Source organism: Pygocentrus nattereri, chromosome 15, assembly GCF_015220715.1.
Source record: "Pygocentrus nattereri isolate fPygNat1 chromosome 15, fPygNat1.pri, whole genome shotgun sequence".
In the NCBI taxonomy this organism is placed as follows: Eukaryota; Metazoa; Chordata; class Actinopteri; order Characiformes; family Serrasalmidae; genus Pygocentrus; species Pygocentrus nattereri.
Window position 1 is genome coordinate 29,723,151 of NC_051225.1, and position 144,179 is coordinate 29,867,329.

A 144,179-nucleotide genomic window follows, 5' to 3' on the forward strand; every position below is an offset into this window, starting at 1 on the left:
ATTTGTATAAAAATGGTTTTAATTTCTACATTGTTCACCCAATTTGTAAATACCCTCAAATAAACTTAAAAGTCTGCATTTTTGCCATGTAATTTCCTCACTACTAAATATTCCACAGTCAACTGTCAGTGGCATTATAACAAAGTGGAAGTGATTGGGAACGACAACAAGTCCGCCACAAAGTGGTCGGCCACGTAAAATGACAGAGCGGGGTCAGCGGATGCTGAGGCACATAGTGTGCAGAGGTTGCCAACTTTCTGTAGTCAATCGCTACAGACCTCCAAACTTCAGACTTCATGGAAACCCATGCACTCTAAGCTCAAGAACAGTGCGTGGGTTTCCATGGCCGAGCAGCTACATCCAAGCCTTACATCACCAAGCATGAAGCAAAGCATTGAATGCAGTGGTGTAAAGCACCGCCACTGGTCTCTAGAGCAGTGGAGACGTGTTCTCTGGAGTGATGAATCACACTTCTCCATCTGGTAATCCAATGGATGAGTCTGGGTTTGGTGGTTGCCAGGATAATGGTACTTGTCTGACTGCATTGTGCCAAGTGTAAATGGTGGAGGGGGTATTATGGTGTGGGGTTGTTTTTCAGGAGTTGGGCTCGGCCCCTTAGTTCCAGTGAAAGGAACTCTTAATGCTTCAGCAGACCAAGAGATTTTGGATCATTTCTTGCTCCCAACTTTGTGGCTGACTGCTCACCAGTGCACAAAGCATGGATGAACGAGTTTGGTGTGACGTGACTGGCCTGCAAAGAATCCTGACCTCAACCAGACAGACCACCTTTGGGAGGAATTAGAGCAGAGCCTTCTAGTCCAGCATCAGTGTCTAGTCTAACCTCACAAATGCGCTTCTGGAAGAATGGTCAAAAATTCCCATAAACACCCTCCTAAACCTTGTGGAAAGCCTTCCCAGAACAGTTGAAGCTGTTATACCTTCAAAGGGTGGGACATCATATTAACCCTATGGATTAAGAATGGGATGCCAAGTTCATATGCGTGTCAAGGCAGACAAATGAATACTTTTGGCAATATAGTGTATCACGCATTTCACGCTGTCCAACTCAGAAAATATTTTCACTGACGATTTCTCTGGATTCTCTTCATGTGCTTTTTTTTATTCTTGTCTTTCTGTTCCAGGTTTGTGCTTTTGGTTTTTGCTGCTGGTGTCTGTCCTCACGTGATTCACATATTGGCTTCATTCTTCACACTGTCTGTTGTGCTCACCAGCTCCAAAGGCATACAACAGAGCTTAACGGGCTGTATCGCTCTACAAAAGTCATCAACTAACAAATGAGATTGCATCATTGGAGGAAGGAGCTGCCAATTTACTCCTGTAAATGACTACAAAAATATTGAGTCTACATGTGTGGGAGAAAAAACCGGTCAGTCACAGGGAGGCATTTATTTTATAAATGTAAAATTGTTTGTCCAAAGTAACCACCCACCCACCAACCACATACTGACATTGGTGTCCACTATTGTACATAAGTGTCTACTGTATATTGGCATCTATTATCATTTGCTATGGTGGAACTAAAACCATAATTGTACTAAAATTTGCCATCTTAAAAATATTTCTGAGTAGGCCTGTGCAGTGCAACACTTGCATCAGTAATATAAATATTAGCTACACACTAGGCAGAGCAATGCAACAAGAGACTATTCAGTGTGTACTCTATATGCTGAATCTTTTCTACTATACGAAATTGGTGCCTTAACAGAGCACAGATATCAGAATCAGTAATGGGAGTGAAAATTAATTATTTTTGTCCTTTTCAATTACTGGCTTATCTTTTTCCAACGAAAAATCTGACATATGGCACTGTGCAAAAATCAGAGACCACCCCTCATTTATTTAATTTACTGTCAATAAGGCCATTAAGAACAAGTTATGATGTATGTAAGTTATGTTTCAGCTAAAAAAAAATATTTTTTTTTTTTTCAGTGTTTAGTGTGTACGTTCCTTGCTTTTATTACAGTTTCCATTCTTTTCAGGAGACTTACTTTCAGGTTTTTCAAAGAAATCTGCAGGGATGTTTTTCCATGCCTCTGAAGTTCAGACTTAGAAGTTGGTTGCATTTTCTGCTTCTAACAATGCAAATACACCAATCAGGCATAACATTATGACCACCTCCTTTTTTCTGCGCTCATTGTTCATTTTATCAACTCCACTTACTATATAGGTGACGTGGTGGTCTGAGTAGATCACACACAGCAGTGCTGCTGCAGTTTTTAAACACCTTAGTGTCACTGCTGGACTGAGAATAGTCCACCAACCAAAAATATGCAGTCAACAGTGTTCTGTGGAAGGCATCTTGTGACCACTGAAGAAGGATGATCAACACAAACTGTGCAGCAGCAGATGAGCTATCATCTCTGGCTTTACGTTTACAAGGTGGACTGACAAGGTAGGAGTGTCCAATAGAGTGGATACAGTGTTTAGAAACTCCAGCAGCACTGCTGTGTCTGATCCACTCGTACCAGCACAACACACACTAACACAGCACCACCACGTCAGTGTTACTGCAGCACTGAGAATGATCCACCACCTAAATAGTACCTGCTCTGTGAGGGTCCATGGGTGTCCTGACCACTGAAGAACAGTGGGCTAACAAAGTATGCAGAGAAAATTTTAGAACTACAAAGTGCACCTATATAGTAAGAGAAGCTAATAAAATAGACAATGAATGTAGAACCAAAGTGGTGGTCAGAATGTTATGCCTGATCGTTGTACTCCCAAATATATTTAATGATGTTGAGGAGTGGACTCCGAGTTGGTCAGTCCATTGTTTTGAAAACAACAGCAGCTACTTTGTTTGATTTGCAAGTTTCTTCTTCTTTGTCTGTTTCCTTTTCTCAGTAAGGCTTCTTCTCAGCTACACATCCTTTCAGACCCATATCATTGCACTGCCCTCTCACAGTACAAGGATGGACAGAAACCCCTGGAATTTTTTTAGCTCTGAAGCAAGTGGAATTTCTGTCAAAGATGAAAGCTTTACGTGCTGTGTATCTGATGGTATCCGTTTTGGACTACCAGGCCTTGCATGGTTTTTAGGGGTCTCATTTGGTTGGTATACACCTCTGCCTTCTAAGGTGTAGACTGGAGTTCAATCCCCTGCCTGAGCAAACACCATAAACTGTACCATAAAGAGTCCTTGGGCAAGACTCCTAATAATAACTCTGCTTACCTGTGTAAAATGATCTGGGAAAGTGCATCTGCCAAATGCTGTAAGTGTAAATGTAAATCTTCTCTGCATCTTTAAACACAGTGTTGGAGTTTTTCTGACCTTTGCCTAGTACTGTATGTCCCTAACTACCTAAATCACAAGAGCTATCAAATGCCAAGACAGTATCATTCCTAAGACCAGAAAAATAGTCTTAGGATTTCGACTATGGGGAATAGAGCAATTTATCATCAAACAGCACAAACAGACAGTGTTTACAATACAACACAACATTATGACATTTAAAAGACACATGCAGATTTTGTCAAGCTCTATTCTAAAATACTTCAAAAGCGCTGCCGAATGAACTTGAAAAAGACCTGCTGCCACGACAGATAGTTCATGCCATTATTTGTGCAGTGTCTTTTGTTTGACAGAGACTAGTCCTCTAATCTGCCACTGCAGCAACAAAAGCTGCATTCATTAAAGCCTCTCGCAAATCCACAGTCCTACTGCTTCACCTTGCATCCCACAACTGAAATCTATTGACTGAACAATTTGCACAGAGATTACAATGGCACTCTCTGTGATGCTGCTATACGTTAATTACCTTTGGGATAGAAAAGACTGCTGTGGCCTCAGTCAGGCAAAAAAAGAACATGACTAATGCATCAACCCATTATGAAACAGCAGGGTTTTCAGCTAGTCTATTTAAGAGGATGTGTCCGTCAGCTAGACGGTCAAATCATGACAAATGACTAATCACAACCTTGCGCAGTATAAACAAGGTTTATAATGATTTACTATGTAGTAAACAATGTATCATAAATACTATGTATCTTTAAAGGGACTGTATCCTGTGTTTTTCTTGAATATATATTTTTGTGAATTCTTGAAGTGCTTTTACAAAAAAATAGCCATTCAGTTTTACATGACCTTTTTTCTACCTGTCTTTATACCTTAGAATTAAGCAGGTTATTTATGTGCCTTTAACACTGAGAGATGTAAACTGCCTCTTATATTTTTTTTCTGTCTTGTATCGTGTCTGACTGAGGGCTGAAACACTCCTTATGACTTTAGCAAGGTAAGCTGGAGCCAAATGTGTTAACAAGCCATTTAATGCAAGCCTAAGTCAACTCATGAGTGTTCGAGGTACGAGTCCAAGTTGATTCCCAACTCTTTGGGTTGTGATGTCCAGTTAGCTCTCAAGTATTCGGAGTGTGAGTCAGAGTTGTCTCTCAAGTCTCTGAAGTACACGTCAAGTCTTAAGTCTCCAGGCTGCCACACCAAAATGAGTCATAAGTCTCCGGGATGTGAATCAGAGTCAACTCTCAAATCTCTGGGGTGAGTCTGTCAATTCTTGAGTCATTACGAGTCTCAGTTAAGTCTCAAGACTCCAGGGTGTGAGACTGAGTTGAATCTTGAGTTTCTGGGGAGCAAGTCAGAGTCGATTCTCAAGTGAGTGGCTAGTTTTGAGTTCACTATTGATTCTCTTAAGTACAAGTTGAGTCTCCATGCTGTGAGACTGAGCTGAGTTTTGAGTTTCTGGGGCTTAAGTGTGGTTCGACTCTTAAGTAATGCGAGTCAGAGTCAATTCTCAACTCTCTGAAATGCAAGTGCGAGTCTTTGGGGTGTCACTCCATGTCAACTACTGAGAGTCTGAAGTCCGAGTCAAGTCATGAGTCCAAATCAAGTCTTAAGTTTCTAGGATGTGGGTCAGGGTCGATTCTCAAGTCTCTGAAATGCAAGTCAAGTTTTAAGTCTCTGCGGTGTGACTGCGAGTCAGCTATTGAGTCTCTGAAGTCTGAGTCAAGTCTTGAGTCTCCCGAGTGCAAGTCCGAGTTGAGTCTTGAGTCTGAAGCGCAAGTTGAGTCGATTCTCAACTCTGTGAAATGTGAGTGCAAACAGAGTCTCAAGTCTCTGGGGTCGAGTCTTGAGTCACCAGGGTGCGAGTGCAAGTCAACTCTTAAGTCTCTGAAATTCTCAGGTCTCAAGTCTCGAGTTTCTGGGACTTAAGAGAAGTCTCAGGTCTTTTGTAGAGAATTTCACTTTTCAGGTTTGACACATCTTTAAATAATGAGCCTTTCATTGTAGAAAAACCTTCAGTCAGAAGCAACTTGAATGGTTGGTTACTCTAAGGATTGTAAGTATGTTTGCTAGCAAGCACACCAGCTAATCCAGCTGAAGTTTTAGTACATTTTAAAGAAATGTGATCTGTAACTAGCTAAAGATTTGGCTAGATTCCCTGATGACTAAGGTCAAATTAGTCCCAAGTCCAAGTCAAGTCACAAGTAAGTTCTGCGAGTCAATTAAATGCGATTCAGTTAAGTGCGAGTAAAATAAAATATTTTTACATTAACTTCCAATGTTTTTTCATTCTTCTGTAAGGTTACATTTTTGAAGATATTACATTTTGTCCTGACAGTGACCATATGGTCCTACTGATAAATACACATAAGCTATGGAAAAAAATGTCTCTATACTACAGTTCATTTAATATAAAATGAATTCTGCTTCTAAGGCTTAAGCACAAAGCAGGTTGACTTTTACAGTTTATCCTTTAGAGAGAGAGAGAGAGAGAGAGAACTTGTGCTTAAAAAGGACACAATAATCTGGTGCTCAGCACTATCCAGGTCAGTGTGTCCTGAGTGGGACACCTGCGGTCATTCACACACACAGAGACAGAGGGCCTGTGCCAAAATGCTCTGAGAGACTTAGTGACCTGAGCCAAGTTTTACATACCTCACACAGTCAGCACCCATTCCTGAAGTGAGGTTGAGGACAGAGAAATTACACTCGGGCCCAAAACTACATCCTTAACTTTCATATTACCTCATCTCTTGTGAAAATAGTACATCCTGGTAGAACATAGAAAATCTATGGTATTGACTCTGTCATGCACTCCAGTTCTTATCCTCCAAAACATCAAAGGAGAATTTCATTTAAAATTCATCCTTTAATATATGATTTATAGCCTTGAAAACAGCTTAGAGTAAATTGTTAAAATGCCTGCATTTCATTGCCAGGGCTTCTTAGTATGGACTCTTACTTAGAAGGATACTTTTTCACCATATAGTTACTTATATGGAACAATAAGGATCTTATACAAGCATAAATCTCTGTTTTTGGAATACTGGAGTATTTTTTTTAGCTGGGTAGATTTAATGTATAAATTTAAACGGCACTTCTTGAAATAACACTTCTGGCACTTCTGAAATAACATGTGGCAATGTAACAATCATTTTGGAACAAAGTTCTTATACACTCACCGGCCACTTTATTAGGTTCAATGCATTTAGGCATGTAGAGGTGGTCAAGACAACTTGCTGAAGTGCAAACCGAGCATCAGAATGGAGAAGAAAGGTGATTTAAAAGAATTTGAACATGGCATGGTTGTTGGTGCCAGAGGGGCTGGTCTGAGTATTTCAAAAACTGCTGATCTACTGGAACACGTGCAACCATCTCAGTATATGGTTCATACAGAGAATGGTCCGAAAAAGAGAAAATATCCAATGAGCGGCAGTTGTGTGGACGAAAATGCCTTGTTAATGTGAGAGGTCAGAGGAGAATGGGCAGACTGGTTCGAGATGACAAAAAGGCAACAGTATCTCAAATAACCAACCAAAATATCTGAGGAATGTGTCCAACACCTTGGTGAAAGTATGCCACGAAGAATTAAGGCAGTTCTGAAGACAAAAGGGGGTCCAACCTTTTACTAGCAAGGTAGCAAGCACCTAATAAAGTGGCCGGTGAGTGTAGATCCATTATTGTTACAAGGCTAAAAAAGAAAAACAGTTAAATTGGAACGATTTTGTGAAAACATTTCAACAGTAACCCTCTGTCCAGCTGCCCTGTATTATCTTGTGGAACTACCTCCTGGAACTGTTCGCGTGTGATGGCAAACGTTTGCTAAATTTGAATGCATGCATTTTGAAATAGAAGATGTTACAACTCATAACATGAAGTAGGATGGCTTTTAACATTACCTAATCAGCCAGCACAGCTATCTTACCAAGATGAATCTTTGGGTGAGCTGACATGTATTCGTATACTCTTAATGGCGACGTTTGATATTCACTAGTGTGAATTCTCAGGCAAAATTTTTTTTCATTTTTGTCACATTTGAAAAGGAGATGGGACATGAATGAATACAGCCCACTTTAATACAAAAAGCTTTTAGAACTGTTTAAGCACACACACACACACACACACACACACACACACACACACACACACACACACACACACACACATATATATATATATAGCTGTTGTCTGATCAAAACCTCATATCTCCATTTTTGACATTTTTCAGTTTTTGACATTATTTTAAAATACCTGTAACTCTTTACATTGTGTGTAAATTCCATGATGAATGGACAAAAAGAAATAACCCAAAATGACTTGAAAAAAAATCTGGTTCCATTGACTTACATTAAAAGTAAAGTAGTTCTTCTGTAAGTTACCATTTTGGAGATACAAGGTTTTCTTTTATATATATATATCTTCAATTTTAAAAATCTATGCCTAACAAAAAACGTTAGAAAGTGTGTTCTCTTAAAGTGACAGGCTCTTGATATCATTAAAGTGTTTCTCCACTATATTAGTAAATAAAGATTCAGGCGCATTGTGAACACATACAGGAATGTGATGTTACCATGGCAGCGCATTATTTTGAAGATTCAAACAGGATTCAATACCAGCCTTGGCCTAGGGGGTTGAGGCGCTAGAGACATGGATGGACATGGCAGTTGTGGGTTCAAATCCCACTCCGTGTCAGCACTGACCTCCATGTATGCCAGGTTAGTGTAGTTAGGCATGGGACCTGGATCTCATCCCATTGCATAGGTTGGCAGTGCCCTGTCCTAAGTTTCACCCAGCGTCTCTGCTAAGGGGAAGGAAGTTTTTTCATGTTTTTTTATTATTGTATTTTATAAATTAAGAATCTTAATTGTAAATAATTACAAAGTGTGATGTGGCAGGGTTTCAGTGATCAGTCGGTTTCAGCATTTTCAGTGCTTTGCTTTTATATCAGAATGGCCATTTAATAAAGCTAAAACTTATGATTGGTGTCTGCACTGTTTCACCTCTTTATGTAGAATGTATTTAATAAAAAAGATATATTTCATAAATAATTCATAGCATTGAGGGCAGGGCTCGTCAGAAAACAGGTGGGGGAAAAAAACATAACGGCAGTGATGAGGTGGGGAGGCTGCTCTGCGCGTTGATCTCCATCTAGCGTTCAACACAGGAAATCTCCAATCTGTATTTTCCTGTATATATTTAGATTTTAAAAACAACGTGTTAGTTTTTAAGTGAGGATTACGTTTATAACACTAATACTGAATAACAGCTGTCCTAAGTTTCAACAATAATTTTATGCATTTTCATTGACAAAAACAAACTGGTTCTTAGTACCAAAATGGGTTCTTCTATTGTTAGATTGTCAAGTTTGTATACAACAGAAGAAGAACACTCTTCATCATTCTGAAGAACGATTTCACCATTAAACATGAAATACAGAACTCATGGTTCTAAACAGAACCATTCCCTTTACTAAAGAGTGCTTGAAGCACCATCTTTTTTTTACAGTGTTCATGCTTGTTTATTCTAGTGTCTTCTCCAGCTGTGGACTAAAGGAACACAGGTTTTTAATGTTCTGGAGTAGAGAACCAAAAAATATCCACCTGATTACTGTGCAGATGGCTCAAAAATGGTATAAATAATGTAGTTTGTGGACAAACTTGGTCTAGTTGGTGAACCAAAGCTCATTCCACGACCACTGAAATATGGACAATTCAAGAAGAAAATCAATAGGTTTTTGTGCAATGGAGGAAGGGTATAGGATCAGGTAGCAGAGTACTATCATTGTGCTGTCAGTATGAAATGTAGGTGTGTGCTTTGGATCACAAGAAGAATCTTTACACCAAATTGATTGGTTGTACCTAGAAAATTGAAGGAGTACTGAAATCAATGGATTTCTGTTGGAAAGAAAATATAGTGAGGTTTGACAGATGAGGGCTGCAAGATACAGCTTTGCTTTCTCTATGTCCACATTTTTGATCCAGATTCAAGTAGTAGTAAATGTAATGTCTTTCTGTAGTGTGGCAGGATGAAAGCACGGAAGGGCAAGATAGATGTGCATCAGTACAGTATAGTATAGTACCACCAGTAAGACATTGAGTTATGTGCTTCATGATTTTGTGTGTCAACCAAATCAGTCTTTACAAATTTTAGCTTGAAAGAAGTCAACAACATTTTAGATAAACGTTCCATGTAAGTAATCTGGGAAAACGGCATGGTTTATGAAAAAGAGCACTGGCAATTAAGCTAAAGTCAACTAAAGTGGTTATAAAAAGGACGGAATCTACCTATTTCCCCCATTATATCAAGAACATGACTGCAAAATGCCAGATGGTTCTTCAATGAATGGGGGTTAATGGACCTAATGGAGATAATGGAGCTAGAAATAGTTTCTAATCACTTTCCTTTAATTTTAGAAAATAGAAGGATGTATTTCATTAGAAAGTAATAAATAAACCTGTATATTGAATTTTTTCTACAGCAAACAGGTTTTGAGTAACAGTACACTAACTACTGCTACTGAGTGCTAATTAGCTGGCCAGCAGAGCAGCTCATTGGCTGTTCGTGCTCAGTGACACCATGGACATACATGAGGTGCCGTTTTAAACACCTAGAATTTGAGCTCAAAAGCTCTTACAACATATATAACAGCAGTGATGTAATTATGCTATTCTGTGTGCACTTTTAACTCATTTCTCAAGAGCCAGTCTCCGCTTTATCTAATACAAAAAAGTACTGATTTCTTTGTTAGATGAGCAAAGACTGGCTCTTTAGATGTGAGCTAAAACTACAACTAACTGCTGCAAGACCAGATGCTGATGAGGACTCATTGAGCTATTTTCACTTCCTGGTCATGCTCCCTAGTTAATCAGCAAATAAATACATGGACTGGATTTTGTGTTTTATTTTCTTTAATTGTACAGTTTGATAATTCAACACTGACATGCTAACTTTCAGTTTAGACTACGATTTTCATTGTGTTCTGTGATGTGACGTGAGCTCTGTTTACTGGAGCTTAGTTTTTTCTTTATTTTCTTCAGTTTGACAGTCACACTCAGCATAAAACATGACATTCTGAAAACTGTTTGAGAAGCTGAGTAAAGAATTTAATAGCTTTGTAGCTTCATTTCTATGCTTCATAAGGAGGGTAAAACAGCAGTTTATTAGATGAAAACATCAAAACAAATATGTCTAGTAAATGACAGTACGCTTCCCAATATGACAAAATTCAACCTTATTTACCGTGGGCCAGTTCAATCGAATTGATTCTTTAAAATTCGGAATAACCCTGGAATTCTCTCCATGGCTATGTTTGTTAGCTGGGCTAATGTAACTCACTGCATATTCGGCAAGCCCAATAATGCCATGCTGCAGCAAGAGCTGGAGGCACTCTAAATGCGCATCATTCATACGTCAGTTCAGTATGCATATCCAGCTGTGTCTTTCAAAGCCCCATCAACATTAAAGAGTATGTGTGAGAGGAGAATGGGTGTTGCTGGTGTGCTGGCATGCTATTTTCAGGCCCAAAAAAAACACCCTTCGTCTCTACGCTCAACTGTCTTCTCTTCAAAAAGCCAGATAGACAGAAATTCCCTACAGACCACAGATCCAATCCACACTTTGAGGCTGCCCCCACCCTCCCCAATCTCTCTTCCTTCCAAAGCCTCCTAAAGCAACCTCATTTTAATCCATTCTGTTTTCTCTGCCTTACAAGGTCAAGCCTGAATCCTACCCAAACACCAAAGTAAAATCTATTCTGTAGTAACAGCCTAAACAGAATTGCTCATGAACTAGAAAGTGATAATTTACTTGGGAATATTTCCTGTTCAGCCCTAAACAGATGCACTTAACTGACCTGCTGAATGTGACCATGTTTTCAAGAGGGTAATCAAACAGGCTGCTTCAGTCGAGAGGTACCCAGAAAATGTGCAACCACCAATAGCCTATGAAATGCAATAGTAATTTCCACTGTGGGTGGAGGAACCTTGAGTACAGAGGCTTTTATGTCCTTATCAGGCCCATGTGACCACCACTCACATCCAGCTCACTGTGCCATACGTCCAGTGATTTAGAATATGATATTCTTGCCCATAATGGAAGGTGAGTGTTTGGTTGGAGAACACATAGATATGAATAAATGCACATAATAAATGCAGGGGGCAGGCAACTACACAAGATCAGACTAGATCAGACATACAACATAATGCATCACAGCTAAAAAGGAGGTCAGAAAAATACACCATACCTTGATGTAATACTGCCATTCAACGGGATCAGCTTGGTACAGTAAAAGATGAAATCAGCTGGCACAGGTTCACATGCACTGAAACAGTCAGCCATCTGCATGCTTCATGTTACTAGAACAGAACGCAACAGATCTGTAACTACATCTGCATGCAAAAGCTATAAGGCTGCAAAATATTTTTCTGCGCCATACTGTAGTCAGTATTTCATAAAATCTAATTTATTTCACTTAAATTATTCCAGCTAGTATTGGACTCAACAGCATGCAAAAGTCAGACCAGCCTTACATCTATTCAGTTTCCATTCAAAACAAACAAAATTACAGCCTCCAACATTACATAGATCAAATCTATCAGTGTTTGTCTACTCTTTTACTTTCGATGCTCTCTACTGACACTAACTCTTCCACCCTTCCAGCTAACCAGTAACAGCTGCACCCTCCCAACAAAAGCTGTTCCCAAATATGTCAGTGACATCAGCCCATCCCTTGCGGTTTGTGATTTGTGCACACGTTTGTTAAGACCATGAGTGTGAGGATAGGGATCGCCTTCTAGAAGTCAGTTGCCAACATTCTAACAATTTTGATGTACTTCCCCCAAGTTTGTAAAGGCACAACACAATTAGGTCTACATACTCAGAATGCAGAAATTAAGTAGCTTCTGTGTTCAGTCCAAGCTACAGCTTGAAAAAGCAGCATTCAGAATAGTAACACACACAGACCCCAAAACAAAAACCATAAATGCTAATTATTTAAGAATCAGTGCATGACATGTTGCAAACATGCTTACTCAACAAACTAAAGCAAATTAACAGCTTCTTACTAAAGCCTGAGTAGACTGATAAACCAATGCTATCCGTTATTAATCCATGTTACTGAACTTGAGATAAGACCAAACTAGCAGTCTCCCTAGAAGGGTGAATGCTTGAGTGATAAACTAATCACTATTATACTGGACTCCTGTGCTTAGAGGAAACAACTCAGGCAGACAGAGAAAAGGACTTTTTTTATTGAATATATGAAGCTGCAACTATCAAGTCTATCCTAATAAGCATTCTAATGAATTAAGAGTCAAGTCAGTGTAATTCAGCAATCACTACTTTCTCATGAATTTGGGCCAACCCTGAACCATGAAAGGGGTAAACGTAAACCCTCTTTGGCTCAATACTACAGAGCCCCACCGGTGACATCCTGTATAAAAATACATGGCCACGCCTTACCACATGGTCACATTTATACAGGATGTCCTCAGCGGGGCTCTGAACACTGCTTATGTGCAGCATTTGGGAAAGGCTACTGGGAGACACCGACACTTAGACAAACATGAATGCACAGGTAGATACACAAAACCATGTGTGAATATTTGGGATGGACTGGGCATTCCTCTTCAAATACTTAAACCTGCCTCAAACATACTGGCCACAGCTACACTGCCTGACCCACTTTTGAGAAGCTTTTGGCCTAGTGTTAAATAAAACCCATAAATACAAACACCATGAGTTTACACAGACCTGGTAAACAATTTGAGTCAGCAAGTTTCTCTAGAGTGCACAATTTTCATGAGCACATGGACAGTTAGCATCCTAAGTTAGCCTGCATTTTATTCTTTAAAAGCAGTTTGTTTGACTGACCCCCTACACCCACCAGCTCAAACATGCTTGCAGAAAATCTATTTTAAGTGAACATCTGCCATCTGCTGGTGAAGTCATGCACCACTCGGTCAATAAATAAAGCAGCCTTAATATGTACAGTTTTATTTCAGAACATAGCAACAATACATTGAAAAACATACAAAAGGAAAACACTACTGGCAAGACAGGACACTCTTGGTAACACCTACAACATGAGCAGAAAAGAAATTCAGTTGACGCTCATTAACCCACCATCATTGCAGTGGCAAACACATACCCAGCATGCCATTCTGCCATCATTATGCCTCAGGGGGAATGCCCTGCAACAAGAAAATAGTTTTCATTGATGGGTTCACACTAAATGACTTCATGCACAATCAAAATAAGATTAATTTATGAATTCATAACTTAAGCCCCCACCATCAAATAATGTAGCGAGAAACCCATACCTTCTCCAAATCTTTGATCACAACAACACCCTTTTCCACTTCAATATCACTCTCTGTGTCATTGTGGGACTTGTACTCCTCACTGTCCGTCTCAACTGCACTGGGCTGCAAAAGGCCACAGAAATCTGCATTAAATTCAAGCAAAATGCTGGGATCCCAAATTTGCTAATTTAATTTAACCATTTAATTGTAACTAATGTACAGCATTCATCCATGCATTGGAACCTTCAAGGGTGTGAGGCAGCATTAATCGTGGGCCTACATAAAACTGGACACTGCTAAACAATGTAAAAAGATTTTGCATTTTATTTGGACTAGTCCATTACTGTGCCCATTACACTTGTAACAATAAAGTAGGGTGAAGTGAGATTACAATGCACTTCCCAAAAAGGAAGTGCACCCCTCCCCCAAATGACAATGTTAGACATTGCCGTTTAGAAAAGCCTGAACTTTTGGCAGACAAAGATTGAAGGAACATTCCTATAGGGCAGTCCTTACTTTAGGTTCAGCTTCAGGTACCATCTTACTGAGAAAAACTGCTAGCTAAGACCTTTAAAATGGGTCAGCATACTTCATAGTCTGGATCATCAGCATGGTCCTCATCAGTCAGGTCCTGCGTTAGAGCCTCCACCCAAGACTGCTGCTCTGGCTCATCTTCGTCCATGTCATCCTGCTTCCGCTTACTGCCTTTCCCGCAGGGCTTAGTGGGAGAGCAGCGCACCTCTACTAGAAGGTTGGCAGAAAATTAAGTCAGACTCATGGTGTAATTTTGCGATTCTGATATGGCAAACAATTAGCACATTTAAATACTCATGACGGACATGAAAACCAGGACAACACCTATACAAACAAGCAATTCAAAATGTCTGGGGCATCATGGAATATTGTAAATTAACTACATCAACTAAAGCGTGTGGTGCATACATGGCACAAAAAGTTGGTTGTCCGGTAAAACTCACATTTCTATCTAGTATTTCCCCATTATAATACTATTTCTAGACACCACTTAATTGTTTAGTTAAAATTCCCTCTATACTGCCAGATAATTTTACCCACCAAAAAAAAAAAAAACCAAATGTACAGTCAGGGAACAGAGTTGTACCATAGTCTGTTTTGGGAAGCATACAGAAAATTATATTTTCTAGGTTGTACCTGACTCCACACACCCCATCTCATGGCTTTATTTTATTGTTCCATTTTAAAACCTTGCTATGAGAAGGTACAAGTATGTACTTTTCACCAGGAAAAATTTGCCGTTCATAATTGGACCTTAAAACCACGGCTGAGCCTTTGAGGTTACCTTTACATTGTACCTTGAATGAAAAGGACCTGTACAGAACCTTTAACAGGCTTTATGTAGAATTTCACTTAATTACCTAAAAACTGTCTAGAAATTAGCTAAATAATTTCAAAATGGGAACTTGCATAATATTGACTAGATTTAGGATTTTCACTTAAGACTTTTTGCAGTGTAAAACTAAGCAGCTCACTAAAAAAAAACAAGCTCAAGCAGGATGCCCGAATGTCAAGAACACACCTGGGGACACGGAGGAGCCAATGCTGGTGCAGACAGGGAAACCTAGCAGCCCCTGGACCCTGCGGGGCAAGACTGCCAGCAGCAGGCGTGAGGCCCACCACAGGCGCTTTCGACCTGTCCGGCACTGCCGTGCAACCGGAGAACTTCCCGCCTCTGGATGAGGGAGGAGGGCCTTTCTGGGAGAGGAAAACCCAAACAGCCAACACAAGCCACGAAAACCACGTACCTGAAATTGACCAACAGAAGATTAGACATGCACCAATTCAAGATATTTTAGTGGGAGTTGTGAAATATTGACTCAACCCTCTTTACTGTAACACCATCTCTGACAACTATATTCAGTGTACAGAAAACTGCAGCAGAACTTCTTTATTCCAAATAAAACTGAAGATTAGTTTAGTGAGCAGACTTTGCCTGATTTAACAAACTAGCTGTACAGCAGGCCTCAGGAGGAAATGCTGAACACTCAGTTTGACACCACTGACCAAGTGTGTTGGCAATTTGTATAAGTACACCCAACCACACTCCCTGAAGTCATTCTATAACCAGCTGTACAAGTCTAAATGTACTGATGTAATAAAATGAATAACTCTTAATGGTTCTATTTAGAGACATTTCAAGCCAAAAACAGTTATTTGCATAGTGAAGTGGTTCTACAGATTGATGGAAAACGTGCTGAATATAGTTTGATACAGAACCTTTGAAACTGTTGCCATATAGCACAAAAAAAGACACCATATTGTGTATGAACCAATTCACATCCTGAAACTCACCACAAAGCTGACTGGCCAAAACTGTGAAACTCGACAGAAAACGGATGTGAAAACACCGCCTCTCTTCGAAACAGCGTCCCGCTGCTGAAAGAACAAGGAAAGCCCTCGTTACAGCACATGAGGAAGACCTATCTAGCCAGCTCCACCGCTCTCCAGCCTAGGCCTGGTAAACGGTCAAGCCACTCTGGACAGAAAGCTTTAGCTGCCTAGCCACTGAGCTGTAGCAGAAGGATGCAATTTCAGCCCTTTCGATGTAGCCGCTGCCAACAACACGAGCTGAAAAACAGTTATGAAGCCACCGGCTGATTAAGGTGCAACACTAACGTGGAACAAACTTGCCTGTTGGCCCTCGACGCTCTGAGCCTCAGTGTTAACGCTGCACTGGGAGGCCATCTCGGACTTGTTAACTTCGCCCAGACGCGGCTTTGGCGCTTCACATGTAGCGTTCGACGGCGGCGCTCAACCAATCATAAACTCCGGATTAGCCAATTAGTCACGGCCAATCACAAACGTTGGCGCTGCGTGTAATGCTGGCACTCGGGCAATCATAGCCGGTGTTGCGTCACACCCTGCCGCCAATTAATCACAAGAGGGAGCCAATCATCGTAAGCGGCGTGGAGTGCGCTCTGTTTACACGTGACTGGCTCCTAAGACTGAAGAAGGCCGGTAATTGGAGTGTAATATTATTTTTCATGCAAGAATTAATTCATTTACTTTAATCAGGAAAAAGCAGTGGTGGACAGTAACTAAGTAAATGTAATTCGTTACTGTACTTAAGTAGTTTTTTCGTATCTGTACTTTACTGAAGTATTTCCATATTTTTCCACTTTTTACTTTCGCTCCACTACATTTCAGAGTCTAATATCTGACTTTTTCCTCCACTACATTTTGAGAAATCTGTCGTTCCTTTTGGTTTCTGTGTGTATAAAAACGTAACATGTCAAAACAAAAGAAGCGCAAAGCAAGAGCACCAATCAGGGCACAGCGGTCACTTTGTTCTGAGCTTGTTTTGACCTGTTGGTCATACCGACCCAGTGCAAGCACACGGTTCAATGTCAGTGCAGCATTGTAAAAATTTGGGAGCACATACGTCACCTAAATGATGAACTAACCTAACTTTGTGTAAATAGAGCACAATATAGAAATATGTACACATGTGCAGTCGTGACTGGCATATTTCTTTTTTTCTGAATTCATACAAACACTTTCATTTTATAGTAAATTAGTTTGGGCTGGTTTATGTTTATGAACAGAGGCCTACAGATCAATACAGTAAAGGAAAACTTATTTGTGATCCTGAGTTTAAAGCCAGTTTTTATTTCAGTTTATAACTAATTTACAAAGTAATCTTAAACTGAAACTTTGCTTGTGTGTAAAAGTGATTTCAGAGCCACTCGGTTCTCCCTGATGGAAACTGTTTACCTTCAGTGTTTTGTGCTTATGATCATTTTAATAGACGTCAGCATCACTAATTAATGACGTTCTATTAAAAGACTGGTTTGCCAAGAGAGACGCTGGAGGACTTTCATGAAACGAGTCTTGTTACAAAAATGATAACAGGACATCAGAGCCATAATTACTCTTTTAGTACTTTTACTTTCGTACTTACTTTGAGGTCTAGAGTAAGGACTTCTACTTTTACTGGAGTAACATTTGTCCACCTCTGGGAAAAAGGTTATAAATGCCCCACTTAGGAACACAAATTCTGTACAGAAGAAATTAGATATATTAATTAAATTGTCTATATGCATAAAGAAATGTTTTTTTGTTTGTTTGTTTGTTTGTTGTGAATGAAGCAGCTGGCCGGAAGCTGTGCCTTGTATGAATCAGGCTGTTAATGAGGGGCCTCTTGTTTACGCATCTCCTACATTGTGATCCGGCAACAGAGCCACATTTGGTCAGGGCTTCCGCCGAGGCGTGCGCCCACCTGCTCCTGTTGCATGCGTAAGCGGGAGAGTGGAGGGTCGTGCAGGAGAGGGTATAAAACGCGGAGGGGCTTCCCGCGCTCTCTCAGTCTTATTCTCCCTCTTACTACCAGATCATCACAGCGCGCGGAGGAGACATGAACAAGCCTGTCTCGCGCACCATCAGCGCCGGCTGCTCTCCGCTTAGCCGCTCTGCCGAGAGCGCCCGCGCGCCACCCAGCGGCTTCGAGTTCGTGCGCCGTCACAGCGCGGCAGGCCTGCGCGCGCTTGCGTGGACCGCATCTGGCGCGTTCTCATGCTCCGTGGGCTCGGAAGGCCGCGAGAGCCGGGACAGCCTGAAGGGTATAGTGGTGACTCCAGACAGCATCCCACAGTTCACCATCCCCAGGCTGGCGGTGGAGGACGTGAACAGGTGCAAAGAGTGGGAGGACGGAGCCTGGGGCAGCACAGGAGAGCTGACCAGGTCATCTTATCCACATTCAATGTCTTCTTCGCTCTCTTCGTCCGCCTCGTCTTCATCTTCGCCCTTCGACTCATCTCCGGCGCTAGGACGCAAGGCCCACCGGAGCGTCTCGGACCCCGACACCATCAAGAGGACGTCTCTGAGGCATGAGCGCTCCATCCCTTGTCCCCTAATGGAAGGCGAACACTGCCATGATCCTACCACCAGGGCGGCGCTCTCCTTGCCCCACCTGCCCAAAGTCACCACCCCATATGGCTTCATAACCCTCAGCCAGAGTCCTCAGATGGCCAATGAGGAGGAGCTCTTCTTCCAGGCAGGACACCGACGCTGGGCCAGGGATGAAGAGAGCACGCCCCTGAGGAACCCAAACCTGGAGACCAGAAGGAATTCCTCAGGCAAGACACTCCCCATCCACATCTACGCAGACGCCCCCAAGAAGCAGTCCTCCACCAAAGGGAACAACAGCTGGAAGACCGTGGGTCATTCAAGAGCTTCTCCTTCTACAGCCACACAGACCCCAACTAGCAGACCCAAACGCAGCCTCTGGGGCATCCTGCGTAAACATCTCACCAGCCAGAAGGACACCAAGTGGGATGGGTCCATATGAACATACAGCATAAAGAACAATAACCAATACAATACAAGAATGACTTTATTTTTGTAAGAATGACTTGTTGACTGTGCCTTGTTGATTTCACTGTGATGCTATAAAGATATAATTTTACTAAAACTTGCTTTGTGGCCTGAATATGTTTCTCATACAACATAATTCAGTAACTAAGTTAATTCATTTAATAATGCAATTGTTATGAATTTTAACACACTCTTTCTTACTCTTTCTACAACATGGTACCAAAAAAAGGCTATTCAAACTGACTGCAGTGACAGGTTCACCTTAATTTAGTTGTGAAGATTGAGAAACTATGCAAATCCAGTAAATGCATCAGTAGATTCAAAGCACTGATCCAAAGAATGAGATATATTCTGCATTATATATGGTTAAGATGCTAACTCATGAAAAAGTATTCTTCTAAATGCCAGTATCAGCTATAAAATACACACACACACACACACACACAAACACACATTATTTAAGTTACTTAACCTACTGGGTCAAGGGAGTTGCTGGAGCCTATGGCTTTATAATACAATGCTGTGCAAAAGTCAGAGACATTCTCTTTAAATTCTTTAAAAAATTTTATTATCATAGACATGTCTGAGGTGATTGGATATAAGACCATCCACTTTTTAAGAGGAAGGGGAAAGTCAAAGGAAATTAAGTGAAAAACGACATAGGACTTTCCAAAATCAGAGTTCAAAAAGTTATGAAAAGATAGAGAGAAAATAGGACTCCTGGGAACCACCTTGCAATACCTGGTAGACCACCAAAACTACCACCATCAGGTAAACAGTATATAAAGCTTTCATCTTTGAGAGAGAGGAGAAAATCAAGCTCCACTCTTGATTGAGATCTGAAAAAACACAGGTGTTTCTCCTCTTCCGCTGTGAGAAAACAACTCAACACTGTGGGTATGAAAGGATGTGTAGCTGTAAAGAAGCCTCACTGAGAAAAAGAAATTTGCAAATCAAACAAAGAAGCTCCTGGTCTTCTCAGAGCAATGGACCGACCACCCAGAGTCTAGAGCTCAACATCACAGAGGAGCAGAAAATATGGCCAGCTTTTAAGACTGAACTTCAGAGGAGTGGCTTTCTTTGAAAAACTGAAAGCAAGTCTATGAAATTGTCTGGTAAACATGTTATTTTTTTCCTGATCCTGAAAAATTAGTAGCTTACACTAAATTAAGTTAATGAAGGGTGGTCTCTTAAAATCTATGCCTATGTCTAATATTTTGAATACTATGCACAGTCTCAGACACCTAAAACTAGAATGAAGTATCATTTAATTAATTTGTTATAAGGAAATAAAAGGAAATGGAAGATCTCATACAGGTAAGTGGACAGACTAGTTGAATATTCTTTTTTGGGGTTAATTGTACTCACATCTTTTGTTAAAGAGTGGCCTCCTTTTGGTAAAGTCTGAAAATTCACAGGTTTGTGAGTTGACAAGGACTATTTGAGTGCACCATTAGACAAGCGAAAAAGGAGAGGATGACCTCAGAGAATTTAAATCATTCTAATGGGCTTCTTCTTCACAGAAAGAGGGGTAACAGAGAAAAGACAAAGGAGGTGGTGGGGTGCAGACACTTTGTCATATACACCAGTAGAGAAAGTGAGTGAAGGACTTTCAGTGAAGGAACGAGTGTTCCTCACAAACTTCAACTATGAGTACATGTAGGATGATTTAGAATCAGCGAAGTGCCTTGTTGTACGCTTTCCATATTGTGTGAAGCCTGAAAAACTCAGGGCAGGCAGCTAATGTGTCTGTAGGCTTGTTTCTCCTTCGTCCATTAATGAGGCCTGCTTGTGCATCTTGTATAAGGCTGCTGACGTGAGCATGTGTGAGTCAGGGATGCCCTGTGTTGTGGGGAGCAAGTGAAGGATCTGTCCACAAGCCCTTAAAGGCCACTTCATAGCTCATCAGTGCTCTCATCTTGTCCCTTTCTTTTCTTTCTTCTCTTTTTATTTTGATGCATCATTGAAAGCAGCCTGCTGAATTCATCCAGCTCCTGAGACACCTACACTTAGGCCAGTATTTAAAAAGCCCAAAGCAAGTGTTCATCTTTTGATCTGCACTATGTACTTGATATGATGGACATTCAAATGATAATGTTTGGGCAATTTTCTAAAACATGCAAAGTGCAAAGCTCACTAATTCAGCTTCTGCACTGGGCACACGTTGTGTTCACTTCATTAGAAACTCCCACCTAGTAGGTACTTGTAGACATACAAATTGAGGGGCTTATTACATGTGCAGCAACAGATATCACTTAACTGTATACACCTATTGTTTCTGCTAAAATGGCCAACAAGTGTTGGTACAAGCACATTTTGAAGGAAACTAGGCTGCCACAAGCCACAACAGCTTCAATGCCCCTTAGTGCAGACGTGTCTGGACCTGTACTGCAGGGATGTAACATTATTCTTCCAAAAGATACGCCCTTCGTTGGTGTTTTAATGACGCTGGTCTAAAATGTCACTTCAAAGTCTCCCATACGCATTCAACTTGGTTGAGAACCTGTGACTGTCGAGGCCATAGCATATGATTTACATCATTTTCATACTCATCCCTGTGAATGGGGTCACTGCCATCTTGCAATCTCATTTGCATAGAAACTATCACAGGATAAAGGTTGAAAGGGTTAACTCTGCTCTAACTCTGCTCTAAGCAGACTTTGCAGCAAGCATAGCTACTGTCCTTGGCAGTTTGCACAAACAACTTGCTCCTCTTATCGGGACAACATTCTGTCCAGAACCATTTGTTCTCTTTCGTAGGTAAGATTATCGTACACAGAGCAGAAGCCCCCCTCCTTTGGGCAGTTCCGGTGGTCCGTGAGTGTCAGCCTAGCATTTCATGACTGTTAGACAACTTATTTGGATCCACCCTGTTTGCTTGTACGCAACAGGGCAGGACGTGTTTGTATAAAAGAAGGAGTGCCCTTCTTTCTTTGTGCAGAAGACTTAATAAACTCTTTGATTGATTAAGAGAGTCGTTCTGTCTTCCTGCACCGAGCGCTCCCGCTGCAACTGAGGCTTTCCACAGGACAGGTGATCCACTCTCTGGTTCCTCTTCATGAACGGACCAAAAACGGCCGGTCCTTTCAAATGGTGACCTCCGACGTGTTCTCTTCACCCAGGTAAGTCCAATTAATCGTTTTTGGACCTCTACCTGGTTGTCGAGATCACCTGGGTGTTCAGAGCGAACCGACCCAGCCCTGTCGGGTGGGCGGGAGTACGAGAGTGAGAGTAGAGAGGGTACATTTAAACCTAAGCGCTTAGTGGGAGACAGGGAACGTCCTATAGTGGAAACTCTCAGTACAGCTCTCACTGTATTTTTCCATACTGGGCACGTCGTTCCAACCAGAGCCGGAAGAGACACCGGCTGCATGGATGCGTAGATGTAATTTGGGTTTGTCCAACCTAGCTGGTTGGACTGAAGGTAATCCGCAAATACCCGCATACCCCAGGGAGGGCACTTTCGATGTGGGCTATTTGGGTTCCGCACATCGCATGATTAATGAGGGCATAGGGGATCCTGGATGAGACCTATCTTACATGAATGAAAGCTATAAATCGTGGTATGACGTGAAAAAGGTGTGGGGTGAACCGAATAAACTCTCTTTATGTGTGTGAAGTTTGGTTTTATGCCATCTGCGCTCAGCCTTTCTTCATTCTCTTTTTTGGGTTTGTGCTACTACAGTGATGATATCAGCGGTACATGTTTTCAAAACAAGCATGGACCCTGTGTCCAAATTATCTTTCCCATTCCAGTTCGTATCAGAAGCAGAAAGAACAAGGAGTTTAGGTCAGATACTGTGAATACATCCAACCTGCAGTATGTTAGAAGTAACTCACAGTCTTTGAAACAAAGTGCACAGGTTATTAAGTTAGCTCTACTGAATATTAGATCTCTTACAAACAAGTCTTATATAATTAATGATTTAATTACAACTCACAGGCTTGATTTCATGCTTTTAACAGAGACATTAAATTCATATAGTGCTGATATTGTGTTAACTGAGATGGCTCCACCAAACTTTAACTTTTTAAATGTTTCACGCACCGGCAAGAAAGGCGGAAGTGTAGCAATGCTGTTTAATGATACTTTCCAATGCAAGCAGTTACCACTTGGTGATTTCACATCTTTTGAATATTTAGATGCAATTTTAAAGGGGGCACAAAGAATATTATTAGTAACTGTCTACAGACCTCCAAGGTACAATGCTAATTTTATTGATGACTTCACAGATATGTTATCTTTTATTTCTACAGAATTTGATCATTTTGTTATTGCTGGTGATTTTAACATTCATATTGATAATCACATGGATAATTACGCCAAAGTACTCTATGATGTACTTGAATCTTTTGAACTTTCTCAGCATGTGACTGGAAGCACACATTGCCATGGTCACACTTTGGATGTGGTTATCTCAAAGGGTCTTAACATTTCAGCCTCTATTAAGGATGTTGCATTGTCTGATCACTACTGTGTATTTTTTAAAATATGGACTTCAATCCACAGCAGTGCCAGGCAAGTTAGGTTTAAGAAAAGACAGATAAATAACAGGACAGCTGCACTTTTTGTTACCAAAATGTGCTCTTCACCTTGCCAACCATCTGAATCATGACCTTCCTGTTGTGTCTCTCAATGTATCTGGTGTTGATTATAATTTTCTCATTGATACCGGCGCCACGCTCTCTTCGCTATGAGGGGCCTTTATCATCTAGAATCACTAGCTCTGTGGGTATTACAGGACAGCCCTTCTCATCTCCATATACGCCCGTATACGATTTACTCATTCTTTCGTGTTCATGCCAGATTGTCCCTTTAACCTTATGGGGCGGGATTTAATGAGTAAACTTGGTCTATCCCTATCCTTTTCTGGTTCGCGCATGACCGTGTCCACGGGAGATTTCAATCGCGATCTCAACATCGCCAATAAATCCTTTAAATCACCTGTGTCTGCTCTGCTGTCTGTCTCACACGCCACAGAGGTTCCTGAGCCTCTGCGTTCTATACCACACACTGTTTGGGCTGCACATAGGGATGATGTTGGCAGGGTTGACTGTAAACCATATGAGGCTACTCTAAAAAGCCCCACTCCTGTTTTTGTTAAACAATACCCTTTGCCCGAGCACAAACTGTGTGGTATAGACTCTATTCTACAGAAACTTCTCTCTTTAGGTGTGGTCGTCCCATGTCAAAGTGCGTATAACACACCGATTGACCCAGTCCCCAAGCCGGACGGTTCTTGGCGATTCACTCAAGATTTTCGACGCCTTAATGACGCCATCGTGCCTATCGCCCCAATTGTGCCTGATGTCTCTTCGATATTGACCTCCATTCCGTGTCAACACGCATTTTTTACTGTTTTAGACGTTAGTTCTGCTTTTTTCAGCATTCCTGTTGAACCTGACACCCAGCCGATTTTCGCTTTTACTCATCGCCAACGCCAATACACGTGGTCTCGTTTGCCGCAAGGTTTCTGCGACTCGCCTGCGGCGTTCGCTGCGTCGCTCCGAGACCTCATTTCTGACCTTTCCCTCCCCGGGGGTGCTGTGCTCCTGCAGTATGCAGATGACCTTCTGATTTCGGCCCCTGACAGCTCCACGTGCACTGAGGCATCTAAACTGGTCCTCATGCGCTTGGCTACCCTGGGCTTCAAGGTTTCACTAAAGAAACTGCAGTTCTGCCTACCCCGGGTCCAATATCTGGGTCATGAACTATCTCAAGGTCAACGCCTCCTCTCCGCTGACCGAGTGTCATACATCACGCAGCTTCCCAAGCCCGCCACCAAGCAGGCTATGATGTCTTTCCTCGGCCTCATCAATTACTGCAGACAGTGGATTCCTGACTGCTCCGCGCATGACAAAATACTGCGTGCCTCCTTCACTCACGAACAGGCCATGACTCATCGCCTCACATGGACTACAGCCATGAACTGTGCATATTCTGCTCTACTGTCCTCACTGCAGTCTGCACCAGCCTTGGGCCTGCCCAACTACGCTCTGCCATTTCACCTGTGGGTGTCGGAGTCGGGGGGCACTGCTGCTGCGGTTCTGGCTCAGCCCCACGGGGGAGGTTTGCGCCCTTGCGCATATTATTCTAAAACATTGGACGTTACGGCCTGAGGCCTTCCGTCCTGTCTCCGAGCGGTCGCGGCGTGCGCACTAATGGTACAGGATGCTGAAAAAAATCGTTTAAGGTCATGACTTGACCTTACACACCTCTCATCAGGTCTGTCAGCTCCTAAATAACTGTTCTACACAGCACTTGTCTGCTCAGCGGCGTGCAGGCTATGAGAACATTTTGTTGAACACCGAAAACCTCACTGTGCGTCCGCACTCCTCACTAGATACTGTCTCTTCCGCTTTAATGCGTTTACTTCTGTTACCACACGACGCCTCCAGTCCCACTCTAGACGTGCATGACTGCGAGACCCGTCTGGCCGGTGAAACTTCTATTCGCCCTGACGTGTCTTCCACCCCGTTGCCTTCTGGCCTAGCATTTTATGTTGATGGATCATGTTCCGAGCCATCATCGGATGGCTCAAGACCAAGATGTCACTATATACACGGACAGCCGTTACGCTTTCGCCGTAGTTCATGATTTTGGGGGAATCTGGCATCAACGCGGTTTCGTTACTACTGATAACAAACCCATTTCCCATGCGTCGCTTATCGAGGACCTGATCAGGGCTAGCTTCCTGCCCTCCCGACTGGCCGTTGTAAAAGTTCGCGCTCACCAGCGTAGTAGCGACCCTGACTCTGTTGGTAACAATACCGCCGACTCTGCCGCAAAACGCGGAGCTCTTCATGGCCCCACTTGCCCTTTTATGAATCCGGCTTCCTTCTCCTGTGCTGCACTCACGGTTGACTTACTTCCTGGTCGTGATCTTGACTGTATTCAGGCCACCGCCTCGGACTCTGATATCAAGCATTGGCTGTCATCGGGCTACGATCCAGCCGTCAAACCGCTGCGCGACGCCCGCACATTGTGTTCTGTTCCTCGTTCCCGATTTTCATGGTATTTCGCATCGGGAACGAAGAGGGGTAAAGCGTGACATGTCCGAATTGTTTTGCATTCACAATTTGAACTCTGCCGTTGATCGCATATTAGACCGTTGTCTTACATGTGCACAGAATAACCCAAAACCGGCCGGACCGCACCAAGTTCTTCCTAAACCGGAAACACCTTTTCAAGAATGGCAAATCGATTTCACACACATGACGACTGTAGGGCCTCACAAATATTTACTGGTCTTAGTAGATAAATTTTTGGTTGGACAGAGGCGTTCCCATGCAATAAAGAAAATGCAAATACAGTCGTGACAAAACTATGCCAAGAAATCATACCACGTTACGGTGTCCCCTTAGGAATAGACTCCGACAAAGGCACACCGGTCACCTCCAAAGTCACACAGATGCTCGCGAAGCACCTGAGCATAGACTGGGCTTTCCACATCCCCTATCACCCTCAATCCTCGGGTATGGTCGAAAGGGTTAATCGGACTATAAAAGGGCGGTTATGAAAGGCCATGCAGACGCAGAACACTACTAATTGGGTGAAGGTTTTACCTGTAGTTTTGGCCAAACTGCGGATGGCGCGCACAGACACTCTGGGTGGTCTGTCGCCGTATGAAATTGTCATGGGACGTCCGTTCCCCCTCCCATGGCGTCAGAAAACGGCTCTGGGGGGAACGGCGGACTTGGATGTGCGTCGCAGCGAGTACACCGCAGGGTTGTTAACTGTTCTGAATGAATACTGGGAGAGGGTCAACCAAACTATCACAGACCCTCCCAAGGTCTCAACCCATGCTTTTAAGCCGGGCGATCAGGTATTGGTCAAGAAATTTGAGAGAAAGGGTTTTTCAGACTCCCCTTTCTCTGAACCCACTACTGTACTCGCTGTCACACGCACGGGGGTATTAACCGATCTTTTTCCACAGTGGATTCATGCCTCCAGATGTCAGTCAGCCCCGCAGTGATGTATATACATGTTAGACGTCTAAATATTTTTGTTTCCTATCTCTAACCTGTCCTGTGTTACAGAAGTTGCAGCTAATATTAATCTTGTGCCTGGTGGAACGTGCTGGCGGATCCCCCATGGATAACGTTTTCTGGCAGTATGCTAACTGGACTGCCAAGCAGTACACCAATGACTCCTGCTACGTGTGTCACCTGATGCCCTCCAGTGTGAACAAGCACTCCATGGTCATGGCCCCTCAGGATCTCTCTGCTACTCTGCAGGCGGTAGCATACACCTGTCTGTCTCCTGACTGTTTGAATGTTACTCATTATGATTACCCTCACATTAATTATTCTCTTTCTCTATCACAGGATTTTTGTTCTAAAACTCGCAACACTACAGATCTTGCTACATGTTTACTGTACATTCTTAAATATGTCCTTACTAACTCCTTACTAACTCCTTATTAACTACTTACTCCTTATTTTGCCTTGGCTGTCCCCATTATCTGTATGGTTTTGCTGTTGCTGTGTTTGGGTCCTTGTTTTTTCAGATGCCTCATGGAAAGGGTCTACGCGCTGGCCTCTGCGATGCGACCCCCGTGGCCCGTATACCAGCCTCTCATCTCCAGCACCAACCATATGTATGTGTGTTCTCACGCACCACTGTAACTCGCCTGTTATGCCTCACCAGTTGGTGAGGCATAAAAGAGGGGAATGAAAGGGTTAACTCTGCTCTAACTCTGCTCTAAGCAGACTTTGCAGCAAGTATAGCTGCTGTCCTTGGCAGTTTGCACAAACAACTTGCTCCTCTTATCGGGACAACATTCTGTCCAGAACCATTTGTTCTCTTTCGTAGGTAAGATTATCGTACACAGAGCAGAAGCCCCCCTCCTTTGGGCAGTTCCGATGGTCCGTGAGTGTCAGCCTAGCATTTCATGACTGTTAGACAACTTATTTGGGTCCACCCTGTTTGCTTGTACGCAACAGGGCAGGACGTGTTTGTATAAAAGAAGGAGTGCCCTTCTTTCTTTGTGCAGAAGACTTAATAAACTCTTTGATTGATTAAGAGAGTCGTTCTGTCTTCCTGCACCGAGCGCTCCCGCTGCAACTGAGGCTTTCCACAGGACAGGTGATCCACTCTCTGGTTCCTCTTCATGAACGGACCAAAAACGGCCGGTCCTTTCAAAGGTGATTAGTCAGAATAATTTTGTGGTGGTTTGACCTGGGGAGCCAAGAGAGGCATTTGTAGTGACCCTGGATCGAAACCATACCTGGATCGAAATGTTCCCCACAGTACAACAGAGCCACTGGACCCACATAGTGTAGGGGGCCAAGCATTCATTCCTATACCGATCTCTTGGTGCATGCAACATGTGCACTCACCCACTTGTGGACAGCATGGTAAGGATGGCTAATCTGACCATATCACTGTTGTCCATATCTCTGCAGACCAGTGCCTTTAGTGTTTGCACCACTGTAGTCTCAAATGTGCAATTCCATTGTAACAACCATCTCCATAGTTGTGGATGGACTGTTCTGGTAATCTGATCATTTTCTATTTTTCCTTATATAGTGCACTTCGGAAGTAATTTCCAAAAATTTCAAAAAATTTAAAAAAATGAGTGAATATTTGGAAAAGACAATAAAGTTTACCCATTTGAACATTAAATATCTTGTCTTTGTGGTGTATTCAGTTGAATATAGGATGAAAAGGATTTGCAAATCATCGTATTCTGTTTTTATTCATGTTTTACAAAAAGTCCCTACTTCATTGGAATTGGGGTTGTATAACAACCTAATTTCCTAACATACTTAACATTTTGACAAAATATTTCTAGTAAAGTCACTAATGTAAAAAAAAAAAAACCCTTCAAACTTCCTTTGAATTTTTATAAGTCATGAGCTTTTTCCTAGTCTGTTTATACTTTTTCCACTAAAATCCATAAAACTGGTCTAAAAAATGTACAGGAATAGTATCATTTTTAGCATTCAGCCTCACTGATTAATATACTGACCACAGAACTTTGAGAGTTTGTTCTGAATGTGTAACTGTTTTCATAATTGTTTACTCCACATGATGAATGGATACACCAAGTAACATTCCGACTGTTTCAATGAATGAAAAACACAAATAACAAAATTTTAGAACTCAAAAGAGCTCTTCCAATCTTTTGTTCTGCAGTTGATTGACCAGATCTCTGATTATGATGTATCGGTTGAGTCAGACATCAATGACAAAGGTTTAGGGCAGCAAGGTGTGTGGGAGACAACTGCCCAACCTGAGTCATTCTCTTCTGAATGCTGATAGCCTCTTCAGCACCCAGCTAATTACACACATACGCACACCATCTGCTGAAGAACTCATTGACCCAGTGCCATGACGTGAATCTCACACACTTCAGTAATGTTTGCTTGTAGATGGGCCAGTGTCTGGGTTTCTGTTGTAAGATACTGAACACTTACACTACTGTTCAAAAGTTTGTAATCACTTGTTATATTAAAAAATGCTTTTTATTAATGATTGCCAATTTTTGGGGGGAAAATATTGAATAATTGCAACAAGATATACATTGATCACTGTATATGTATGGACCATTCTAGCCAAAAAGTTCTGCAACCCCAAAAACCTATTTTAAACAACAATTAAGCTTTCAGATCTTAGACATTTACAAGTATTGTTAGGATCTATTTAAATCCAAGGAATTAATAGAGATAGTAATAAACTATATACATATGTCACGCATCCCACAAACTATTTAAAGGACAACAATTCCCAGCAGACTTCGGGAAAACACATGATTGCTCAGCTTCAATCAGAGTCCAACTCAGACTGCATTTCCCGGAAGTCTCAAGGAACTCACGTGACTGATGACTCGTTTCAGTGCTCCTATCAGTGCTCACAATCCCCAGACTTTTAACTCCATTCACCTGTGTACCATGTGATATGACTTTTAGAATAGTATATAAGCCCAGGCTTAGATTAGATACTTTGCAAAGTATTGTTTCCTGATGAACAACTAAGCATTTATTGATGATTGCCTTTTCATACTTTTTGACCATTGCCTTGTTACCCTGTTTCTCGATTTTCTGTCTTGTCCCTTTTGTACCATTGTCTGTCTTTTTGGATCTGTGTTTTGATATAGTCTTTCGACTGCAATTCTAGTTTATCCCTTTGTTGAGATGAAACATCTCTTTTATCACGATCTGCTCATGTCTGAATTCTGTTGCCATTCTGTTCTGTTTGCAACATACAAATTCATCATTCATAGGGTACTTTCTATTAGGAGGTGCATGTCCCAGACCCTAACTCCAAAATTTAAACTTGTAAATATAATATTTATTTTTCCTTTTAAAAATGTTTTCAATAAATATTTGATTTCTGATGGACAGGTGACCTGACCAGGCTGTTTCCTGCCTTCCACCCAATGACTACTCAGACATTAAATAAACATTAAATAAACATTAAATATCTTGTCTTTTCAATTGAATATAGGTTGAAAAGGATTTGTAAATCATCGTGTTCTGTTTTCATTTATGTTTTACACAACGTCCCAACTTCATTGAAACTGGGGTTGTATATGTTTTGTTGTTTTTCTAAGTGAAAATACGTGAACAGATTTTACAAAAAAACATTTAGATATGACATTTGTATCATTTCTATTTATGTGTTGAGCTTAACATATTGGGAGAAGAAACAGAAAATATAAAATGAGCCATAATTTTTGCACAGGCCACCTACCTAAATTGTGCAGCAGGTCTCAGAGTGTTCAGTAAGATGGTAAAGGGGATTTTAATTTAATATTTGTTTGTATTTTTGTTTCTGTGGGGTTTTTTGGGGGTTTTTTGGAACACCAAGAATCAGTTCTAGGATTTTAGATCTAAATAACCCCTAGAACAGGGGTATTTCATAAAAAAGGTCCAGTTCAAGAAATTTCCTCAAGCAAAGGTCTGGAACATCACAATGTCTAACCTGCATTATGATTCAGTGCCATATACTGTTTACTGAAGTAGCCTAGCAGTTACATCAACATCTTGTACAGTCAACAACTGAATGTCAAATCAAATGAAGTATAATTCAGTAATATTTCAGCAACATTTATTGTCAGTTTTCTCTTTTTAAAGCACACCGTGTGAAATAACTTCCCTCTGACTCATTTTCTTCTCAGGCTGCTGTCACTCATTTGAGGCTCAGTGCTCATCGTAATGCACAGATCTGATTGGCTGAGCAGCGTCACATGTGACATTTATAATGCATGCAAGTGGTCTGTGAGTCTCTGGCTGCTAAAGCTCCTGTAAAAGCTAGTAATGTTACTCTGATTAAAATAGGACCACCCTGTCAAAATTACATAATTATCCATAGTTTATCAGTTATAGGTCCAGGTCTGCATAGGACAGTGTCTGGGTCCGGACTCGGACCATGATCCGCCTATATATGACCTCAGCCCTAGGATATTATGGGCCCCAGTTAAAAATGAATGTCCTCAATACAAAAATCAATTTCAACAAAGAAAAAAGTGGTAATATAATTTGCTTGCTAACATGCTATTGTTATCCCTATCAACAAAAGTCACCCCACCCAGTAGCATCTAACACTGTGTTTACATAAGACCACATAGTAAAAATGGTAATATAATATCTAAATAAAGAATACATTGTATTATAGAATGTAAAGGAAGAAAACAATTACCACTGATAAGATATATTATGAAAAAGAGGGAGACAAATATACGTCAGGGCTGTCTGTCTGTTGTGACGATGGAAGCTAACTGGTAAGATATGTTGTTAGGAAATAAGATTTTCAGTGAGTTATGAATGTATGGATATGAGGTATGGATGTTATGGTGCCCTGCGCTATAGGCACCACTGCGAATGCCTCTCTTGGCTCCTTAGTAGTTACAACAGGACCAAGAATAAATAATATGATAAACAATACGCTGCTATTACAATAATTTATTTTTGAAATTTAGAGAAATTAAGTGAAAGTATGGAAGACATATCGCTGAATATGGAAATATTGAACTGCCAAACCCAGTCGTCCACCATGATCAAAATAAAGCAATGTAGAAATGAAGAGGGCCAGTGTTCTAATAATCTGACTTTCAATGAAGCTTTCCTACTGAGCATTCGCTTATCATTAGTAGGTGATTGCATAGAAATGTTTTATTATGTTTTTAATGTTAATTTGTTACAGACTCTGCTTAATATTACTACTTATGATTTAGAAGAGACAGAAGTCAGCTTATTTTTCAAATTTTCAAATATTCTCATTCCACTTTAAATGGTGCCTGCATGCCTCAGGCCAATTCTTCTTCTTCTTCTTCTTCTTCTTCTTCTTCTTCTTCTTCTTCTTCTTCTTCTTCTTCTTTCGGCTGCTCCCTTTAGGGGTCGCCACAGCGGATCATCTGCCTCCATCTTGCCCTATCCACTGCCTCCTCTACTTTTACATCAACCATCTCCATGTCCACCTTCACTACATCCATAAACCTTCTCTGAGGTCTACCTCTTCTCCTTCTACCCGGCAGCTCCATCTCCAACATTCTTTGATCAATATATCCACTATTCCTCCTCAACACATGTCCAAACCATCTCAACCTGGCCTCTCTGGCTTTATCTCCAAACTGCTCCACCTTCACTGTCCCTCTGATCTGCTCATTTCTAATCTTGTCCATCCTTGTTACTCCCAACGAAAATCTCAGCATCTTCATCTCCGCCACCTCCAGCTCAGCCTCCTGTCTTTTAGACAGAGCCACAGTCTCCAAACCATACATCATTGCAGGACGCACTACTGTCTTGTAGACCTTCCCTTTCACTCTTGCTGCTATCCTTCTGTCACACATCAGCCCTGACACCCATCTCCACCCACTCCATCCTGCCTGTACTCTCTTCTTCACCTCTTTTCTACACTGTCCATTGCTCTGGATAGTTGACCCAAGATATTTGAAGTCATCCACCTTTACGACCTCTACTCTTTGCATCTTCACCTTTCCACCTGCCTCCCTCTCATTCACACACATGTATTCCGTCTTATCTCTACTGACCTTCATTCCTCTCCTCTCCAGTGCAAACCTCCACCTCTCCAGATTCTCTTCCACCTGCTCTCTACTCTCACCACAGGTTCCAATGTCATCTGCAAACATCATGGTCCATGGAGCCTCCTGCCTGACCTCATCTGTCAACCTTTCCATCACCATTGCAAACAAGAAGGGGCTCAAAGCTGATCCCTGATGTAACCCTACCTTCACCTTGAAACCATGTGTCACTCCAACTGCACACCTCACCACTGTCTCACTATCCTCATACATGTCCTGCACCACCCTAACATACTTTTCCGCTACACCTGACTTCCTCATACAGTACCACAGTTCCTGTCTTGGCACCCTATCAAATGCCTTCTCTAGATCCAAAAAGACACAATGCAGCTCCTTCTGACCTTCTCTGTACTTCTCTACCAACACTCTCAACGCAAAAATTGCATCTGTGGTTCTCTTTCTGGGCATGAAACCAAACTGCTGCTCACTGATCTGAACATCTCGCCTTAGCCTTGCTTCAACAACTCTTTCCCATATCTTCATGGTGTGGCTCATCAACTTTATACCTCTGTAGTTACTCTGTAGTGTCTCTGCTACATCACTTAAGGTGGAACAGGAAAAACTGATCAAATGATAGAATAAGAAGCTGACTTCAGCCTTGTGAATTCAGGCTATCAAAATATCTTACCTATAGTTTTATGTAGAGCTCTACCTAGAAATATGTGCTATAGGAGGACATTTCCACAAGCTAGTACAATTCATAAGAACAAGCTAAAGGAGAAAGTGACAAAGCATGAGCTAAGACCAGAATCAACACTGGCTTGGTTTTATAGAGGTGGCTAGCTACAGAAAACACCCAGCCAGATGAAAAACCTATGTTACCCTTGTAATGTAATGCAATGTACCCTTGTAATTGTGATGTTGTTTTAGTTGTGTAGCTAATGTTAGCTGGCTAACTGGCTAATATTAGCCAGTAATTTGATAGCAGCATCTTTTTTGCTTCAGAGTTCACCCTCCACTGTTTGATAAACCAGGCTAGCCAGTGGAGGCCCACATAACTAATGGACACGTTCTACTCAGCTGTTGAAAGAATAGTAATGTTACTATTGGTTAGCTATCGGTTATCTGCGGTGAAGCAGAGGCAACCATAGCATGACCTATGTTACAAATTGTTCTTCCCCACATTTCGTGCAGTTACATATTTTCAGCAGAGACTTTTCCAGTTCCCCAAATTTGCTAAAGTTACAAAGTACAGCTTTAACAAGAGTCACTGCCTTTGCATACAGCAGTGCAGACTCATGCTGCTTCCTGTGGCTCTTGATGGCACTTTGAGCTCAAGGGCAGGCCTCATGTCGCCTCTTACACCTGGAACATCTTCTAATTAGCAATATTTTAGTGTAGTATTGGTCCGTAATAGGTTCAAGCTTATGCATGATGTAAAAAACTAAGCTGTTATGTAGTGCTCCATATTTTTTGTGTGCAGGGGGTCTTTATAATTAGGAGCAAACCAGAATTGAATGATAAACTCTTTTGCTGCAGTAAACCCATTAAATAGCATTCTGCATTCATTAACTGTTAAAAAATCACCATCATTTAGTAAACAAAGTGCTGGGTTTGGGATAAAATTAAGATTTTTATTAGAATTAAGATTTTTATTATTTCTTTTTTATTTTTATTATAAAATTATTAGATGTTAGCTTTAGAATAATACCAGGCATCAGACATTTGATCAGCAGTGTAAAAACGTTTGCACAGGACTGTATGTGTGTTTTGCTTTTTATCTGATGTTGAACAAAAGGGATTATCTTGTACTGAAAGTACTTAAAGGTTTTGACTGGAAATGAAATGAACGAAGGGCGGTCTCTGACTTGGCACGGCATAAAAGATAAGATAAAGATACAGAAGATAAGTTGTCTATGTCGGTCATGCAGCTTCTCTTGCTAAATCAGTATTTGCAACCTCTAGTGTCTCAAAAGTCACATGGACAGACAGCCAGTAGGTTGAAATTCCTTAAAAGGCTCTAATTATTATCATTTTTTTTAATAAATATCAGTTATGCAAGTAAAAGTCAGAAGCAGTTTAGCAAGAGGTTTGGAGATGTGTTCCGGGTTTCAGAAGCTTGAGGTTAGAGCAAGGAAGAGACGCTCAGTAAGACATGAGTGTTCCGCTCCCAACCTCAGACAGAGATAAAGTGAGGTAAGAGCAAGAAAGTGAGAGAGAGAGAGAAAAAGAGAGGGTGCGAGAGAGAGAGAGAGAGAGAGAGAGAGAGAGAGAGAGAGAGAAAGAGAGAGAGAGAGAGAGATAGAGAGAGAGAGAGAGAGAGAGAGAGAGAGAGAGACTATGAATTGATGCATGAGAAGAATAACCCTACAGGAACTGACATTTGGAGAAGTGAGTACGATCACACTTCAATTCTGACGGAGGCTGACAAACCACCCTGGCTACAAGCTCTCAGAAATGGACTACAGTCTCCAAGGAGCTGCAACAGACAGGAAGGCCCCTGTACTGCCCATCAAACAGCGCAGGTAAACTAGCGGCACGTTTAACTCTGTTCTGTCTGATGACCCACATTATGGATGCTATTACATAACTTTGTATAAACTACAACTCTAGTGTAAACCTGCAAATACCATGCAATAAAATAGCTTGCAACTACATATGAAAGGTGCAATAACATGCTTAGTCATTTCATTAGCATTTGCATGTCTCATATGCTCTAAATTATGCAAAAAAGGATGCACAAAGAGGTTGTATCATTATTGGGGATCTACTGATTATTTCTGAGAATTATGCCCAATAATAAACACTAACTTTGCAAAACTAACTATAGCCTTGCAAACATTCTGAAATACATATTTAGACATAAAAAACTGCAAAAATCAGAGACCACCCCTTCATTTATTTCCAATCAAAATTGCCATTAAGTGCGAGTTTTCAGAGTCAAATAAAGAATAAAACACATAAATTACACTTACACCTCAAGAAATATAACATTTTCTTCCAGTATTCACTGTGTTTAGTCTTTGCCTTTATTAGAGCTTTCATTCTACTCAAGAGATTTACTTTCAGTTTTTCAAAGAAAATGTTTTTCCACCTCCAAAGTTCTTCGAAGTTGGTTGCATTTTCTCCTTCTCACAAAAAAACCCTCTAATATCTCTGTAGGTTCTCATAGATGACAATGCACTCAGACAGAAAGATAAAGGAGATGTTTGCTCATGAGTCTCCTGCTGTTTGAGTAATCTTAATCTTCTCTTGAGTTTTACTAGAGTATCTCAAAAAAATTCAGACATTGTGCTCAAATTTGCTAAGATAATGACACTTATCTTCATATCTAATCTTTAGATTCGATTTTTTTTGAGTAATCATGTTTGAGTAATCGTGACAACCCTATTGCTTATCAAGCTGAATAACCTGTGCTTGTGCAGGAGTCTTTCCTCCAGTTCAAGTTCTGCTCCAGATCTACAGCTGGAGGGGACCCTGAACGTGCCTGGCTCCTCTCCTCTTTCCTCACCTTTTACTGATGTGTTTGCTGCCCCGACTGACTGCAACGCTGCCCAGTGCCCAATCCATCATCGCTATGGTGAGTAAGTAGATTTGTAGTGTAATGTCTCAAATCAAACAAGGCTCATTTCTTGAAACCGAAACTCAACAGTAACGTAACCTAATTTAGGTGATAAGGACATGACTGTAGTCATAGTTACATGTTCGAGTTTTGTATACACCTTTTTTGGTCATGCTTCTGTTTTTTCTTCTCATGAAATGTATAAGGGGAAGTAATATCTGAAACCAAACCTGTGAGCCACCTGACAGCTCAACCGCACTGCATTTTGTGTGCCAAAAAACTAAGAGAGCAGCACAAGCTCTTAGCAAATGTCACAACATTCCCCTGCGTGGTGTGCTAGATCTTTGCTAGGTGATGGCACAGGTGTGAGCCTGTGTTTACATGCGTGATATGAGACATCTTTATAGGTATAAGAACTACCTGATTTTTAGTTAGTAACTTCAGTCTAAAGTGATAGTAACATTCACTGGACACTTTATTAGATATTAAGTACCTTGTACACTATATTGCCAAATGTATTCACTCATCTGCCTTCACATGCATATGAAACTGAATGACAGCCCATTCTTAATCCACAGGGTTTAATATGATATTGGCCCACCCTTTGCAGCTATTACAGCTTCAACTCTTCTGGGAATGCTTTCCACAAAGTTTAGGAGTGTGTTTATTCATTTTTGACCATTCTTCCAGAAGTGCATTTGTGGGACGAGAAGGCCTGGCTCGCAGTCTCTGTTGTAATTTAACCCAAAGGTGTTCTATTGGGTTGAGGTCAGGAGGTGCTGGTCAGTCAAGTTCTTCCACACTAAACTCTCTCATCCATGTCTTTATGGACCTTGCTTTGTGCACTGGCGTGCAGTCATGTTGGAACAGGAAGGGGCCATCCCCAAACTGCTCCCACAAAGTTGGGAGCATGAAATTGTCCAAAATCTCTTGGTCTGCTGAAGCATTAAGAGTTCCTTTCACTGGAACTAAGGGGCTGAGCCCAACTCCTGAAAAACAACCCCACACCATAAACCTTCCCCCACCAAACTTTACACTATGCAGTCAGACAAGTACCGTTCTCCTGGCAACCGCCAAACCCAGATGGAGAAGCATGATTTGTCACTCCAGGGAACATGTCTCCAGTGCTCTAACCCAGTGGCAGTCCTTTACACCACTGCATTCGACGCTTTGCATTGCGCTTGGTGATGTAAGGCTTGGATGCAGCTGCTCGGCCTTGGAAACCCATTCCATGAAGCTCTCGCCACACTGTTATTGAGCTAGTCTGGCTACATGAAGTTTGGAGGTCTGTAGTGATTGACTCTGCAGAAAGTTGGCACACTATACACCTCAGCATCTGCTGACCCCATTCTGTTATTTTACTTGACCTACCCACTTCATGGATGAGTTGCTGTCGTTCCCAATCTCTTCCACTTTGTTATAATACCACTGACAGTTGACTGTGAAATATTTAGTAGTGAGGAAATTTCACGGCTGGACTTGTTGTGTAGGTGGCATCCTATCACGGTACCATGCTGGAAATCACTGAGCTCCTGAGAGTGACCCATTCTTTCGCAAATGTTTGTAGAAATAGACTGCATGCCTTGGTTTCATACACCCGTGGCCATGGAAGTGATTGGAACAAATGAATTCAATGATTTGGATGGGTGACTGAATTATTTTGGCAATATGGTGTATCTATTAGGGCCACTTACCATATTGGGGTATTTTATAGTTGTTGTATGCAATGGAAAGGGGAGGGATATCAAATTCTGCAGAGAAACAGGCTGTTTAAAGTGTATAAAGTGTACCTACAATATTGTGCAAAAGTCATAAAACATGCATATTCATTATTAACACTCACCAAACAGTTTATTTGCAACACCTATAGAACTACTCATTCAAGCAATTACCTAATCAGACAATTGTGTGGCAGCCATGCAGAGCATAAAATCACGCAGATATTAGCCAGCAGCTTCAGGTAATGTACACATCAACCATCAGAATGTGTGAAAAAAGGATAGCTCAGTAATTTTGGTTGTGTTATGATTGTCTGGTTTAATTATAGCTATAATTACAGATCTCCTGGGATTTCCATGCATAACAGTCTCTAGAGTATACTCAAAATAATGCATTAAAGAATGAAAGAAAGAAATGCCTTGTTAATGAGAGAGGTTAACAGAGAATGGCTAGACTGGTATGAGCTGACAGGAAGATGGCGATAACTCAGATAACCACTCTTTACGACCACAAATTACGATCAGCAGCATCTTAGAATGCACATGTCAAACATGGTGGATGGGCTACAACAGCAGAAGACCACATCAGGTTTCACTTCTGTCTGCCAAGAACAGAAAGCTGAGGCTGCTGTGGGCACAGAATCACCAAAACTGAACAGTGGAAAACTGGAAAAATGCAGCCTGGTCTGATGAAGCTTGATTTCTGCTAAGGCACACAAATGGTAGGGTCAGAATTTGGCAACAAAAGCATGAATCCATGGACCCAGCCTACTTTGTTTCAACAGTCCAGGCTGGTGGAGATGGTGTAATGGTGTGGTGAATATTTTCTTGGCACACTTTGGGCCTGTTATACCAATCAATCACTGTCTGAATGCCTAGGCCTATTTGAATATTGTGCAACCCTTAAAGGCCACCATTTACCATCTTGTAATGGTTATATCCAGTATGATAATGCACCATGTCCCAAGGCAAGAGTCATCTCAAACTAGGCTTGTGAACATGACAATGAGTTCCCAGTCATCTGAATCCAATACCTTTGGGATGTAGTTAAATGGGAGATTTGCAACATGAAAATGGAAAATCGCACAATGCAATCATGTCAGCATGAACCGGATTCTGAATGGAATCCATGCCACAAAGAATTGAGACTGTTTTAACAGCAAAAGGAGGCCCTTCCTTATGTCCATGTAGTGTTGAAATTAGATATAAAACCCACTTTCATAAGGAAAGGGAAAATCAAAAGAAAAAAGGTTATCAAAGACAACAAATGGGACTCATAACATCTGGGCAAGGTCTAATGACCACCAAAACTGTCCTCAAACAGCACTTCTTTCATCTTTTTTTTTAAAAAAAAGAGGAAATCAAAGTCTCTAGAGTCTCTAAAGTTGTCTGATGATGTATCTTGAAGGTGGGAGGATGTTTAGAAATCTACATGGGCTTTGGGCAGATACATTTAGGCAAACTGTTTGCATTTTTTTCCTATTAGTTAGCGATTGCAGAAGGATATCAAAGAGTCTAATATTATTTCTATGAAACTGAGCACCATGTGTTTATATATTAGCCTCTACATCAGTCAATTTGTTCATGTCGGTGGAGGGATTTCTAGTGGTTTTATAATGCATTTTGTGCAATGCATGCTGGGTATTGTAGTGAAAGAAAGTTGATGGACGAAAAACACCAAAGGATACAAGAATGTCCCATGTTAGTGTTTATTCCTAAGTACATTTACGGCATCTTGCTGACACTCTTATCCAGAGCAACTTACAATTTCATCATTTTTACCCAGGTAGGCCAAGGTGGTGTTAGGAGTCTTGCCCAAGGACCCTTATTGTTATAGTGTAGGGTGCCTTGCCCTGGTCAGGGATTGAACCCCAGTCTACAGCGTAGAAGGCAAAGGTGTTAACCACTACACCAACCAACTACCTGTATAGTATAACCAGTTAGCCTGGTGTGTGTTTTTTTTTTTAAGACACTTCAGGCTATCACCAGGAGAGATTCTTCTCAGACCAAACGCCTCCTCCGATTCCCAAGAAGAAGCTGGCACGGACCTTGTCGCTGCCCATAGGTCCTCTGCTCGACAGTGTCCGGCCACTCATGAGACCTCACTACTTTGAAAGTTCACCTTACATGACTGAAAACCCACCACTGGACCATGCTGGAGAGCATAAGAAGGAACACACCCTGAAAGCCTACTGCTTCAACCAGTTAACCTTTGACACCCCTGATCAGCATCTTCCAGGCTTTTTCAGCAGCTTCTGTCACCAGGAGCAAGTGTATGTGGGCATCCAAAACCGCTACCTTGAGTTTGTGAAGAGCGCTGTGAAGCACCTGGAGGCACAGGTCCTCCTAGAACTGCAAGTTGAGTGGGTGAGGACACTCCAACCTCAGGACTTTGTGATATGTGAGAATCCTCAGCCTGAGAAGATGGAGCAAGATGTTTTCTATGTGGTGCACATCCCTAAAGTCCCTGAGGGTTTTTTCTCTGCAAAGGTGAGGCAAAACATATGCATCAATGCTGTTTTTCCATTTTGAAATATAGGCCATAACTGTCAAACAGAATGCATAGTGGGAATGTCAGGAACATCAGGAGCAAACGATAAGTTAAAGTCAAGGAAAATAGAGGCACAAAGACTTACTATTGTGTGCCAGGCAGCTTGGGGCATAAAAGAAAAGAGGCTTTGTTCTAAACAGACACTTTCCCATACTGTACCCCTAAGCCACAGACAGCACTCACACCCTTATAAGGCAACCCGCTGCTCAGAAAACTAAAACCTCATTGACCCACACTTCCTTTTTGTCACCAGGTGTTGTGCAAAGGCACTAACGACATACTATGAGGGAGTGAAACATGCTCAAAATCATATTATATGCATATTGTATTTATGTTGATACTTCTGATGAATATATCTTGGAATTTTTTTTAAACTACAAGCACTTTTGGAGAGCAGTCTGCTTGAATTATTTAATCCCCCTAGTTGACCAGTGCAGAAGGAAAGCATAGTCTTTGGTAATTGTAGTCCATCAGATCGTTCAAGTCAGAGAATTAATTTAAAAAATTAAAGTGACTAAAACTTCAAGTTTTCCCTTTTTTGGATATTCAAACAATGGTGCCAGGTTGAATAAATAAAAATAAATCTGAATGATTTAACTGCTTTTAAATGGATTTGTAGCAACATTTTTCAATGCAAGTGGCCAGATATTCATTACTGCAACACAGTAAGGTTGTAAATAAGGTAAATCTGTAGATAATGTTGTTTGTCTGCATCTTTCATTTTTACAATTTTATGCTGTTGTCGGACTAAGTATTTTATTAATTTTTAAAAATAGTGTTTTATAATTTTATGTAATCATGACAACACATTGAAGGCTTCCTTTTTACTTTCACTTCCTTACAGTTTACAAGGAAAACATCAATGTAAAGGCCCAAAATATATACATATATGTGGACCCGTGTGGTAATGAGAATTAGGATTTAAAAACATGCCAATAAACTTTAAAATAGAATTTTTTTCTACAGGTTCTTGCTGTAACAAGTAGAGCCGCAAATAATCCCTTCATAGTGAATCTGTATTGTGTAGAAAATTAATTCTAAAACATTTTACCTGCTGCTTCTTTTTTCAAATTCAATTAGATTTAAAAATCATTCCATTTGTTCACAAGAATACTTTTACTTTTACTTTGCAACACCAGTGCTACCTGCTCAAAAAGGCCTCTACATCAGCTCATTTCTAAATCAGCTTAAGTGTTAAAGAATACTCACATGTATCTACATTTTCTCATCTCAGGTACACCAAAAAGATTCTGTATCAACTTGCCCAGTGCCACTGCTGCCTCATCCCAATGTTGAAGAAGTTTTGGCCCACTTTTCCCCATCCATTGCACAGAAAAAACAACATCTCTCAGAATTATTAGCTGTAATGGAAGCATCAGAATTATCACATGAGGGCAGTGCTGAGCTAAGCCAGGAATCTGACACCGTCACCAAGGGGGACACAGTCTTATCATTCCTGGAAAGAGGCCATGCAGTCACTATAGTGAGGGATTTTCCCTGGGGAACACTGGAGGACTTTGTGCAGGAGGGAATTTCTCTGCACCATTTACAGCCTGTTGTGTACCAAAGGCGGCTTTGCCTACTGATTCTCCAGCTGGCTCTGGGCTTGCAGCATCTAGAGAGTCACAATGTCAAGCATGCGGAACTGAGAACACAGAGAATAATGCTGGTGTGGTTGCATATCAAGAGCAAGAGGTCAAAGGGGAGGGTTGAAGCCATTGGGGATCTGAAGGACGTTAAGAAAAGGAATTGGTTTGCAATAAACACAGATTATTCTGAGAGGGAATGTACTGGTAAGGGTAACATCCTGCATGAGAACAGGAACGTGAAAAGGGTTCATACATTATGGGACAAGTGGGGCACTCCTCGTGTTGTGATTAACCATACCGACGTCCAAGTTGAACCTTTTCAAGACATACAAACTAATGCGTTCCAACTAGGAGCTCTGCTTAAATTCTGCCTGCACCAGCATATGGATCAAAATACTGAGTACACATCTGGCCTGCTTCGCCTGATCAGCCAGCTAACTGGTGAGAATCCAGGTCTTCAAATGGTGGAAGTAGTAGGAGTTCTTCAGGCCCTGTTGTGGGGCCCCCGAGTTGGACTCTTTGAGAAGAACCAACCAAACACAACAGTGCTTCACAACTGGCTAACAGTAAAGCGCTCGCTGCTGATGTTGAAGCTGGCTGAAAAGGGACTATTCTCAAATCAGAATGATTTGGATTGGGAGGAGTATCTGTGCCTGCAGTATATTGCCTTTGCTGAGCCAGAGACTGTACTAAAGACAACAGCACAGTTGGGCCTGTACAGCAATGTAAGGCTAGTTTAACAGCAGAGAAAAACACTGCACAACCCAAGAGTCCCTAAAATCCTAGTGAAGCAACAAGCTTGTAGGAAATGACGGAGTACTTCTACTTTAGAGTCATTTTAATTTGCTGTCTACTAGGAAGAATAGAACATGTAAATAAGCAAAGGTTGACCTCAGCAACTAGAGCCAAATAACAGATCAATATTATGGCTCATACTTGTATATAAAAACATAAGCACCCATTTCATTTTCATCTTACACAAATAACCCTGCTTTTTTGAATGTAGAGCGACATATGAATGTCAGAAACCTCCCCTTGTTTATTTGCTTAACAAATTGTATTTTTTTCCAAGAGATATTTTTGGGGATGTTAAATATAAAATTACTTACATAAAGTCTAAACAAAAAAATAAGCGTTAAAAAAAAGGAGTTTCCAGAACTGGAGTTCCAAGTTTTCAAAACAAATAAAAATGGGACTTCCAACATCCTGGCAAGATCTGGTAACTACTAAAACCATCACCATCAGATAAACAGTAGCTTCCATCTTTGCAAAACTCAAGCCCCACTCTCATTTTTGCTCTTACAGAACACCGTTGTTTCACTCCATCCTTCCACTGCAAGAAGAAAACTCAATACTATAGGTCTATAAAAAGATGCGTAGCCGCCAGGAAGCTGTACTGAGTAAAGGAAACACACAAGAGGAAAACTTGAACTGAGGAATAAAAATAAGCTGCTGGTATTCTCAGAGCAATGGACCGTGCAGCCCGGAGTTCACACCTCAGTATCACAGGTGTGACTGGTTGCATCTTCTACTTCTTGCAGTCCAAGTAATTTCTAAGACTGAACTTTGAAGGCATTTACACAAAGCATGGAAAAGCTTTCCAGCAGACTTACTACTTACTGGCAGCTCTGACTGGAAATTAAATAAAGGATGGGTGATCTCATTTTTAGTGCAGACAGTACTGTATTGGGAGACTAGGCTTAAATCAGTCTCATCACTGGCTCACACCCACCAAAGGATTAATGGGCATAACTCATACGAACATACAAGAAGTGAAGAAACAAAACCACTGCACAGGGTGAGCACATTTATTCTGCACCATCACAACATGCAGATCAATCCAACTTGGAACATAAAAAATTTGAAGATTCATGCACACATTAATAATAATAATAATAATTTTTTAAAAAATCAAAACAAACATGAAATAGCACTGGAAAACTACTTACATACATTTTTGTTGTATGAGAATTTTAACCATAAATATTACAATCTACAAAGCAATGTGTGGGAACAGGAGTAGAAGAACCAGCATTAAACAATTACTTTAGGTGGTGGACCCAATAGATGATTTATGACCTAATGATTGCAGTGAAAATCCTGGTTTTCAAATATCACTGAAATACAGCACAACTTTTAAGGGAACTACTGAAGAGTAATTCACAGAAAACATCAATGCAGTGTGTTGATAATCTTTTGGATTCCTTCAATGATACAGGTGAACGAGCACAAATCATTAAAGCGTGGGGTTAATAAGCATTATTCATCGTTGTCGTCCGAGTCTCTTTCGATGCTGTAAGCCATGAAGAAAGCGTCCGGGCGGGATGGGACAAGGGAATGACCAGGCCTCACAATCTCAAAGCCCAAGAAACTGAATGTCCGCAGCAGCGATGCTGAAGGGAGACGGGGAGAAAGCATAAGGTACCAAGAACTGATTCCTAACACTATCGAAACAGACAAGGACCTGAGAGAGGACTTACCTCTATCATCACGGTTTTTTTGAAAGCAGATGAAAACGTGATTGACCTGAAGCTTCTCTTCTGCAAATTCTAGCAAGAGAGCAAAACTGCAAGACAGGAGCAGAGAAGCCAATTAGTAACAAACATTTCTACACCAAAAGTCAAGGGTGAACAAAACCAAGGTGGGACTTGATACATTCAAGTCTAATACATCTAGCCTTGCAAGCCGTCAGTCTGATTTACTCTGCAGTTTTGAACCATTTGGTCATAAATGACAATAGAGGCGGGCCATTTTTCCTGTATAATAATATCCTGTATATACTCAATTTCCACCATTAAACAACTAACTGAACGCATTCATGTCTTAATGCATCTTCATTAATGTTGAGCATCTTAATTTTTTTTCCCCGTTTGCTTTTCAGGAATTAAGTCAGGGATGTCAAGTCTTATCCACAAAAGGCTGGTGTCGCAAAAGGTTTTCAATCCAACAGAGCAGGAGTGGAACTGTTCAGTTGTTGAGGACTGAAACCAACTGATTAAACAAACAAATCTGTTGTGCTCCTGTCTGGTTGGAAAGAAAACCTACAGCCACAACGGCCATTTACAGACATCCCTGAATTAAGGTCACAATGTCCATTTTATTAGAAGTTTCTGAATACACAATAATAATAATAATAATAATAATAATAATAATAATAATAATACCAACAACAATCTTTTGTTCCTTGCATCCCAACAAATAACCCATCAAATTTTCAATAAGAAATATTTGGTAACGTTAACAGAAACCTAATTACATCTTGTGCAAGATCTTTCAAAACAGAACTTGGTCTAGCTCTTAGAATATAGAGTATCCCCATATAGACACACTCAATTTCTCAGAAATCAGAGGTTCCCCTCTGCCACCCACATCCCTTAAAAGGAAGAGAAAGAGGATGACGCTGCCAATTACAAACAACAGAGTGATGAAACCAAAAGCTTGCCAACCTGTCCTTGCTGCCTTCGGGAAGGGCTCCAGGGGGAATCTCGATGTAAAGCTTGGCCCCTGTCAGTGCCCCCCTCCATACAAGCGGCTTAGCCTCGGAGCAACGCCGCTCAAAGAGCAAAAATCGTACTCGGCTGTTCAAGGGGGGAGGCTCCTCAAGAACCAGCAACTGAGTATCCTGTTGAATTAAGGGAAAAAGGGGATTCAGTAGCTTATAGGTGCAGAAATGCACTCCTGTCCCTTCGGACTGGCTAAATGCTCACTTTCAAGCAAGTAGTATGGGATGGATTAGTATAACGGATATGAGGCAACCTGCACAGATTAAATGGATTTTGAAGTTACTTCCCTCAGTCATTTGAGGTTGAACCAGTTTTAAAAAAAAAGTGCTGAAAGTACCTAAAAGAACATCAAGTCTCCTGACTTTCCAAGTATTAAGTAATAATTAACTCATCCTAGTGTACTTTCAGACTTCACACGTACTGCCATGTTTTTACAGCCTTCCAAGAAGACACAGATTTGGAATTAACATGGATGAGCAACTACACTCAGCTCCACTGCTGATCAAGGTTATGCGTTCTTTATGTAAACCGTCAAGCACAGTCAGAAAGAGGAAAAATGTGTCACACTCACTGAATAAAATAGCTTAGCTGAAAGATTGTGATCCCTCTGATCGTTCCCTCGCCCACCTGGGATCTTCAGGGGTGGGTGAGGGGCATCAGGAACACCACAGAGGCCCTGGACACGGGTTACTGCAACACCGAGGGCACCGGCGGGGGCTGCAGAAAACAGATGTACATCATGAATAAGAAATAACCATACAATGATTAGCTATTCTGAATATTTGCAGTGTCCAATTTGTAAACACCACCCCTGGACTGCAATCATGCAGCTATATTGTGAACCAAAGGCATTGGTATTACGCATGTATCAGCAGAATACGCTTCATTAAATATTCTATGCCTTCTTGGTGGTGTATTATTTCCTGTGTAGAGTGTCTGATCACCTTGGCCCTCCTAACTACTGAAAGTTAAACTTTATTATTTTCTGACACCAACTAAGCAAATCATCAAGAAACATAACCCACCTTAAAAACAACACTTCTACAGAGTTTCTTTGCTGACCAAAGTTTAAATGAGTAACAGGGTAAAACCAAGTTTCTTTTATTAAACCACAGGAATGGCAAATACACAAGTTGGTATCTATGCTAATGGTAGAGGACATTAAGGACATTCATTCTCTCAAACTCTAAGGAAAAAATCTGGGAAAAAATGTTTTCTTTGGGAACTATTTGGCCTCACAACGCCTTGTATGTACCCCTCCAGCATGAGTTGATTAAAATGAATTGGTTAACAAAATGTTTTAGGCCAAAACTTTGGTTTACAATAGTCTTGTAATGTCTCAGACATCAGGCTGTATATTCATAACCAGTTTTTCCTAATACCTTTCCGTGAGGGAGCTTTTAACCTATTCGATCACCACCACTGCGATCAATGTCGAGTCCTTTTCTCTGGAACGGAGCGTTTCATACCGAACCATTTTATTACGTGGAACCTTTGAAAAAATGGTGGAGTCTTCCTTTAAGTCGTTTATCTGAAACATGCTCACATGTTGCTGTAAAGGACACGTTTAAAATGTCGTTTACATTTTTGACACACCTGTTAATATCAGCGGGACACAAATGGCCCCTTTCGTGGAAACACCCCACTAGGCTCCTGCGCGTTACAGGTATCTGACGCTGGGTGAGATTAGATCGCTCAGAGCTGTTAGGTTAGCTAACGCTAATGATCACAGAACCGCTGATATGAAGTCATCCCAGGAAAGTCGGCTTGTGTTTACAGGACGTGGATATCACACACGTACAAAGTCTGCATTAGTCACTGATACACTGGCGAGAGAGCCGAGAACGTATTTGTTGAGGCCGCTAGCTAGCTAACCTAGCTAACTCGGCTACCAACGAATAACTAACAAAATAAAGAGTTCGCTAATTAACGCTGATATCCTGCCAGTCCATATTTTAACATGCCCTCGTATTTACTAATATCCACTAACTCTGCGAGCTATGACATTATCTCTAAAACGACGTGTAATACGCTCGGCAGACCAGGTTTACAGGTTAAGCAACTAGCGTTGGCTAATATTGAGCAATAGCAGCGCATTAGCTAGTGTTAGCTATCAACACAACACCTAACTAACCTAGCTAGCTGCTAGTTAACGTTACAGCAATGTTTAATTAAACACTAAAGTAGGTATACCTAAAATGATGGCCATTGTTTTCTGTGTCTGGACCCTAGAGCTTACAGTTATTATATAAGTCTACTTGCTAGCTGGACAAAGTCCAGGAAGGCTTTATCGAGGACGCAAGGCCTCAAAGCTAGCAAGCGAACCAGATTAAACTACCAACATACCTTTCGATCTCGGGTTTATTGCGGGTCATTTCGGCTACTGGCATCTTGGATATATTTCTCTCTTTTTCTCTGACGAAACAGTGGCTATTCAGGATCGTCTGGAGGTTGGATTTAACCATCCGGCCAACGTCAAGGCCAACACCTCTTCGTCCTTTCTCGGCTGAATGTGGTCGCTGTGGAGCTAATGCAGCAGGATTTATGCTCGGAGGGGAGGATCCACCAGAGCGCCTCCCTCCGCTTACCTGCCACTCACTCACCCTGCGTTAACCTACTAGAAACAAGGAAAGTGGTTCTATGTAATGCCAGCGAGGGTTCTTCACTTGTTACAATCTTGATATCCTAACAATAGAAGAACCTTTTATGGTGCGATATAGAACCATTTTCCAAAAGGTTCTGTGTAGAACCACGTACAGTGCATTCTCTATCAATCCGAAGAAGCATTTCACTATGCAAAGAACCATTTAAGCATGAAAATGTTATATATAGAAGTCATGGTTCTAAACAGAACCATTTCCTTTACTAAAGAACCACTGAAGAACCATCTTTTTAAGAGTGTACGGAGCTACCAAATAACTTATGTAGAACTGAAGATCAGTTTAAGCATCAGGTTCTCCTCTTTTTGGGATCGTTTTGTTCTAAAATAAGTTGCTTATCAAAAAGATCGTGGTTAGTTTATTGATTTTCCTGATTGAATTTTACTATTAGTTAAATACACTACACTACAAATTACTACACATGCAGAGGTAAACAGAAACCTCAGGTCTGACAGCATGTGAAGTGTTCATAAAAAGGAGAAAGCAGTGTTTAATACAGTCTGTTTGGCTGGTATGAATGAGCAGCACAAAAACAAAATATTTGATGTACCTAATGAACTTCATTTCTTGTTTGTTTGTTTTCTTGGAAAAATTCATTAACTGCAAATTTGTTGCCTGCAACACGTTCCAAAAAGTTAGAAAGGTGATTTAACACATGTTTATCAGTGTGATACATCACACATCATTTTAACATCAATTAAAATCATTTGGGGAGTGAAGATACCAACTGATCCAGTTTTGAAAGCATCATTTTTTTATACAATAAAAAAAGCTGCACAAACAAAAACAAAAGCTGGTTTTTCAACTTTACGCTGGTAACAATTTGGACGGTCCTTTTGTTTTTGTGGAAGCAGTCTTTACCTGTCTTTGTGGTCATATCCCGTCTCAGGGATCAAAGGTCATGGGTATCCACTTGTGGTTTTCTGCCTTCCTCTTTATGCACAGACATTTCTTCAGATTTACTGAATCTTTCAATGATGTTGTGCACAGAGGGACGTTGTTCATCTTGGATTATTTGCTGATGCATTTTCTGGTGAGCCTTGACCAATCCTTGCTCCTTAATGGCTGGGCTTTTCTTAGATGCTCTTTTTATACTTATGATGCAGGACAGCATTACCTGTTTAAGAACATTTTACAAGGTTCTTAGCCCTAAATTTCCCCTGTCCCAATTGTTTAGTAACAAGTTGCAGGCATCAATTTCAGGATGAGTATATGTTTACAAAAAACAATAAAATTGATAAGGTACAACACTAAATATCTTGTTTTTGTGTGTCTGAATTACAAATCTAGACTACTGTTGTTCTGCACAGCATGGTTCCCTTGCCTAACACACCTGATTCAACTCATGAGCTCATTGTGAAATCTTCGAGGAGCTAAGAAGGGGAAATATTGGTCTAAATCTGTTAAGCCTTTGAAAGAACAAACCAAACGCATTGACAGTAAATAGAAAAAAAATCAGCTTTGGCTAAAGCTTATGCATTTTTATGGTGCACTTGGTACTTTTACTATTGTAAACACTTGCCAAAATAATGTCAGCAACATACCTTAAGACTTATTATACAAAGAAAGCTGTTAGCTCACTAATTCCCTCTGAATTTCAAGTGGATTTTCAAAAACATCATTGTTGTCTGCAGTTGTGAGCAGATAGCACGTAGCGCAGCTGGAACAAAGCTGAATCTCAGCAACTCAGTGAGGTGAAAGCATGTCTGCACTGACCACCAAGTGTGCCTTCAGTGCCACCTTTTATTTTTTAGAATCCACTCTCAGCTGTGTCTGTCAGTCAAGAAGCCACATCTGACACACAACAAGACACTGACACACCGAGTTTGAAATTAATATCCATTCTTTCCATGACTAAACAGGTTACATCAGGTAAGATAAGTTCTTTTCTTACAGCTGGTGTTTAGTAGTTTTAGAAATGTTTGAATATCTTACATGATACTATGTCTTTCCTGAAGAACTTGAGCTTTCCTCAGATTCAACCTAACGTCTATTTTAAGCTGTGCTGTACGTGTTGTGTACTTCATACAGCTGCCATGTATAACAGTGTGTAAACAGTACATTGCAACTGGGTACATGGAATAGATGAGAATTCTGACATCTGTGGTTGATTTCCTCATGGTAATTTTGCTCTACCTTTAAGTCTTGAGTATAACAGACTGATAATGAATCGTGATAACAGATTTAACAGGTTCATGATAGTGAACGTGTTCTGTTTTACATTTGCTGATTTCTTTTCCTCTGTTTATAGGAGTCGTTTACTGATTGAGAAAAGATCTCTACTGAAAGTTTGTATTCTTGTGATACTTACACTTAGACTCTGTTCTTTCTGATAGCTCACTAATGCATCTTCCATTAACCTTTAATTAGTTAGTTAACATCAGTTAGGAGCCACTAATTGTTACCCAGTAGATTTCGTACCATTCTTTTGTGTGGAAGTGACCGTATTAATGAATATGATTCATGTGTTGACCCCACAGTGAAATACCGCCGGATACTGCCTCTCAAGTCTTTGAGTGAAGTGGAAAACCCATGGAAAGGGGTCACTTTAAACCGTTGCATATTAGTGGCCATGGTGGTTGTGGTGGTCAGCTCAGGGGTTGAACTCGTACAAGGTAAATCATTCTATAATTATTTTTGATAATGATACACTCATTTCTGTCTCCATGTAATAAAAGCCTGATAAAACTTTTCATTGAGATGTCATGTTATGTTTTCATTTCCAATATCAAATATTAAAGCATATAGTACTAACTAGTAGTAAATACAAAGGGCCAAGTTATTCATTCTTCAGCATCAGGGAAAAAAAACAGGAAACATACATATATGATATAATATCCAGTTTTTCAAAATTAAGTGTGTCTGGCCTTTGCTGTTATTACAGCTGCCCTTTTTAAAGGAGAGTAACTTTCAGTTTTTCCAAAGATGATGTTTATCCACACTTACAAAGTTCAGTCTTAGAAGTTCCATTTTCTGTACTTCATGCTCCAAGTAATCACATTCAGTGATAATGAGGTCTGGACTCTGGGGTAGTCAGTTCATTGCTCTAAGACCTTAAGCTGCTTCTTTCTTTAGTTTGCAAATGTTTATTTTTTTTATCTATGTCCTTTTCTCATTAACAGCTTCTTGACATCCTTTCACACCCATAGCATAGAGTTGTCTTCTCACAGTGGCAGGATGGATAGAAAGAAGCAGCTTGATTTTCTCCTCTCTCTCAGAAATGAAGCCACTGTTTATTTTTTTTCCACATTATTTCCTTTCCCATTCCTCATACTTGTGGATTACCTTATATCTAATATCCTGAAAAATTAATAACTTGTGCTTAACAGCCATTTTGACTGGAAATTAAATAAATGAAAGATACTCTCTGACTTTTGCGTAGTACCAAAGCCTATGTAATATTCGACTGGTTAAGGTTTTACAAGACTAAAAGTTGGTTTAATACTTGAACATGCCAAATACAGTAAAATCAATTCCAGATTTGTTACAGAATCAGATCAGAGTTGTTCTTTTTTCCTCCAGCATTTTCTACTGGTATCAGATCGGTGTCATGTCTAGTTTGCAGAGTGACTGGCTTGATTATTCGGCACTCTTGTGTGTTTCAGAGACATTGGAGCCTTTGTTTGAGGTGACAGAAGAGGAGGAAGGGTCAGAGGTGCAGGACGGGGACACAGATGAGGTACTGGAGGAATCCGCTATTATTGTGTAATATACTGCCATTGAGTTAACAGGCTCATTCTGAAGAAATCTCTGTATCCTTCCCTCAGTCTGAAGCATCCTGGTGGGACACCTTTGCATTTTGGAACTGGGGAGCAGAAGATAGAATTGACGAATTTAAGAAGAAGAGAGCAGCCAGGCAGAAGCAATCCGGAGAAAAGGCTGGATCCCGGATCCGTAACAGGGAAATGTCTACGAAAGGACTTCTAAAGGAAAGGGATTAGACCAGTTAATACCTAAAGACCAGCCTTTCAACATGGAGCAAAACCAGAAGACTAGAAAAGATGTTTTTTATGTGATTAAATAAACATGTAAGGAGACACGTTGAAGTGATAGTTCATCATAAATCAATTATTCACAGTTTATCCCTTACTTATATGAGGGTGAGTGGCCACATTTAGTGTTTGCTTTTATAGTTTTGTGCTATAGTTATGAGGCTAATGTAGCTAACAATCAACAGGCGCTTATTTCTGTCCTCAGCATTGTACAAACTGCTTGCCTAAACCATCAAATACTCAGTTTGTTCAGTATTTACAGGTAAACGTGCTTATGTTGTTTCCAACACTGCATGGTAACCTGTTATATACCCCCGTTATATACAGTTTTATGTAAGGAGGAAAGTGTGTATATTTAATTTTTGTAAAACTGTCGCTTTAAGGGACATAAAATCTATATTCACCGTACTATTATATATCACACGCTTTCATTCATCTGATATCTTCTCTCTCTAAAGCCTCAAAGGAGCCTGAAAATACTTGATCCATGAACAAATGTGAAGCATTTCAAGTGTTTATCACACATGACTCAGAGTAAGCCTGCTTTGTGGAACTTTAATGTATTAAAATACACAAATCACTGAATGTAAAACAAAGGCTGACTGAACACACCTTCAGTGCTGCAAGTGGTTGCGTCAAGGCATGAATCAAACACATTAGAGATTATATATATTGTGTTAACACATTTTGGTCTGTGGTCTTAGTAAAGTATACATACTGAAGTGTTTATGCTGATAATGATGTAAAAAAAGGTAATATAGTCTAAATGTATCACTGTGTACTACTCTAGAATGTTTATATGTAGAGGTGGTACAATGCACTCAGCCCATGATTTGATTTAATTTACAAGACTCGGTTCCCGTTTTTATGCTCTCACAATGTTTTGAACAAAATCGAAGTCAAGAGAAATAATGTCTGTAATCATGTTTTTGCATGACTTACGGCACAAGAGCTGGCATTGTTGCGTCCCTATTTCACTGAAAATATTCTGGAAAATCATTTGTCTCATAAGTGACTTTATTTACACTGCAAAAGTGGCATGTTGTCAAGTGAAATGATCTTAAATCTAGTCAATATATCTAATATTTCCCTTTTTGAGATGGTTGTGTACTTACTATAATGTTATATAGCTTATTTCTAGACATGTTATGTCATGTCTAGACATTACTTGAGATTACTTGAGACATTACTGACATTACTTAAGCATGTCAGAAGCACAAGGATAACTCCACCTCTCCTGCGTTCAAAACACTCCTTTTTAAAAATCTAGCCACTTACTGATATAAACACAGACACATGCATTGCTGAATTGCCTACACAAGTATCCTACTTAGTCAAATTGGTATTTGTCAATAGTATTTTAGTTTCAGAAAAGGTCCAGTCTCCTGGCCCTGGCTTTTCTTGTTTGGTAGGACTGTATATCATTGCTCTGCATAAAACATTGCAGTACAGAACTGCTTTGTGGTTGGATAAAGATGTGCTTACATGTAAATATAAATGCAATATAGACTAATTTGTGAGGTCTCTGTCAGAACACATGCATATCTTGGAGAATGTATATATAAACAACAGATAAACATAAACAAAAATCCTCTCCCCGAAGGCCTGATTAATTAAATCAGGTATCATTAATCATAGGGCTGTCATTGTCAATGATATTGGTGATTGAGAAATCTATTATTTTTACAGTTAATAAAGTACCCAGAGCTTTATAAAACAGGCCAAGCAATGCAAGTGGACTGAACTGTGCAATGACAAAACAGCCCTCATCAGGTGTGTTAAATTAGGAATATGTAAATAACTAAAAACGGGTCTGTGTAAGTGCTTATCAACAAAGACAGTGAAGGCGTTTCCTGTATAATATGTCAGTAAATCACTCCTCGCTTCCAAACTTTTGCCTGTAGTTCTGCAATCTGAGCATGTCAGCGACATTCACACTGTTTGGCTATCATGTTTGTTTTGTAAGAGATGATGGAGCCCTCACTGCCCACTTCAATCACACACAGGTCATCATAGTCCACAGGCACACAGCAGAGTGTGCGGTTCAGAGACTGACCGCTCTGCAGGTGGCTGTTCAGCAGGATAGCGTGGTTGGTGCCGCTGGTCAGTGGGAAACCGCACGGTCCTTCACAGTTGTTAATGTTGGCTGAAGGTGGCTCGAGCAAGTACTTTTCCAGAGATACAGTAAGGCTATGAAGGCGACACTGACTCGGCTTCGTTGGGCCTACCTGGTCAGCTCTGGCGGCCCGCTGTGCTCTCTCCACTGCCCACGTGCCCAACACAGTCTGTAATGCCTTCAGCAGCAAGAATGCCCTGTACTGGACCTCATGAGGGTTCTCCAAACCTTTACAGAGCAGATAGGAATTGATGTTTTCAGTAATATAAAGCGAATTTGGTTGCAGATAAATGTATAAAATGATCATACTTCTGCGCAGCTTCATGTGTAACTAGTACAGCTGTATGTTCCTACTAAGAAATTTAGATCTAGAATGAAGTGACAATAAAACTAATATCCAGAATGCCTCATATTTAAAACAGGGTGTTCAAATCTTGAGCCAGATAACTTCACAAAAGGCACTGTGGACAGATAAGTACAGTATATTATTTCTTTCCTGTCATACTTGAAAAAATGGAATGAAACATCTAAAGATACACGTCTAGTTTATATTGATTAAATCTACATGGTACACAAAATGAAAGTTAGATTTTTAGGTAAAAATAAAATAATCCTCTTTTGCATTAAAACAAAGCTCTGCTGATCGTTCAACACAGTCAAAATGCTAAATAGTCTTTAGTGCTTGAGTTAATGTATAACTGGCAGTTCACCTTTAACCCTGCAGACTGCTGGTTACATAGCAACGCAGACAGTCTCGTCTTGCTAGTACCTATCTAACGAAACGAAACAGAAAGGTTTAAGATGAACATCAATAATTTGGAGAAAAATTTATTTATTTGCCTTTATAATCACTCCAGCTGGTTTCCTGATACATTTAATATGCAATGGGAAACTGTCAACCACTAAAAGGTTGCAAGGCTGTTTTCAGCTTCTATTCGCCATAAGCTAGTTGGCGCCTCGGGCACCATTTAAGGTTCAAACAGGCATTATGGATACAGCTAATAATGTAATTCTAACTGTATTATTGATGTTGCACTGACCTTTCACAATCACCTCTGTTCATCATTCTGCATCTAACCTTTCTTATGGTTTTCTTTTTTACAACTGTGCAGCTTCCTGTTAATTTTGTGAAACTTGACTTGGCACAGAAGTTGAAAACAGATCATCACACAATGCCAAATGGTAAAATGATCACCTGTTTCTGCTCCTTCTTCTCCATCAGGGAGAGCAGTGAGGGCAGTGAGAATCTGCAGTTTGTCCATCACACCGCGTCCAGCTTCCTCCTTGCGGACCTGAGCTAAGGACTCGTCCAGCCGCAGCCTCAGTACAGACAGCAGCTCTGGGTTCAGGTCCAGCTCCACTCGGTGGCTCTGCAGCCCCAGACTGTGGCGGGGGAAGGAGAAGACGGTCGGGCTGGAGGAATTAATCAGCTCTAGAAGAAGAGACTCACTTGATGACACTCCAAGAGTCAGAGGAGGCAGAGAGTGAAGAACACTCTGAGAGATTGGGGCCCCTTTCTGGGCTGGACTTGCTGGATTTCTCTGAAGGGGGATTTCATTCAGAAACCTCTGGAGCTCACACAGGAAGAAGAACGTTCTGGAAGAGGTAAGAGGGCCAGGTTAGAGCGTATGACCGTGGGTCGCTTTCACACTAGAGTCTCAATCCAGTCCACATATTTAGTTCTAGCTACACACTTAAAAGGAACAGTTAAAATTTCAGTTTTCCCCTTCAGCAAGGACATTGGTCTCTGAAGCAGGGGTGGGTGATATGGCAAAATTCTCATATCACTATACACATTTCCATGATTCACAATATACAATGCATATCAAAATATTTTATCACTCCCACACAGTGTGAATGATTTTATTCAAGATTTCACATACTGCACTGTCCTAAATCCAAGTACTGCTGATATCCGTAACATTCTCAGAAAACTATATTGTTTTTCAAAAAACAAATTCATCATCATATTGAGTAAATATTGTCATATTTCTAGGACAGGGCAAAATGACAAAAATATCATTATCTTTATAAATTATGTCACAATAGATTGCAATATACTTTTCTGAACTTCATTATCAAGGGAGCAAAATAAGTCCCGTTTAACTGGATTTAATGCAACACAACATGCAAAATATTGGATAAAAATAAGTGTTGAGTTTTTTACCCAATTCCACCCGTTACTACTTAAGACTCCCCCAGTCACATGATACTACCAAGCTAGGAGGGTGAAGGCAGCACAGGCTTCTTCCGAGACCTGTGAAACCAGCCATCGCTTCTTTTCGAACTGCCGCTCACGCAACGTCACAGGACAGCCAAATGCACTCGGAGGAAAGTGCCAACCGCCAGATCTGTTACATCAGCTAACAGACGCCTTTGCTGACAAGCATCATGTTGAGTGATTGGGGGAGGAGGGCGGGGACGCCATCCTACCCACCAGAGAGAATGAAGCCAATTGGGCTCTCTTGGACTCCTGGCTATGGATGGCTATAGCATCACCAGGGTTCGAACTTGCAATCTCCTGATGAGAGGGCCAACGCTTAGATGGTTGCACCACTTGGGAGCCCAGTGTTGAGTTTTTGATTGAAACATTTTATAAAATTTTATAAAATGTTCCATTACAAAAGAGCAAGGTACATGCAGTTTTCCATAATAAGGGCATTTTAACCACCTGTGCATCAGTATGTGCGTGTGAGCCAATGAGAAAGACACGCAGTACTTCCAGTAGGTGTTCTTATCTCACTGCAAGCCAATGAAAGAGACAGATTCTGAGTTTCTTGTCTTACAGGAACTCCCTTTCCTGCAGTTCAACTCTATCACGTGGTGGGGTAGCATCATGCAAACAGCCTGCCTAAATCATCACAAACTTTCCAGTATCAAGTTGTTAACTGATACAGCAAACACATCATACAGCGTCAGAAGCAGGTGTATTTGAGATAACGTAACATCGTGATGCAGTTTAAAGCATCCATGACTTTTTAGTTCCCTTATATGTTAGCAACATTAGTCTTGTAGCTTTAGCATAAAACTAAAGAAGCAAAACTTCAGATGCCAAACATGTCTTGGTTAAACTCATGGATTCAGGATAAAGGTGAAAATAATGCAAATGAAGTTTTTCACAAGACTTCACTAGTTCTGCAGCCAAACTGAAACCCAGGCTGGCTGGGGTTCCCCCAAATGAGGACTATGAGAGCCTCCCATTTATACAATGACTCTCAGTTCTAAAACATCCCTCGAGAACATACCGATTTGAAGGAGCTGGACGTAGTTCACTTGTAGTTCTGTATGTAAAGAAAAGAACCACTGGGCTCAGTGGAATATTGGTTCTGGTGTCCTTCTTCACCATGATGGCTTGAAAGTCGGCCAAACCCATTTTCCACTCTGGAGATGTGCAAACAGTTAGAATTAAACTTCAAGAAAATTACTATATACAATATTAAACAGGCAAATATTGGTTCTCACCACTGTCATCCTGAGAATCCACAACAATTTTCAGCTTCAGGTGACCATGCCTGAAGATCTCTGCCTGGCCGACTGGCAGAACTATGAACTGTGTCCCCTTAGAAACACACACTGTCTAGGAGGGGATAAAATGAGACAGAGACATAGTCTGACTCAAACAGCTCACCGCAGAAATACATTTGCAGGCACTGCTAATAATAACGTCTCTGCACACCAGGGTACAGAAGCTCTTATAGGGCGTTATTGTGGCTGACCTGCTTGTTTGGCTGAAGGGCATGACTGCTGAACTTTATGTTTAACCCCTCTGTGTTAATGGTGTCCACAAAGAACAGGAGCATGATGGAGGACAGCATGCTTTGTTGATAATCCTTGCATGGTCTTGTGAGGTGAAGGGTCAACGTGAATTTTCCGTTCTCATCAACATTCCAGTGTTCTAAAGAAGTGAAGAGAACAATCCTAGAACATTGCCTGCTAATAATAAAATAAGGAAACAACTTGGAAATGGTATATTAATGTTCATAAACTGGTCAAAAATAATGTTTAAAACTATTTATCTGGGTAGTTGCTTGTAAAACAATAACATTAGAATGAATATTAGTAAACATTTACTTGTTAAAAGTTTTGGTTTCCATCTCATGGAAGAGAGATATTTCTATGTAAAATTGCTTTAAAAACCAAACCCATATAGTCCATATAGCTTTATTATATAAAATAAGATGCTGAATCACTGTTTGGAAACATGTCACAAAAAAAACAATGCAAAACAAGCCACAAGCAGCAATCAGGACTCAAGCACCTTAAGCCCAGTGAGGCCTTATGAGGCCCTAATGTTCATAAGGCTCTAACAACGACTTCAGCATACCGTAATTATATTGGTGACATGCATGCCTTACTTTTACGGTGACAGCTCAGATGGGATTCAGACCCCTTACCACACCAAACCCAACATTACGACACTGCAACAGGACCAATTTTGACACATATAATGAAAAGTGAGAAACTAGTTTGAAAACGGCTTTTACAAACTGCGCCACATGATTGTCAGTCTCTGCCTGACAGAAAACATGTTTCTTTTCCACAAGACAAATCCTGCAGGTTGTTTTTTTTATTGTTTTTGAATGTCCAGTTTGCAATTACTGTTGCACTAACCACCCCGCCCACATGTTTTGCATGCTAGTGCAGTTAATCAATCTGAACATATTTTCCCAATTTTGTTCCAATCAATCACTCAGAATAACCTGAACATATGGATTCATGTGCTGCAGCCATAATGTGCAGTGTCAACATTTTTGATAATTATTTACTTTTAGCCTTCACAGATTTTTTCCACACCAATTTTGAGGCAATATAAGTGGGACTAGTTCAAAAATGATTGTTTGGAAACTTGTCATAGTCGCAGAAAAACAAACAAACAAAAGGTTTTCTAAAAGTATTTGCAGAAATGTCAGGTTCACCACACTGCTAGACAGAAGACATTTTTTTCTACAAGATAAACACAATAGGCCCAATGCTTGTATTTTTATGAATAGCACCCCCTAATGGCCAATTTCATAAGTTGTTGGACAATGCCTACATGTACATACCTTTCAAAAACCAGGAACTGGTTGATTGGAGGCCATATATTTCCCATTACTGAGTTGTCCTTAATACCGCATTTTCAAGGTAGATCAAAGATGTCACATGCAAAATATTAGCTTAACAGGGGCAGTCGTGGGCTGGAGGTTAGGGAACCAGCCCTGTGACTGGAAGGTTGCCGGTTCAATCTCCTCGGTTGACGGTCCATGACTGAAATGCCTTTGAGCAAGGCACCTGACCCCCAATTGCTCCCTGGGTGCCATGGATAGGGCAAGTGTGTGCATGTATGTGTGTGTTTCACTGCACAGATAGGTTATATGCAGAGGTCTAATTTCACAGTGTGCGAACACAGCAACAAATGGTTCTCAACTCTCCCTATTAACAAACTGGCACCAAATCATGTCACCTTCAACATAATATTACATTTATGTGTAATTAATTGATTCTCAGTACCTGGTTAATACCTATTTTTAGAGGGCACTTGAGTGGAGGTTTGTAAGTAGTTAACACTAACATACTGACTGATATAAAATCACACTTAATGGTATTAATGTTTATTTGTATTCATTTACTCAGGTAGTCTCAGAATTTTGCACAGTATTGCTTTGATATGTCTATTAAAATTGAGCACTGGTACCTTTTTTGGTGTGAAAATATCCTGGGCCACTGTCTTCTTTATGTGCCGTTTGACCCAGCATTAGTAGTGATGAAAACTGCTGATGCTGTACACCATCAGAATCTGAACAAATTCCAAACTGAGCTAATTCCTCCTTTCCCAGCTCACTCTGCTTATTCCAGCCATCATGCAAAGCAAGTAGGAAGTCAGTCAGAGCATCATGCAAGCGCGGCTGCTTCTCAACACACGGCTCGTGCCCTGAGAGGTGCTGAGAGGGAGGAAAAAGGGAACCAGAGATCTCTCCATTGGGTAAATGTTCTGTATTCTCCTTCTCCAACTCGCCTCCACTGTGCTCTGCGAATGGGTGCAAATCACATTAGATAGAAGGCTAGCGAGACAGTGCAGATTCTCACCTACAGTAATTCATTTCTAAAGAAAACAGGCTGAGCCATCAGACCAATGTAAACAATACAGCTCACATCCCAAACGTCACTGAATGTAACTGTTTAACATCTTTTTTTTTATGACATGCACTGTATGTGTGCACATAGTTATTGCATTTACTGTCTGCCCATCCACCCACCAATGCTAGGATCATGTGGGCCCAAAATAGACCCCATTTTGGTCTGAATAATTGAAATAGCATTTCATTCATATTGTCATATCTCAATGAATTGGGTGCTCTAATAAAGGCTAATACAATTAGTTATTGGTGGCGCGGTTGGTAGCGCTGTCGCCTCACAGCGAGGAGGGCCTGGGTTCGATTCCCTGGCCGGGTGGAGTTTGCATGTTCTCCCTGTGTCTGTGTGGGCTTCCTCCAGCAGTCAGACTAATTGGACATGCTAAATTGCCCCTGGGTGTGACTGTCTGTTTGCCCTGCGATGGACTGGCGACCTGTCCAGGGTGTATCCTGCATTATAACCGTTGGGATAGGCTCCAGCGACCCTGACGGACAAGCGGCTTAGAAAATGGATGTATGCAAAAGTTTGGGGACAATAGGAAAATTCCATATTCTTTTGATTTTTGAAGTGCAAAGACATACACAACCTCTGTAAATGCACAGTTACATTATATTTGATTAACTAAAAAAAAAAAATATATATATATATATATATATATATATATATATATATATAGTAATTGTGTCATGTGCACATTCTGGACACCCTCCACTAAAAATGAGGCTAATTACTGCCTACAGCGCAGAGGAGGGCTATAAAAAGACATCAAAGTGCGTCCAGCTTGCACTGTCCAAAATGCCATTCATGAAATGGTAGTTAACAGGAAGTCAAGGCAAGATCCGGAAGACCAAGAAAGCTCGGTAACACAAACTCACAAAAAACAAGTGTGTCCGTCAAGAAACTGAAGCTGAAAAGAGGCTAGCATTTACAAACAGGACAATGATTCCAAGTATACCTCAATATCCTCCATGAACTCCATTAGAAACAAAAGCTAAAGTGTTTGGAATGGCTCTCACAGTCCTTTGACTCGAACATCATTAGAAATTGGTATGTACCTCTTAAAGACAGCCCACGAATATGGCAGAACTGGAAGCTTTCTGAAAGGAGGAGTGAATGAAGACTTCTAAGATGGCTATATAGATCATCTGGAAGCTGTGATATCTGCCAAAATGTGTTTTAGAGAGTAAATTTGCACAAATATGTTTGTTTTTTTTCTTCCTTTTTATAACAGAGGTTGTGTTACTTCACTTCAATAATCAACAAAATGTGCTTAAACATTTGCTTACAACTCTAAGTAGTGATGTAAGGGATGCAAATGCAGACTTCTGGGCCCAGCCACCATTAACATCCTGCATTTTAGGTCCCAGTATGCCTGCCCCACCTGCACTTGTAGTTACATCACTCAGCAGTTATTTCCGCTCAGTGATCAGTGATGATGTACATTATTAGAGCCGCTCAAGATATTAATTGCAATGACAATATTGGCCGTGCAAGAAGACCACAATGCAAATGAGCCCATCAGTACCGAACCAGTACCTCGAACCAATCAGTAAATTATTATATACACCACATAAGATGTTACTGTATCACAAGGCATATCACAATTGCAAAAAGAGTAATAATTTAATCAAAGCATGGTACTTTATTCATATCATGCTGCTCTACTGTCCGAGTATGGAAGTGACTGACCTGGCCGTGGATGGACTGGGGTCATGTCCTGGCTCTGGTCCAGCTTTCCCTCTGCAGTAGTATGTGGCCCTGTGACCGCAGTCACAGACAGAACCAGCAACAGCCTAAGCCCTGTCTGCACAGCCATGGCCCCACAGTCACAACAGTGTGAAATGCTTGTTTTGGGGCGTTTCAGCAAAAGAAGCCCATTTTATACACAACTCCTGCATTCCTGAAGGAAAACAGTCTGCCAGCTTAGCTCCACAATAGCAGTGTCCTTGAGGGTTTTTGATGTGTGGGCTTGTTGTGTAGTAAGGTTGAACCAGGCTGTGAGAATGTGTAGAAGGCACCTTGCTAGGCTTGATAAGCTAATACACAAGTCACACACAATGGATTACTGTATAAAAACCACTCAACGCTGCCAAGTTAAATCTGAGGATGATAGCTTGAGTTGACATCAAAGTGTGAGGAGTTGGTGGCGTCTAAAAGCCTTTGTCTTTTGTGAGTTCACGTAATGTCTGTATTTCCTTACCCCATTTTATCCTCATGGAAAACATGATTTATGGATTCTCTGTTCTTTCTTTTAGATTCTACTCAATCTACATTTTCTAATATTCACAAAGACAAGCGCACATTTTGAGGGTGACGCCTGAATGTGAACCAGAAAACATTTTTCTTCTGTACTGTGATGTAATTCTCTGTGAAACATGGTATCAGGGTCTCTGAGCTAGCTGAGGATAAGTGGGGATGGTGAGAGGACGAGGTGAAACGGCATTATTGGGTAATACCTTTACATCAGCATAGTGGAGATGATGTTGAGAGGATACAGCAAGAAGTGGGCGTCCCATGGGGACCCCTATTTATTAGGGGTGCAACGATTAATCAACTTATTTGACTAAAATTGATGACCAAATTAGTTAATTTAATAGTCGATTAGTTGGTTCATCTGAAGATGAAACACGTCGGTCAAGACCACAGCTGGGCTTTACAGAGCGGCAGGTTAGGACAAGTACCACCCAAAACGATACTATTACAAGAACATTGCTCTCAGAAAGTGGGATAGGATTATATAAAGGAGAGAATGCAGTGGTACACAGTCATGTTTGTGTGTTGTTTATTGTTTGTGTTTTGATGTTTATGTGTAGATATGGCCACGAGGTTTGTGAAGCGCAGAGAACCTGTTGACGCCATTGAGGGAAAATTGATGTAGTTTTATTTTTGCTATTTTGCACATCGTTGATTTGAAATTTTGACAGGGAAAAAAGGTTTTATCTTTTGTATTAGTAAAGCTTATTAAACAGTCAACTTTTGAATAAGGTATTCATATTTGTTGTCTTTATTTTTTGTTGGCAAATTTACAAGTTATTTACAAGTTTCTGACCACTTATAAAATGTGTTCAAAGTGCTGCCCATTGTGTTGGATTGTCAATGCAACCCTCTTCTCCCACTCTCCACACACTGATAGCAACACCGCAGAAGAAATGCTAGCACAGGCTTCCAGTATCCGTAGTTTCAGGTGCTGCAACTCTCGTATCTTCACAGCATAGACAATTGCCTTCAGATGACCCCAAAGATAAAAGTCTAAGGGGGTCAGATCGGGAGACCTTGGGGGCCATTCAACTGGCCCACGACGACCAATCCACTTTGGAAGCTGGCACGTTCCCGGAGTTTTTCCAGCAAGATGGTGCACCACCACATTATGGGTGTCAGGTCTGAGCATTCCTAGATGAACAGTTTCCTGGAAAGTGGATTGGTCGTCGTGGGCCAAATGAATGGCCCCCAAGGTCTCCCGATCTGGTTGGTCACCAGGTGACCTCTGTCCAGGAGAGAGAAAACAGAATAAGCAGGGTGTGCATCAGCTGTACATGCTCCTAGGTGTGTGTGTGTGAATGTATATGTCTGTCTGCCCCACAATAGACTGGTGACCTGTCCAGGGTGTGTCCTGCCTTCCACCCAGTGACTGCAAGGATAGGCTCCAGCTCCCCCGACAACCCAGAAGGATAAGCAGGTTAGAAGATGTATGTTTGTGCGCATCAGCTGTTGCATGCATATCCCGTCATCGCTCACCACACTAGGACACAAGACCTGTCTGTTTCACAAATGATACAAAAATGTATTTTTATCACTGCAAAAGTCCCATATATAATGCCTATATATAATGCTCAGCTCCCCAACTTAAAGCACTGTCTCTCACCTCTGTGATATAGTGAGTTAGGCTTAATATGACCAGGCACAAAAACTAGCATGAAAAAGGTCAGTTTTCATTTCAGGGTCAACAAACATCTTTTGTAAACAACAACATTAGGCCCCTGCAATGGCAAATCACGGGTAAATCAATTAAGAGTTACGCACATTGTGGTACACACCTATGTGCTGTTTGCCCAGTAAACAGGATGTTGTGGCTGTAAAAACTGAGCTTTGTTCTGTGGCCTGGCTTGCAGAAGACTCACAGCTGCAAACATGTTGAATACTTTCAAGGTCTTCACAGCTCAGGCCAGCTAGGTGGTAGACAAGACCGAAGAGATAAGGCAACACAGAAATGCAGCCAAAAAGTCACAAAATAACAAGAAGCCATTCCTAGAACTGTTTACCAGTTACAGAAGGAAAGACTTTTCCCTGCCAGGTCTGTGGTGAAACAGAACCTGATGTTTTTAGCATGCTGGGCAAAGGTACAATACGGCACTGTTAACAGCTGAACAGTTCCTTATTGCCATCAGCTTCTAGTGTTTGTTCCCAGTTTAATGCAGAACTGGAACCCACAGAGGACATAAACCCCCAACACACAAGCAAACTTGTAGACGTTTTAAAAACGACTGTATTCTTTCTGCTGCACAAAATATTTCAGAGCAGAGGTAAATCAGGCAGTTTCCCAAAACAGCTAGACCCATCTTTGGTCAAGGCTGTGATAAGAGATGAACAGTTTGTGCTCTGCTGAGGTAGCAACACAAGACTGGTTCGTAGCAGCGTCTGACAGCATTTATTGCGAGCCTGCCTGAGGAAATAAGTTAAAGATTTTATAGATATAAAGAATGTATATATAGATATAAAGAATGTATATATAAAGAATGCACAAATGTTGATTCTGGTAAGAATGAATAGCAATTCTGAGACCGTCGTTTGCACAGGGTTGGACACCCCTGGTCAAATGACCTGTTTTTCTTGATTCTCAAAGGGAAAATAATCCTCTACAACTGAACACCTTTCTTCATATTTTAATGCAAAATTACTATTTATTTGCTGAATTTAACATATTGGAAGGATGAAAATCACCATAAAATGTGATCCACGCAAAAAGCACATTTTATATTGTTCCCCAGTGTTTTAAACTCAGCAAATAAACAGAAACTGTGCTCTAAATTTGACAGAAAAATGCCACATTTAAACCATATTCTCTGTAAAGCATGTTTACTTATTCTCACTTGGAAAACCAACAAAATGTGTAACTTGACTGGGGGTGTCCAAATATTCCCATAGAAGTGTATATGATTTTAAAGCATAAGTAATGCTAGCCTTTCAGTAGACCATGAAGATAGATTCACTTATCGTGTGATAAACAAATTAACCAAACTGTTTTTGCATTAAATATGAAATGTCAGTAAAGGACTTCTTTTTATTCATGAAATATTTTCCAAAAGGTATCTTCCCCCTTCACTTAAGTACAGGAGTACTTTGTCCACCACAAGGGAACGTTTTATTGATTCAAAAACTTCATTTGGTTGTCATTTAATGTTTATATCTGGTGGTTTGGCTTCATTCTAAGAAATTACAGCCTTTTACCATTGTAGCAACCATGTCCATGTAGGAGTTTTGTCCAGTGTCGGGGAATTCATTTATTCGCCAGTGTACAAATTCCATGCAATATTTTTTTTTAGCAAAAATGTTTGGCAACACTTTATTTGGATGGTCCACTTAGGATGCTTTGTTTACTTTCAAGTTACATTGAACTGAATATTCCCTAAATTGACCATAATTTTCTTTAACTCTAAACCTGGCTCTAATCCTAAACCTAACCCTCACCCTGGTCCAAATCCTAACCTTAACCCCAACGCTGTTTATAATGAACTGAGTTTCAACAGTAAAACCATTTGAACACCTGTAGATAATCTATATGATACCACAGTGGACAATCCAAATATAGTGAGAACACATGTTCTGCTTTCATTTGCTGCTGGTGGGGTTTAATGAATACTGGGATACAGAGCGCAGATAAACTAACTGAACATCAGGATGATTAAAGAATGAATCAAGACAAGACTTTTTTATTAGAAACACTTTATTAAGTTATAACAAAAGCTGAGAGATTCAAAAGAATTTAGTCTTAATTTAAAACAGCTGTTCATTTTCATTTGATAAAAGAACCAGCACCAAAGACAGCAATAGGAGTAGAACATTGGTGAAGACTTATTGCACCATCATCCTATCCCATTCTGCACGGAGAAAAGAATGGAAGTAAAATGACTGAATATAACAGCAATGCAGAGAGTTAAAATTCCTTTACATAGAACTATGATCACTTTTGTCATTTAGTGTGAAGGGACAGGTACGGGTACAGTACGCACACGCATGTGGTTGGAAAAGGCTAGCTGACGCCATGATGGAGGGGAAAAAAGAGCAGAAAGCTACATCACCTGCGGAGAACGCATTAAAGCAAACGCAAAAATGGGGGGGGGGGGGGGGGGGGGGGGGTAATTTTTTTTTTTCATTAAAAAATAAAAAAAGGACGTGTGTCCATAAACCCACTGAGAAGACATCCAAAATGTTTCTAGACTTCCCTTTAGGTTCGAGACACCATCTATGAAGCCAAATAAGCGATCTTCCTGAGACTATAGAGGGATCTAAACGCATCCTCACAGTACGCTCTATCACAAAGACATGCCAACACAAGTTGCCTTTGAGTGTATGACTCTAACCTTATACATGTACCTGAGTAAATACACACTACCCTAATTAACTGCGAGAATTCTAGTCACATATATTAAAACGGATGCTTTCCCCCACACAGCTAAATTTTTTTTTTTTTTTTCACTCTTACAAAGCTATAAACGAATAAGATCAATTCAGACGTCACAGAAAGCCGAACAAGCTGCGCTTGTACTGGAGGTTTTTTTATTTATTTTTTTGTTTATTTATTTATTTTTTTTAAAGATCTCACCCCTCTTGAGCACACTGTGTAAAGTGTAGATAAGTTCGTAGCTGCATTATCCTTGTTTAAAGTGTAGGAGAGCACCTTTTGTTACTGGTCTAAAGTGTATTAAAACCATCTGGATCTTAAGTCTTAATAAAAGCATCATCAATAAAACAGTCGCAAAAATATCAAACACAAACAGGCAAATTGAAAACAGATAACATTAACAAAGACAATATTATATATTTATAATATTTATATATATGTATATGTATATATAGACAGACCTTTTCAGTGCTGGTAACAATGTTAACAATGGACTTTCTTCTCTGGTCATGATCATACATAGTAAAAAATAGCCTCCACTTCACAGAACGATCAGAACACATTTCTAACACATTGTAGTCTATTTATCAGCCTTGTTAACATAAAGCTTAAGGGAGGCCGATTTCTCCTTGATCACACACGCACAAAAAAAAAAAAAAAAAAAGCAAAAAAACAAAACAAAACAATCACACAAAACAATGAGAAATAAACCTGCACTTGCCTGACCATTAACTAGGCTACCGCTGTTTTTCCAACCTCTTTTCGCTGAATACTGGTCTCTACAAGCCAGAGCAACTTATACTTCATCAAAATTTCCACATACCAGGCTTAAAAATCTGGAATGGTAGAGCAGTTTACAAAAGCACCCTCGGCTCAGCGTCGAGAAAAGAACTTTTGTCTCCTATGGTCTAAGCAGCACCGGTTTCACACTAAGGTGTATTATGTGAAACATTTGGATAGATTCCAGGTGACACGACTACACCCAGAAAAGGAGGCAATGGTCTCAAGCACAGAATTGCAGCTTTTTTTCCCCAACAGCTAACTAAAAAGACATGTTCAAGAAAGAATGCCATACAGGCACATTAGCACCAGCCAAACTGAGTCAAATCATAATAGGTTTAAGAAAAGTAAGTCGCACCCTGCCTAAAGGCTGCTAGCACTTGCTGCTAAATGTCAGCACCAGTGGAGGCAGAACCCCTACCGTTTGATGATTATTCCCACCTCCCCCACCCCCACCCCGCATCAGTTATTGCCGTAGTATCACAAGCCGTTCTGGTGAAAAAGCGTGGCGCCACGGTCTAAATCGTCTTCGGTTCCTAAGAGCAAAAGGTGTTTTAAATATATGTATAATCAGCCATTGTCGATAGCACTACTGAAACATGCTTCAACACACTCGGTGCTAAATGCTATTATAAATATCTGAAAAGCCACAAAACAGCAAGAAAAAGTCCCTGTTAACAAAAGCACCCAGAATCCATCTTTTAATCTGATGTTCGTAATATAAATAGGCACAGTCCAGAGTTGTACAGATTGTAGCACCATGTTTTTTTTTTTGAGAGACTGTGAGTCAAGTACACACACTTTGCACATATTGTGCTCTACTGTTACACACGCACACACCCACACACACACACACAAATTGAACAAAACAAAATACAATAAATGAAACAAATGATAAATAATCTAAATTATATACAATTATACAGTCTGAGAGTGACTCCCATTCACAGTACAAAACAAGCTATCAAAAACAACAGGAATAATGGAAAATAAGGTGAAAGTTGCCCAGTAGTTTGTTTGATGCTGTATTTCCCCAGTGTGTGATTTTTCTCTTCAAATCTGTTTATGAGAGTTGTTTCTACTTGCAGAGAGCACCAAAACATTACCAGAGTGGATGATACAAGAACTACGTAGATACTAGTTCTCTGTGAAACCTTTCTGAGAAAAAGGTGTTTCAGCACCACAAATCTTTATTTGTCTCGGATAAATCACCTGAATATATTGTACCATATACAACACTGAGCTTTACATGCGAATGTATCTTTTAAGGATATCAGCAGTAATTGAGGAGGGAATAACGAAGATTTCAGTTGCAACATACGGCTTGTTATATATTTAAAGAAAAGAGCAAAAAGCAAGCCTCACGCTGAGCTGGGGTAAATGTAGTGATTTTAAAACAGCTTCGTCAGTTACGATAACCAACCTGATTAACTAGCTCCTCTCACTTCATGCGTCTGCGCACAGGCTTTCAGTGTTCACTCCTGGTAGGTTGTGCTTTAGCAAGTGCGTGTGGTGGAGGTATCAAGGTAGGGGACTTAACAGTTTTCAGACACCAAATCTACTCACCCCCCCCCCCCCCCCCCCCCCCCCAAATAAAAATTTGTTTAAAATGGTCATTTTGCTTTTTAAAAGCACAAAAAAACTAAAATTTCCTTCACAATCATACCAGTTGTATGTAATGAACAGCTCCACAGGTCTGCTCTCCAGTGTAAATGCAGGGGAATACAGTACGGTGTAAAAGTCTTAGGCACCTACACAAACTGTAACCATTTATCTGACTGTTTTAAAACTCCATATAACATTAAAATAAATGCAAACATTAATACAGTATAAAGTAAGACTTTATTTCTGTATCAGAACTCGGGTTGTGTTCAGATTGTTGTTGCCCCCCCCAGCCATTGCAGAGTTTTGTTAACTTTCATCAGCACACCTCACTGTAGTTCATGAAGCACTGATTTTCCAAACCAGGTATTTAAATGTTGGCTATGATCAACAATGGGGTGTCACAAGAGGAGGTTTGGAACTGTTAATATCTGTATTAATACTGTTTGTATTTATTGTAATATTAGTGTTCTCTGAGTAAATCAACACTCACTGCCCAGTTAAATAGCTTTTTAAATCTTATTTTCCCAGGTGCCTAAAACTGTAGCACAGTACTTTATCAACCAAATGGCTGCATTTTAAAGGACTTCGAATTCAAAATAATTCAGGACTCTCAAAATAAAGAACTGCAATTTTTCATTTTTTCAAGTAAAGTTTTATCTCGCCTCATTTGTCTCTTAAGAAGGTTCTAGAATTATCCGAGTGTGCAGCAGATGGGGTGAAAATTCTAGATTTTACAGCAGGTTCCAGCACCAGGGAGGCACACAACCATGAGGACAGGACTTGCAACCAAACACATTGCTGAACCACCCTCTACAGCAAAGAGTGAGCATTCAGGAATGACAATTTATACAACGTCTTGGCTCAGCTGATGTTGTTTTAATGGAATTCATAATATAAAAAAAAAAAAAAAGAAAGAAAAGAAAATAAAACTTCTGAGAAAAAACCATTAATTTCATAAATTTGATTTGGACAATCACTTCAAATCCGTAGCATCTCTAATTGTGCATAAAAACCTCCATTGATGATGTTTAAAATGAACCATCCACCAAGCCATGAGTAAAACATACAATTATGAATGTTAACATTTTGTCTATGTGCCTCCCTTTTCAACTCTCACCAGACCGGAGCATGATGCTGTGAGTGGGCCTGCATCTGTGTATATGTCTGTATTTGTGTGTACAAGTTCAGCTGCACCTTTGTTGAGTTCTGAAATCAATGCCGGTTTTAGCGCAGCGGCTTTAGCAAACATCGGAGCACCAGTGAGGGAGAGGAGCCCATTGGTCCACACCTGTCCATTGCATAGGTTGTGTTGGGTTGAGGTAGATTGCGTCAGTTACCTGAAAGAAGTGCAAAGGTAAACACATTTGTTGGCTGCATCTGTTTTGTTACAGCTTAAAAGAAGTAACCGCTTGTTACACAAATACAACTTTAAATGACTGCAGCAGCAAAGTAGGAGAACAAAAGAAGGCTTAACTGTTAAATGTCAATCACATAATATTCAACCCCAATTGTGTAAAACAAAAAACAGAATATGATTACACTACAAAGACAAGATATTTAATGTTCAAACAGATAAACTTTGTGTTTTTTCCAAATATTCACTCATTTTGAACTTGATGCCTGCAACACGTTCCAAAGTAGACTGGGAAAGTTGAGGAATGCTCAAAAAACACTTGTTTGGAACATTCCACAGGTGAACAGGTTAATTGGAAACAGGTTAGTGTCATGACTGGGTATAAAGGGAGCATCCCTGAAAGGCTCAGTCAGTCATTCACAAGCAAGGATGGGGCGAGGTTCACCACTTTGTGAACAACTGCGTGAGCAAATAGTGCAACAGTTTAAGAACAACGTTTCTCAACAGGCAATTGCAAGGAGTTTATGGATTTCATCATCTACAGTCCATAATATCATCAAAAGATTCAGAGAATCTGGAGAAATCTCTGCAAGTAAGCAGCAAGGCAAAAAACCAACATTGAATGCCTGTGACCTTCGATCCCTCAGGCGGCACTGCATTAAAAACTGACATCATTCTGTAACGGATATTAACACATGGCCTCAGGAACACTTCAGAAAACCACTGTCAGTGAACACAGTTCGTCGCTCCATCTACAAGTGCAAGTTAAAACTCTGCCATGCAAAGTGAAAGCCATATATCAACAACACCCAGAAACACCGCCGGCTTCTCTGGGCCCAAGCTCATCTGAGATGGACTGACGTAAAGTGAAAAAGTGTCCAAATTGGTTTTGGAAATCATGGACGTTGTGTACTCCAGGCCAAAGAGGAAAAGGACTGTCCGGATTGTTATCAGCGCAAAGTTCAAAAGCCAGCATCTCTGATGGTCTGGGGGTGTGTTAGTGCGGGTAACTTGCACATCTGTGAAGGCACCATTAATGCTGAAAGGTACATACGGGTTTTGGAGCAACATATGCTGCCATCCAAGCCACATCTTTTTCAGGGACGTCCCTGCTTATTTCAGCAAGACAATGCCAAGCCACATTCTGCACGTTACAACAGCGTGGCTTCGTCGTAAAAGAGTGCGGGTACTAGACTGGCCTGCCTGCAGTCCAGACCTGTCACCCATTGCAAATGTGTGTCGCATTATGAAGCACAAAATACGACAACGGAGACCCCGGACTGTTGAGCAACTGAAGTTGTACATCAAGCAAGAATGGGAAAGAATTCCACCTACAAAGCTTCAACAATTAGTGTCCTCAGTTCCCAAACACTTACTGAATGTTGTTAAAAGGAAAGGTGATGTAACACAGCGGTAAACATGCCCCTGTCCCAACTTCTTTGGAACGTGTTGCAGGTATCAATTTCAAAATAAGTGAATATTTGCAAAAAACCATAAAGTTTATCAGTTTGAACATTAACATTGTCTTTGTAGTGTATTCAATTGAATATAGGTTGAAAAGGATTTGCAAATCATCGTATTCTGTTTTTATTCATTTTACACAATGTCCCAACTTCATTTGAATTGGGGTTGTAAAAAGACAGTATAGGTAATTATCAATTATTTAAAAACAGAAACAAATGTTGGCTGCATTCCCAAATTCCTAAGCAAGTCACATTTATTATGCATGTCACCTGATCACACTTATGCAGCTGACCATAAATATGTTCTGTAGTTATTAGTGGCGCAACAAACCATGTGAATTAACATCAAGGCAAATGCACAAACATAAAAGAAAGCAGATAATGCATTTGAGACTCTTACAATAACAGTTTTGACTTAACGCTTGCATAGGGCAGTAGTGCATAATGTTTGTTTATTTGAGCTGTGACTGTATCAGTCAATCTGTCCTGTAGATTACCAGCTGCATTCAATTAACCAAGGAAAAACACACACACACACACACACACACACACACACACACACACATCAAGTAGTTTTTCAGTTATAAATTTAAGTTTGTCCATTTTCAACTTTGTTGCAAAAATAATTTTAATAATAATTGCCTCATGAAACAGAGTTACAAGCGGCAACAGTTGAAATCTTCCCCTTCAAAATGGGACCCTCAAATTTAAAAAAAAAAAAAAAAGTGCATTACTTCATAAACAGGCTACTAGTGGTGCTCTGTAGGTGACACTGCCAAACTGCGGTTATGGCAGAGGGTAAAGTTCAGCAACCTCGCTGCTGAACTTCAGTTAAATTTAGGGCATCATATAACGAAGGAGGGTTAGGATAAGGTAGCATCTGACAGCGAGACGTTTGGCCGCTGTGTAAAGTCCTCTACCAATAGCACAAGGCATTTAACATTTTGTCTAAAACTGTCCACATACAGAGCAAGATGACATCATCTAGTATGCAACAAATCAAGCTATTACCAGCTGTAACTTGCAAATTTCCCTAACCCAAGGAAACACAGGCTCAACAGGTATCACACAAAGATAGAAAAACCTTATTCAACATAGTACAAATATTTGTTCTTGGGAAAATATACAATCAAAATACCATAAAAAGTGGAATTTCACCTTTCTTCTAGATGTGATAGAACTAACTAGCAAAATCTGGTTGCAAGTAGGGCTGGGCGATAAAACGATAACGATAATTATTGTGATATAACTTTCCTCAATAGAAAGAAAAGGAATGCTCAAATTAATAGAGCATCAACTACAGCGCTGTGTTACAGCGCTCAAACATATTTTAGTATTAGTGCATTCCCAAGCAACAAAAGTGAAAGAATGAAGTGCAAGTTACAGCAAGTTGCAGCCCTGATTTAAACAAAAGTAAACTGAGGATTCTGTGGCACTGGAGAGTGGAAGATCGCTAGCTTCCCAGGCTAGCTGTTTTTTAGCGGCTGGCTAACTTGAAGCAGCGCTCTGTCACTTGCACAGCATGGCCGAATTCATGTTACTGTAGAACAAGACAAAAAAAATTGTTTCGATTTAAACATACCTAGAGAATCACACTGCAGTTAATGTTTTTACACAGGGAGCATCAGATGTATTGTAGTTCACCCCTCAAACAACTATGACTGAATAGAGAAATCCAGATGTCTGCTAGCTGGTGTTTGAATACTGTAATATACATTACATTAGTCATGTTCTGTCCAAAAAGGACAGTTAAAAAAAAATGGCAATTAACAACTCAGGAGTAAAAAGCTGCCTTAAAACTAAGAAATAAAGATGACATTTATCACCATATGTATTGAGTAAATATTAATTTTTGAAAGATTCTTCATTTGGATAAAAAATATTTTTATAATCAAAACAATAACTGCATGAATTCATGTTGTAAATTATCCTTAGGGTTTCTTGGATGTTCAGTACAAATTGCAACCAATTCAGTGAAAGTTAACACACCTGGGGCTGGGTGAGTTGGTATGGAATGATTCACAGACATACACACACAAATAAACAGTGCCCACCACATATTGGCACCCCTGGTAAAGGGGCATTTCAGTAACGCCTGCCAAACTGAAGCCGCTTGAGTCTGTTGGTCCTTGACAGCAGAGGCCTCCTTTTGGCAACCCTCTAAACAACTTTGTTATATAGATGGTGTTCGTTCTGCAACTCCCCATCTGTGATTAGATTTTGTCCACTCCAACTAATCCTCATCACTGCATATAGGGTCAGTATATACATACGTGCTCTTCCCAACAGATTCTTGACATCTCCAGTTGTTATAAACTTAATTTTGCCCTAATAGTTGAAACTGCCACTTTAAATTGTTCAGATATTTTTCTGCAGCCATTTCCTTAGTTGTGCAGCTCTACCTTTTGTCGCACTTTAGTACTGTATTCTCTGGTCTTTTTTTATAGCTGAGAAATGACTAAGGGCATTTGGCCTGTGTGTCATCCATATGTTCCCTAGTGAAGAATGCCTAGATGTGCCAACAATTGTGGCACACAAAGATTTAAGAAAATGTTTTTCATGACAAGATTTAGCTTTTTCTTTCAACCATTATACCTTAAAAAGGCTGAATTTTATATTTTATAATCACCAATATGTGTGAAGAACACCACACACACACACACACACACACACACACACACACACACAGTGTGCATATTATTGTACATATCTTGACTATATACACATATATGTATATAGTGAGCAAGAAAGAGAGCAATTCACCATCAGCTGAAATGTCATGACTGCAACACAACTAATCCCACAATTACACTGAGCATACATAAGCAAAGCAACATACCTTGTTCAGCCAGAGACATCAGCTGGGAGAGATACAACGCAGCAGCTTCCCTTCTATAAATATCCCTACGCTTCTCCCCTTGCCCTCCCCCCCATCCCCAGCTCATGCCGGCTCCTATCTGGGGCGAGCACTGGGGACCTGCGAGGCGGCGTAGGACGCCTGCATACCCAGAGTCCTCCAGGAAGTCACACCTCCACCTCCACTACTGCTACCTCCACTACTACTGCTGCTGGGTGTAGCTGGAGGGAGCAGGTGAGGCTGGTAGTGGACGGTGAAGGGCCGCGAGGAGGTGGAGGAGAGGGAGGAGGCAGTGGAAGTGGCTGTGGCACAAGCGGCAGAAGCAGGGGAGATGCCTGAATTGGAGGAGGCGGAAGGGACAGCTCGCAGCGTCTGGAGAGAGGCAGACTGCTGTCTCTCCGAACGTGGCGGGGAGGGCTGGGGAGGGGCGGAGGACGAGGCAGATACATTGAGCAGGGGGGGAGGTGGAGGAAGCGAGAGCGTAGGAGGGGAAGGAGCGTGCAGGACGGTCTGCGTGCGGCCATGCTGCGTCTGCGGAGGGGGGAAGACTGAGGAGCCTGAGGCCAGGAACGAGGGTGCTCCTGAGGATTTGGCATCCGGATGCCTCTGCTGGGAGGAAGAGAGACTGAGCAGAGAGCCGAGTGCCCCAGGGCTGACCAGCGTGGCCCCAGACTGCTGAGAGGAGACTGAAGAAGGCACCATGTGGTGAAAAATCCCTGCAGACACAAAGCGAGAGAGAGAGAGAGAGAGAGAGAGAGAGAGAGAGAGAGAGAGAGAGAGAGAGAGAGAGAGAGAGAGAGAGAGAGAGAGAGAGAGGATGGATAGATGAATGAGAGATTGGTAAACAGAGATACATGGGTGAGAGAGAGAGAGAGAGAGAGAGAGAGAGAGAGAGAGAGAGAGAGAGAGAGAGAGAGAGAGAGAGAGAGAGAGAGAGATGGAGTAGACAGAAAGAAAGGGAGAGAGAGAGAGAGAGAGAGAGAGAGAGAGAGAGAGAGAGAGAGAGAGAGAGAGAGAGAGAGAGAGAGAGAGAGAGAGAGATGGAGTAGACAGAAAGAAAGGGAGACAGAGAGAGAATGGGGGCTGAGCCAGGTTGTGCATAGCAGCAAGCAAGTCAGACAACGCACACAAAGCAATAAGGCATTCCACTGCTGACCCAACACAGTTGAACACAACATGAATTTAACTATCTGTCTCAATCAAGCAGACAAGCCTGACCTGGACAGAAATCTATTTGCCTTCAAAGATCTGGGTTGCCAGAGGAATGTCTCAACACCACAAACAAGATGCGCAAATATGATACAAACACTCTAAAAATAATAATAATAATAATGATAATAATAATAATAATAATAATAATAATAATAATAGACAGCTGCCTTGAAGTCCAGAACTCACATATAATTGGTTTCTAACTTAATCATACAACAAACAAGAATCAGAAAAATATTTTAATAATTCTTCGATTTAATGGTCTTCAAGGCATCAGGGTATGCCGAGATTCTTAGGAATTGTTTAAATTTTGCGGCTATAGCCTTGAAGGCATAACTGATCTTTTGCAAAAAAAAATTGTTGCCATTTGGGGCCATTTTCTAAGGGTGTGCAACTTTAGCCTGTGCACAGTCAGCTAGTGGTTGAGCAGCACACAAAGCAGCATGGGGGAAGCCAGGCAGGGCAGTAGCACTGGGCTCACACTTACCTTCAATACTCCAAAACGGCCTGCCAAACTCAACACAAATAGACCCAAAAGAGACATGAGAAAAACACTTAATGAAACAACTCACCACCTGCAGCACCCCCTGCTAGTCCGGCACTGGAAAAGCTACCCAGCGCCGAGTGGCCATTGACCAATCGTGTAGCTCCGCTGGTGGCTGGGCTGGAAGTCTGTGCTCCGAACAAGGACTGCAAGACTGAGGCTCCACCCAGAGGGAAGTACTGTCCCACAGAGGAGGCAGATGAAACTGTGTTGGCTCCACCCACTTTTCCACTCAGGATGCCACCACTGGTCGCAGCAGAGATGAAGAGGTTCTGGCTGGCCAATCCGCTTACGGCCTTCAGCTCCCACTCCCGGGGTTTCTGCTTCTGCTGCTGCCTCTCAGATAGCGCTGTTGAGCGACCACCTGCTTCCGAGCCCAGGAACGCCTTGGGGTTCCCATAAGGCTCACTCCGCTCCCGCTCTGCCCTCCTCTGCTGCTTCTGGTCTGAGTCAGAATCCGTTCCTCCTCCAGTGCCACGGGACATGCCAAAAGGAGAGCCTCCTTGCCGGAGGTCAGGTGGAGTAGGTTTGGGGTCTGAGATAGGTGAGAAGGTGGACTTCCATTTGCTGGAAGAGGACGAGACCTCGCTGCTCACACTGCTGGCACCAGATTTACGGCCCTGAGAACCTACAAGAGGCATACCAGATATAACATTTAATGTACTTACACTGAATATAAAAAGCACTTAAAGGCTGAACCGGAAAACTGTTCCTAAAACTTACACCGAGTTTCACTTATTTTTTTAAAAATCAAACAAATACTTATGCGTCTTACCCCTATCACCATCTCGGCTCTCGAGGGAAATTGTTGCGATTTTCCTTTCAATTCTAAAGAAAAAACAGATCAGAACAGCTACTTCAGAGTTGAGAAAACAAGCCATTAACAGACAGACAGCCTGGAAGAGCAAGACTGCAGTTCAAAAATGAGTCTACCCTCACCGTGAGGAGCTGCTGTCTGCAGGGTAGCCAGCATCCTCGTCCTCTGAGCTGGGGGTGGAAGAGTAACGGCTAGAGCCATTGAGCTCCAGGGGGCGCTCTCTCTTCAGGATCGGTGGTTGATCCAGGTCTGCTTCACGTGGGCTGCGGCCCGAATTCTCTGGAGACGAGATGGCTGCAATCTCCAGGGGTTGATTAATGTTGTTCACCTGAGGTTAAAATGAGCCTTATTAATTAATGAGCCAAAGGTGAAGGTTGACACAGAAAATTTAACCAAGAAGCTTCTATACAAAGAAGTCAGGTAGTATTGTACAAAAGCCACAAGTTATGGAAATTAGGGATGACATTTGAGGCAAAATTACTATTCATCAAGGCATTTGAAAAACTGAGTAGATATTCAGGAAGATTAACTTGCTGACATGCTCTGGGTGCAGCTGAGGGCACATACATCCTACACAGATTTAGCATATATTAGTGTTCCAGGTAAGCTTATTTTCATACAAAATTTGAAATTTGAGAATGTATATCGCCACCAATATTAGGATTGTCTAAAGGCCTGATTTACCATTTTGTCTTTCAAACTCATCCCTAATACCAAACCTACTACACCTCCATTTTCATACCCTAACTTGATGACCACTTACCATGGTGTTGATATTTAGGGGGGAACCAGAAGTGTGAGGGGCACCACCCAGGCTAGGAAACGACCTCCTCTTGGGAGAGCCACTTGCTGGAGGGACCCCAGAGGAGCTGCGCTTCCGACGTCCTCTCTTGCGGCCCTCCTGACCATGGGAGCCTGGAGAGTGGTGGTGGTGATGGTGGTGGTGGTGATGATGGTGGCTGCCTTGGTGGTGCGGCTTGGAAGATCCATGGTGCAGACGGGAGCCTCCAGCAGAGGAGGAGGAGGAAGAGGAGGAGGAAGAGGAGGAAGAAAAGAAGATGCGGCGGCGGGCCTCACTGTCCAGAAGCTCAGTGTCTGATTCGGGACCCTGGCGCTCAGGGCCCTCCTCAAGAGGAAGGCGGGGGGGCCTGTCTGCATACTGCAGGACTCCTCCAGTGCCCAGGGGAGGGCTGAGACCAGGACCACGGGACTGGGGGCCTAGCAGAGGGGTACTGTGGGGTAGTGGGGATAGGGCGTCACAGTCCTGATCGCCTGTCAACATGGCAGAGTGTGAACCATTCACCAACCCTGAATGGGAGGAGTACCCTGAGAGAGAGAGAGAGAGAGAGAGAGAGAGAGAGAGAGAGAGAGAGAGAGAGAGAGAGAGAGAGAGAGAGAGAGAGAGAGAGAGAGAGAGAGAGAGAGAGGATGGATAGATGATAGATGAGACACACACACACACACACACACACACCAGCAGCACTTGTTAGCTACAGTATTCACCTTGTAGTCTAGACTAGGCAGAACAGCACACTAAGAATAAATGAAAGCATAGTGACACTTTTTGGTGTCAGTATTCAAATAATGGGTATTCATCAAATTTCATTGTAGGAAGGGACAAAAAATGATATAGCCCAGCAATTTAGTGAAACTGGTATGTCTTCATAATTTAACAGTCTTACACATAATTTAACTGAGCTACTGCATTTATTAGCTGCACTATTTTAATGAGTAATTCCAGTGTGTTTTTTTGGGGGGGGATTTTTACTAGATTTTCTCCCCAATATAGACCTCTCCACTTCCACTCGCTATTTAGGACTCCCCCAGTCACACAATACTATCAACGCTAGGAGGGTGAAGGCTAACACAGGCTTCTTCCGAGACCTGTGAAACCAGCCACTGCTTCTTTTTGAACTGCCGCTCACACAACATCACTGGACAGCCAAATACACTCTGAGGACAGCGCCAACTGCCAGATCTGTTACGTCAGCTAACAGATGCCTGCGCTGACTAGCATTGCGTTGAGTGATGGGGAGAGAGGAGGGGCCATCCTACCCACCCACAGAGAGCGAAGCCAATTGTGCTATCTTGGACTCCCGGCTATGGATGGCTGTAGCATCACCAGGGATCAAACTCGCGATCTCCTGATGATAGGGCCAATGCTTAGACGGTTGCGCCACTCGAGAGCCACAGTTTGTCATTTTTTTAAATTTTGTGACATTCAGTAAAAGTTTTTGCAGTGCATTCAATATTCCAATTCGTTTCTGTATTATCTTTACTAAAATACACACCACTAATTTTAATTGGGGTTCCTGAATTTCTAAAAGCAAATTATAATGTCAAATTTAAGTGAGGTCTGCAAAATCTTTTTTTGTGAGTAAGGTCAACTTAAACTGTTTTGCTGACCTAAATGAGATGCAGTACTAAAAATATACCTTAGGAGACCTTTTTGACTGCACTAAATTAAGAAAATTACACAAAAGAAAGCTATGCAAAAAGCTGACCTGACGTATTTTCTTTCACTGCACCAATCCTTTTTCCTTCTACTACCAGAAAATATTTAAAATAGATGTTAGGTAGTTCAGAATGTGTCAATTTTTTTTACTATAAGGAGGTATTAAATTGTAAGATTAGGCCTTATATTAAGACAAGGTTGAAGAGATTAAACTGTATGTTAGAGATATTATAATTGAGAATAGTCCAATAACCAAATTATGCAAACCAACAGTTGACCTGACAATTTGTTTTTCCACAGCCAAAATCTTATGAAAGTCACAACACACATTCCCAAAACATACCTGAGTTAGGTGTCAGAGGCTGTTTGCTGTTGCTATGCCCTGCTGACTGCTCTCTACTGGACACAGGACTGGGAGTGTTTCTCTGCAAAAGTACATTAAGAAGTGACAGGTAAGAACAAACAGCAGTCTCTCGCAAGAAATACTACAATACCATGGGCGAAGGAGAATGAATGAATGAATGAATAAATAAACCACACAATACCAGTCTCTCAGCTCGACTTGGCAGCACTACACTGGCCAAGGGGATGCTGACAGGAAGCTTGTTGGGGTGCACAGTGCTGAGAGGAATGCTTATTGGGAGACTTGTGATATTGTCACCTGGACCTGCTGGACTCTTCTCCTTACTCATCTAACACAGACCAAGACAGCACACAAACACTTATTAAATACAGACAAGACTGGCTACTTTACCAGATTCTTGAAAGCTAATGCATACTTCTATAGTACCACAAAAGAATGCATATAGTCAGTATTAAGTGTCAGTTACCCTCTCTGCACTCTTAGGTGTAGTTATTTGTTGATTATCAGATGCACTGGGGGAGTGGCAACCCTGTTTTAGACTTAAGGTAGGAGATGAAACAGCACCAACATCACCCCTGAAAGACAAAACAACAAATTTAATGGTAACATTATTAACCCAACAGTCGGAGCCTAGTGAAAACAGAACAATGGACTGACCTGTGGATGGACCCAAGTGATCTGAACTGGCCTGTGGATGGGTCCTGGTTCAGGTGCCTACGCAGGGCGATCTTGGCTGGAGAAAAACGAGTGTAGTCAGGCAGCGGCTGCCCCACCTGTCTTCCCCGGGAGTCCGGGGTGGGTGGCACAATCTCGTGGTCAGGGGAGATGGGCAGGTAGCGGGACAGGAGCTCATTCTTGCCGCCGCCGCTGCCCCGCTCGTAGCTGGGAGAGGCTGTGCCGTTAATTGACAGCTCAGGGCTGAGGCCGTTGAGGCCAGCAAGTTTTGGGGTATCGGTGTCCAGAGGGGGGCGCGGCTCCAGACTTGGAAGGCTCTTGCGGTAGGGCGAGTCCTCACAGGGGCTGTAAGAGGATTTGAGCTGCAGCAACTCCTGCTGTCTCTGGCTCTTCTCCAGCTCCACAATGCTGATCTGATAAGAGAAAGAAAGAGGCAGTGTTAGACATTAGAGAGAAAACTAGCAGCTGCCCTTATTGTAAAAATCTGTTTGACAAATGGTTGTTTCTTTCATGGTGAAATAAAAAGAACAGACCATCAATCCTAACACTTCCTGTAACGTACTGCAATCTACTGACTATCATATGACTTTTTTTGTAAACCAACCTTACTAAGTCAATCACCCCTGCCCTTTCAAATGTAATCAGTCAAATATCAGTAATTTTTAAAAATAAAACTATACATACTCCTATTGTTGTAACTGACAATCAGTACTGCTGTGTGGTTACTGATTGAATGAGTAGCATGTGTACTGCAAGCACTTCTGTTGATGCAAGCATGTCTGTGAGGTACCTGAAGCTCCAGACAGTGGCGCTGTTTCTCAGAAATCTGCCTGCGAAGGGCTGCTTTCTCTTTCAACAGAGTCTCCAGACACAAAGAGCCCCAATCCAACTTCAACTCCTCACAGCGAGCCTTCAGCTGCATGGGGAAAAGATAGCATTGGCTAAAACTGTGCAGACAATATGCAACCCCAGAACAAAAAGGAAAAGCCAGATTTACAATTTCAGCTTTAGATTCAAAGCAACAAAAACAGTAAGATCAAGATAACTTTAAACTGAATTCACTCAACCAGAATATAGACTCTTAGCATACCAATGGCTATACAAATAAACATATCATCACAGGCCTGGCAAGTTAGGTTTTTTTTTTTTTCCTTCGCCAGTTTTGTTCACCAATTTTATAAGACTGCAGACACTGGATTCTAAATTGTTAATGTGGACTTGCAAACCAGTGGAATTGAACAGCTTTTTGCAATTGTCCAAATCTTTTCCATAACTCGCTATATATTAAAAAAGATAAATGTTAACCCTTCGTGTGACACCTTTATGAATGTCCTGTCTCATTTTGACAAACTAACATTTGTTGGATCAGATAAAAGCTTCAATCTCTCAGAAAACACAAAGAATCACTCATTTAACCTAAGGTGAGTCAGGATGTTCACAGCACACAATTCACTAAAGAGCTTATTTGCATATAGCAGTCAGTACTGTAAAGCCCTAGAACTCATACTAAGCACTAAGGGTCATCACCCAGAGAGTGATTCTGAAGAAATTCATGTCACCAAGGCTTACCAACATCAGGCTTTGGTCCTTTAACTCAGCCATGTCCCTCTCCAGTTGCTTGGTCTGCTCCCTCAGCTGCATGTTGTGGGCTGTGATCTCTTTCTGAGCCTGCACCAGGTCCTCCACAGTCACCGCCTTCACTCCCAGCTGCAAGGGAGTCATTATGGAGAGGTCACTAAGCTAACAGTCAAACAGGTCAGACTATCCGAGAGGTTTGGTCGATTTGACAACTAAAACAACAAGAGCTTTGGGTTTTATTGTCAAGTACGTTCAAATTTCAGGTGCTCATTCTGATCTGCCCATTTACACACCCATGCTCATACTCACACACAGTCTTACCTCCTCCAGTTTGGACTGGAAAAGGTCTTTGATCCTCTCTTTGTGAGCATGGCAAGCATTCATCAGTTGCTGGGCTTGACCTGACAATTCAGTGTGTCTGAGCTGTAAGGGATGTGTATGTGTGCAAAGAAAGGAAAGAGACATGAATTAATGCTAATATACTGCCAAAACACTTTCATAACAAGGCAGCAGTTTAAGAAATGTTACATTTGTATACAACAAAAAAGAAACTATAGAAAAAGTTCATTTAGAATGTAAATGAAAACAGAGTATAAGATCTTCATTAAAAAAGTACCCTCTCTTGCTCCAGAGCTTGCTGTAGATTTGTGCGGTACTGTGGTGTCTTCATGTAAGCCATAAACTGCAGGTACTGGACTTTGATGTTATCTTTGGTGAAAAAGATCAATAACCGTTAGCCATTTTTGCCATAAATATGTATGTATGTAATAGCTGAGAATTCCTAGTCAAACTAAACCACTTCAGTGTTAGCATGCTTACCAAGCAGAGTCTGCAGGCCTGTCGGCACGGAACCAAGTAGGAGCTGGCTCGCAGTGTAATGCTGCACTTTGGGAGGTAGCTGGTAGAAGGGGCTTTGAGGTGACCGGTATCCGTCTAGGGGAGCAATAACAACTGCAAAGTCACCAAAGTACAAAACAACACTACTCCTTGCGAAATGCTAGCACATACTGTGAACTAATCTTCAAAATCTAAGATTTAGGCAGACCATTAATATTATCAGGAAGGGATGGCGCTTAGTCAATATATTTCACACGAAACTTCGGAACTACCATGCAGTGGCAAACTCTGTATGCAACATCTTTTCAAACTTTTTCAACGAAAATTAGTTCCTTCATTTCTGCTTTGCAATGCAGCAGGGACCACATGTATCTGCATATTTCTGAAAAACATTTTTTTTCTTTTTGTCTGCGTTTAGATTCCCAGCCACATGTAAACGCTGTTTTTGCTAAAAGAAAATTAAGGCTTTTGAAAATGCTCTCCTGGGTGGATGTTTTTTATTGTTTTTGTGTGGACCACCAAAAAAAATCTTTTGAAAATGATGACATCATCCCATTATGTCATGCATGTCTATAGCTGTTTTTATTTACAGAGCATGCAAAACTATGCATGAAATATGACCGACTACTGGGATGTTTCTATTCAACAACTGCATTCGTCTTTACTTTTTCAGTAAACCCTAGTTTGGAAGTGTCAGAACATACTGTGCTTAGTTCTTGTCAATGCAGTGTCATATTGACTGCTGATATTTAAACACCTCAGTATTTCTTAAAAGACTCTTTAAAAAAATAACTGAGGTGAAAAGTCAGAAAAACTTTTCTCCCTGCCTCATTAGGACTGTGTAGACATTTCATAGATGGTGTCATAGCCACAGCAACGTAAAACAACCCCATGGCAAGCAGTTGGTTTGCTTCCGCAAGCAAAAACTGCACTCCGAATTTGTGAGATTCCGAATTACAGAGGGCTGCAGGCTTGCAGATCAATGTCTATAACGTTTGTAACACAGCTGTCAAATTGTTAAATCTCCGATTTTCAAAAACGTTGCTGCTGTGGGCAAAGATTTTTTGGAAAAAGGAGGGAAAACAACGTTTCTAAATATGCAGATTTGTCTGGATGAGGCCTCAGTATACATGCTAGATTTTTTGAGTATAATCAACTTCGGCAGTAAATATAAAATTCTGCAAGCTCAAATATGATTAAAATTTATCTCTAGCATAGTTAGGACGTGGCAAAGACTGGGTACTGCTGGGCTAAGGCAGATGACGTGACTGGTCCGCACTTACCCTGAGGAGGGGCTGCTGAGAGGGTCTTGGCATGTAGCAGTTCCAAAGCACTCTGGCTTTTCTTGGTCTTGCGTTCAGCAGCCGCTGCTGCCGCTGCTGATGCCTTCTTAGGTCGGCCACGTTTCTTGTTGCCCAGCTTGCGGCCCTTGGCCAGTAGCTTGGCACGACGGGGTTTAGGAGACGGCTTCACAGGTACCAACGGACCTGAACTCTCTTCCTCACCACCGGAGTCCTGATTGAAGGAAGAGAGTAGGAGGGATTTTCTTTTTGAGCATTCAATACAGTGTGTTCCAAAGCTAAAAATAGCACACATTCAGCCCTTTGGGCTGTGGGCCAAGGCATTCATTCAAATATGTCATTCAAAAATTAAGTCAACCTTTGCTGGTACAGTCACAATAGTGCAACTCTTTTGAAGGCTGAAATGAGCCAAGATGTCCAGGATTACCCTCTGCTCCTTCGGCTTGGTCGGAGTGGTGGTGTTGCTTTTATTCTCCTTGGTGTCCTTCTGCTGACGCCGTCTTGCTGCCTCCTGCTCCTCCTGCCAGCCATAACAAGGAGGGAAAAAGGAGATTGCAAATTTATCATTAATAAAACTGATAAGTGAGGCCTAACACTTGCTCTATTTTTTAAAGAAACACTGCTTTGAAATGATTTAACAATTATCTCAAATGGTTTGAAACGTTTACATTTAGCATTTATCAAAACTGCATAACAGACTTACCCTGAGTTTAGGATTTTTGAGACTAGAAAAATAGTTTTCAAGCTGTGGGGGGAAAAAAAACCCAAAACAATTACTTAGAAAGTAATAAGTCAGTGTTATTTAATATTTATTTATATTTCATTATTAATTATTTATATTAATATCAAACAACAGTTTGGTTTACTCAATGGCAGCAGATTATTGTTTGCAGCAAAGGTATAACAGCATTACACATTTTTTTGGGTGTAGACAAAAAAAAGCACTTACTATCGTACGGTCTATTGTATGCAGATAGTAGGAAACTGGCTTCCCAGTCCATGACACTGAGCCTCTCAATGGAGACAGTTCAACAACACGCATTATCGTGGCAATATCTGCACAAGAAAAAAAAAAAAAAAAGAAAAAAAAACAACAACCAGCAGTTACAATGAAGCCAAATAAAAAGTAAGCTGTAATAAATCAAAATGCCTGCAAACCTAAAACTTACCACTCAAGTTTCGACTATTTATTCTAAAATTGAGAGGTGCAAAAGGTTTTGAAGATACAATTTTTCCACCTAAAAGAGGGCAGATGGACAAGTCAACTGTTGTCTGTTATACTTAAACAAAACTAACAACTAAAACAAACAAGCCAAAAAATCTGAACCACACTATTACTTTCACCAGTTTAATCTTTGTTCTGTTGGGACGATTAAAGCTAGCTAAAAGTGTTTGCTGCTAAGCTTTATTTAAATGTAGTGAGGGCAAGCAGGCCTCACTAGAAGCTATATGAAGATCACATGTACAAACCTTCCTTCATGTTGGCAAATCTTTCCTTCAGCTGGTGATCTACTTCTGGACCAAAGGCAAAGTTATTCACAAAAATAACACTGCAAGAGAACATATACAATTACTACCAATCACATTCCATTACATATATTTTATTACACAGCTGTAAATTAATATTTTCCTACCTAGGAATGACATTAATGAATTCAAAAAAATTAAAACAGGTAATCTTTATGAGCTTCCTGCAAGTATTTTAATGTATCTGCACAATACTGATGATGATGAAATCATGGAATAAGTTTAATATATGAATAAACATCTGATCAATGATAAACTAACATAAGCTATACCTTGTGTTGGCTATCCTTTCCTTCCAATCTTCAGAAAGGAAATCTCCTCTCTCCAGCTATGGAACAATAAATCAAAATCAATGAACACCAACTCAACAAGGTGCCCTGTGATGCCACTGGGCACATGTTTACATGCAGCCATTCTGCATTTAGATTTAATTCATACTCTACTGAATGAGCCTTCCAGGGCACAAGCACCAAGCTTTAAATGGAGGATTCTAACTGAGCACATTTTCACCAGGACATCGAAACACCTAAAAATTCTGAATGAACCATGTTTTAACAATCAACAGTGAAAAGAACAGGACAGGTCTCACATTTGTTCCCGCTCACAGAACTGTAAATGAGTCCCACACAGCATGGGAGCAAATGTGAGTAGCCTGAATAAAGTATAAAGTTAGAACAATCACGGAATCGTGTGTGTGTATGTATAAAAAAAATATATATATATTTAGTATCACATTTACTAAACCATTATATATATATATATATATATATATATATATATATATATAAAATGATTTAGTAAAATGATTTTAATAAATGAACAATTAAAATGAATTAAGTAATTCATTTCATCACATGGACACCACCTTTTTTTGGGCCTCTTTCATACACAATACTGAAATCCAATGCAATGTGACCTCTGCCTAGATAGACGTTTACAACAACGCAACTCATCTTCATAACACGGCACGTTATGGGTTAAGCTTCACATCTTTTGTTTTGCGGGACACACAAGACAAGCACAGGCAATGTAAACAAATAAGCATGGCACCTTCTTACGATAACAATAACAATCAAACATTTATTCAAAATCACATTTACTTCAAAAGATATTTTGTGTCAGTCAGATCAGGCATCTTTATCCAGTACATTATCATGATAACGTATACCAAGATTTGCATCACTTCTTTTTATAGCAAGTAAAAGAAAAAAAAAAAAAAAAAAAAAAAAAACTCAGCTTCCTTTCCCTGCTTGATCAGATTTCACAATTAAAACAAGCACAGAAAAATTCACTTGACACTCTAAAATTTGTTCAATGAGGTCATTTTAATTTAGTTTTGTAAAGCAGCAGCTTGTACAGCTGACTTTGTTAGCTGAAAGGTAGACGTTGTCATGCTGGGTCGGTTGTTTGCTCTATTGTGCATACACAAGTCACATCAAAAGGTAAGGCGAACGTCCAAACAGATTTGGGGCCACTTCATTCTGAAAGTAGCCTATGTTTTGTACAGATATACTCAATTACACCATCATCATCGTCATCAAAGCCTCAGACAACCTGCCCTTTCTTCCAAAGAATCTGATAAGCATTTGGGTTGGATTCAGGTGCAAATGACTTGTGGTGGATTCCAAATGTCTGCAAATGTGTTTAACCACATTCTACTGCATCAGCTCAGCATGTTGTTGGGTATAATAAAAGCTTGCCAGTACGTTAGGTTATTACCATTAATAACAGGTGCACATAAAAGCAGCTGATCCTTCCTGTAACTTACCGTATACTCCCCATGTTTTTTCCCATACCACTTCATCCACCTCTTGAATTCTCGGTCCATTGCCTGCAGCCAAAGCAATTTTTAAAAAATAGACCAAAAAAAAAAAAAAAAAACTTACATGCTCAGTCTATACAGTTCTGCCCTCTACAACTTGGCACTGAGCATTGTGGCCTTGTGCTCATGAGCAGCAGTGTCCTATTCTATTGGTAAAGCTTTCTACGGAGATTATACAAGCTGTGTATGCGCTTTAAAGCTAAACTATTTGGAAAGGGTGTCGTTATACTGTTGCACATAGTATACATCAAAATGATTTTGCATATCAGGTACCTTTAAACATATGCAGAAAGAAACAAGGTTGTACCTCTGCATACGTAGCTGGAATTTCAGCCTTCTCAACACCATAGTAGTGCTTACAGTTAGTGGCTGCAGCAACTTGCAAGACTACTTGACCAACACCTGCAATTCAAGAAAAAACAACAGTCAGTAACCTGTAATCAAAGTATGAAACATGCAAATGGAAGAAGCAGCTAAACAGAGCGTTCACCAAGAGCACATTCACACCCACATACACGTCCAGCCTACAACCATACGGACAGAGATGATGCCTTCACACTGACACATATGCACACTCAAAGTGTGAATGAGTAAATGACACCACGTCTGTTTAAACTGGTTGAATTAATGATCATTGTTTTGCTGGTAGAGTTGCTACATTAACAATATACATACCAATGCATACAAATAGAAAAAAGAAAAAAAAAAACAGTACAATTTTATTACCCACTGTACTGAGCACCTTATCAGCCTACCATTTTAGATCACATACTAACGTTTGCAAAGTTATAAGCATGAACCAGCAACTCACAGGAGGCCATATCAAAAACCTAGCAAGCTATTCTTGTATAAACATTTATACATCTCTATGCTTTTCAATTCTGTAATTGTGATAGGTTAATATAAGCTTAATTTCCACTGTAGAGCCAAAAGGTTCTCTGACATTGCGTGCTGGTATGGACTTGTGAGACAGCTTACAGCCCCCCCTTAAGTACGCTGCTGACTTTAACCCTTATGCTGGCTTTATCATGCCAATTCCACATTGTGTGCACCACTACAGAAGATTACTACATGGCAAATATTTGCTTGGGCTAACCCTATACAGTCCTTTCATTTTGTAGGCGGCTGGAGACTACAAGAGCTTTTTCACACAGATGACAGTGTAAGACTCTGCCTGATGCTGTTAGGCTGCAATGAAGAGACTAAAAGATTAGACAGCTGTTTGAAAATTAGCATCAGTTTTTTTTCCCAAAATGTTTTATCTGCTGCCTAACGTGACTGTAAATGTCTTCTGAACAACTTGAGCAACACATGTTGCAATAATGCCTTGCAATGCGTGACCAGACAATCTTCCTGTAATGGTAGCCATATAGATGGCAGCCACTGCAGCAGAGCCAGTAAAGGCGAGGAAATCATAAATCAGCTAAATGAACAACTATTCTGTTGTAAATTAAACAGGTCAGGAAGTCACAGGGCACTGAATTATAACACTATAATAAAATAAAAGAGTACCAACCAATTACCACCCAGACAAGTTACTCAGACTACACAGATTACTTTTGTTAAAGCAAGGACACTGACCACTGCCCAGGTCCACAAAGGTGTCATCTTCCATCATCTCAATTTCATCTATGATCTGAGCCACCAAGTCAAAAGAGGTCTCTCCGTACACCTCTGGGGAAAAGGGCTCGTAGTTGTTGAGCTTCTCTGGATCAGTGACAGAGTGGTTGTAGACCTGCTGCAGGATGTGGCGCAGCAAGCCATTGGAAGGCCTCTTATTCAGCTTCATGGGCTGAGTGGTCCCTTTCCACTGTAGTCAAAAATAAAGAAAGCTTGATCATCAGTCAGGTCATCCACAAGTAGATGAGTCATTAGACTGTTACCATCTTTATTTGCCATCTGTATAACTGAAAGTACTGTAATCATTCTTAGCATGAGTCAACTCACCAGCTGGTGAATGCTGTCAATGGCTCTGTTGTACTTGTCACATAGTCTCTGCATACTCTCAAAACTGCAACAGAACATAAGTATTAATTTTCACATGTGCATGTCTTTAAAAAATAAATAAATACATAAATAAACAAAAAACCATCAAGGGTCAGTTTCCCAGCCCTAGACTATGCCTACACTAAAAGGAAGTTTTATATGGTAATTCACCACCATAACTGCAATCAGGTCTAATAAATGTTGGGGAAACGGACCCCGAAGCCACTGAAGAAACAGTCTTTGAAAAATACAGTGGACTAATTTTATCTTATATTTTTGGAAAGCTACTGACTTACATTGTCATATTCAAATCACAAGCATACAAACAACACTCAAACTCTAAGCATTGATCATAATGATCTACACTCCCTAAGGAAAAAAAAAATACCTCTTGGTGTCATAGTCGATGAGCACGTAGTTCTCCATGGCCAGTTTAAGGTCTGGTATCTCCTCACACACCCATCTACATCACAAAAGAAAAAAAAAAGTCAAATTGAAACAAGTTTAACCTTGTCAACCCCCATCTCAGTCATCCATCACTTCAGAATCAGAGTGAGACTTACCGAATGGTTTCAATGATTTCATGTGCAGCATCATGATGTTTATCCTACAAAGAGAGAAAAACAGTGAAGTGGTAAATAAGTGACAGCTGAAACAGACAGAAACTCAACAGCAAAGACAGACAACAATGTAAGGTCAAAGAACATAACTAGCATGTGAAAACTTTGCTTTGTTTACTCAACTGTTTTGGGCAAAGTGCTGCAGGCCTGTAAAACTGCAACATCTGCATATCATAGATGCGTAAGACGAATCGACTGCTTTAAGGTTCTTGCTTTAATAAATAAATAAATAAATAACTGCTGGCTGTAATTAGTGAAACAGCTTTCATCAGCCATTTGACACTCACAACTGTCAGACTCAACAAAACCAGAATGCTATAACATTTCCAACAAGTTTGTCTCTTCCTGCCTTTTGCAATTTATTCTCATCTAACACATTTTTTCCATTAATGCAACAATGAAAATGCTTCTCAAGCAAGGCATTGCTCTTGAGCCAATACATTTCAGCTTTATAGTACTACTGTAGCCTGACCTATGGTATTACAATTTGTATAGAATAATGTTATAATCCTAGTTGATCTGTTTTCTGGCTCATACCTATTATTATTAAAAATATTTTTATTCTTATTTCAATGTTAATATTATTTTATTATTTATTACTAGGGTTGCATTGTGGGCTGATGCCAACAGCCAATATTTTTCCATAGACATGTCTACCAGTGCTGATAAATAAACATTTATAAAATGTAGGACTAAATCTGAATTAGCACTGTGAAGAAATGTAATGTTCATTCAAGGAGGGATACAAATAGGGCTCAACCATCTGGGGAAAATATCTAATTGTGATTTTTCAACAATACTGTGACTGTGCTGATTATTTTCTATAAATCAAGGTCCATGCCTGCTTTTCGTAGCCAAGAAGGCCATAATATGCCTTTTTTTTTTGGCTTAAGCATTGAATGCCTGAAGTAATGCCCCAGTCTGCCAGTTGTGGTTGCGCTGTTATGTAGATCCCACATGGGTGTTTCACAGCCTCCGAGTTAACAAGACCTGTGATATTACGTCACGTTTCCCCATGTAAATCTTGCAATGTTGTATAGAATGCAAGCTATAATAAAAACTGCAGTTCGTAGGATTTTCAAAAACTGCATTCTTCAAAAGTAATAAAATAATCTTTCATGTATCTAGTTCCAAATGCAGTAAAATGAATAAATTAAATGAAATAGTTCAGCACAGTAACCCTGGGTCACCTAAAAAGTCTACTCTTACAGATAACAATAAACATGTAATCAAATATTGGCTTGAAATATTGGTCAAAATAAATATATACACACACAGACTTTAAGCAATATGACTCCAATATCACGCATCATTAATATTTGTAATTTTTATTTCATATCATTAATGATTTACACATGGTGTCTAAAGTCTTTTTTACATACAATTTAAACACTGACTTGAAAGGTGCTCAAAATACTATTATTACTACTGTTATTATTATTACCACATAACAATGGCACTACCACAGCAGGGCATGCGGCCCTGCATGGCTGCGTCCAAGCCACAGCAGTCCTGCCACTGGCTGACCCAGTGACCCACTTTCAGTCAGCAGGCGCTTGAGAGGACTCATGTCTGCCTGTGTGTGCCGCTGCTGGGCCCAAAAACCTCTCCAGACTCCACCTCATTCGGCACGGAGCCGCTTTCCCGCTCTGAATACACCCCGCCCTACCTAAACTCTTCCTCCGCCGCAATTATGATCCCTGCTCCACCTCTGTGCAACGGAGGAGGAGTGCTTAAGGCTCAGCACAACTGAAATACAAAAAGGTTTACCGTGAAATAAAGCAACCTGTGAGGAATAGTAAAGTCAGGCTGAGCCAAAGGACAGCGGGTACACTCACGAGCAGAGCGCGTAGGAGGGGGAGTGTGTGCGCAAGAGAAAGGGGCGGTGTTCCTGTGGGCTCACACACACGGCACACAGCAACACCAGCACAGGGGCTAAAAATAACACTGGCTGAGGCACGTTAAGAGAGTCTGAATGCAAGAGAGTAAAAAATAAAAAAGAGAAATTGTCACGGACAGCTCTCGTCACAGCCCACTGTCGTGAGCGGTGGAGCAAGTCCGTGACTCACACATGCTCTTACGTGATCACCTTCTGCTTCCACAGTATGACTCATGGGAAGGTGTAGGGGGAAAACACGCCTCTCTTACTACACATGCCTTGATGATTATTTATCACTATATTGAGGGGATGACCTCATGTAACTTCTGACGCTCTTCAGCACTGAGGGAAATTTGCTGTTCTTTTTGAGAACACACCACTAGGAGTGGGTGATATGGCAAAAAAATTAGCATTATGACATTTCACAGGGTTTGTGAACAAGCTGGAAGAGACAAAACATCAGAAAACTGAAAAAAATTGGGTTTTTTTTTATTGTTTACAGGCAGGGATGCAAAAATGTATTGTGACACTGGGGTACTGCAATGTAATATAATAATGTAGTGTTAATATGTGCATTGTGGAGAAAGGACATTCTGTTAATTAGGCACTGAATGCAACTGCTTTGATTGAGCACCAAAATTTGCAAACAGACAACACCCATTAACCATTTTTATTTCAATTTTGCTCAAAACATGTGTGAACACTGAATTGTGAACCCAGTATTGAATCCTGGGCCAAGCATATTGTTACAGGCCTATTTAAAGGCTCTTTGTAATTGGCCTAAACCTTTTTATAATACAAGCTGTTGTTCACTGTTGTAGAAGTACTGATGAGACCCATAATTTACTCAGAAAAACTATTTTTTACAGCGATGACATACCAATATATTGACCACACCTCCACACAAGTTACTTAGAGAGAGCCATGAAACTATGTAAGGTGACTTCAAACCAGAGTGTCTGCCTGAAACCTTTGGTTGAAAGTACCAGTCAAGCAACTCCTGCAGAAGCTGCACAAATGAGGTGCTCCATCACATGGAAGCACTTAAGGGTGATTTTTAACCTCCAGATGTTCTTCCTCACTCTGTCACACAGTATCATGTTGTGATCCAGCTGTACTTTTGATACAGATAACACAGCACACTGACTCCTACTATGCCTCAAACCTTAGAGGAAAAGTGCTAGTGTACAGCAACGCTTCCCTGGTAAAGGTGATGAGCACGCTTTTATTTGTGCAACAACATGAGATGGTGAGGTATAATGACAGATGGGCAGCTTCTGGTTGAGTTGCACTGCTAAAAGCAACACAGAGGAACAATTCATCCAGCCTGGGAGAAAATAAAAATGAGTCGCATGATTACTAAATTCTATCTAGTCTTCCATAAACAAGCAGGCGATTACGTCTGGTTCTGTGTATAATTCTGAGCAAGAGCTACAAGAGTTACTGAGTAACAAGAAAACGAGGCAAGGATCAAAGTATTTTGATCTTATCTACCAAGTTCACCCCTCCCAGTCCTGCTGGAATACATGTGGGGAAAAGAGGGAATGAGGAGTCCTACAGTACTGTTCAAGATTTTGTGATAAAAATGCAAAAGGTTTAAATGTTGACAAGCAAACCTTCTTCTATAAAAGTCAGCCATTCCAAAACAAAGGATCATAAGGCTTAACAACTTGAGCACATCTGTGCAACTCTATTCATCCAGCATCAGTCTTCAGAGGGCTGAAACATGTCTCACAATGGGTGCGGCAGTGCTTATCAACCAAAGTCATGTTGTAGAGTCATTTGAGGCGACGAACTCCGTAGGCCTGTAGATGAGGTCAACTTTCATACCGAGCTAGCAGAGTGTATAAGTCACACACTATATAATGGTGTTTCATGGGGGCGTTTTTCTGTGATGCAGATGAGAACAGAGTTCAAATAGTTTTCGGAAGAAAAAAATTTAATTCAGAGAAAGCCGCATTCACGTTTTCTAAGTAGAACCCCTTTGATGGCAGTCATTACGTTTGCTGTCAAAGAGTGGGGGAACACAACTGAAACTCTGTAGTCTCTGTGGAAACCACATGCTGCGTTCTGCCTCCATTTCCGTCTGCAACTCAGATGCTGAGTGGCACTCGATGGTCATGTTAACAGGGCGAACAGTAAATAACAGTATGAACATGAGAAAGCTTTGTGGCTGGGGAAAAAAAATATGAGGAATGGGAGAAAAAGTAACAGCCTAAAAGTAAAACAGCCCAAATGCTCATGCTTTGGTCAAAACATATTTTGGTCTTGGTGATTTCAAAGCTTAAAAATCATCCTTCATCACGTCTCCATTACCACAGTGCAATCACACAAATCTGAATATTGTTTTCCTGTTCTCGCTGATGGTTGAGCTTTTATACCACTGCAAAGAGAGCAGGGAATGATTAAGGCGAAGAAATCTGTGGAATGCTGTCCTGCCCACAGCCAACCACCCAACTGTACACAATGTCACTGGTGTTACTCATACTATGGAACTCAAGCATTGTGAGTACTGTAAACATGATGTGGCTTTCCGTTGCCTTCATGTAAGAAACGACCTAAGATAGGTCGTTTCCACAAGTCATGCCTCACATGATGGCACAGTTCTCTAACCATATAGTTCCTCTCTAGCCCAGACGGGCTATTAACTCCTTTGTCTACCATTTTCCTATGCTCAAAGTTTCAACAGCTGCATAGGAAAGGCTATCGTGATCTTGAGACTAGCATGCAGAGCTGCTGCAAGTCCAGACTCGATGTTTATTTCGTTTACGGACCTAAACTTGGCCCCACGATGATCGTTCAACTAAGATAACAAAGAGTACATAGAAAATAAGCGTGAAGAGGTCCATCAAAAACAAGGCCAACAACAAAAAAACCTCTGTCTGTCAGACTGATAACGAAATGCACAAACAATGTCGACCCTACAGGAGCAATACTATGCCCGATCGCACTGGCTGACCCGGCTTGTCTGCCTTTTGTTCACGAAGCTGAATGCAAAACCAGGGGAAAAGATTCACTGAAATTTTGAAACGACGCCTGACAAATATAGGCTGGCTGTTTTCTAACCTTGCATACCCTCTCTACATTAGACTGTTGACAAAGCAACTGCTCAGCTTAGCTCGTTTTGCTATCCCCAGCTAGATCCGTCTGCAATGTTGTCCTACAGTCAGCAGCTCGCACTGAGGGGAATAATAAGCTAGCTACGTTAGCACTCACCGCATATGAACCCAAGCTCGTTCAGAAGGAGTTAAACGTTAATAAACAAGCAAACACTCGTTCCCAAGACACGCTGACCACCAACACAAGTAACAAATGTTGTCGTTTCTGTCAGAAAAGCCTCCATATCGGCTTTGATAGCTACCGTCAATGCCAGCTAGCGTTAAGCTAGCTGGTCCACACAGTAGTGGTGATGGCCAACTAGGTCAGTTCGCTACTACACTACCATAACATTAGAGGGGGTGAGCCGTGGTTGTTTTTATCAAGGCAAAATCAGACATACATCCGAGGCTACCCACGTCCATAGGCAACGTTAAATAACGTCAACTATCTAAAGAATAACTCTTGTTGCTAATTTTACAAATGAAACTGTTACTTTTGGGCTCAAACTGTCCTTCTAAACACATTTTGGAGAATACAGACTACAGATATTTCGTTTGCCAGTGGTTGTTGAGTGCCTTAACGTGTTTCAAACACTTTACCTCAGAGAACCGTCTAACAAAACAAACCCTAGCGAGCTCTGAGTGACTGAACCAACCCCCAGCTGGAGGTAGGGTAACGTTAATGTTAGCAACCCGGCTAACGCGCTAATCTTGGCTGTCTGGCTCAAACCGCTTTCGCTTGCTAAACAACAGTGACATAAGTGTGAGTCGGAACCGAAGACGGTCGTTTACGCGTTTAAAACTTACGTATACTGGCAGCGGCCACGGGTATCCCGCAGCTTCGGCTCCGGCCGGCGACTTCAGCTTCAGCTCCAGCTTCTCTCCCATTCTACTCTCGGCGGCGTTAGCGTGCTTAGTGCAGTGGACGAGAGAGTAAACTGTCTAGAATTTGAACATTTTGACAGAAAATATCCCAACACTCGACGAAATCCGAAAGTTCGAAAGTTACGGGAAGCCCATGCGTAATTTAAAAAATGTACACTGTCTTGTTTACTCAGATTTAAATCGGATATTACGGCTAATTTCTATAAAAACTGCTCACGCCGAGCGGCTGCTCCATCTCGGCGATACCGCCGCCATCTTGACCGGCGTGGAAAAAAAGAGAAGCCGCGAGTGTGGAAAAGGCTGTACCAAAACCAAAGGGAGTGTAAGCAGCTATAAACCCGGGCTTGAGCCTGCTAGAGAGGGGAGGCACCTTTCACAGACATAAAGCGGGGATTACTTTTCTCAATTTCAACATTGGCCAGGCAGCGATGACACAAATCGACCGTGGTTTACTGACGAATAGAAGTGCCCGGTGCCAATAACCGTTGAGGAGGCGGAATGTACCATTCTCTCGTTCATAAATGCGGCTCAGCAAAAAAATTTGAATGTGCCGGGAACTGAGGGACAATTTCCTTCTGAAACAGACGAATTCAAAAAGACGTAGAGCTGAGGGTGAGGCAGTGGCGTGGTGCATGACAGTATACTGCTTCAGGGCAGCAAAGCAAAAGGTTTAAAATTAGTGAGTGACTTTAGGAAAGACACAGGAGAGATTTACTGTTCTCTGTAATAATAAGCTCCATAGCCACATTCAGTATATACTATAGTGACACTAATAAACACCAAATATCTACTGTGCTGTTCAACAACACTAATAAACACCATAGATGTACTGTGCTATATAATAACACTAATAAACAATGATCTACTGTGGTATTAATAACACTAATGATCTACTGTGCTATTAATAACACTAATGATCTACTGTGCTATTAATAATATTAATGAACACTAATGATCTACTGTACTCTCTAACGCTAACATTATGCAAATGTATTGCAAATATAATGTATGTAACACTAATAAATCATTCAATCTATTTACTGCACTAATCTAATGACACTAATAACACAGTGATCTACTTTACTAATAACACTAAAAAAACACCACAGATCTGTTGTACTGTCTTATAACACTAATAAACATCATAGAGATGTACCGTACTCTGTATTATCACTAATAAACATCATAGAGATGTACCGTACTCTGTATTATCACTAATAAACATCATAGAGATGTACCATACTCTGTATTATCACTAATAAACATCATAGAGATGTATCATACTATGTATTAATACTAATAAACATCATACAGATGTATCACACTCTGTATTATCACTAATAAACATCATACAGATGTACCATACTCTGTATTATGACTAATAAACATCATACAGATGTATTATACTCTGTATTAACACTAATAAACATCATAAAGATGTATCACACTCTGTATTATCACTAATAAACATCATAGAGATGTACCATACTCTGTATTATCACTAATAAACATCATACGGATGTATCATACTCTGTATTAACACTAATAAACATCATAGAGGTGTATCATACTCTGTATTAACACTAATAAACATCATACAGATGTACCGTACTCTATATTAACACTAATAAACATCATACAGATGTACCATACTCTATAAACACTAATAAACATCATACAGATGTATCATACTCTGTATTAACACTAATAAACATCATTCAGATGTATCACACTCTATATTAACACTAATAAACATCATACAGATGTACCATACTCTATAAACACTAATAAACATCATTCAGATGTACCATACTCTATAAACACTAATAAACACAGATGTACCATACTCTATAAACACTAATAAACACAGATGTATCGTACTCCGTATTATCACTAATAAACATAATACAGATGTGTTGTAACCAACCCCCAAGCAATGCCCGAACCTCCTGACAGTTGATGAATGGGTTAAGTGGGGCTAACAAATTTATCAGAGAACAGATGGACTACAATCAATAACTGAGAATGTACAAAGTGAACCTATATGGAAAGTGGACTTGATAAAATGGTTGAATGGTCAGTAATCTGTAGTCAGTGCATGCAGGTCTTTCATACTCTATAATATACCAATAAACACTATATAGATCTACTGTACACTAACTGCTATTTTTGCCATATATTAGAGAAAACATTTTTATTTTTATACAACCCAAATCATAAAAGGTTAGGATGGTATGTTAAAATGAAAGTGTTTCAGTGGAAATTTTGTCCCATTCTTCCTGTCAACAAGCTTTAAGGTGTACGGCAGTGTGGGGTCTTCATTGTTGCATTTTGTGTTTTAAAATGAGCCACACATTCACGGTTGGGGGCAGGTCAGGACTGCAGGCAAACCAGTCCGGCACACACACCCTTTTTTTTTGTTTTTAACAGTCATGCCTTTCTACTGTGTGCGGACTGTGGTCTTGTATTGTCTTGTTGAAATATGGGCGTTCATGGAAAACACGTCTTGAAGGCAGCGTGTGTTGCTTCAAAATCTCTATGTACTTTTTGGCATTAACCATGCGATCAACCATGCCATCAACAGAAGTGCAAGTGACCTTTGCTTAAGGCACTGACATAGCCCCATACTGTGACAGACCCTGGCTTTTGGAACAGTCTGTATGGTCCTTTTTTGTCTTCTGTCTAGAGCGCGTGGCTTCCGTCTTTTCCAAATAAGCCCTGAAATTTTGATTCGACTGACCACAATACACATGTCCACTCTGTGATGGTCCCTCCCAGATGCCTCCAAGCCCAAAGAAGTCCACAGCACTTCTGGACATTGTTAACATGAGGCTTCTTTTGTGGTACAATACAGTTTTAATGACATTTCTGGCTGTACCTACGTATTAACGTACTTGACAGAGGTTTGCCAAAGTAATCCTGAGCCCATGCGGTTGTTTGGCTTATATAATGACAGTTCTTGAAGCAGAGTCAACTGAAGTGTTGGAGAGCGGTTATTCAGTTTGGGCTTGCTTACTGTACGCACTGAAATTCCTCCAGATTTCTTGAAATTTAAATGATGTTATGCGCCGCAGATGGTGAAATATCCCAATTCTTTGAAAAACATTGTTTTAAACATTTCAGTCATTTTCTCACATAAGTGGTTGGCAAACTGGTGATCTGAATCATGATCACCTGCTGGCATCACTTGTTTCAAATCCCAAAGCCATATAGGGAGTCGTTTCTGAGCTAGATGGATTTTATCAGCATAAATTTGCCATTTTTTTCTAAATATTTTTAATGAGCACTATATCGGGAAAGGTATGAAGTATTTTTATACCTCTATAGGGGCATTTTTATCCTTATTAAAAGGTATAAAAGCATCCTATTGCCTTTTCACTCGCATTTTAGACTAATTATTCCCACTCAACTTTTCTCTAATACTATTGTTTGTTCTACTTGTGTAATCTGCACTTTGTACTATTCATGTAAAGCAGTCGCTGTGCTATTTTTTGTGAAACTATGAGGAATACATAGGAGTAAAGATTTAACTGTGAATAATACAAATGCTTGAAATTGAGGAGGGGCAGTCAGTAGTTATGTATGGAACTATGTATGCATTGGCATAATAGAAGAGGTTTTTTATTGAACTTTTTTCACCTAACTTACATATTTCTCACTTGCAGTGGAGATTACAACTGAGCTCTCTCAGATCCAGATGACAGAGCCCTCTGTTGTGTGACAACACAGGGTAAAGAGTCAAAAGATCTTATGAAACCATCTGAAACATCTCTGACCACTATGTGAGAGTCTTGTGGTGGTCATTCATCATTAGCAAAACTTCTCACACCATGTCTCAAGCTAGCAACTCGTTAACCTGGATCAGTTCTATAGTATTTATTTTATGTTAAAGCGCTCGCAGCAACTTTTTTTTGTAGATGATTTTTTCCTGTTCCACTGCATCATGTGTCTGTCTTATCTGGTTATACTGACAAGGAATAGGTGATACCACTAATGTACTTGCTATACAATAAAACCAAGGCTATATAAAACCAGTACAGATACCATTACCTACACAGACTTTTAAGTTTATTAAAAAATGGGAATTCTTTGTGATTTCTACTGAGGCTGGGCAGTATGATGATGCATACTGTTGTTGTGATAAATTATGTCATAATACAATACAATATACTCTCTGGACATATCATGAATATAGTCAGAACTTGTAGAACACTGACCAACTGTCTGTTTTATCAAAGACAAAATTAGTGCTGTTTAGCTGGATTTAGAGCAACACAGTATGTGAAATGTTGAGTAAAAATCATTGTATTTACAGTTTTTGCTAACATTTTTTAAAGTAGAACTACTAGTTCCTTTTTTTTTACTGTTCCAACTGATTAGATGTTGGCCGAAACAGATGACATTCTAAAAATTCTGAAAATGTCTTGAATTTTCTTGAATCGCCCACCTCTAAATTCTACAGTGAAATCCAGTAAATATTGAAAATTAAATCTGAAAGCGCTTGCATTGGTATTAAATAAACTGATACATAAACTGACTGTTATGTTATGTTACTGACATATGCAGTAGAATGGGTCGTACTGAAGAGCTCTATGACTTTAAATGTGGGACTGTCGTAGGACACCAACTTTTGAGTTTGTGAAATTTCTTCCCTGATAGATCTACCCTGGCCAACTGTAAGTGCTATTATTGTGAAATGGAAGCAACAACAGCTCAGGCATGAAGTGGTACAGCACACAAACTCAAAGAATGGGGCCGCAGAGTGTGAAGTACTTGGTATACGGTCATGGCCGAAAGTGTTGGCACCCCTGATTTTTTTCCAGAAAAAAAAGTATTTCTCCCTGAATATGATTGCAATTACACATGTTTTGTTATACACATGTTTATTTCCTTTGTGTGTATTGGAACAACACAAAAAACAGAGGAAAAAAAGGCAAATTTGACATAATTTCACACAAAACTCAAATGGGCCGGGCACCTTTTCAAAATTGAGGGTAAATAACTTTGTTTCAAGCATGTGATGCTCATTCAAACTCACCTGTGATAAGTAACAGTTGTGGGCAATTTAAAAATCACACCTGAAACCAGATAAAAAGGAGAAGTTGACTCAATCTTTGCATTGTGTGTCTGTGTGTGCCACACTATGCATGGAGAACAGAAAGAGGAGAAGAGAACTGTCTGAGAACTTGAGAACCAAAATTGTGGAAAAATATCAACAATCTCAAGGTTACAATTCCATCTCCAGAGATCTTGATGTTCCTTTGTCCACGGTGTACAACGTAATCAAGAACTTTACAACCCATGCCACTGTAGCTAATCTCTGTGGACATGGACGGAGGACAAAAATTGATAAAAGGTTGCATTGCAGGATAGTCCGGATGGTGGATAAGCAGCCCCAATCAAGTTCCAAACAAATTCAAGCTGTCCTGCAAGCACAGGATGCATCAGTGTCAGCTAGAACTATCCGTCGACATTTGAATGAAATGAAACGCTATGGCAGGAGACCCAGGAGGACCCCCACTGCTGACACAGAGACATAAAAAAGCTAGACTGCACTTTGCCAAAATGTATGTAAGTTAGCCTAAATCCTTCTGGGAAAACATCTTGTGGGCAGATGAGACCAAGATAGAGCTTTTTGGTAAAGCACATCATTCTACTGTTTACCGAAAACGGAATGAGGCCTACAAAGAAAAGAACACAGTACCTACAGTCAAATATGGTGGAGGTTCAAAGATGTTTTCGGGTTGTTTTGCTGCCTCTGGAAATGGGTGCCTTGACTGTGTGCAAGGCATCATGAAATCTGAAGATTACCAAAGGATTTTGGGTCGCAATGTAGGGCCCAGTGTCAGAAAGCTGGGTTTGCGTCCTAAGTCATGGGTCTTCCAACAGGACAATGACACCAAACATACTTCAAAAAGCACGCAGAAATGGGTGGAAACAAAGTGCTGGAGAGTTCTAAAGTGGCCAGCAATTGGTCTGGACCTAAATCCCATTGAACACCTGTGGAGAGATCTTAAAATTGCTGTTGGGAGAAGGCACCCTTCAAATATGAGATACTTGGAGCAGTTTGCAAAAGAAGAGTGGTCCAAAATTCCAGTTTGAGAGGTGTAAGAAGCTTTTTGATGGTTATGGGAAGCGATTGATTTCAGTTATTTTTTTCAAAGGGTGTGCAACCAAATATTAAATTGAGGGTGCCAACAATTTTGTCCGGCCCATTTTTGGAGTTTTGTTTGAAATTGTCAAATTTGCCTTTTTTTCCTTTGTTTTTTTGTGTTGTTCCAATACACACAAAGGAAATAAACATGTGTATAACAAATCATTTTCGAGGAGAAATACTTCATTTTCTGGAAAAAATTCAGGGGTGCCAACACTTTCGGCCATGACTGTATATACATATAATAATTGCCTATCCTCTGTTGCATTGCAATACAGAGTTCCAAACTGCCTCTGGAAGCAAGAGCAGCACAAGGACTGTGCGCAATGCCAGGTGTTGGCTGGAGTGGTATGAAGCATGCCATCACTGGATTGATGAATCATGCTTCACTATCTTGTCTCTAGTCACCTGAATCCCAGTAAATGTTAATAATAATTCTACAGTATACAAAGACATTTTAGAGAATGAAATGCTTCCAACTTTGTGGCAACAGTTTAGGGAAGATACTTTCCTGTTCCAGCACGACTGTACCCCTGTGCACAACGCGATAAAGGCATGGTTTGATGAATTTGGTGTGGATTTGGAGCATCATTTGCAAGCCAGGCCTTCTCGTCCAACATCAGTGCCTGACCTCACAAATGCTCTTGGGTTTGAATCGACACAAATTCCCACATACACACACCAAAATCTTATGGAAAGTCTTCCCAGAAGAGTGGAGGCTATTCTAGCCACAAAGAGCCAAATCCCATGTTTTTGGAACGGAATGGCCAGCAAGCTCAAGTTGGTGTGATGGCCAGGATTCTGCACAGTTTGGCCATATAGTGTGTATTTGAGTGCTAATGGTGCCCCCTTGTGGAAAATATTCAGTCTGCTAAACCTGAGTGAGTGAGTAAGGAAGCAGTCCTGTGAGGTGCTTTGTATCTTAAAAGATAATTGCTTAAAGAAAACACATAGCACTGATATTTTAAGAATTATTTCTCAAAAAAAAAAAACTCCGCACTGGAGACTTCAGTATGGACCTGTGAATGCCAACTTCTTGTTCTCTGTACCAACAGAAGAGAACACAGAGACGAGAGCAAAAGCTGAGGATGAGGACGTGAGCAGCTTACATCATCTACTGACAATAGCGTGCATTGTAATCAGCACAGTGTCAATGATCCTTCAAACTGAGGGCCACTTGTTACTAGCAGTAATATATCCAAGAGAGATTTAATAGTTCACTTTCAGTTGGTACAGAAGAATGTCTTGAGGCAAGATCGTGCCAGATTCCTGGAGGAACTATATGGCCTCAGGCAAAGAATGTAGAGGTTTTGACTTGAAAGTCCAACTGAGCTCCACACAAGCAAAAGTTTTCGAAAGCCAACTTGTGTATACAAGGCAGTTGAAGATAGTTCCTCTGAGATAGTTAAATAGCACAGAGGAACTTTGGTACGCAGTCATGATTCAGGGCACACTGATACACACAGCAAAGAGTATTTGAGGAGAGGGTACTGACAGATCCATGCTGAAAAATATACAAGCTATATTAAATGCAGGCAGCTTCCCCATGACCATTCCACAGTCATAACAATGCTACAACTCAAGACACAAGCAAGTTCTTTACAATCGATTACTAGGATATCGAGTAATCAAGCAATTGCACTTGGAGTGCGAGACAAAGCCGACTTGTTTCTCGATGTACAAAAAAAAAAAGACCTTTTGACAAAAGGAAGTTATTTTTTCTTCTGCAATAAAGCTCTCGTTCCGGCCTGTTGGCTGTAATATAACTGTATAATCTTGAATTTGTGGATTATACATTCAGGTAGGCACATTAAAGAAAAGTAAATGTAAAAATCAGTCTGCAATTTGCAGTCCTAAGATACCTTAGGGGCATCTTATAAGGGGCTGTGTGTGTTATTGGACAAACGAGGGAGCTGGCATGCTGCCAGGTTGAACTCTCTGACACTCCTCAAGCTCCCCCCCTCAAAAACCAGAGGCCTACACACTAGTCTTGAGCCAAACTCAGCTCTGCAAGGCCAACTGGAGCACAGCAACGGATTTCACACATCGCATTCTCTTCCTTTCATTGTGTGTGTACCTTTATCACATTTTCGCTTATAGAGGCACGTGTAAGCCTATGTACTGCATGTGCCATTTCTACTGAAAGCAAAGCACTGGCATTTGTACAAAAGGGGTGGCTATAGGAGTCTGTTCCAGCCTGGAAATAGAGGCCCAGAGAAGTAACATATGGCTGCTGCGGGAAATGTGCCATCCTGCACTCTCTGCTGTCCTTGGCATGGTTTGCTTTAGATTCCACCAACAGCTACTGTACATATATTTGCTGCAGTTCTCCTAGAAATTCAGTCTTCATTGGACGGTTCAACATTTCATTACGGTAATTGCAATAAAATCTCAAAAGCTTCAAATGACACTGCATTAACAACCAACTTCATGAGCCTGTGCTTCCACCTAGTGGACAAATGTACACATTACAATGTACTCAATGACATGAATATACACGACCAAATAAACACACTGCCTTTGACAAAGCAATCCATATTGATAGTATAACCAGGGGGCCAAAAGGCAATAGTTGTATTGGACTGACAAAACAATAAATGGAGTTTTTTAAAAAGTGTATTTTGTAACATTATTTTGCTTATTTTTAGAAGAACCATACACACACACACTTTGTGTATATATATATATATATATATATATATATATATATATATATACACACACACACACACACACACACACACACACACACACAGCGGGTGAAACAAGTATTGAACGCGTCTCCAATTTTCTAAGTAAATACATTCCTAAAAATGCTATTAACATGAAATTCTCGTCAGATATCGGTAACAACCCATCCAATCCACACGTGCAAAGAAATCAAACCATAGATGTCCATAAATTATGTGTAATAATGAGAAATGACACAGGGAAAAAACTTTTAAACACATGGAGAAAGAGAAAGCCATGGAGGGTCAGGACACCACCTGAAATCTAGCAGTAATTAGAAAGCAATCCTGCCACTTAGTGCAAATTAATATCAGCTGGTTCAACTGATGGCCTATAAGAAGGTGTCTCATTACCAAGGTGCCACACAAGAAACATCTCATAATGCGTAAAACCAGTGAGCGCTCTCAAGACCTTTGCAACCTTATTGTTGCAAAACATACTGATGGCATTGGTTACAGAAGCGTTTCTAAACTACTGAGGGTTACTGTTGGGGCCATAATCCGGAAGAGGAAAGAACATCATTTCACCATAAACCGGCCGTGACCAGGTGCTCCCCGCAAGATTCCAGACAGAGCAGTGAAAAGAATTATCAGAAAAGTTGTGCAAGAGCCAAGGAGCACTTGTGGAGAGCTACAGAAAGACCTGGAACCAGCAGAATTGTTTCAAAGAAAACAACAAGTAATGCACTCAAACGCCGTGGCCTGTATGCACGCTCGCCACACAAGACTCCATTGCTGAAGAAAAAGCATGTTGAATCATGTTTAAAGTTTGCTCCACAACATTTAGACAAGTCTGTGAAATACTGGGAGAATATATTCTGGTCAGATGAGACCAAAGTTGAACTCTTTGGATGGCATAATACACACCATGTTTGGAGGTCAAAAGGCACTGCATATCACCCCAGAAACACCAGACCCACAGTGAAGTTTGGCGGTAGAAACATCATGGTGTGGGGCTGTTTTTCAGCATACGGCACTGGCATGTAATTGAAGGAAGGATGAATAGGCCATCTACCAGGATGAAGGTGAAACGAGGGTGGACATTTCAGCAAGACGATCCCAAACACACAGCCAAGGACACTCTCAATTGGTTTCAGAGAAAGAAAATAAAGCTGCTGGAATGGCCCAGCCAATCACCTGACCTGAATCCAATTGAAAATCTATGGAAGGAACTAAAGCTCAGAGTTCATAGAAGTAGCCCATGGAACCTTGAGGACTTGGAGTGTTTGTGCGGAAGAATGGGCCAAAATCACACCTGAGCAATACATGCGACTAGCTTCTCCATACAGGAGACGTCTTGAAGGTGTCCTCACCAACAAAGGCTTTTGTATGAAGTATTAAATAAATTTCAGTAAGTGTGTTCAAAACTTTTTCCCTGTCATTTCTCATTATTACACAATTTATGGACATCTATGGTTTGCTTTATTTGCGTGAGTGGATTGGATGGGTTGTTAAAGACATCTGGTGAGAATTTCATGTCAATAGCACCTTTAGAATAGATTTACTTAGAAAATCAGTGACGTGTTCAATACTTATTTCACCCGCTGTATGTGTGTATATATATATATATATATATATATATATATATATATATATATATATATATATATATATATTTTTTTTTTTTTTTTTCTGCATCATATGCATAACAAGTCAATTCCAGAACAAAACTCTTATTACTTCAAAAATGTCAGCTGCCCTTTGCACCATTTCAAAATTTCTTACTGGACCAACAAACGTATAAAATGACTTGGAATACTTTATTACATTAACATGCTTTAAATGTTTGCCATGTTTTCCCTTCTTCTTTAAAGTGACTTTCTAGAAGACATGAGATTTTGTTCTGACAGTGACATTACATTTGTTCACTCATTGGGTGAGAGGGTGGAGTTGGGGCAACTTTCTGATGGACCAACTCTGGTCCATGGGCCACACTTTTGGCAGCCCAAGTTTAAATTACAAGGAACATGAAAACGACCCCAAAAAGTGAAAGTTTTCCAAGAATTTTATTGAAATACTAAGACAAATTTCAGTCCCAGTCCCTTATTGTTTCAAAAAGCACGCTTTGGGTTTTAGCGTTAACATCAAAACTTTTTTCCAAAGCCTCCCCTTTTGCTAAAACAGCAGCATATTTCATCTTATGCAAACCTATACAACAGGTCATTTGGCACATTCACCCCAGATTGCGGTGTTTGTGTATTTGAAGCTCACGCTAATAGCACAGCAGACTCCAAATCCCAACAAATGCCATCTTCTCTGGGGTTGCATTTACTTTTTAAGCCAATTTATTTTGCAACGCTGACAGCATAACTAAAGCGAAATGATAGCGATATTATAATTAAGACAGACTGAAGATTGAGTGGAGTCCTAAAATGATGCGAGACCCAACCAACAGTACTGGGTTTGCTGATTGTGCCCATGAGCTTTAGCACCAATTAGAACTATGAAATACCCAAAGGAAAAATGAAAAACAGCCCCGCTGGCTTGTGCTGATAAGCTCCCATTGAAATGTGGTCCGTTTCAGATATAAGGCTAAATAGGAAGACCTCTCAGCCTTACTGGGAGCTTCTTACTTGGCTAACACAGCCCTCCCACTGTACTGTCAAGATAAAATGTGGCTCGCAGGAAAATACTGTAACCACCAAAAAAAAACAAAAAAAAAAAACGGACCCAGCACAAAGAACAGTTGTTTCTCACACTGATGGGAAAACTAAGGGTATTTTTCCCATCTTCAAGCATTGGTGTGCATTTTAGTCTCATCAGGCTTTGTTTGGATTTGAATGCCCTTCAACAGTGGTATGACACCATGGTGCAAATACTGGTCTTTTTCCTTGAAGCACATTCACAAAAGCATGCACTTTAGATGGACAAGGCAAATGTCTTCTTGCAACAAAACCCAGGTAAGAGTAACAGCAACAGGCTGTGAAAAAGTGCTGGATTTTAATGTTTAAACATAAGTCAATATCAGGGACAACAAAAGCTCGGACAGGATGACGGGTGAACTGGTTGCAGAGAGCACTCGAGACATCAATCATTTCAAAGTCACTCTATCCAAGGCTTGACGTGAGTTTTGAGTGTATCCCATGTAGATGCGATTGGAAAGTGGTGAAAAACACTCATGGTGACAGAGACACTGATCCCTCAATGCAGTTTAACAGTCGTCTCAAAATGCTGCAGAACAGGACGAATACGACGTCACCAAGATGACTGCGGGTTGTGCGTTACGGTAGAAAAGGTAAAAATGTACCCTCCCCCCAAGAAAAAAAAAAAAAGCAGTTTAAAGTAAGCTCTACATTACCATTGAACTTAAAAGGCTTGATCCAGTAGCAATGAGCAACAATACAGTATCATTAGAAGTACAGCACACTGTGGGCCTCCCCATGTGTGCACAAGCGAGGTACTTTTAAAGGGATACAATCTTGACTGAGAGAGGAATACCATCTTATACTTGATCCAAAAGCATGAGTCCACCCAGGTTGGTCTGATGCTTTTGTACAAATTTAGTAATACTAGGTGACTGCATAAAACAAGGCAGGCCACAAATCTGAAGAATCAATCAGTCTTGCTGAAGTTTCCTACCATTCAATATCACACCTGACTGACTCAGACACTGCCCAGCTTAAGTATTCTTAAAAGAACAGTCCACGGTTTTTCAGTGTAGTCTCTTTCTGCAACATCTGCAGTCGCTTACCACATTACTCTTAGGAATCTCCTGACTCAAAGCACTTACAATAGAGGCCCAATGGGCAGATGCTTCACCTGCCAATTAACTTCTATTATAATTATGTTTCAAGTCAATAGGTTTCCTGTATAAGAAAATGCCTTGAAATTGTTGTCTGTGGTTTTGGACTATATGCTAAAGATGTAACAGACAGAAATTAGGTTAAAACATTGTGGATTATTCCTGGGAATGGTGGCTCATTCGCATGGGTACTTTTCATTTCATAGCATAGCAGGTTCAATAAAGTGAGTGCTTAAACACAACCATAGTTCACCAGTATGAAGTTAAAGCTGTCAAAGCCTTTGAATAGACATATCCCTCTCTCTACTATAGGCATTTAATCCACATCCATTGCACATAAGATACCTGTAGAACATTGCACACAATGTAAGAAAGGGCTAAATGGTCTTGGCTTGAGATGGCTGGAGGGGGATCTTTGCATAAGAAAGAGAAACTCAATTAATGGACTGCGTACTATGGACCGCCTGAAAACTAAGGCAGCGCTTGCATAAATACTGATTTTTTTTTTTTTTTTTTTAAAGAGTTGAAAAGGAAGGAATTTCATACTGAGGAGTGTACAGTAATAGATCAGGTATATCCCCAGGGAAGACAAAAAAAAAAAAGAATAAATACAAAAAAAGAAAATATAAAGTACCTTCCATTCAATATATAGGGAAACAGATGATATTCACTTAAATCTTTTCTTTTTCTTCAATAAACAAAAGTAAGAGAACTTGATCTGCTTTGCTAAATCTGTTTCAGTGTTGCTTGTCCCTGTTTAACAAGCAAGGAAAAGGGCTGGTAAAGTGATCCCAAAGGTGGATTCTCCTCTTCTGTTCTTTGAGAGATCAGTGTGCTTTGAGGGAGGGAAGCTGAGAACTGATGCCACACAGGGCTTTCCCATAATGCAGTGTAACTACACCGTCAGGCATGGCGAAACATGCCAAAGACCCTCCCCTCACAAAAAAAAAAAAAAAAAGGAAAAAAAAAAATAAAGAAAAATAAAAGGAAAGAATTTATCAGTCTGTATTGCCCTCACTAGAGCAGTTGGCCCTCATCATGAGGGAAAATACTCCTTTCGTGGCATTTTACATTAGAGCAACTGTATTTTAGAGCAAGCCAAAAGAAAAAAAAAATCCCACAAATCCAAAGTTTCTCTCTCATTGTCTTGTTTCCAGATGAGAAAGGGGGGGGTAAACACAATATGGTTAGTGCCAGTTTTGAAGTTGCTGCTGATCATATTCTGCTATAAGTTTCTTTATATGTGCCAGTTTGTTGTGGAGATATTCACAGCGGTTCCTCTCTTGGCTATAGTTGGGGTTAGTCTGAGGAAAGAGGAGATGATGGTTAATAATCTGTACAAATATGTACATAAAAGTACATCAAATGTATTGTGGCAATGCAGAGAGTCACTGCTTCAGAGCTTACCTTTTTTATTTTGCGATACTCTTGAAGTATCTGATTGTGGATTGTCTGTGAAAAAAATGGAACAACACTGAATATAAAACATCAGATTTGTGAAAAGACAAATTACAGAAACAGTTACTTAACTCCCAATTGGTTTTGCCATATTACTACATTATAACACACACTGAGGACTGAATTGTACTTTTGGATCTGCCTGCATAGATGTCTGCCACAGTGATGGACTAGGTACATCAAACCAGTACTCGGGCAAAAGTCAAGATACCTTTGGTAAAATGTTACTAAAGTATGAGTGATTTACATTTAAAAGCACAAAAGTACCTGCTTTTAAATGTACATATGTATCAAAAGCAAAAGTATTGTGGGATATTTTAATAAATCAAGCATTTTTCTTGCATCTTACGTGAAGAAAGTGGATGAAATGTGACTGCCCATCAGCTATCGGGCATTTCATTTAAAAAAAATACAATGCACAGGGTTATAGCACTTTCTGTAATTCTGAAAGCTTGTCAGAGGTGCCCGGGTCCAGCTGATCATCTATGACAAAACATTAGATATTTTAGGGGAGGGATTTAGTGAAGGGTACAAGCAAGAAGTAACGGAGTGTCAAATAGGATATTTTGCTTTGAAATTTAGTGGAGTGAAAGTAAAAGCCTTTAAATATAAAATACTTTTAAAAAGTACAGTAATGAAGTACATATACTTTGTTAATAACATAACATGAAGGTGTGCACTAGGGGGCAGTGTCCAAACCAGAAAGCACCGAAAAACAAAAAGGAAAGCCTCACGTTTTTCCACTCTTGCTCGCTTTACAAGATTGAATGCTTCAGTGTTTCTGTAATATTTTGAAGAGGATCCAAAAACAAATTTGTGTTATCGCACCTCTTGCTACTAGCCAATCCTCACACTGCTCCAATTTGACTTTGTGCTAGTTCAGGTTCAGGTCAAGTACTGTTTGGGTCTAGTCCCACCCCAGCGCTACTGCAAAGCCAGTCAGCGGTTGCTTAATGCACATCTTGGCAAATTTGCAAAAATGCATTTAAGATTTTGGAGCTATGCTTACCCAGAAAACCCTTCTCTGCATGCTGATGTAAATATGTGAAGATTCATGTAAACATAAGTATATGTCAGCCTTAAGTGTGCAAGATATTTTAAGTCTCCACTTGAATTAAATCACAAACATTTTGTTAAACCCAACCTTTGGTGTACTACTTTGGTATACTATCCAATATCAAAATAGATAGGTCTTCATGTCCCTTAATTGCCAGACAACTAATGTGGAATATGAGAGCATCAGCAACATCAAGGTATTTCATGAAGCAGGATTTCTAACTTGAGAACTTAAGCCAGTTGAACAGAAGAAAACAAACTCAATTACCTTCTGGACAATCCTTCTATTTGACTCAAGTTGTATGACTATCTGATCCTACTTTATGAAATATGCTTCAGGAGGCATCGTCCACTGCACAGGCTTGTGCCTCAACAAATCAAAATGCATTGTCTTGAGAGTGTTTCAGTAGTTACCTTATACTTTTCTGTGCCTTGTTGGAGTTGCTTGAGTTCAGCATCCAGCACGGTGAATTGTCTAGTGATGCCCTCTATCCGCGCATGGAGGCCCCGATACTCGCTATACTCCGCATTGAAGTCATTCTTGTAGCTCTGACGCTGCTCTTGTGAGCCAATCTCAGTGTATTTTCTGCTCAGTCAGAAGACACGATCAAAGTCAGGACATTTTAGCTTTATAAAATAGAACAATGTCTTGTCTACAAAAATGAATTTTATACAACCACTGAACAACATAGGAGAAGCTAAGGAGATAAAGGAGGCAAAACATTTGCTCACTTGACAAAAGGGTAGTCTATGACGTCAAATTACGAAAGGTAATTGACTAAAATTTGTCGAGGTCAGACAATGCTTACAATAAATAGTCTGCCATCTCGGATGAAGACGCAGAAATGCTGGAGCTGTCGCACATTCCATTCAGATCTAGAAGAAAACATGAGGTGAGCTCAAGTACAAGGCTTCATCCTGCACACTGACAAAGAACTAATGCAGACAGATAAAATGACCAAGGACACTACAGATGATGTCAGCCTGCTGGTGAACGTAAAAGGACACACATTAATTACCCAGCCTTTTTAGTTTAGTGACAAATGGCTCATTGTCTATTTAGAGCATTCTGTAGCGGTGAGAAGGAATGTTTTTTTGTTTTTTTTTCCACTGAAGAGTTTAGTGAACATGTAGTATTCTAAGCATAAGTTTCCTCCAATTTTTCATATAAACATTTGATTTAGGAAATGACTAAAGACAAAGAAGGAAAGGTTCATGAATTCCACAATGATTGTCGACCTTAGAACCCTTAAATGGTTATGAGCAGATACTAAATTTGTTACCTTTGGCAAAAAAGAGCAAAGAAAACAGTTGAGACAATGTTATTTTCCAACATCTGTAGAACCACTCACTTTATACTTGGTTCAGTATAACAACTGCCACAAGACACAGCACTCAGTTTTTTGGCCCTCCTTTTCATCTTGCTTCTGCTTGGATTTTTTTTACTTTAGGGATATTAGGGATATGTTTAACTATATATGGGTTTTATTGCCTGCCTTTTACAGTCATATATCTTTTGATGTGTCAGCAGTAACAATCTCTCTTATTTTGATGTTGAATAGCAATAGCATATACCCTATTTCTCCCTTGGGTTATTTGTATTCTAATGCACAATACAATGGCCTCTAGAAAATTCAAGACTGTAAAAAGTAACTTTATTGTGCGTTGTGCTTTTTTTTTCCTTTACCTGACACCACAAAGTTTAAGCTTGAGTGGTGAAACGCACCCGTGCTTTTATGTGGAACGCTGCTACTGCTCAGGTCCGGACTTGCGGTGACCTCACAGGATTTCCTTGGCTCCGAGCTGCTGTCCTCCCCTCCTTTCCTCTCCTTCTTCAGCGTTCTCTCTCTTTCCCTGTCTCTCTCCTTGGACTTGTCTTTATCCTTGTGTTTTTTGGACTTCTTCTTGGACTTGCCATGTAGGGAGGGCGAGATGGTCCGGCCCTGAGAACCCTCCTGGCTGCTGGCGACTGGGGATGTAGAGCCCGGTCCTACCAATGGCTGCCCAGAGTTCCCTGTGAATGTGGGCGGGTGGCTCAATCTCTCGGCCACTGCTGCCTCCTGACCTTCACAATCCCGGCCGTTGTGGCTGGAGTCATTGCTGACATCTGACAGAGGATCGAAGGGCCGAGAGATGTCCAGCAGCGGAAGCTGTACGCTGGAACAGCTCTCTGCCGCTGCCTGAGAGCTGGATGAGTCCTTCCCGTTGGAAGAACTCAACTTTCCGTTTATGGGCGGCACACCCTTGCTGGTTAGATGCGATATTCTGGGCTTCTTGTTGGCCAGAGGGTCGATGAAGTCTGCAGCAGACCTTTTCTGCAGAAAAATTTTATTTAAATCTTATAAAACTTCCAACATAAATGAAAGCTGCTAACCAGACCAGGCATGCGTGATTTTAATATAGAACAGCCTGCAATTTCTAACATTTGAAATGTTCACATTTTCAACTGAAATGTCTCCTCACATTGTTGGCTAAAGACTACCATTCTGCTCCTGAGTAAATGTGCTCCATTATCGCACTTCTGTACTCACCTACAGATATGCAGTACTAAGATACAACATGTCAATACGTATTATGAACTAAGATACATAACAGTATGTTTAGCATATAGGACAGAGTATTTGTTTGCAGCTTAGCACCAGAACTAGAGACACAGTTACTGCTTCTGCAGTCATTTGCTGCTTCACCCACCTCTTAAAACATAAGGCAAGAACAAAAAGTGCCACGCAAGCTGTGAAATCTGCGGGGGTGTGTAAAGGTTGGGCATCTGTCAGATTGGTTAGGCGCTTTCACCTGAGGAAGTGGCAGTGGTGTTTACAGCTGTGAAGCAGGGTCACTGCACTGTTTCCGCACTAGCTCCAAATAAAAGTACTGGCACCATGCCATGACCCATAGGTTCAGAAATGTTAGTGTACAGTAAACCCAGTGGTCATAAACAGAACAGGCATGCAGCGCAAGTCATGCATGCTGAGACCAGATTAGGATCTAGAATCACTGGCTTACAATATAAAACATTTCCAGACAAAACATCTTGCAAAGCTTAATATTATATAGAGCTTAATAAATACTATTTGATTTGCTGTTAATAATACATAAAAATCTAAATGATTACTGGACAGAAACACTGTTGAAAGTTTCAAAGTTCTAACCCGTATGTATTTTTCAAGTATCAGTAGAACAACTTCATATATGTAAAAACATATAATGTAAGAACAAAGCAGCCATCACAACATCCTGTTTCAACAGTACTGTGGAAAACTATTATTTGTTTAGTCTTACATGTGGCTCCTACAAAGCATGCCACTGTAGTGTTGCAGGGTTGCATTTGAGCCCTTGCACCAGATCTAAGCTCAACTGTGCAGAATATGAGCTTTAGCTTAAGGGAAATGGAGAGGCAGCAGGTGGCTGACCTGGGATGGAGAGCTGCTGGCCTGCTCTTTGTGCGGGCTGACTGGACTCTCCCCAGGGGCTGGAGCACTGCTCTGAGCCTTGCACAGTTTCCTGTAGAGAAACAAGGCACATCAGAGGAAGGGATCGTATCAAACACACCCACGGAAATTCCTATTTGTGTACATCGAAATGAATGCAGAGTTGGTTCAAGAATATCATCCTGTTCCAGGGACATGTGCTGATAAATGCAGAACTCAGAGAATACAGTACAGTTATGTAAAGTGTAGCAGAGATACTCTAGAAAAAGTGAATGGTTTTAAAAATCACAGATGATGTGAAGTATGTCCAAGAATTTGGCAAGATGGCAGAAGAAGAAAAGCTCCAAATCTGGTCTCAATTTGTATGTGTCACACAGTTGACAGCTCCCTTTTTACTTAACACACTAACATGTCTATCAGTCGACCATCTTAAAGTCAACCTAAAATTAAAATGGACCTTGTGTTTTTTTCCTTAACCCTGTTAGTCCATGTATCTGGTCATATTAAGGACAATGCACCATATATCATAGACAAAACTTAATCCTTGATTAAAGTATATCTTGTATAGTTTTCTGCTTACCTCAAAAATACCTTTTGAATTTTTATGACATCACCTTGCACCAATGGCTGGAGAAAAATAATACATTTACGGCATTTGGCTGACGCTCTTATCCAGAGCGACTTACAATTTGATCATTTTACACAGGCAGGCCAAGGTGGTGTTCGGAGTCTTGCCCAAGGACTCTTATTGGTATAGTGTAGGGTGTTTGCCCAGGTGGGGATCGAACCCCAGTCTACAGTGTAGAAGGCAGAGGTGTTAACCACTACACTATCCCAACCACTGGCTAAATAACCCTGACTGCTCAATGCAAATGCTGATCATCTAGACCAGATTAATTCTTTTTCCCCTCCAGTGTTCAACACACCATTTTCTGCTCATGTCAGCCTGTTACCCCTCAATACCAAAACACCTACAATCTCCAATAAACATGTCAAGTTTCACCTACCCCTCCCACCATCCCTCTTATCACTGAGCATAACGTTCAGCTAGCTCAAGCCTCCCTGATACAGTATTTCTCCACAAGTCAATTCACATGGACAATAAGAATAATCAGACTTATCAGGTAAAGTATCATTTTCATTTATCAATACAAGGCACCACAAAGCCTTAGTAAATCAAAATGTAATTACTCCATTAGGTAGAGTTTTAAGCCATGTCAAAGCTGTATTTCGGCTGGATTGGTTTCACTTGTGGAGTTACTATAATTTGCGTTTACCAACAGGATTCGTTATTTTAGTCCAGTCAAACAATAATACCAGAGCATCTCTCATAAATGAGCCAAACCTACAGTAAAAGTGGGCCTGTTCCAATCCACCTCACAGTGACATAATGAAACCTGGTAGATGACAAGACAATTCACGTATTCATTCATGTGTACATTTGCATTGTTTCAAGTAGACAAGCTGCACTTTACTGACTGGTAATTATATAGGGATGCACAGATTATGAATTTTTATTCATGGCCAATTCAGACCTATTAGCACATTCTCAGTACTTTTCATTAGCCCAACCTGTAATATAAGCAACTTTATTTGCTCTTCAATTAAATTCTTTTAATTTTAATAACGTGAAACGAATAAAGTGCTACCTCTATAGTAAGAGGTAACTGACTTGAGTCATGCATGATTATGCCGTTACATTTAGGTACAGATGTAGCAGCAGCATTCAAAAACAGCACAAGTGCGGTTAGCTGGCTCATGTTATTTACTCAGATAGATGGATGAATGGGTGGTTGGATGGCAAGATAGGCAGGCAGCCTGCCCATTTCGAATTTTGAAGAAAAATCTGTTGATTCTGACTCTGCATCCCTAATACATTTATTAGTCAGCAATTGTGAATTGTTAATAATGATCGTCAATTGTCAACTGTCACTTTATTTCAAGTTAAACAGCAGAAACTGAGTCTGAAATAGTCTTATCATTCAGCCGATATTATCGGACATCCAAGTTAGCAATCACTCCCTAGTTGCAATTCATGCTGTCTGTGGTCAACTGAGGAAATTATGCTTTCTGACAGTTAAATCTCCCTTACAAATTACAAAACAGAATCTCCTATTTTGAAACTACTGCAGCTCCAAAAGCGCTCAAATTAATCTGCGAGGGGGTGTAAAGGAAGTGGTTGGGTCTGTCAGCAGGGGGCAGTGAAATGCAGGGGTTGAAACGGCCAAAAACCTAGACACCACCCTAGTGTCAGGTCAAAAGACCAGGCCCGGAGTATGTGGACGAAAAGGAAGAGAAGGGGGGGGGGGGGTTGGTGAACAGTAGCTACGGTCCAAAACACTCGGGCACAGCCGGACATTGGAGAGATGCCACGCACACACATAGACCAACATGTGCTGGAGTAGAGTTGCATCACAGAGACCTTCCAACTGCTTGGCTGTGTTGCTCTTTCGTGATAGCCTCACATTCAAATCCAACCATAGGGAACACTGGGAGGGAGGGGTTATGGACGCAAAAAGCACCGCCAGCTGATAAGCACTGGCCCAGGGCTCAAAGTGCAGCCCAGAATCACAATTCATATTCCTCCTGCAGAGTGACATTTACAATTCTTTCGTGTTAGGAGGACGCCTCTGACTAATGTTTTGAAATGGCAGCCATAACAAAGCACACTGCAATGCTGCTCTAAATTTAGCTGCAAGGGAACAGTCTTTAAACGAGAACAGAGGCTTTTCCCCCCAACTGAGATTTACAGCATATCAGCCTAATGTGTGAGGGAAAGAACATGGAAATAAAAGAAAAGATGCTTCACAAACTGTGTCAGAACAAGAGAACCAACCAAAACACCCATGTAGGAAAGAGAAACAATGACAGAGTAACACTGAAAATAACAACAAGTACAACAGAGAGCGAGACATGACCGTATCAACGGCCCTCCCTTAAGAATAAGTCATGAGTCCGCATTCCTCTTTGCTTTTGGAACAGAGCTAATCATATTTGACCAAAATTCTATGCTGAGCTTACCGTACAAGAATCCTCTTCAGAATCTGCTGGTCTACCTCGGTGTATCCAGGCCAATCCTTCTGCACTTCCTTAAACAAACTGTCTTTCAACGTGAAGGTGTTGTCTTTGCTATTCAGGTTAGCCACCTACAGCCAGAGAAAACAGGGTTCACATTAGTCACACTCTCAAAATAGAGAGGAAAAAAAAAAAAAAAAAATTTAAACGCCAATGTACACCAAACCATGCTATTGAGAAACATTTCAATTTCCTCCAATAGCCTGAGGAGCTGTGGCGATTCTATCTGTATAACGCCTAAATAATTAGATGTAACAAAACACATTTGGGAAATCTTTGCTGCAAATCACAATAATGTGAATTCCACAATAATGATGGTTTTGCAATAGAGGATGATAATTTCAAGAACAGTGTTAGATAACCACAAATTTAAAAAGCAGAGCCAACAAAACTTAAACCGTCTCCTTACAAGATGCACGGCCATGTAGGCAGAGCATGTAGTATGTGCTTATTAAACTAGCCTGCTTACAGAAAACCACAGTAGAAAGTAGAAACAGCATGTCAGAGCTTTTTTCACTCTTCCAAGAAGTCTGTTGCATGGTTGTGTTTTGGTTTCAAAAAGGGAAACTAACTGAAGATCACCACTCCACCTGCAGAATGCAGGTAGAAAGAGGCAGAGAAAGACAACACTACCTCAAATTAAAATAAGTTGTCCACATGATCACCATGTACTGATCAACAAGTGCAAGACATTTTGTCTGTCTTGCACATGGATTTGATTACACATCTAATACTGTGCTTATTTAAATCCTCAAATTTGAGGCAGCCATCAAACTGATGGTAAAAGTGTTCCAGTTGGAGAAAAAGCATTAGCATCACTGTTTTTCCAAGACTCAGTTTTATTTAACTAAAATGTGCATGGGGTCATTGTAAATACTCAAATAACTGGCAGACTGTATTGCAAAGGACAAGAAAGAAAGATTTGACAGGCAATAAACAGTACAATGGCAGAAGAAACCGGAACATGGCATTTGGTGCCTAAGGGTGCTCTTAAGCATCATACAGCAACTGTGATAGGCCCTTTAACTGCCTGGCAGGTTTATATACACTTGCCTCAGAGAAATAACTACAAATAGCAGCAATCAAGTCTGTCCTGGTCCACATTAACCAGGATGTTCTGGATCAAAACAAGGAGAATCTTCTGACCAAAGAGAAGAAAAAGACTAGTCAGAAGGCCTTCTAACAGTTGCACAGAGTAAAGCAGAAGTCATCAAGGTCAGCAAGGCTTTGAACAGGTCTTGGAAGAACCACAAAGCCCCAGCAGCAGCTCTACCACCCCCAAAGGTGAAAGTGAGTGGCTGTCTGCATCTGAAGAAAAAAATGCTGTGCTGCAGAGGAAGATTCCCCAGCAAGGTAGCATATTATTGCAGAGAATCCATCCAATCGAGAAAACTGAGCGAAAGCAGAGATCAAGGTTGATGTGTCTATATAATCCATGACTTTTAAAGTAACAAAGGTTTATAGGAACTTAAATTTAATTCAATATAAATGAAAAAGTACTTTATTAGTACTTTTCAAACATTTTCTGAATATTTTAACAATGCTACAATAGTACTAAAAAGAATTGCAATCGTCTCACTAACAAATGAAATTTTCATGTCATCCCACTCACTAAGCTCTCTTCAGCATGCACAAATTACAATATATAAAAGGCAGTGGTCTCTGAACTGAAGCACACAGTGATGAAGATTCATTTAATTTCATTCAACTAGTCTGCAGCACAATCACACAGGTACTTCCCTTAAACAGATGACACAAACAACTGCCAACCCTTTATTTCACTCAACAACTTCTAAGCAAGAGAGTCTCACACACTGCTATGAATGTTTCTTTGAATATTGATTATAATCAAAAATTTCTGGATAGTGTTGTCTTCTTTTACCCAGGCTGCATATGCTTAAAGGAGGGTGATACTTATGACATCCAGCATATGGCAATGCTCTCATAATTTTATTATTTTATTTATTTATTTATTTATTTGAGTAAAAGGCTGTGTTGGAGAGGACAGCATTGTACTCCAGTCCCCTCTGAATGCTGCAAGTTCAGCAGAAACTAACGACAGTTTGTTTGTCTAAAAAACATGTATACTCCTCGTTAGTTTCACTTTGACAGACGTGGTTTAGCTTGTGGTTGTAGTGAGCCATTAGCTTGGAGGCTGTGACTGGCACCTAACAATTTGCATTTACAGGTTTGTAGAACTGCTTTCTGTTGTAGTGCTGCGAAATGATGAGATGTTGCTGTGCTGTATGGCATCTGTGGCATGAGCGAGTGAATATTTTGCCATTAAAGCTGCAAAGTCTCACACACACACACATATCCTCATATTCATCACTGTCTGTACTGTTGCCTTTGTGATTATAAATGAAGTTCATTCTGGTGAGCACTCCAGAGTGAACCACACCTAAAGTACAGGCCTTACATCATTTACTTACTCAGTATAATTTAGCTAAAGGTTTATTGTCTGAGGTGGAGCAGGACTGTTAAAATTTTGGGAACCACTTCATTAAGGCTTTCTTGTTCAGTTAAAAGGCATTTGCTGCAAGTTTTTTTTTTAACATGGTCCAGCCTACTGGTTTTAGTTGTAGTAAGCAGAGAACTTCAAAAAAGGTTTAAAGCTTATATTTTGTGTATAGGAACCCTTTTTGCCCCGACCTGTTGCAGGAGGCTGTCCAGCGTATCTTTGTCCTGGACCGAGAGGCCGTCCTTGGTGAGGCGGACCAGCAGCTCAGGCTTACGGTAGGGCTTGAGGGCTAGCAGGTGCAACAGGCGTTCCCTCAGCGGCCTTGGTGGTGCAGTGCTCTTTTTCATACTGCTGGAGATGATCACAGGACGTGAGGTGCGCCGCGATGGGGCCACATCTGATTGGGTCACCGCCGGTTTCCGGATCTGGACCCGCCTGCCTAGAAACGAGAGACCAAGTTGGTCATCATATACATTTATATCAATGAAAAATGTAGAAGTGTAGCCTAATGCAATACAATTTTTTTTGGTTGTTTTTTTTTAAAGAATGAAGTTCCGTTATGGGTATACTCAGAGTTGGGATAGCTACTGAAAAATTTGTAGCTAGCTACTTTTCTAGAAAAAGTAATGGCTACTTTTTGAATAGTAGTGCACTACTTTTTAGCCACTTTCAAAGCACGACTGTCGGAATGTTTGTGAATCTCCCCCCTCACACCAAAGATGCCCAGCTGCTGTTGCAGCTCCATGGCAGAACCAGATTTTTAGGTAAAGTAACATAATTCTCCTTTGCTGTAAAATCATCTTAACACAAAGTTCTAGTCTTAAAGTCTTAAACGCTGGAATTAACACATAACTGCTCATTCACCCTTTTAACGCTGAACACCAACGCGCAGTGTTGACTGCTGGTCACCATAGCAACAAAGATAATAAAAATCTTGCCTAGCTAGCAGCTAACGATATGGCAAAGAGAAAGATTTACGAACATCAATAACTTGGAGACGAACTGACTTATCTGCATTTATAATTGCTCGAGCTGGTTTCCTGAAATATTTAATCTGCAACGAGAAACTGATAAACACAGGTCGAGAGGCTGCAGCTTCTCTTTCGAATTTTCCCATTCCACCTTAACTGCCTTAACTGTAGCAGTACCTTATAGCGCCTCAGGCACCATTTGTGGAACGGGCAAATTCAAACAAGAAACAGAACGAGAAGCGACTTCAGCCTCGTAAAAAGTTAAACATTGAGAAACATTTTACAAGAAATGCTTTTGTTAAAAAGTTTCCTGACAGGTGTGAGAAAAAGTGACTACAGCTGAGCTAAAAGGTTAAAGCAGAGCAAAGGGAGTTTTCATTTATATTTTTAGCCTATGCTAGAACATCACAGAAGAGACTTATTTTCAGCCACGATGGTAAAACTGACATAAAACGTGGTTTCATTTTTCGTGAAAGGACAAAACGGCTCTTCTTAACATTTCAGTTGCTGGCCCCCCCAAGTTAAGCCTACTAAGGTGTTAAGCGCGTGGAACCAGCACATGCCCATTTGCTCGAACGGTCCACAGCTCAGTCAGGATTGCACACCAGCCCAGTTAACAACTGTGTGCGATGGTTCAGATTTTGCACATATTACCTGAAGCCTGTATCGAAAATTATCACTATACCCACATAAAAATTTGTAGGCGCTACAGCTATTAGCTACATTTCATAAAACTGTAGCGGCTACAGCTATTAGCTACAAAAATCTGTAGTTAGCTACAAAAGTAGCGCACTACTTAGCTACTTCCCCCATCCCTGGCTATACTGAATCATCTTGACTGATCGATCACACACTCTAAAATGTACTAAATAATGTGGATTTTATCCTTAAGTGCTATTTTGCAGTAGTTGTACCTGTCTTGGTATATTCTGCCATTTTTCGGCAGCATCCCCATTGTGTGTGCATGGATTTACAGCTCCATAAATAATGCAGTACACCCAAGCTACAGACATGTGGAGAGACTGAGCTGTTGTTGAGGCACCCCACCCACACTTCACCCGCCATATGTCCCTCAGTGCTTAGTCTTGTGTCCATCATTATCTCATGCCTCTTCACTCAATGACTTTTCACACCAAGCCAACACACATTCGGAACATATGAGCCAGAAGGTAAATGGAGAGACTGAGCGCATATTAAAATTGATGTGCCTTTCGTCTTTCAAATTGTACTTCATCTGAACACACAGCAGTTGATCAAGACCTTTTCTGGGGGTCTGGGGACATGAGGAACTGACTAGCCGCCTGACTAGCCGCCTGACTAGCCGCCTGACTAGCCGCCTGACTAGCCGCCTGACTAGCCGCCTGACTAGCCGCCTGACTAGCCGCCTGACTAGCCGACTGACTAGCCGACTGACTAGCCGACTGACTAGCCGACTGACTACTTTTTGGAAATTTGCACAAATAGAAGGATCTATTCTCACTACAAGAATTATTAACCTAAATATGTAACAGTACTATCTATAGTCATATTAAAATCCATCTTGCCACTAACAGCTCGTGCTCTATGAATGGAAGAGCTGAGGGAATATAACAGCTGTAAAATCAGCTAGATTAATAGTTAATTTCAACTATTAGCTCTACCACAACCACAAATAATATTAATGTAACGCTATTTAATGTTGGTTTAAAACAGCAGTGTTTGCTGCTAAAAGTCTACACAGTCTCTTGGACCAGAAGTTACCGCACACTTTTTTAATATGACATGCTTGTTGGAGAACTTTGGGGTGATGCCAGAGAACATTCAGCTCCCGCTTCCTGTTCTGCGTGCAACAAATTATTTTAAAATCATGGGAAGGGGTGTAGAGCCTAATACTGTAATATTGTCCCACTAATAATTCTAGAAATGTAATAATAATTTGCGCTTGGTCAAAAATGTCATTAACCCAATAAGATAATACAATTTCTTAACTGATAATACATTATTACATTACAGGGAAATTATTACATTTTCTGGTTGATCATCTGAAATACATTACATTATTAGGAATTGTACAGGTTGATCATTTTTTCCAATTATTTTTTCAAATGGGTGAGCAGTTACCAAAGGTTTCCTACAATGCATTTATGGTATAGACAGAAATCAACCCAGTTTGGAACAATGGTAGTGTCACTGAGACAGTGCCCTTTGAAAGGCGCTGGGTGCTCATATACAGTGCATTCTAAGCCTGACTATTAATGAGAAGTAGGAATACCAGGCACATCTGTCTCATTGATGTCAGACTCTTGTAAATGACTTGATAAAATGTAAAAAGATCTGATTGGTTTACTGTACTTTAACTTCAATTACATTTATTTTATGTACTCCGATACCTAGTCTGGACAAAGCCATCAAGTCGTATCTCAGTCCTATGAAAGAAACTATATTTATATTACAAAAAATGTAAATTGGTCAAATTTGACTGGAACACAAGTGAAGGGCTGACAGTAGTACTTTCTCAAGTTGCAGAGATAGCAAAGGGCTTTATTAAGAGTTGGTTCAGTAAGTGGGCAACTGCTAAGCCAGAAGTCTAAATACAGTCATAGTAATGTATTTATATTTATGATTTTTGCATAAAAAAACAACCTAAAAATATTTGGTATATATTAATAATTGACCATAATGTAACAAGGATTTACATTATCAGGAATAATATTACTATATTGGGCAAGTTATTACGTTATTGGATTTTATTACTTTTGTGACCAAGTTAAAAAAAAAATTGTATTACATTTTTGGGTGTACATTACTGGGAAATTATTATACTCTTGGGTCCTACAGGGTGCAACAATATTAATTATCAGTATTAGTAAGAATGGATCATTATTTATAGTAGCATTAATTATACCAGTAAAACTATTACTTTTGTCATTTTTATTGACAAATCAGTATTACCAAAATTAATTACTGGGGAAAGTTATATGGCTAAGCTTTAAGTTTGTGGAATGTAGTAGCCCCCATAACCCCCCTCGAAATTACACCATTAGAAACACTTGATCAGCACTGGTACCGTTCAAACCCAGCGTGATCCTTCTTGCACAAGAGACTCAGCATTCAAACTTACCCACATATCTGCCACCAGCCTTGATGACGATTGCGGACCGACTACGCGTCTCCTCCTCAGCCTGAGCCATGCTCTGCCTGGCCTTCTGGTAGGAGTCATCGGTGGCACATACTGTGATTTTGTCCTGGATCCCTCCCAGGCAGTCCAGCTGTATGCTCCCTTCACTAGGACAAGGCAGAAGTGTACATCACATGAGCGCTACAATCACGTGAAAAATATATAGTGTTATAATGAGAGGATCAACAGGACCCTGATGCACAGTACTCTCAAGCTAATAATGAAAACAAAAGCATTCTATCAGTACTGGGAATACAGCTGCTAGCAGTACATGTATTAGCAATATGGCTATCTGTAATAAGGATACCATGACGTTCCATCAGCTAGAAACCTAATATGTTTCTTCAGCAGGTTTAACTTTGACCAGCTTGAACACAATGATTTTTAAACATACGACACAAAAGCAAAAAACTATACATGGCCAAGCTTGCACACAAAGTTACTACAGCAGAAACCGTGGTATTTGAAATGGGCAGATACTTGAGATTGTATGCTGAGAATCTGCAGTTGTGAAACGCAGATAGATAAAGTAGATAAACAGATTTATAAACTTATGCATAGTACACCACAAAGCAAAGAGCCAATTAGTTCACATACACTGTGAAGAAATGACATAAGCCAGTGTGCCAGTTTCTGAATGGGAGAATTCCCAACTGTGGATTATCAAAAGCATTAAAAATCAATGCTGCACATAAAACAGTCTTAATCCGCTGCTTTCATCTCCCTCTGTCATGGCTGGGCATTAATATAGATTTGGCAGACATAAAAAGACTATGGCGGTCCTCACTTTACTCTGCAATTTTTCTGTCAGAATTGAGTTTATGAGGACAATGTAATGTCTGAACTTTGACTGACTGCCCCCCCCCCATTCAATTTGTTCTCGCAGCACAGACAGATCCAAACAGAAGAGTGTGGACTGAGGAGCAGATGGTAGTGATTGTTAAGCTTTTTTTAATCATTATAAAATATTCAACTGTGATTTCTGTTACATCAAACTTCTGCTGAACTTTTCAAAGTTAACTATACATTTTTTAGACTCACCTCAGCTAACTGATGGGAAAACAAAACAGATTCTGACCATTAGAAATGTGTGTCATTTTAGGTGCAGTTACAGGCATGTTTGGGTGTCTGTGACAAAGTGCCTTTAAAGATAGAAATAACACAGAAGGTATTTTCTTTTTAAACCTGCTTACCTTGTAATATACTGCTGTACACAGTCAAAATGGGGGTTATCCCTCCCCACATTGGACAAGTAGAACGTAAACGTTCGCAGTTCATTTGGATTTTCCGACCGTGGTATCGAGATTTTCTGTTGAAAGACATGAAATGAAAATCAATCATAAAAGTACCTGCTCCACTGGTCAACACACTGTACATTCATTATTGGTTTAAAAGCCACTTGAAACTCCCCCCCCCCAAAAGAACCTGTGGTCAATTGCGAAGCTAATTTGAGCCATGTTCTAATAGTCCAGATCAATAGGTGGCTGGCTTAAGTTCAGAGTCCTCACTACACTTTGCATGTTAAGAAATGGATTTCAGTGACTCCGAATCTGTTTATCATGAAGTGATAATCCTCCACAGGCAGACAGTCAGTCTGTCTACCTGGTGTAAGAGCTGATGATTGGTAATTTAGGCCAAGTGTCCCTCCCCTCCCCCCCTCCGCCCCTTCACTGCTGTAAAACATAAATTAGAGGTCCCCTGGAGAACCATCCCTGTCATGGCCTGAGGGCATACATGTGTTGCAAGGCTTGTGGCTCTAGGCACCGTTCATAATCACCACAAAGCATCAACATACCAGTCAACTTCCACTTCTAGCATTTCTGCCACATTACAGGTGTTGCAAGGACAAACATAAAAAATTTTTTAAAAAATCAACTGTGCCTTCCATGCTAACAGCTAAATGACACTAATCAACCAAGCAGGAGCAGCCAGCCAGAAACCACAGCTAAACACAAATACTTGATAACAATTTGTCCACATCAAGTGGTGTCCAGCAGCTTAGCTCCTCTACCCAGTAACAAAATCGCTCCTTGGACAGTACTGGCAGGGATCTCATTCACACAGACATGTGAGCTGCTGAACCTAATGGTGTTATGCAAGTGGCAAAAAAGCTTCTTAAGGCAACAGCACGTAATCAACACCAAAAGAGGAACATTACACAGGTTAATATTGCTGTGTCAAAGTCCATTAATACATAAACAACATGAGCAAACAGGTTACAGCCACAATTTGTGGACTTAATAAAAAGTCACATTTGACTCAGCAAGCTTTAAAAATGGTACAAAGTACACTGCTAGCAGCCTGAGGATTTATGCGTGTTGTGCTGGAGGGGAGAGCAATAAACCTTGGTTTGAAACAGAGGGTCCCTGCAGCAGTGGAAGGAACAGTCAGTCACTGCCCACCCCACACAAATTTGAGCAACACACAGTGCTGACGTGCACTCAGGCCAGGCTCTGTTTACCCAAGGTTCCTCTCACACGTGTGCGGCCTGCAGGTGGCCGACTATAAATAAACAGCGTGTCCCAGCCTTGCGCCGCAGGCTGAAGGGCTCTCACTGCTGCACCCTGCCACTTTTCACACTTTTACTTGGAAGGTTTAGCACAGGCCAAGCACTTGCGGGATTGGAAATATTCCACTCTCCATCACTGAATGGTTGAGTTAAGAATGGAGTTGATATCCGTTCTTTCTTTGAAATGAGCAACATCTCTCCACTTCCTTTTTTCGAAACAGCTGAAAGCGTCACTTTTAGAAGAAGTCTGAAACGACACACTGCATGCGTGCACGCAGACACTTCACTCCAACTCTGCGGAAATGCTCTAGAAGGAAGGAGTGCGTCATAAGCCCACAAACACCACGCACTTCAAAGTGTGAAATCCAAGATGATTAAGAGGCAGTGCAAATCACTTGAGGGCAAAGGGAAGAACTGGGCGCCTCAGACAGGATGGATTAGAGAGGCCAACCTGGAGTTCAATGCAAGACTGTAACCTCCATCTACCTGAGTGGCACTCAAAATGTGAAACAATGATAAGCAGTGCCATTCTCTTCTAGCATCTAATCACAGTGGCCTTTAATTAAATGACAGAACTTTGTTTTTTTTCTGCCAACTGAGAATATTAATTATTTTATGGTTTTAGTGAAATATAGTGAATTTCTTCTGAATTGTGGGGCAACAACGGAGATGAAACTCAAGCATAGCGCTTGCCCTTTGCCTTTTTTATTAATGAGGAAAGCAGACTGAGCTACATCTTTGCAGACATCAGTAATCAACTTCTAGAGCAACTTTCAAGCTTTAATAATATAAACAGATGTATTTGAGCTTTATAAACTCAGTCAAAACACTATTTAGTGCTGGTTTAAAGAAGTATTAACACTACCATTACACATTTCTACAGAGTTTTTCAGTCCATAAATAATTTTATGGCCCAGAATAAACTGTAAAGCTTTCATTCATACATGAGCTCTTTGGATATTAATTAACTGAATACAAAACATAAGAAAAGTAAACTTGTGAAAATGACAGAGTGGTCATATGCATGTTACAGAGCATGACAGCATTTTTGTTTTAAGTAAACAACTCGTCAATGTTTTTCTACAACAGATGTTGACTATTCGGCTCTGTCGGCTAATCAACTATAATTGCAGCCAGTTACGCATCTAATGTTTAGAGGAACTCGCATTAAATCAGCTGTTCTTCTCCCTGCACAATCAGGTACAGAACTTCTCAAAGTCAAAAAATTTCCAGTCAAATGCACACTCCCAAAAGAAATCAACCAAATCTAAGGGAATTTAAGCAAATCCAAGTACATGGGTTCATCCTGCCATGTGAAACCACTTGTCACACTTGCATTGAAAGAGAAAGCCATTTCCTAAACCACCGGGACTCCCCTTCATGTCCACACGGCTTTTCTGCACGGCATCCAGAGAACAAAGCATCTCTTCAGGCTTCCGTCATTAGGCCTATGGAGTGGCTTGTGTGCTCTTCTCCACAGCAGTGGAATTAATGAAGCAGCTGAGGGAGAGCCAGAGACACAAGCAGGCACAGAACAGCTCATCCTCTGAGAAGCATCTCATTCCCACTTAGAAGGATATACGAGTTGCCATTTTTTATTCAGATGCTCAGTGACAGATACAACTTATTCTGGAATCAGCAACAGGCTGCATCCCCCTAATGATTTATAACCCTTTATGATTTAAGCTAATTTAATGACCATATTTTAACTTGTAGTTTACGTTCCCTGGCATGAACATGCCATGGATGTTAGCAAAGGGCAGTGTTCTGCAAGCTCAGGCACTAAGAGCTTTTACCATCATTCAGCCAAGCATTAGTGTGTGCTCTTGATGTACATTTTGTACACGTACATTGTACATTTCTAAAGAATACAGGGCACACCAGTAGGCCAACACAATTTGTGATGTTCAGTCAAAGTGTGACTAGGCACATGTAATAACAATAAGCAACATTATTTTTTCTCTATCCACGTGGAGGTAGTAGCAGTACACACACATTTTCTAAGCCTGGATTTGCCAGAGCCTATCCCAACTCTCACTGGGCCGAAGGCATTAAAGACACTGGACAGGTTGCCAGTCCATCACGGGGCAGACACATGGACATACACACACAGACTCACACCTAGAACAAATTTAGCATCTCCAATTCACCTGTCTTTAGACTGTGGGAGGAAACTGGAACACGCTGAGGGAACCCACGCAGACATGAGAGAACATGCAAACTGCACACAGAACGTACCCTGGTGCATGGGTTGGGGAATCAAACCCAACTCCTTGCTGTGAGGCAACAAATGTCATCTACTGTGCCACTATGCAGCTCTAGTAGTGTAAATGGCCAGAGCATTTAAGTGGAAACCCCAACAACTTTAATCATTTAGATTAGCTGTGGGATTTCTTATGATGACATTATTGAAAATTGCTAAACATATCACAAGTAAAATATGTTTATCTGGAGCAGTGTACTTTAAAATCACAAAGCTTGGCACCTCACTGAATCTCTGACAGACTTTGAAACTGAAAAGTCTAAAACACTACCTGACAGGAACAGTCCAAAGAAACAGCACTGATTCAACTACAAAAACACACCAGCCAATGCAGCGAAATGCTTCTTCATTTCTTATCTATCATGTGACGCAGCAGGCCGTGGCCAAGCAGAAAAAGAATGTGCCTGTATGTGACCAGAAGCACCTTTATGTGACCATACAATCATACAGGAGATGAGTCAGGCTAAATCCACATTGATGGTGAAATCGCACTGACAACATGCTTCTCTATTAATTTCCATTGATAAGGCAACATGTCATGTCCAATTCAAAACTGTGTTCAAAATCTCATCCAAACACAGCAGGGTCAATGACTCTGGCACAAGGGAAAAAATAAATAAATAAATTTAAAAACTGTGTAGGAGGCCTCATCAGAAGCTGAGAACAATGGTTAACGCTAGCTTGCAAGCCAGCAGCAAAGAAAAAGGGAAAAAAAAAAAAAAAAAAACACTTTTGTAATGTTGCTAATATCAAAACACACACATTTCAACACCAAAATGATTTTTGTGCAAAAGCATGCGTCTTTCAAAACAGATTGAGAGTTTTAAAACCACTACAAAAACCGGGCAGACAGACTACATATCTTCTCACAACAACATTGGAACACTGACATTTCCTGGACTGTAGTTAACTGGCATAAACTTAAGCACTAGTTTCAGGATAGGCACAGGCATATTTAGCAGGGCCTAACATGCACAATTGCATGAGGTAAACTAATGCTCAAGTCAGCAAATAAATGGATGGGAGTGGATCACATTCACAACTGCTTGATTACTGGTGTCTGCAGCTTTTCACTGCTGAATGTGGTTATGTGTGAGTGCTAAGACGGATGTGCAAAAGCTAAATGTTTGGAACGCATAGAGCTCTAAAGCAGAAGGAGACAACAATGGCCGTCTTAGAGGAAATCCATCCTAATGCCACTGCGGTATTTAGCAACTAATGCCGCTGTGGGCTGTATGAGCAGAACTGACAGAACATAATGTCAGATTCTACTTCCTTGAATGCGTCTCTCTGCTATACTCATGTTTCCTGATTGTAACCAAGTTATACGCACATACGCACACCTCTCGATAATTTGGAGCAGAAAAAGTACCAGTAGAAAATGAAGGGGAGAAAAAAAAACTAACTAAATTTGAGGTCTAGGGGGAACTGCCCTGTGACCAGTGGGAAAACAGCATCATCATCACAATCTAGATTTACTGAGGAACCAAATGGCTCACTCTGTACAATTATGCCTCTACGGCAGAGGATACTGTGGTAACTGTGGTTTACATACTCTGCAAAGCAAAGTCATTTTGGGATAACTTCCTATCACCTACACATTTTTATACAGCCTCCTTTTATGAGGGGATTTCTGACTAGGGGAATGAGGACATGGCTATAACTGATGCTTAATTCTCTGGGCAAATTAACACTTATAATGGCCCATTTTCTAAACAGTGAGAAATACAAAGAACACAGAACAAGAATTCATTAATAACAATACCGTACTTCAAGCCTTGAACCAAGATACAGATTGAGAAGAGAATAAGTGCACACTTACCCCTTGATTTCCAGTGAATCTTATTAGTGGTTGAGCAGACACGCCCTGGGAAAGAAACAAAAAGAGTATGAAACAAATGCCATACTAAGTGCTCAATAAAAGCTAGGGAAAGCAGGTATCTGTTCTTTAAATACAATATAGAAGGTCTATCAATGTGAGAATACCTACCAATAGCAAGCTATTCTGCATCGAAGTAAACCATGACAGTTAAAATGACCATTACAAATAGTATAACATGAGTGAAATCACACTTAAAACAGGGAAAAGTCTGAACTGAGGACACAGTAAGACTAAACTAATAACCAATTTAAATGCAATGCACTGAGCATGCTTCCCATATCCTGGTGGTCAGATTGATCATGTCACAAGGTTTTCATTAATTCACATGCTTTAACAGCCTTCTATGTCAGCTGCACTGCCTGAAATTCAAATAACTTTTTTCTGAGAAACTGTAACTTCTGTTTAAAGAAGCTCATTGGAAGACAGCTTAATCGCATGTTATGATCCATCCTAAGCCACAATACAATCTTTTTGGTTTGGGTTAACACACTTATGCCAAGAGGATTATTCTGATTTTGACACAACAAAACAAATGAATAAAGTACATTACTCCAATAAGTAATCATTAGGAAATATGGCCAAACAAGAATTAGGAGAACCAGATATATTAATTATTTTAAATTAATTGGTTTCATTAACATGCTAAAAGCTGCATGTGAAACTATAACCACACAACAAAGGGAAGCAATCTATGCACTTCAAGTTCAAGTGTCATCCTTGCCGTCTCAAGTTCAAGACCCTCTAAAGCAAATATCATTCACCAAAGCTTTGAACTTGTTCATTTTCATTCTTTCAAGGCATTGAGTGTTAATGCGGCTTCAGAGAACACGCTAGGGATAATGGTGTCGGCAGATCATTGAAGATCAAGCACAGCTACACTGCTAACGCAGGATGAATTCTCTTTATTATTTGTCCTGTTGCCCTCTGAATGAGCATGATGATTCAGCGCAGTGCTTGATCAGAACAGAAACAGTAAAGAGCTCTACAACTGCACAGAGCTTACTACATGATCCTCCTTTGGCTATTCTCCATCAGGAAGCACAGTAGGCCACTCTAATTAGCATGTTTGCTTGACTGTATGGCACTGAGGCACTGTTGTAGGCCTCTTGCTTATGGCATCATAATTCCATACCATAAGGTCAAAATTAATTATTCGAAATTAAACACTACTGGTAGTGTACTGCTAACACCCCCCCCCCCCCCCCCCCCCCAGGCCCCCCTCAACATCCCACCTAGTCATTTTTTCTGATTCTGATTATTAAACTTTCAAAAAGAATATGATTTTAATATGAAATACAATCCCTGGTCTTCAATTGGTGAAGGTGACTCAGCTGCAGTGGTGCCTTAATATCAAGCCTTTCCTGGTTTCAGATCCAACTTTTAATGAAATCTGGGGCAGCTCTCTCTTATGAAAACATCATGCAATATTCAATCATTTTAACCCTTTGGTAAATTTTGGCAAAAATGACCATTACAATGCAGAATCTTTGCCTACATAAGCAAATTAATAAATCATTTTGATTACATCTGCTACCAAGATACGAAATGATGACGTTATAGTCTATAGACTATTTATGTCAAAGCCGTACCACTGTTAATTGTGGATACAGACGCAATGATGAAAGTCAGCACAAAAGATTTTAGGCCCATTTAGCATATCTAGGCTAATTGTGCACTGATATGTTTAAGGAGGTCATCCTCATGGAACAAATTTGGTATAAATCAAATAAAAACATTTCAACCGAGGGGGACCAGGTAAGAAGTTTTTGTTTTTTCATTTTCAAGGAATTTTCAAAAAGCTAATGGAAGCAGATCCCCAGCACTGTAAAAAGAGAGCATCAAACTTAGCCTGTCTCACCCAATCAAGCCCCTGACAGAGTGCAACACTCAGCCTGTTCGTTTGAATGGGCTGCTGACATGTCACTATTCTCTGGGACTGGAGCCCAGAATGTTCCACAGGGCTAACCTTGGGACAGAGCGTGGCTCCTGACCGCCACTCACTGTCGGCACTACAGCGGCTCACACGACAGAGGAACCAGACAAAACTGAGACAACTTAAACAAAACTGGGAAATATGTCAGGTAACCAGAGCAAAGCAACAGGTAGAAAGACACTGACATCAAAATAAGAGTAACAAATACAAAGCAAGACAACCTGGACAACAAGCCATGTATTGCCAACCCCCTAATGAGCACAATTCAGATTTAAAAAAAAAAAAAAGAAAGAAAAAAGAAAGAAAAAAGAGCCAATATGGTCAACCCCAACTGAAATAATAGGGGCAGGTAAGACGCTGACAGTTTTTAGCTTGTGTATAATCTCAATTCATAAATAAATGAGTGCACAGACTTCTGAGGTAGCAACAAGTTAGCTTCAAGTTAGAGCAATCAAGAACTACAATGAGCAAGTTGGCATCCAAGACATTTTTAAGGAGACCGTGTTGTTCCAAAAAACAAGCACGAGTTATGTCATACAAATCACACAGGCCTAGTACATAAGCCCACAACCTCTCACAAAAACAGTGGCTCTCAATACTCTGTTCAGTGTACCTGAATCAAGCCGACAAATGATTTATCTTTATACTGACAACGCAATTTGAAAGAATGCAATCGTCTTTCACTAAAGCTGCAACTTTAATGTAAATATTGTGAAGTAAATACAACATTTTAAGTGGGGAAATTTAACCCAATAACATGAATTTCATTAACTGCCTGCAGAATATTCAGACCAATTAGAAGCAACTAAACACAACTAATTGGCAATCTGACAAACTACATTCAGTATTCAAGTTATATGCTGATGGTCTTGAGCAAAAAAGTCCAAAGGCCTGGGCTAGGGCTGGGCAATATGACAAACTCAACTTATATCACAATATGCAATTTTGAGCATATTGTAATAGTCAGTACTTAAAAGCACTTATCAAATGCATGTGATTATAAAGAAAGCATAATTAGTCATCTTTAATTATATTTAGTGCAGCACAGTATGAAATGTTAAATACAAATCACTAAATTTATAGTTTCAGACTTTTGTTGCCATTTATCAGAAAAAAAGTGACATTATGTATTGCGAAAACTTAGTAAAATAATCACAATTTAAAATCAGTTACAATATTGGCCAAAAAAAAAAAAAAAAAAAAAACCCCACACACACAATTCTTCCATGAGCCTTCCACCAGAAGTGCCAATGAAGTGCCAACAAAATGCAGGCACGGTCTGCTTCAACAGATGTGCTTATTTGTAGACTTGGTTTATTAAGAGAACATGCTGTATGTACACACAGTACAAAAATTGGCTCTTGTTCTTCAACAACAGAAACATGAGGAAGGATAGTAAACAGCCGATTTTATCTTCTGCTATAACTGGGACCACAGTACGTTCTGATCACCTCCCTGCTCTCAATGAATGAACATGAGTGTGCCTAAATGATACACTGAGTCTTTCAGTGGTTTCATAGCACTGTTATATATCGTAGCACTACATTACTACTAGTGAGTCTCTGCCCAAGAGAAAAATACAACTTCAACACCACAACAGTAAGATGAATTTCCATAAAGCACGTGGATGCAGCCTTTATTTGCAGCTGTTCTAAGTAACCAGATCACATTTTAATTAATGACTAGGCCGCCCTGCATGTTCTTATTTATCTAAAAAAAACAAGGAACAACTTCCTAAAGTCCCCCTAGACTCAGTGATGGTTAGCCTATATGCTAGCTAACTAACTACAGTTGTTGAACTAGCCAGCTAAGTAACCCGTGTTATTTTGGTAAATATAATCATCTCTTTAACAGAAATTCAACATACTCCGACATCAAGTTGTACATGGAATCCTAAGTACTAAAATGTGTAAAACACCATAGCACATGTATATAAACAAGAGCTGAATACACTGAATTAAATACACAAAATATTTTGGCCTTTGTTTTTTTCCTGCGTTTTCTACTTTAATAAATCACCTAGCCTGTTATTTTAAACCCTGGATGCTTCAGAACGCATATCCGAGGTTTCAGAATGAGTGACCATCACTGTTCATTTAACTTTCCAGGTTCATCTTAAATACTGTCCTTTAATTGCAATTAAGTGTAAACAACCATCAGCACATTATTCTTCTCAAAAAGCTTTTACAGAACGTAAGGAAAAAGCTCTGCCTGCCTAGAATCCAAGAATAACTTGGGTAACACTTCACCCAGAAGCTGATTTGATAGTTAGACCAGCGAGTGCCAAAGTGATCAGCTGATTTCTTCAGCTTCCTCCCTAAAACCGTGGAAGCTTGTGAAAGCTTGTTAGTGTTCCCACAGTCAGGCTTCATATTGTTCACAGAACACAGCCTTGGCTGGATATGATGATCCTGTCCCACCAAAACTACAAACTACCCAGACACTCCGGTATCTTATCTATTAGTGAATTCCGCTATGTTATGGTGCACCCATTGCAGACACAGTGCACAGTTTGTATAATCTCTATAGAGAAGCACTAGCAGTAGAATGTGACGCTGAGGAACAGCTGTACATGAGTCTATGGTCAACATGCCCAATGCCAAGCGTTGGATATAGAAGTATCAAGCCCCCCAGCACTGGGCTGTGGAGCAGTGGAACTGTGTTTTCTGGAGTGATGGAGCTCCATTCAATACCTTTGTGATGAATTGGAGTGGCATTTACCATCCAGAACTAAATCACCCAACATTAGAATTTCACCTTACAAATGCTTGAGTCTGAATGCAATCATCACAGCAACGTTCCAACAGGCGTTAAGTCTTTCCAGAAAAGCAGAGGCTTACTTACTGCAGCAAAGAGACAAAATCCCTATTAAAGGGGAATTCCAACTTAAATTGCTGCATATTAAAAAGGTAAAAGGTTGCTGTGAAATGCTCGATTCTAGAGAAACCTACCCAATTGAAATGGTCTACCATGGTGGTGACAGGAACCACGGGTCTGAAGAATTTAGACTCCCTCTCAGAAAGGTATAAAAATGTTACTTCATGCCACAGACATTGTTTTCTGATAAAGTTTTAGCCTCATGATGGAGAAGCACTGTATGGCAATTGTTTTTCTCCAGATTTACTGCTATATATCATCAGCGTTACATACAAATACTCAGAAGATAGATGTAGGTTCACTGGTTGCTTTGGACGGCAAACACAATGGTCATGTGTGTTTTAGACATCACAAACCATAGCTCCTATCATTACCCCTGGGGTGGGGGTGGGGGGGTCAGAACCTGCCTCTACAATTCACAATTTCACATCAAACCACTCTGAATGACTGTTTACAGCAGTGATAAAATTATGCAGCAATTTTGAAAAATCTATGGAATTACCCTTCAACACCCTTGAGTTCAGTAGAAACACTGGAAAAGCAGCTGTCTACAAACAGTCATCTTCGCTCTATTTGTAGGATTTCAACAAACATTTCTTACTGATAAAAGAATGAAAGGATATTTTAGCTACTATTTATCTATCAAAACAGTTTTTGGCTGATAATGCATGCAAGAAAAACACTGTGATTAATAATGTGATCACACAGACACTCGTGAAGAACAGGCTCAGATGGTGTAAATTTGTATCATCTTGTTTTGTTTAATTTTGTGACTTGCTGACAATTAACACTACAGGACTGATCTGCTGCCATGACACAGTTCTATACTGAATTAAGAACTGGAACACAGGATTATTTCCATGTACATTGAGTGTGTCATGCACAGGTCAAAGACTTGCAGTAATACATAAAAATGTAGCTGATATCTCTGGAACTCACCCAGGCTTTTCTACTACAAACAGTACTGAATATCAGACCATGGGAAATGCAATGGAAAGCACCCAATATTAACTAGCCAAGAAGACGTGCGATGCCTGTATGTACTTGGAAATCCATGCTCAACTTGGATCAGGGCAATAAAAGTCAGCCAGCAACACTGATTGCTAAAAACCATTACTGTTCCAGTTCCAGTTCGTGTTTTTGGATGCTGTGTTGCAAGAAAAGGTCGACAAAGTCATAAAACAAACTGAAAAAAAAAAGTGATATTGATTCATCGGTATCAGCAAAAATTCCCCACAGTAAAAACACCAGTGATTAACGGCATGTCATAAAATCAACCTCTGACATGAAGAAAACACACCAAGTGTTTCTGTCCACTTTTGAAGATTTGCTTCTCTTTCTTGAGAGCACTGAAGGTTCACAACCACAAACTGAACTAAACACATCCAGACTTAAAATTAGCATGAATGTAACATACTATAACAAAAAGTAAAAACCTTTCATTCCATTAAGAAAACAAAAAAAAAATTACTAATAAACCAAGAACACGTCACAGCCTGACCCACCCCATTTACATTATTTAAGACTGTGTGTTTCTGCTGTTTATTTGAGCTTAAGAAACTAGACGACTGAGAACTTAATTTCATAAATGACAATCAGATCAGTCAGGAAAACATTGGCTTTAAATTACACCTCTCATTTCAAGAAATTTTAGGGTTAGGGACAGGACCACTGGCAAGGCAAGTGTGTCTGACTCTCAGTTTCAAAGTGTAATAAAAAAAAAGTTATTTCACCAACAGTTTCTTCTGGAAAAAACCTTCAACACAGACTTACTGGTGAAGTGGCTGAGAAAAAAAAGCTTGTCCAACACCCTTTCTAAAAGTCAAAATACTTGCTATACTACTGATTCAACAGATAGACCTACATTACATCATTGCATGCTATCTCACTTCTGTGAAAAACAGCCTGGAGGGTCTGTAAGCTTCCTAATAAATTTGTCACCTATCTGATTACATCAGTGCTCATCACAGTAAGCCAATTCTTATCGAAATTTACCACACCCAGTCAAAATTGCTTGTTAGGAAACATAGACTACAGCTTACCACTTCATTCAGATTTCTGCAGCTACAGGCAGCACTTATACTGGCATGAAATCAGATTCACTGTTGTGCCAGGCAAAGTGTTTTCATATCTGTAAGAACTGAGCTTGGCCACTCCCGGGCCTGCAATTTAAACTTCAGTGCCCACTCCATTCACTTCACACATTCATACTGCTATCCTGCCATCAGAGTGCCTGTGTTGTACTGATGCAAACTCTATTCAAATAAGCAGCCTTTGTGAGCTCTACCTTGCAGATTTTTAAGCTGTTCTTGGACTTATTCAAACAAAACAAAAAGCAAATCACAGAGGCGGTAAGAGGTCTTAAACGGTGACTTGCACATTGGTCTATTTAAGAAAAAACCAATGGTTAATCAGGTTTCTGGCTGTGGCTGACCCACCTAACTTTTACTGGGCCTGGTTTACAAACAAAACCTAGTTGTTGCTTCTGCTCTGAATCAAACCTTAATTATCCTCCAATTACCTACGAATGTCATTTGCAAACATTTGAGAGCTCAAATTAAACAGAACACAACAGAAGCTCATTTAGAAGTTATTTTTTTATGTAATAATCAAAATGTAAATATGTTCAAAGGATAAGGAACTGGTCAACGTGAACCATGGCCATTCAAGACAATACAATCACTTGATCGACCTGCTTGTGTTAGTAAAACTAAAACAGAGCTTCGGTCCAACTTGGTGGTGAACGTTTCCATGCGCTCCTCTCGCAGACTAAAAATACACATATGCTCACTTGCAAAGTCAAGTCACCCTCTCATGGTGTCATGTGCTCAATCTATGCTACATAGATGTGTTACATAGGCTATCCACTGAATGTTACTTTGTTGACTCTACAAAATGCAATGCCAATTAACTTAAAGGCCAGACATATTATGTGCTTGGCACACACTTGTGACTAGTCAGTAAGGTACTTCAAATCAAATCCTTAAGCATACATGGACCAAGCCCCATGCATGCCCAAGTGATGACCAACACTATTACAACACTGAACGAGACACAACAAATAATAAAATCATGTTCAGCCCCCCAAAAAGGATCCAACTTGGACCACACACAAGACTGATTAAGGTTTATCTAGCAGTACATATCAGGTTTAAACTGGCCCATCTCCAATGGCTCATATATACGTGATCTAACCTGGCTTCCATGCTGTTGAGGCTTTCTGAGAACAGGATTGGGGATACTTTAGTCAGAGTTTATGACGATGCAGTGTGAAAATGTAGATCTCGTTATTTAGTTTGTGTCATTTCAGAATTCTACTGATTGACAGATACCAAAGGCATTAACAAAAGGTCCAAAAAACCCCAGAGCAGCCTGCTCGTTGCTTTGCTATTAGGGCACAGCCAACAGTGCAGATACTTTTATCCTCTCCCACAAAGGGGGAAGGGAATCTGTGATGTGGATTTGTTTTAACACAGACCTTTAAACCTTTAAACGAACGGGAATAACGTTCACCATGGGAGAACAGGGAACAACCACGTTAATAAACCACATTCACATTTTCAAATAGACAAATAAACTCCAGTTAAATTCATCAGACACTTCGACTACTTGGCAGTTCCCCCAACCGACTCCCTAAAATAAGGGTTTGCTCATCTAACTAGTGACCCTAGGTACGTAGCTAGTTACATTTACTGAGAATAGGAAATTCTTAACATGGTTTAGGGACCCGGGGGAAATAATGTGCCAAAAGTATGCCTATTGATAAGGAGCTGAGTCTTATTCGAGTAGCTCCAAAATATAATTAAAGGAAATACCAGCAGAAGCTGGAAAGGTTGGTCAAGTTAACTCAATGAAAAAGGCTGGGACCGGCTACTTTCCTTATAAGCCCAAGTTAGTTTGCTAACGCTAGCTAGTTAACAAACTAGCCTCCAAGTGCAGTTTGTATCTAGCGAGGAAGCTAACGTTAACGTTTGTGTTACTTCAAGAAACTGCCTTTCCTCTGACGTTTCCTCGTTTTGGCGTTTTCACGGTTTGGAGAGTCAAAAAAAAGCACAGCACGACTTCAGCGACCGAGCACATTATCGAGCTCGGCGCCCGCGCTGAATGAAATCTGGATGTGCCTGATCTTCTGTCAGCAGATATGCGAATGTAAATAGCTGACGGGTAATCGCAGTTAGCTTAACCTGCTAGCTGTGGAGAGAAACCGCAGCACTATTTACTTTCACGAATAACAGGTTTTAAAGGGCTGCTGCGATACGGAGCTAAGCCTCGACAGTTACCTTGCTGCTCCGGTAGTCTTCAAACGCTCTCAGCGCGCTGTCAGTGAGTTTGACGTGAAAGACGGAGACATTGCTGCCGTTGCTCACTCTCCCGCAGGACAGTCCGTAACACTGCTCCTCCTTCAACGCCGCCATCTTGCTACCATTCCGACCGCGCTCACGCGCTCCGTCGTCGTCAAAAAAGCGAAAAAAACGCAACGAAAAACCTCCGTTGAGTTTTCCTATGAATATTCATTAGACGTGCGTGACGCGGTGGGCGGAGCTTCGCCGCAAGCTTAACGCTCGGAAACGCTTGAAAAGAAGGTGTCAACAAAAAAGCTCGAGGGCGTGAGATTTTTTTATGAAATTACTACTGACATATGGGGCAGAGATGGCCACAAACAATTCGTCCTGACAATATGCGTCCCTTTCTGGTCATGAATTAGTAATAAGTTTAATACTGACACGAAATACGAACCATGTGGGGTTGGGACATTCGAGAAACGACGTAAGAAGGGGGAAAAACATAAGGCCAGTCATGGCTGCGTCAGAGCAACGTCATTTGCCAACCTATGACCAGGGAATGCCCCCAATCTATTAGCAGTGAGGCTGGACAGTGGAAAAATGTACAATGAAAGGCAAAAGGCACTGTTTTAATCCCTATGTTTGACCACACGGTCACTGTCCACTTCTTCCTTCCCTGCCATGGCACAGACTGAGATGGTTCTTCAAGGGATCTTTAGTAAAGGACATCTCCATCAATGTGAAGAACCATTTCCACATGCAAAGAACCATTTGAGCATGAAATGGTTCTATATAAAACTCACTATTCTTAATGCAATCATTCACTTTTACTGGAACCACTGAATAACCATCTTTGTTTAAAAACGTAACAGAACTGAATGTGCAAGAAATGAATAAGTAAAATAAAAAACAAACTAAAAACAAAAGAAATCGAGCAAGGAATGTGGTTAAAATTTCCAAGACTACTTTTCATTGCAACTCCACATGATCAACTACAATCATTCATTAGAAAATAAAACGTCAATCAAAATCCAAACAGCTAAAATAAATAAGCTGTACATTAAACGAACATCATTAGCATGTTGTGTAGTAAAAGAATTAAAAACTCTAAAATCAAACAAATTTGGTCTTGTTGGAAAACCCTTACAGTGTTTGGTCATAAAGAAATTAAAAGGTGAGGTATAAGCTTCCAAATGCAAATGAAGCTGTGAGCGAGGGAGGGCAAAGCAGAGGAAATGGAACCAAATGCAACCAGTAAATGTTCTTTCTGAATATTGGGCCCCATACTTGCCTAGAATTAAAACGTTGAACTTAAAGCTAGCAGCGCACACATCATCAGCTACATTAGAAACAGCTTTGTTGATTTAGAAACAGAATGTAAGAGAGTAAAGATGATAGTAGATGTAGTACTTAAAAATGTACAACCTTAGACACACAATCTCACACACTAGAGGCCCTTCACATTACCACGATTCAGAGAACCTAGATTAAACCACGTCACCTGAACAAAAACGTCAGCAAGTCCATTCGTTACCTTTCAAACAAGGAGCACTGGGCAATTGGCAGCAATAAAGAACGGTGCCCAGTGATATAATGGATACATCAAACTGTATCTAGATGCAGTTCCAAGCAATTATATGTTTATATTGTACATAAATAGGATTTATATAACATTTCTCACATGTATATTTTCCCAGGTCACCTTTCATGCAATGAAAGACAAATATTGACACCATCTGAAACCTGTTTCAAAACACAGTACTGTAAGATGATTCAGGTATGTTGGTTGACCCAAAAGTCTACTTCGCACTAGCATCCTTAACACAGATTCCATTTAATTTCTAGCAGCGATGACGACAGACAAGGCTACGCCTCCAATAGCAACAGCTGTAGCACCGAACAGCCATTTCCAGCTGAGCCCCTGTGTAGAGAAACAAAAGAAGACAAGATTAGGTTTGTAATTTTTGCCATAACAGCTCTGTTTAGCATGAACAACTATGTTGATATGCTACATTTTTTCAGTCAAGTAAGGGGGAAACGCAGAAAAACTCATCAAAACAAATCTGCAGTGAGAACACTGCTGGAAGTAAATTATAAACATTCATCTAAGAGAGGTGAAATGGTGTCACTAGGGAGCGTCTAATTCAAACATGTCGTTTTTATTTCAGTCCTACACGGAGGCCCTCATTCTTAGCTCAATATCAAACTATTAATGAACACAATTATTCGGGCTCTAAAAGCTAAAGTTTAACTAGATTACTGCATGTGCTAACACCAGTTTTAAAGTGATTTCTACTGATAAATAACATTGCAAAACCATGTTCCTGTAGCTAGTTATGTTACCTTTTCAAAACACAGCTACTGACAGTTAGCTTCTCTGTCTGCTTCTACTTTTTCCTTTGTGCTGCTGAACTTTTTAGTCTGTTAGCACAAGTGCTGCAGATGCTACCATGTAGAAGTTTGAATGTGAAAGACGGACAGAGCAGCACTGACTGAGAGAGGCGGTGAGCTGTTATAAAAGAACACAGTGCTGCATTAATTAGACTGTCCTAGTGGTACAGTCGTATGCAAAAGATTGACCGCCCCAGGCAAATTAGATGTTTTGTTTACTTGGTGAAAGTAAATAAGTACACATCCTGCACACAATTACAGTTTATTTGCTAGATTTCACATATTGAAAAATAATAATAATAATAATAATGTGGCCTCTGCAATGAATTCATATTTAGTTTTTTTTATTTAAACTCAGGAAGTACACATAAATTGTACACTAACATTTAAAAATAAATACCATATTTAAGTTTGTACTGTCCTAGATAAATTTACCAGAATTAATTTAGTCAGAATTAATCATGGTAGTGTTCACAGCAACCAGATGTCTGAGGAGTTTTATGCCTCTAAAAGCCGCCTTACGGAAATGTATTACATGGAATAGTAATAAGTACACTGGAAGATTTCTGATACATTGATTTATGATAGTTTTACATAACATTCATCCATCCATCCATCCATCTTCTAAGCCGCTTCTCCGTCAGGGTCGCGGGGGGGTGCTGGAGCCCATCCCAGCAGTCATCAGGCGGAAGGCAGGATACACCCTAGACAGGTCGCCAGTCCATCGCAGGGCAGACAGACAGACACTCACACCTAGGGGCAATTCAGCATGTCCAATTGACCTGACTGCATGTCTTTGGACTGTGGGAGGAAACCGGAGAACCCGGAGAAAA

The 144,179-nt window shown here is 40.5% G+C and overlaps 7 protein-coding genes and 1 long non-coding RNA gene across 21 annotated transcripts in view; 1 reads left to right on the forward strand and 7 right to left on the reverse strand.

Annotated features, from left to right (window-relative positions):
* Positions 1-13,233: 13,233 nt before the first annotated feature.
* org (oogenesis-related gene) lies at positions 13,234-16,323 on the reverse strand. Of its 7 annotated transcripts, XM_037545597.1 has the most exons (7): positions 16,210-16,293; positions 15,886-15,969; positions 15,113-15,338; positions 14,147-14,301; positions 13,576-13,680; positions 13,404-13,446; positions 13,234-13,331 (listed from the first exon to the last, which is right to left on the reverse strand). In XM_037545597.1, the coding sequence occupies exons 1-6, from the start codon at positions 16,276-16,278 to the stop codon at positions 13,426-13,428; spliced, it is 660 nt and encodes a 219-aa protein (XP_037401494.1). In that variant the 5' UTR covers positions 16,279-16,293; the 3' UTR covers positions 13,234-13,331; positions 13,404-13,425. The 7 variants fall into 7 exon arrangements, with proteins under 7 accessions (XP_037401494.1, XP_017572314.1, XP_017572316.1 ...); XM_017716825.1 differs by having other exon boundaries at positions 13,234-13,446; positions 16,225-16,323; XM_017716827.2 differs by having other exon boundaries at positions 13,234-13,446; positions 14,147-14,298; positions 15,886-15,966; positions 16,225-16,314.
* Positions 16,324-21,270: 4,947 nt separating this feature from the next.
* LOC119265217 lies at positions 21,271-26,901 on the reverse strand. Its single transcript, XR_005131489.1, has 3 exons — positions 26,280-26,901; positions 23,589-23,593; positions 21,271-21,283 (listed from the first exon to the last, which is right to left on the reverse strand). It is a non-coding gene; the product is annotated as an uncharacterized LOC119265217 (long non-coding RNA).
* An 8,141-nt stretch (positions 26,902-35,042) lies between these two features.
* Positions 35,043-44,413, forward strand: peak3 (PEAK family member 3). 2 transcript variants are annotated; one of them, XM_017716801.2, is made up of 5 exons: positions 35,043-35,090; positions 35,268-35,419; positions 36,320-36,474; positions 40,144-40,664; positions 41,960-44,413. In XM_017716801.2, exons 2-5 carry the CDS (start codon positions 35,352-35,354, stop codon positions 43,052-43,054), a joined length of 1,839 nt encoding a protein of 612 aa, XP_017572290.1. In that variant the 5' UTR covers positions 35,043-35,090; positions 35,268-35,351; the 3' UTR covers positions 43,055-44,413. The 2 variants fall into 2 exon arrangements, with proteins under 2 accessions (XP_017572290.1, XP_017572289.1); XM_017716800.2 differs by lacking the exon at positions 35,043-35,090 and having other exon boundaries at positions 35,221-35,419.
* oaz1a (ornithine decarboxylase antizyme 1a) lies at positions 44,109-48,354 on the reverse strand. Its single transcript, XM_017716803.2, is given in 6 exon segments — positions 44,109-44,707; positions 44,795-44,880; positions 45,761-45,936; positions 46,389-46,475; positions 46,477-46,534; positions 48,164-48,354. Coding segments are annotated over 6 exon segments (660 nt in total). The 5' UTR covers positions 48,283-48,354; the 3' UTR covers positions 44,109-44,573.
* A 5,175-nt stretch (positions 48,355-53,529) lies between these two features.
* On the reverse strand, positions 53,530-62,531 carry amh (anti-Mullerian hormone). The gene is made up of 7 exons (XM_037545190.1): positions 62,365-62,531; positions 60,260-60,496; positions 58,302-58,480; positions 58,048-58,162; positions 57,831-57,966; positions 55,781-56,181; positions 53,530-54,813 (listed from the first exon to the last, which is right to left on the reverse strand). The coding sequence occupies exons 1-7, from the start codon at positions 62,513-62,515 to the stop codon at positions 54,392-54,394; spliced, it is 1,641 nt and encodes a 546-aa protein (XP_037401087.1). The 5' UTR covers positions 62,516-62,531; the 3' UTR covers positions 53,530-54,391.
* Positions 62,532-67,291: 4,760 nt separating this feature from the next.
* dot1l (DOT1-like histone H3K79 methyltransferase) lies at positions 67,292-97,349 on the reverse strand. Of its 4 annotated transcripts, XM_017716807.2 has the most exons (29): positions 96,900-97,349; positions 91,059-91,102; positions 90,884-90,958; positions 90,457-90,520; positions 90,091-90,319; positions 88,817-88,911; positions 88,456-88,518; positions 86,960-87,015; positions 86,631-86,710; positions 86,330-86,398; positions 86,110-86,216; positions 85,864-85,905; positions 85,588-85,680; positions 85,143-85,374; positions 83,842-83,955; positions 83,639-83,730; positions 83,344-83,445; positions 83,014-83,151; positions 82,235-82,360; positions 81,427-81,857; positions 81,236-81,344; positions 80,951-81,097; positions 80,749-80,830; positions 78,714-79,276; positions 78,073-78,278; positions 77,909-77,961; positions 77,162-77,761; positions 75,360-76,093; positions 67,292-71,040 (listed from the first exon to the last, which is right to left on the reverse strand). In XM_017716807.2, exons 1-28 carry the CDS (start codon positions 96,978-96,980, stop codon positions 75,474-75,476), a joined length of 4,713 nt encoding a protein of 1,570 aa, XP_017572296.1. In that variant the 5' UTR covers positions 96,981-97,349; the 3' UTR covers positions 67,292-71,040; positions 75,360-75,473. The 4 variants fall into 4 exon arrangements, with proteins under 4 accessions (XP_017572296.1, XP_017572295.1, XP_037401276.1 ...); XM_017716806.2 differs by lacking the exon at positions 75,360-76,093 and having other exon boundaries at positions 96,900-97,345; XM_037545379.1 differs by lacking the exons at positions 88,817-88,911; positions 90,091-90,319; positions 90,457-90,520; ... (1 more) ...; positions 91,059-91,102; positions 96,900-97,349 and having other exon boundaries at positions 86,631-86,675; positions 88,456-88,478.
* Positions 97,350-107,847: 10,498 nt separating this feature from the next.
* Positions 107,848-141,748, reverse strand: ell (elongation factor RNA polymerase II). 2 transcript variants are annotated; one of them, XM_017716809.2, is made up of 12 exons: positions 140,953-141,748; positions 131,803-131,847; positions 126,402-126,517; positions 125,152-125,315; positions 121,272-121,519; positions 118,566-118,690; positions 115,527-115,617; positions 113,843-114,431; positions 112,926-112,992; positions 112,531-112,702; positions 111,010-111,054; positions 107,848-110,906 (listed from the first exon to the last, which is right to left on the reverse strand). In XM_017716809.2, exons 1-12 carry the CDS (start codon positions 141,085-141,087, stop codon positions 110,790-110,792), a joined length of 1,914 nt encoding a protein of 637 aa, XP_017572298.1. In that variant the 5' UTR covers positions 141,088-141,748; the 3' UTR covers positions 107,848-110,789. The 2 variants fall into 2 exon arrangements, with proteins under 2 accessions (XP_017572298.1, XP_017572297.1); XM_017716808.2 differs by having other exon boundaries at positions 113,804-114,431.
* Positions 141,749-141,902: 154 nt separating this feature from the next.
* Positions 141,903-144,179, reverse strand: part of fkbp8 (FKBP prolyl isomerase 8) — a 12,343-nt gene continuing 10,066 nt past the window's right edge. For all 3 annotated transcript variants that reach the window (XM_017716810.2, XM_017716812.2, XM_017716811.2), the window contains exon 9: positions 141,903-142,876. In XM_017716810.2, the coding sequence (XP_017572299.1) occupies positions 142,790-142,876 (87 nt within the window). In that variant the 3' untranslated portion in view covers positions 141,903-142,789. The remainder of the gene's footprint in view (positions 142,877-144,179) is intronic.

Excerpts from the sequence above, each read along its gene's own strand:
- amh (XM_037545190.1), bottom strand. The coding sequence starts at position 62,515 with ATGGCTGTGCAGACAGGGCTTAGGCTGTTGCTGGTTCTGTCTGTGACT. Across the intron at positions 58,163-58,301 it reads CCCTTCAGCCAAACAAGCAG|ACAGTGTGTGTTTCTAAGGG; the intron begins GTCAGCCACAAT and ends ATCCCCTCCTAG. Across the intron at positions 56,182-57,830 it reads CGTCCAGCTCCTTCAAATCG|AACGTTCTTCTTCCTGTGTG; the intron begins GTATGTTCTCGA and ends TACCTCTTCCAG.
- ell (XM_017716808.2), bottom strand. The coding sequence starts at position 141,087 with ATGGCGGCGTTGAAGGAGGAGCAGTGTTACGGACTGTCCTGCGGGAGA. Across the intron at positions 121,520-125,151 it reads GGCTGGTGGCAGATATGTGG|GCAGGCGGGTCCAGATCCGG; the intron begins GTAAGTTTGAAT and ends TCTCGTTTCTAG. Across the intron at positions 110,907-111,009 it reads AGTATCGCAAAATAAAAAAG|ACTAACCCCAACTATAGCCA; the intron begins GTAAGCTCTGAA and ends CTCTTTCCTCAG.
- org (XM_037545597.1), bottom strand. The coding sequence starts at position 16,278 with ATGGCCTCCCAGTGCAGCGTTAACACTGAGGCTCAGAGCGTCGAGGGC. Across the intron at positions 15,970-16,209 it reads AACAGGCAAGTTTGTTCCAC|CAGCGGGACGCTGTTTCGAA; the intron begins GTTAGTGTTGCA and ends TTGTTCTTTCAG. Across the intron at positions 13,447-13,575 it reads TGATCAAAGATTTGGAGAAG|GGCATTCCCCCTGAGGCATA; the intron begins GTATGGGTTTCT and ends TTCTTGTTGCAG.
- peak3 (XM_017716801.2), top strand. The coding sequence starts at position 35,352 with ATGGACTACAGTCTCCAAGGAGCTGCAACAGACAGGAAGGCCCCTGTA. Across the intron at positions 35,420-36,319 it reads CTGCCCATCAAACAGCGCAG|GAGTCTTTCCTCCAGTTCAA; the intron begins GTAAACTAGCGG and ends GTGCTTGTGCAG. Across the intron at positions 36,475-40,143 it reads CCCAATCCATCATCGCTATG|ACACTTCAGGCTATCACCAG; the intron begins GTGAGTAAGTAG and ends TTTTTTTTTAAG.
- dot1l (XM_017716807.2), bottom strand. The coding sequence starts at position 96,980 with ATGGGAGAGAAGCTGGAGCTGAAGCTGAAGTCGCCGGCCGGAGCCGAA. Across the intron at positions 86,399-86,630 it reads ATTTGCCAACATGAAGGAAG|GTGGAAAAATTGTATCTTCA; the intron begins GTTTGTACATGT and ends GCCCTCTTTTAG. Across the intron at positions 83,446-83,638 it reads AAGCTCTGGAGCAAGAGAGG|CTCAGACACACTGAATTGTC; the intron begins GTACTTTTTTAA and ends CATCCCTTACAG.